This window comes from Ceratosolen solmsi, unplaced genomic scaffold, assembly GCF_000503995.2.
Source record: "Ceratosolen solmsi marchali unplaced genomic scaffold, CerSol_1.0 scaffold10, whole genome shotgun sequence".
NCBI classification, from domain to species: domain Eukaryota; kingdom Metazoa; phylum Arthropoda; class Insecta; order Hymenoptera; family Agaonidae; genus Ceratosolen; species Ceratosolen solmsi.
This window is the reverse complement of record NW_011948412.1, coordinates 2,430,918-2,575,096: the sequence shown is the minus strand read 5'-3', so window position 1 is coordinate 2,575,096 and position 144,179 is coordinate 2,430,918. Positions and strand designations below refer to the sequence as shown.

General features: G+C 22.0%; 3 protein-coding genes across 3 annotated transcripts; 2 read left to right on the top strand and 1 right to left on the bottom strand.

Annotated features, from left to right (window-relative positions):
• Positions 1 to 18,426: 18,426 nt before the first annotated feature.
• LOC105364191 (facilitated trehalose transporter Tret1-like) lies at positions 18,427 to 29,868 on the top strand. Its single transcript, XM_011502071.1, has 6 exons — positions 18,427 to 18,436; positions 19,394 to 19,674; positions 24,988 to 25,530; positions 27,651 to 27,939; positions 28,723 to 28,905; positions 29,651 to 29,868. Exons 1-6 carry the CDS (start codon positions 18,427 to 18,429, stop codon positions 29,842 to 29,844), a joined length of 1,500 nt encoding a protein of 499 aa, XP_011500373.1. The 3' UTR covers positions 29,845 to 29,868.
• Positions 29,869 to 69,454: 39,586 nt separating this feature from the next.
• LOC105367127 (ABC transporter H family member 2-like) lies at positions 69,455 to 76,845 on the bottom strand. The gene is made up of 5 exons (XM_011505788.1): positions 76,715 to 76,845; positions 72,985 to 73,200; positions 72,770 to 72,906; positions 69,723 to 69,773; positions 69,455 to 69,648 (listed from the first exon to the last, which is right to left on the bottom strand). The coding sequence occupies exons 1-5, from the start codon at positions 76,769 to 76,771 to the stop codon at positions 69,642 to 69,644; spliced, it is 468 nt and encodes a 155-aa protein (XP_011504090.1). The 5' UTR covers positions 76,772 to 76,845; the 3' UTR covers positions 69,455 to 69,641.
• Positions 76,846 to 101,241: 24,396 nt separating this feature from the next.
• Positions 101,242 to 117,721, top strand: LOC105366934 (uncharacterized). The gene is made up of 4 exons (XM_011505581.1): positions 101,242 to 101,422; positions 116,189 to 116,339; positions 116,640 to 116,795; positions 117,511 to 117,721. Exons 1-4 carry the CDS (start codon positions 101,354 to 101,356, stop codon positions 117,606 to 117,608), a joined length of 474 nt encoding a protein of 157 aa, XP_011503883.1. The 5' UTR covers positions 101,242 to 101,353; the 3' UTR covers positions 117,609 to 117,721.
• Positions 117,722 to 144,179: the final 26,458 nt, after the last annotated feature.

Below are 144,179 nucleotides of genomic sequence, written 5' to 3'. Positions count from 1 at the left end.
ATCATGTCATCTTTTTTACGTCTATTTAGCTCTTTGATAATTAAACTACAAAATTATTACTATATATTTTGCAATATACATATAATAATGTTCATTTTTCACTTTTCTATTCGATTTATAATGATTGCATTTGATTAATGTTAAATTATGTAGCAGATTTTTTAAATAAAGCAAATACTTTTACGAATTCGTAGCTATTGAATGTAAATGATTTTTATAAAAATTTGTATCAGAAATCATTGATTTATTACTACTAATTAATGGTGTATGAAACTATTTTTTTAATTTATTGTATTTTGTATTTAATTATATTAAACTCATATTTTGAAATGAAAATTTCAGTTTACTTTTTACGGAATAAGTTAGAAATATATTATAAATAATGTATAACTTACTTGAAAAATATTAATAATTATATATTTTTTAAACATTTTTAAAGATAATCATAAATAAAAGGTTTCGATCCTTTATTACTTATGTTTTTTGAAAAATTAATAGCAAATGAAAATGTATATCATTAAATAAAATTGACAGTTAAACCATTTTTTCTAATGAAAGAAAATAAAACGTATATGGTTTTAATGTTTTATATTAAATTTGCATAAATAAATAATTGAAAAGAAAACAGTAAAACAAGTAAACAATTTCAGTTTGCATATAAACGACTATGCAATTTATCAATATTCGTTCATTCAAATCAGAAATACAATCTTCTAATGTATATTCATAAAACATTATCATAAATTTCTATTAAATAAATGACATAAATAATGAAATAAATTTTTTAAAAGAAACGCTCGAGTATATTTAATAGAGTATATTAAAAGAATATGTATCTTGGTTCTTGCAATAATTTGTAATTTTTTTAATTTTCTAAAAGAATGTTTCATAAAATTTCCTTAGCCAACGCTTTAAAAATCAGATAAATAAATTCCAAACAAGTTAGTAATTACCGAACACAGTAAAACATCACAATTACCGACACTTATTCTTATAATTATTATGCAGAAATTATAAGAAAGAAAACGTTAATGAACTTGATGTGTGTATATATATATATATATATATATATACCTCAGCTCTATTAATTAAAAATAAAAAAAAAATTATTAATAATCTATTCATTACAAAAAATTTTACTTAAATTTAAAAACTTCCTGTTAGATTGTTTAAGAATTTTTAATTATTTTACTACATGGTTGATAATTTAAAAATATATTTTATCTTGATTTTACTACGGGACAAGTATTTGAAATATCTATTAATATGAAAAGAAATAAGTATTAAATAATCTTAAAATATTTGCCTTTGACAAATCGAGTAAATTGAAAATAGATTTTTAAATGTCATTTTCTGTAAAAATATCATTCTTTTGATGATCTTTTTACTATATACATAAAAATTTGAAAGTAAATATGAAACAATTGATTATTTTTATTTCAAAAATAAATTTTATAAATCTGTTATCTATTAAATATTAATTGTATTCTGTATAACACTTCCTTTTAGAATTTTTGTTATGCTTAGCAATTTTCTATATTTATAATGATACAGATTTTATAAATAGAACTATTCTGATTATACTAATAGGCATTAAGTTGATTTATTCTAAGAATAGTATATTGATTTTAATTTCGAATTGCTATAAAAATCAAAATTAATAAAACTGAATTGATTTAAAAAATGATAACAGAAATAAATACATATAAATGAAAATATAGAAATATGTAGTTATTTTACTATTAATATTGACAAAAAAAACTATTAATCAAATTATAATATATCCATAAGCGCATGTATGAAATGCACGTTTTTTAAAAAAATACCATCTCAATACAAACATATTACTTAATAGCTAATTTTACAAGATTTAACGAATGTTTCATTCATCTGCCTCGAAAAGATTGTACAAAACTTTCTGCAATCAAAATATAGCAAATAGAACATGTTATAAATTAACTTGAATGTTTGTTTTATTTTTCAATTTATGGCTTTTATTTAAAAGTGATGACCTTTTTAGTTGTTTAATTAGTTATATAACCATTACATTTTTATTATGTCTCGAGAAATAAGAAAAATAATGTATTTTTTTATTGCAAATGTTGAAAATTCTCTAATAAAATTGGATGAACCTGAAGTTCGATTATTTTCATAAAAAATGAAAAACTTACATAGCTGTAGAGCTGCCTGATGCAACATTATACGCCTCTTTAAACGTGAATAGCGCGTGCATAAATATTGCACTGTCTGGAGGTCGTGAATGCACAATACTTGTTCATACTTACGTTTGCTTGAACCAGCGTGTATGCAGGTGTCCATTACGTAATGTAGCCTCACGTTACCGGGCGATCGTTACTCTCTCTCTCTCTCTCTCTCTCTCTCTCTCTCTCTCGCTCTCTCTATCGCTCCCTCTGCTATCTCTCCATCTCACTTTACCGTTTACTTAATCTCATTCGTTTTATTTTTACTTCTTTTCAACAATTTTATTTCGATTTTTATTTTTGCGCATTTATATTTGATGGGTATGAATATGTACATTTACTTATTTTTAAATGTTTGACATTCAAAAGTATTTTTGTATAATAGTATTAGTAAGATATATGTTTAATTTTATACAAATAATTACTTTATATATACAAGTGTATTCATGTTATTTTTTGTAATTAAAATAAAGCAACATGCATTATTTGTACTAAAATATAGTGCAAATATTATAAAATATAGTATATATATATTAAATAAAATATAATATATTATATATAAGAATTATTAATACTTATAGATAATTAATAATAATTTAAAAATATATTGTTATTTTAAATGGGCTAATAAACCTGGTGCATTTAATATACGAAATAGTAATTTTATAGTTTCATTTTTTGTGTTTAATATCTATAATTAAATATTGTAAAGCTGTATTATTTAATATTTATTTTTTGAGATTTAAAGAGAGAAAAATGTTGTATTTTAAGTAATATAGATTAGATATTTATAATTCGATTATTGTTTAAATAAATAGAATGTAAATTCAATTACACATAATATCCAAAATAAATAGGAATTTAATGAATATAATATATTTAAATATATTCTATTCGTTTTTAACAATTTTAATGAGAATTGAATGCATTTTATAAGTTAACGTTAATGTAAATCCATATCTTCATTTATTGAAAATTCATATGTAAATTAAACTTCAATTATAGGGTAAAGTATATTTATCATGTAGAAGATAAAGAACAATAATAATAAAACCGCTAATTATATACTGCGTACATCAAATTTTATATTATTATGTTGAATAAAAATTAAAAAACTAATTTTCTAATTAATATAAATGAGTTAAAAATTGTTATTAACAGTATTAGTAATAAATATATGAAGTTTTGAAGTATTCATATAGCACACAAATATATTCTTAAACGAAATCAACACGAGGACTTTGCATAGAATGTATGGAATCAATATTTAGAATCTTAAGTAAACATGAATGAAAGGTTCTATCAACTGTTATTTCATTCACTGTCGCGTGGGAACTGAAAAAATGTTCTGAGAAAAACTTTTGCTATAAATAGCATTATTAAAATGTCCTTGACTTATCTTTTCAATAACTAGAATAAGTCTAATATTGTTTTAAGAGCAATATATTGCGTGATTAATTCATAAAATTTTTATTTATTTATAGCTAAAGATATATTGTGTTATGCCAAACAATAAGTTAAAAACAATAATATTATCATTTTTGCACATAATGAATTATAATATGCACAATGTTTTAAACATGTAATTTTTAATTATTTATTATCTTCGTATATTATTTTTAATTTTTTATTAAAATTATTAGAAAGTAAAATATTGATGCCTGTTAATGACATAATTTTTATATATTTACATTTAGTCTCTACTATTAATATTTAATCTTTCTGCTTCTTTACGTTTTGTAACCAGTAAAATAATGACAATTCATGCAAAACACGTAAAGCGGAAGGTCTTTAAAATGAGCATAGATAAAATACTTAACAATACTATCATTTTGGAACCTGCTGCAGTTATATAATTCACATTTAGGAAACAACTGATTAATATATATTTAAAATTTTTGTGTATTTATAACTATTCTTAGTTTAATTATTACTATTTGGAAATTCTACAGTAGTTATGTTTTAAATTTTTAATTTATCAGTGTAATAGTTTATATATAATGAATTTAGCATTACTGGTGAATGTAGAAAAATTATTGGTTCACATATAGTATTAAAATAAAATTAGTGTATACTTATATTTAATAATGTATTTTGTACATTGATTAATATAAATTTCGGTATATTATCTTTAGGCCAGTTTGTAAAGAAAATAGATTTTAGTAGTCCATTTTTTTTTATACATTTTATCACTGCTCCATTATACGCGATTATCATTTTATTAAAAACATGTAATAGTTAGCAAAATTTATTAGTTTTTAATCAATTTATATATATAATTTTTACTGAATACAAAACATTGAATATGTGTAGCTAATACAATGAATACGTTTTGAAATAGGAATATATTTGTGAATATAATATTAGTTTAAAAGTTAGTAATTACAAAATTAATAATTCTATAATAAAAATACAAAAACAAAATTAGTTGCCATAATTTTCGGCTATTTTTTTAATAAAATAAGTAAAATTCTATTTATTAGAATTCTTCAATTTCAAAATAAATAATATTTGAATTGCCCAAGAAAGTATGCAAGATTTCGTAGTTTAGTGACAGAATATTTTATAAACAAACATGCAAGAATAAAATAATATATATAAAATATTATTATATAAGAACTTTTTCTTTTATATTTAATTAATTATATGGATTTATTACGTTATTTTTTCAGACAGACTCTTATATCCATAATATCTATTATGTGAATTTAGTGAACCTCTAATAACCAATATTTTTATATTATTCTAATACTTTTGTGTTTTATATATATTAATAGCTTTTCTTATTTGATAAATTGTTATTTCAAGTAAATTTTTCAAAATAAATTACAAGATATATTTTCATAAATATTTTCTACAAAATATGATTAATTTTCGATATTAAATTTTATTTCTTTCTAATTTATAACTATACATTTATGATCTGTGAAAATTCTATTCATATTATTAATATGTTATTTATTATAAATATCAAGCACCAATATATTAGTAGAAAGTTGTACGCTAAAAGTTGGCAAAGGGTATTTCGTAATTGTTTTGAAGAAAGGTTGTAATTAATAATTGTTATTACTTGGAAATTTGATCGATTTTGTAGTATGAAAGTATTTGAAATTCATTGTTTGGAAATCCCCTTGTCTTTAATGATCTTAAATGTACTTAATAATTACGTTATTGGTAGCTGAGAAAACGTAAATTATCAATTTTAGAAGTGTAGTATAAAAAACTGTTAATATCCATATCTAATTATTTAAAAATACTTGTCTGTTGCATTCTAAGAATAGAATATCTTTCTTATTTTATCATGTATGATTTCTAAAAATCATTGATGATAGTGTAAATATATCATCTTTTGTTTAATTTTCTTATTCTTCATGCAACATTTTATATTTTATATAATATTTATTATTTTGTTAATGTTCAAAAAAAAAAATATGAAACTTGTAAATTATTATTCAATTATTATATACTATTTTCCATAATAATAATAACTACTTGAGAATTGAAGATGCGATTGTTTGACTTATCGATTGTATTGTTTAGTATAAAAATTGCATGTATACTTTCATTCAACATTTTATGAATTCTCATTCTATGAATGGATAGATTTTATATGAAATTTATAATTTTGTTGAAAAATACATGTAATTGTCAAATATTTTAAACTGTAAAAGTATTTTAAAAAATGTATGATTTCATTACTTATTAATCCATGAGCAATTTTCATATTTTATTTAATGGAACTGAGGCCTCTAGGTGATAATAGAAACGTTTTTATTACAAGTAGCCGTTGTAATGTATGTAAACATTGACTTGTTTTTTGTTTATATGGAAAAACTGATTTATGTAATATATTAATTAAACGCATAATTACATTATATAAATATGTCATATATGATTGAACATAATATTTATAATTGGATACATTATATTATTTTAAGCATGACAATACTACATGTAGGAATGAAATTGCCCAATGAAGATATTAGATATGAAAACGAATTTATTTTTATTATTAATTTGATATATTATGAACTTCTGAATGTGTGTAAATAATGTAAAAAGAAAATAATTTTAAATATATTTAGATATAATTATATAATTATATAAGATAGATATAATTATATAAGGATTAAAAAATCAATTATCGAACAGTTATTCGTCAATGATTACTTTTTTGTATGATGTATCATCTATCACTAAAAATTTAGGAATGCAAAGAATTGTAATCATAATTTTTATAAACTTAAAATTGGTCTAGATACAAATTTGACATGAGACTTTTTTTATTATTGAAAATATATAACACTTATATATTCAACCATTTTGAAGACAAAATTATATGTAATTATTACATAAAATTATATGGAAGTTGCTTTTGTAATTGATTGAATAATATTTTAAATAATAATAAATTATTATTAATATAATTAATAACTATAACTGTAGTCTAAAATTTATGACATTCTACTTTTATGCGATAATATAGAAAATTCTTTACCATTTTAATTTGTATTGAATATATCATTTTCTTATTTCAAATCTGTAAATGTGATAATATTTTCAGTTCTGAATTTGTTAACTGATAGTTTTTTTAAACTAATTTTTATATTAAAAAGTTAACCTTACTATTAAATTGTATTTGAAGCTTTGTCATAAATTATATTTAAATTAATTAATATTGTTAGTTAAACAAATTAGTTTTTTTAATTTATATAATATTGAGAAAGTTTAATAATCTTAAAATTTCAAAACACCATTTTTAGATTAATGTTTATCCTAACTAATAAAGTGAATCAACAGAATATAAAATTTAGATTAATTTTATCAAGGATAATCTCTGATTATATAAAAGGTTTTTATAATGATTAGTAAACTAAATAAAAAATATAGTAATTTAATTTAAGTAGTATTTAAGTGAATATAATAGTACTTTTTACTTCAAAAGTTATTTAATATTAACTTTTAGCACTAATTTCAATTGTTAATCGATCAGAATGATAAATCATATTTTCTAGACAAAATGTATTTCCAGAAGAAAATTGTGAGTTTAAACTGGCACAAAATGAAATCATTTTGTATGTCGATAACTGTACTGTATACAAAACTTTCTATTAATATTTCTAAATTCTGACTACTATATCATTAAAAAAATTTATTTACTTCATTTCATTTGAGCTTATTAATAGTTTATTTGCAATGAGATGATTTATGAATTCTTTAAGGAATTTTAAAACTTCAAAAGTAATAATTTCAAAACATTGATTCATATTCTAATGTTGTTATTGATTATTGAAGAAATCAAATTATGATAATATAAAAAACATAAACTATAATCCTCATATAAAATCATTAATTAAAATTTTGGTACGTTAGAATATTATATTATTTAAATTTTATTTCATTTTATTTTATTTATTAAATTAAAAATTCGGAAACTAGATTATGTTTCATATTGCCCGATATTATCGATTACCATTATTATCTAGAAATACAAATATACTTATCAAGTATGTTTTTCTCAAATTTTGAAAATATTTTTCCTCTGCGTCTAATTTTGTAATATTTACTGCTGTATACTTATCAGGGATAGTATCATAACACATGATATTTTTTATATGATTATATTTTTCCTTAATGAGTTTGGTTGAAAACTATAATTTTCTTAAATATCGCTAATAGGCTACTCGAATAGTAGTTGTTATTCCATCTTTACATATTTTAGGTGATACAAAATGCTAAGGCTTACAGTGAATAAGTAATATTCTTGACGAATCGAAATATTCTTTTATATTCTATTACTCTCTAATATTCATATTAATTCTAGGAGATGTGCAAGTAGTTCATTCATCAGCGAATAATTCTCAATTATTCTTAAAATAACGCTCTTCTTAATTGTTTTATATTCTGTAGTCATTAATTTTATCGAAAAGAAAGTTAATTTATCTTTTTTTTACATGTCAATTGTATGAACATTAAACTCATATAAATTAGCACTGATGACTGAAGCTGAAGTTCCATCGAAAAACACACATTGAAATTTAATGCTAATCGTCGTCTACAATCTTTTAATAATCTACAACTTGATATTATAAGTATATGTATAAATCTTTATCGACGTTGATTACAAATAATAATTTTATTAGTACATAACAACTATGACTAATTAGTGGTATTTATGCACTTTAATTACGTAAAATACCTTATAGTTCTTTTATTATAATTCCAGTGAATACATTTTTAAATTTCAAATATTACCGACAAATGTGATTAATAAGTGAAGAACAATTATAGTTATAGCATATTTAATACGTATACGTCTTGTCAAAGAGTTAAACATTATATTATTCAATATAGAAAAAAATATGATTTTTCTCAAGAAAAATATGTTACACTTATTTTCAGAATTCTACACTATAATTTTTGTACTGCAACTATTTTCAGATTTTAGAAAATAGTATTGTCTCTACATTAAATATACTCTGAATGTATAGATTTTTAAAAACTGATATTGGCTCTTACCGAGAATCTTTCAATCTATAGCTGACAGATAAATGTGTATGAATTCATAACGAACTTTAAACATATATAACTATAAAACTCTTGGATATAAATTAATTTATACGTGATATAAGACGAATATTCAATGTTTAACCAGTACTCTTGTATAATTAGTTTATTATTTATATTAACATTATTTGATGTGGAAATGAGGAACAATTATGGCAAATATGGCTACTTTATTGTATTTCGGTATATATATATATATATATATATATATATAGATAACTAGAAAATTAAGCAGCAAAAATTAAATAATTCTTAGGTTTGTTTTCATTACTCTTATCAATATCTGTTTAAAACTTTGATTTCTTGGCTCGACCTGCCAATGTTTCCATAGCTTTAATTTATTCTTGCTCTAGCGGATGCTTGAGAAGGAGTTAAGTGGAAGGGCTGTAGAAATACAGTATGTGCTTCATCGATAAATATGGTTTATTTACTATTTCACTATTGTTGTGTTAGATTTACGTGATGGAAGGGTATATCCTATTCAATTGCGAAGATGCAGTTGCTTGGAACTGATTCTGATGAATGATTTATCTACACAAGATGCTCCTCAATGATGATAATTTGTTGATTTTGTAAGAATCAATAACTCCGTACGCATCTCTGTATTAGGAAGTGTGTCTTTTGCTATATGATAATAGCTTTGCTAATCTTATAAGGAACAGTAATTATATGCAGAGACTTTGTTTATTCACAGTGATGCGGTAGCCTTGATCTGATACTGTAATTAATAGTTCACCATCACAAATCCTCCTTGTTGATGGTAAAAAATTGTTCCTGATTTTGCAAGGATTAGCAATGATTATGCACACTCCTGATCAGGGAGTATGTTTTCTGTCGTCTGCCGTTTTCTTGATATGAGGGACATAGCGTCAATACTTATAATTGCAGCACGGGAACACCGATGTGTCTTCCTTCTATCATAGTGAGTAGTTTTGCTGACCGACTAGTCTTCATGGGTGAATGGCATAACTGACTACGTCAATGACTGAAAGTCTACTAATGCGCATCGTGGTGCGCTTGTCTTAAATATCCACGCGGCAGCTTCGTTAGCTGATAACAAAGGAGCCGACCATGGCGCTAAAAACAATGGGTTCGATTGTGGTACGAGAAACAATAGAGGTGGTTGTGCACTTGTATCATTTAGGGTGTACCGGCTTTTCCGAATCTTCAACAACCGTTGGAGATTTTTCTTAGAAGTTATGGCTGTTGAATAATTTTCAGAAATGATAACCGTTGAGGTTTTTACTTGAAATTATAGCCGTTGGGATTTTCTGAATCTCGAACAATATCATAGTATTTTATAAAGCATTTCATTATATTATAAAATTCAAATATTATAAATTTTATATCATTCAATGTCCACTCATTGAATTTATTTATTTAATTATTTTTCACGAACAACTGCGAATGATATTTTTTTTAAGTGATAGCTTATAATAATTGTCACTATTATGTTAACAACAATTGGAATTACGTTTATTTTTTCATAATAAATATGAATTAAGAAAAAAATAGTATAATAAAAGAATTATGACAAGAGAAATTTTGAGGTGACTACAGATAATTTAATGCTTATTATTTTTTACTAATTTATTTTGTATAATTTTGTTAAAATGATATAAAAAAATTTATCTTATATTCAATATTAAATTCATTAGTTATTTTAGGTTATATATTTTTTATATATTATATTACATATTGCAAGTACTTACTTAATTTTTTATTATGAGCATATTAATATTCATTAACAATAAATATTAAACTAATGCAAAATAATTCAATAGAAAAGATTTATATAAAGTAAATAATAAAATTATATATAACAATTTTAATTAGATAAAAATTTCTAATTATGTATATGCGGAATGAAACAAAATTTCATGATAGAAATATGACAAATACAAATTATAAAAAGGGAAATTTAAATAACTTCTTTTTTTTTAATAAATAAATTAAAAATTAAAATAAATTGATTTAATATCACTAATATTCGATCATAATAAATTTAATAATGAATGAATTAATGAATAGTTATTATATTTTAATTTATATAATGTCATCCAATATTAAATTTGATTTTTTTATCTAATATAATGTACAGTTTACATACTATATATCCAATATAAGATTTCAAATATTGAAACATTAAACATTGAGTAAGTGAAAACAAGACTATAACATTTTGTATTTATCTGTTTTTTGGATTCTTATAGAATATTCAAAATATTATATTTTTTTTCAAATTTCTGAAGTGAACTTCAAATTTCAATGTTTCATTAAATTTAATATATAAAGCTTACGATAAATGATTATTATTCTACTTTTCTTGATGGACAATGCAGAAATATGTATAGTATGTATTTTATTTTTATAAAATGTATAGAAATGTTTATTATTTTTTCTTATTGATAAATATTTGAAGTGCAGTAGTATACTGCTGTTTATATTTCTTATGTATTTCGTTATTTCACAGATAGAAAGAAAATTAAAAAAAATATTAAATAATAATTTTTTATTAATATTTTTTAAGTAAATTAATAAAACAAAATATAACAATTTACCAGTACAGCAGCTATAGTGATAATTGGATAAAACTGATTAGAAAAAGTGATTGATTAATGCATTTGTCTGCATAAGCTTATAAAATAAAAATTGTAGAACAAATATTATAAGTTTAATTTTTGCTTTTAGTTATCACTCATATTTAATCGTACTGTTATAGCGGCAAATGGACATGAACTTATTGGTAGTATAAGAATGTTGCACCTTTGTGATTAATCTTAAATAAACATATTTTAATGTAGCATTCAAGTCCATTTTCGCATTCTGTACAAATAATCGTCATTATCTAATTTATTGGAATAAAAAGATATAAAATGCGCATACAAGATGAGGTTCTCTAATAAAATAATTTTAGAGCTTTAATCTGCTACTGTAGATATGCCTATTTCACTTTTCTCTACTATTTACGGTCAATAAAAGTGTTGAAGGAATTCGCTGGTAATACAAAAGATTGGTCAGCAAACGACCGAATGTGTACCATGTTTTCTTACGCTAAATCGAAGAAAAAAATAGCATGAAAAATCTAACAGTTTTAAGCCACGACTTGTGTGCGCTACGTGAATTCAGAATCTTGGTTTTTTTTTCAAGTGATTCAGGAGATTACTGTTTCTTTTTTCGCTAACACTTTGCTTCATGAATTCTTTTCGAGGGATGTAATAAATGTTTCGAGGCTAGTATATTACATATATACCAATTTTATTGCTTTTCTTATTATTTTATATCCATATGAATATGCTTATTCTATATGTTCAATTATGTAAAAACAAAATTACTGAATATCAATTAATTAATAATATAAGTTAAATTAAAGGAATTACATATAAAAATCTTTCTTAATTTTTATAAATAATATATTAAACCTTAGATAATTGCTCATATTTTTTTGGAACTATTAGTACATTAATTATCACAAATATGATTATTAAATTTTAAGTAATTATTTTTAAAATTAAATTTTATGAGTATCGATAATATATATATGAAACAGTAGAAATTACAAATTTATATTCAATATTATTAATCGTATAAAGCCACTATATTTATATTGATTAGACCATATTATACACAATATTTATAGATAAATAAATACTATTAAAAATAAATAATTTTATATATAATAAATAAATTTGATTAATATGTAATATAATTAATTGTATTTATATTTGAAAAATCCATTCAAATATTATTCAAGAAAAGTATTTAAATTTTAGTATTTATTGTGCACATGTAATACTTTTCTTCATTTTAAATTAAATCAATTTAATTTAAATCAAAATATAATATATTCAATCAATTCATGGAACTTGAAAAACAAATAAATTTAGATAATTAATGTTTTCCATTTTATAATTAAAATTAATTTTTTGTAAACAATTGAAGAATTTAGTTTACTTAAAAGAATATCGATCAATAAAAAGTATATGTTACACCCTTAACATTTAGTATTTTAATAAATCATATAATGTTTTAATGTTAAATTCGTAATAATATTAATGAAAAGCAAATATAATTATAAACTAAATGTTTATAAAATTAAAAATTCACATTCAAATTAAAAAGCATTTGTATTTCATTTAATTATAATTTTAATCAATTAATTTATCGAGCATAGTGTATAATTATTGAATTTATATTTTGAAAACTTATATTAAATTCTTTATACTTTTGTTTTTACTAATTATATTGATGACTCAAATTATCATCTATATAAGTAGAAATTTATTTGCATATTCCATCAATTGAATGTGAAAAATTCAGTAATAAATGAAAGTAAAAATCAATTAATTATTTTATGATTCGATAACTGAGTATCTTAGATTTGATATGGTTTTAAGTGATTAAACAATCTTATACATTGAATTTGGTATTTTTAATATTTTTCTTTTACAGTTCGTATTAAAATGTGGAGAAAACGTGATCATGAAATACTATATAATATTTATTATAGTAATATTAAATTATAGTACAAATGTATCTAATTTGGTTCTACAGATATATGTACATTAAAATACTGACTGGATAATAATGACATATTAACCAAAAATTTAAATGCATATGATTTTTATTTAAGTTTTTTCTATAAAGTCTTTTATTGAAGTCTATTATATTTAATGATTTTAAAGTTACGATTGAATTGATTTATATTATTTATAGAGATTATTTATAGCGTACTAGGTCAATTTTGAATTAAATGCTGTCATATATATATATATATATAAATTAAAATGTAATTAGTTAAATAATTTACAGAATTACTTACTATTTATATTTTATAGTATAGGATAATATTATTTATTACAAGTAAAAATATTTTCACCAAGAAAAAAGAAAGAGAAAAAGAAAAGAAAACATGTGCCGAGCATTTGACAACATAAACTTACAGTTGTTCATCTGAGGTTAAAAAATATTTTTTATCTTTCTTTATTTTTCTAAATATATCTTACTTTCATTTCATTTGCTTTTCTGAAATACTAATATTTTGTCATTCTTTTTTCATCCCCCCTCCCGCCACCACTCATTTACTGTCTTTAACATCAAAAAAAAAAAAAAACAAAAAAAACAAATCTGGAAAAATACCGTAGCTTAAAAATAAAGAAGGTTTTAAAAAGGATATAGAAATCACACTTCTACAAGACGATCGTAAGAGGCTTAAGCTACACTCTTAAGGATGGCCTCGATTGCTCGTTTAAATCAACACGCTGCTGCTTTACTCGGTAAGAAATCAGGAGGTTATTATCTTCGATACATAATTATATAGAATATGAAAAGAGGTTTGAAAACCATGAGAAGAACATTCAGACTTTTATTTTATGTTTTTTTTTCGTAGAATCATTTTGGTCTTTTGCGATAGTTATTTGCATTTTAAATTTGTATTTAAGTGATTGTAAATGAAATGAGATTAAATTCATTTGGAGATTTTTAATATGACCTTCAATAATATATTTGATAAATTTGCTAACCTCCAAAAAAAAATAAGCTCTATGTTGCTATTCTTGAAATTTATACATCTATAAAAAATATTATATAAGATTAAAATTATTTCAGTATACAATTTATATTATTTTTAAGCAATTGATCAAAATGTATCGGTGAATATTTTGTGTAAAGTAAATTAAATGAAGTAGTTCTTAGTTGAAAATCAACGGAAAAATCGAATTCACTATTAAAAAGATTGAATTAAATTCTCTGAACCTTAATTCCATTACACAGGTAATAACTTTCAGCATGCTTTGGCTTGCCACAAGATCAAAGTAGCAAAAACGTTGAAATTTAAAGCTTTTTACTAACCAAAATCTCAGTGACCGAGTCAGTATTTAGTTTATTTTTATGTCTATTATATATATTCTATAGTTACTTCACTTTCTAATTAGATTTTTTTATATATACAAAATTTTTAAAATTTGGAAAGTATTATTTAAGAAAGTAAAAGTTGTATTATTTATATTTTGTTTGAGTATTTATTATTTATTAAGATTTTCATTAATAGATAATCAATATTATTTCTACATATGTATAAGCTAAGAATTTTATGAAAGAACAAATTATTTCTAAAGAAAATTGTTAATATTATTGCATTAAAATTGAATATATGCATCTTGTAATAATAATTAATAATTTTCGTATATAATAGAATACAGCTACTCAGTTGGCTAATTGGAACAGGAAATTATTTATTCATTAATTCGAAACTTTGCATGCAGTGAAATTGAAGTAGTCATAATTTTTACAACTTGTGTACTAATTTTTACTCTTTGAAACTCTTTGCCATAATCTAACGCGTAAAATATAATATGTATACCAAGATAAAGTCTTCGCGTAAATCGTTGTCCTGCTGTTTTTACTAAAGCCAAGTTACACTGAAGAGATTCTACTGTTCCCCTTGGGTAGTTGTGATATAATTCAAAGTTAGATCTAGAGATATGTACGAGATGCAGTATTCATATATAAGAAACTAAATATGAGAAAGTACAACATATGCATTGTGTATAAAGGATAGGACATATAACGTAGAGCATGGGTATAATGAGAGTCTTCAAACTAACTTGCTATATTCTAGACAGATATTTACTATTGCAAGATGCCAACGTAGTCATGTTACTTATAAAGCCATATATACTTCATATGGCCATGATTTTTATCAAAACTAAGATAAAAATAACCAAATCTTTTATATAAAAATATTCTCCTTAATTTAACGTATATTTCTGAAATATTTTCGTACTCTGTAAATTAAAATTCTTAACATCAAATGGGTCAAAGTAAACTTTTAATTGATTTAGAATTTAATAAAATAATATTAATACCGTAAAATACATTTATTGCGAATAATTTACTTCTAAAATATAATTATTACATTGTTTTTTTATTTAATCAACACTGTTTGTATTCTATATAGAGTTCTCCATAGAAGCATTTTTATTTTGAAAATTAAAAAACATGTATACGAAAATGTATAAGAAAAACAATATTTTACAAACTTAATATCTACGAAAAGGTAAATAATAATGATATAATATATAAAGTAATTATCACTGTTTGTTCGATTTTAAAGGTTTAGTTTATGGCTCGAACTACCAATTCAATAGTTCAATGAATTAGTCTCTCGGCAGGATAACTTTAAAGGAAATAATAAGTGACAAGGCTAAAAAATATCATGTATTTAGTAAAACAACGTTTATTATTTGTTAATAATTATAATAATACTGCAAGGCTGTTGAGAAAGAAGTATTCTATTGTAGTACTGAGAGTGTGGCCTTGTATTCTTGATTATCGTAGATTCTATGAATATTACTGTGTATCTTGTAATTGAGGTTATGATGATGTTGTAAATTTCAGCTGGTGTAGTCAGTCAATCATGCTCATGAGGTAGCATGAAAAGATGGTAGTTGAATCAAGTACACTTGATGTATGAATAACTATACTTGATATGGTGTAAAATGTTTAATGGAATTTATTAAGTAATCAATTGTGTCTTTAATTATTTATGGGGACAGTAGAAGAATCTAGTCACAGGTAAGAGCGGATAATGGTAAGGTTTTGAGTTCTTGAAGGATTTGATAATTTGTATTTATATAGTCTATTAGTCGATCTGTTGTTGTACTTCTTTGACAATATGCTTGACCAATTGCGTCGCTTGAGTCGATTCTTGTGGGCCTGTACGGGGTCGAAGCGTTGGTCCGACCGAGAGAGAGACCGTACGGAGTCGAAGCGTTGGTTCGACTGAGAAAGACCGTGAGTTTACCCGCTCTATTGATGTGGGTCTGTACGGGATCGAAGCATTGGTTCGATCGAGAGAGACCGTACGGGGTCGAAGCGTTGGTCCGATCGAGAGAGAGACCGTACGGAATCGAAGAGTTGGTTCGACTGAGATAGAATATCAATTGCCAGATTTATTTTTGTGCGAGGTGTGACTAGCTTATTATTTATATAAAAATGTACCTTGTCAGCTGCAGACAAGGTGTGTTAGTTGCTGCGTAATTGATATCTCCTTTGATTACTATTCCGATTGGCTTCACTGTAAATCGCTACTAAATCTGCCGATTTCCTTTTAATAATGAACAGGTATATTATTTACTAGGTTGCCGAATTTATGGCCACGTGTCGTCGTCACAATACATAACTGAGCGGCAATTACATTTTAGTGAGTGCGATGTAAGATTACGTTGAGCATCGCCACATGGCGAGCTGCCCTTAAAAATATGCACGCAGCGGATGCAACGCCGGCAACAGTGCCACAGCGTATCGTCATACCGAAAAGTCTTTGTGGCGTTAGAAAATGAAGCTTCTTGAAGCTTCGTAGGAGTTTGTGAGATCTTATAGTATATTATATTTCAGATCGTAAAACTTGCTCGGACTTGTCGAGTTTTTTTTATAAACATTCAACCCGAGCACGCGTCCCGGTCCGAGCGCGCGTGCCGTGCGCCGTACAGCGCGTATGACCCACTTTTTTTTTAAATTCGTGGAACTGCGTCAATCCCGAACACTGTTGTAGATAGATTGTAATAAACTATTATTGTAAGGTTTATACTGTATTATAATTATTAAAATATATTTTTAATTATTTTACATTATTTTACATTAATATTTTAATGTATATCAATGTACAATTATATTTAATAAATATTCTACATTAATAAAATTTAATGCTATAATTTATTGTTTAGATATTAATAATTATAGGTTATTATGTTAAGTATTTCTAAATGTTTAAATAATTTTAATTAAAATAATTTCCTTTTTATAGTTTCAAATGAAATTTTCTAATTCATAAAATTTGTTAATATTTTATCACTATAAAATACTATAGTCAAACTATAATTAAACAGTTAATATCAATTGTCAATTTTATATTATATTACAAGTTTTACATGGTTATTACATTTTGTTTTATTTGTATCATTAGCTTAAATATACTAACCGAAGAAATTGTTTAATTTTAGTTAATATTTATGTAGCTAATATTAATGAAAACTTTTCGATAAGTGGGAAAGCAAATTGTTATACAAATGCAAGTTTAAAATATTAAGTTTAACAAAGATATATCAAACAACTACTATTAGCTCCTACTTAATAATAGCAAAATAATTTATTCGGTAAATTAAATTGATATTGTTTTCTACAACAAATTAATTTAAAACATATACAGAAATTTGTTTTACATGGCTCTATTACACATTACAATATAATGTCCGGGTAGTGTTACGAAATTGTAAATTCCAAAAATCTCAGTTACTTCATATTAGATAATACCTATAGATTGAATTTAAAAGATTGAGCCTTGAAAAATTAAAAAATTCAATATAAATTATATATTGATTATTATTAATTCTTGCATATAAAAGTCTTAAAGAAATGAATAGGTGGAGAAAATACAAGATTAATTATTCAACATAACTAATAATTACTCAATCTAACGCATCCATAAAATAAATCAACAATACAAATATGCGCCGCAGATTTATAATATATATAAATATTTTATTATAGTTTTTACTAAAATCACTCATCTTGAAATATGGTAATATATATATAAATTTATATTATAACTTTAATCCATATATTCTATAAATATAAGATTTCAACTTATGAAGCAAGAATGCAAAAAGGTATTAAGAATATTAATTTATTCAGACTAAAAGAGAATTTTTAATTTACGCCTAAATAGTTTCAAGTAAAACTTATAAATTCAAAATTTTTAAAACTATAAATTATGGTTGTGTTATTGCCTTTTCAAATTTTCATTTGAATAATAAAATATACGCAGTCAGGGTGAATTTAAGTTTAATACAATTATAATAATAAAACTGTATTTGTGTAGATGTTTAAAGGAAAAATTTGTATTTGTAAATATTTTAAACTAAAGATGATACAATAGATTATCATAAAATATTATAGTAATAAATAAAAATGGTTATGTATACATATATAATATTCCTCACAAATATTTAAATCCTTTGTATCTATTATTAAATAAGTAGACTTATTTTATCGCGAGTCTAACAGTTAATTCCGTTCTTTTGTATAATTTTAAATATTATAACTTATTTCACTTATGCTTTATTATAGTCAATAATCAAAGAGTAGTTAGTAAATAAATCATTGTTAATAAATAAATTGTTTAATAGATTTGTTAATTATAAAATTAAATTACCTAAATTGTTTATCCATATACATTTAAATATACGATAAAATTACATATATGTATATATGTATCGTTTTAATATCATTTTTATTACAATTTGTTTATAATTATAATTTCATTTTTATGTCCATTATTTATATAAATATAGTCCTTTGGATAACTATAACTGATTAAAGCCCTTTTATTTCATGTACAATTACATATACGGGTTTAATTGATTATATTTACTTTAAGGACTATATTTATATAAATAATTGATATAAGGATAAAATTGTAGTATATATATATATATATATATATATATATATATATATATATATATATATATACCAATTCTTATTATTAATATGACTCTGAGTATTTTTATAAAAGTACTAAAAAGTTTGTTGATTGGTGATAGCAGGTAATTTTAATATTGTAGCGTCAACAGTTGGCTTTGCAGTTGGCGTAACACTTGGCTGGAATTCACTGGCAGGTCTTGCCCTGAGTTCAGCCATTGGCTGGGATTCAGTGGACGTTTCCGACGTCATTTGTATTGTCAGCGCAGGTGCTGCCGTTGGATCTCTGTTAATACCTGCAGTTTTGTCAAATACAAAGAAGCTGCCGCGTAGATTCAAGAAAGGCGCGAATGGTCCTCTAGTTTTTGCGGCTGTACCGCTTCTTATTTTAGGCTGGATTTTAATTTATTTAGCTGATTACTCGGTATGTATGATATAAACAAGTTAGTTTATTATTAATTATGATTCATGATTTATGATTGACTTGTTTATCGGCTTTATTGCAGTAAATATATCTGATAACTAAAGAAGTGATAATAATAAAACAAGAAACTTCTATTTATAATTAGATCTTTTAATGAATTTAATAAGCTAGCAAGCTTCGTACAATTTCTTGAATTAAAATTAAATTAAATACATTGTATAAGACAAATTTCGTATAGTTTCTCGAATTAAAATTAAACTAAATGCTAAATATTTCAATTTGGTGAAAAAAAATTTTTAAGATTTTTTATAGGTACTATGAAAATATATAATATTGTGGTTAATAAATGTTTTGTATCCAGTAAGTATTAATTTCAAACTTGGATGTAAAAATATTAGAAACTATTATGTAATTAAAACAAAAATCTATAATAGGTAGATGATAAATATTTTCTGCAATCTTATATTAAGTCTTAAATTCTATTCTCATTTCAATCTTTTTATTTGAAATTTCTATTTCATGAAATCTATGTTTAATATTGAGCAATGATTGATATCTCAGATCATTGAAGGGTGATTGGTTTAAAGTTCAGTTAAAATAGAAATTACAGGTAGCTGTACTAATGACTAGCTCAGTTTTAAGGCAATACGATTGAGCGTACAGTTGCAGTAGTAGAATTATTACGGTAAAATCATATTAATTGCTACAAACTTGGTTCCATATATGTTAGAATGTTATCGTATAGCTTTGACTTCAAAGCTCTATGTGATTTTTTTTTAAATTACTCAGAGATATTTGACGAACATATCGCGATTTTTCATTTCTCTAAGCTCATTATTTCAATATTGAATATATTCTTACAATAAATATATTCATTAATTTTATATGAAGAGTGAAATACTGTCGTAATTCTAATGTTTTTACATTGAATGTTATTATTCGTTGCTCTTTTTTTTAATATGATTTGGCTTTTAAATATTTTTATTATCAATATTATAAATGGAATTAATTTTTTTATAATTTTTCTTTTTATTATTCGTATCTATTCAGATTTATTGCAGAGGTCAATACATATGAAATTTTATAAATTAAAAATTTTTTATTATTTTTTTATTTGAGCAATTGGTCTCTCATAATATTAAACTTAATAAATATAATAAAGTCGATGATTTCAAACATAATCGTTATAAAAAATAATTGTAATTTAAATACTGCTTAACTTTATTGATAATATGTTTTACTATTAACGTACGTTCGGTATAAAACGAATATACGAAACATATATAGGTGCTTTGTTTATTCAGCACATATATGGATATGTATTTATATCTATATTCATTCTTATGCATACCTATAGCTACACGCTTGCATGTATACATTGAATCGCCTTCTGGCAAAATAGGAGAGCGTGTCAAAAAGTCACTCTTGGAGATCGGAAGTCGCGTCGATAAACTTCATCTGAAAAAGAAGAAAAATAGGAGTGTATAAAAAAACAATTTTACATAAAAAAAGAAGAAAGCCTATTGAAAAACCTGGCTCGCGCTTTATAACATGCAAGGAAAAAACTTATATATAAAAAGAAAATGGAAAAAAAAGAGAATAAACGAAGAATGCGTTAAATGATGTAGTTTGGGTAACAAATCAGTATAAGAAAATAAAGAGCACGACATAGCATATTTAAACTCGATTGCCCTCAGTTAATTAAAGAGGACCAATCACTGTAGCTGACCGAGAGATCTTAACTTGCAAGTGCTGAGTGCACTCCAGTTTATACACGTCGCGCACGCTCTGTAAGCGGGAGAATTCGCAGCTGTAGGCCGTGCGCGTAATCACGATGCACATGTGAGTATTAACTACCTCGTGCTCGTATCCCTTCCACCTCTCTTTGAGGTGTAGTTACTGTACACAGTATTGTATTAAATGCGATCCTTCCTTTGCCTACGGAGTAAGAGGTGTTACGGAAGTAACTTTTCCTCTAGGTACGGAACTATACTCACACAGATACTCAAACAGTTCTGGATGACATTTGATTATTCTTATGGTTAAATTGCATTGAAAAATTTTAAACCTTACTTCTTGCTAGTATTATTGAAAAATGAAACTGAGTTTTGCGAAACTCATTACGTAAATTCAGTTATCGGATACGTTCGCCTTGAATTGAATAACGATATTCTTTATCCTAAGACTTTTAATTGTACTTTATTTATCTCATTTATAACATATATCTTGTTAAAAAGCAGATATACATTTAGATGGCATTTCTCAATAATGCACCGCATTGGTCCCTGTTTATACAGAATGTACCTGTTTTCTATTAAATTTCTTTGTTCGTTTTCATTTTATGGCTCTTCGTCCTTTACATTGATTAAATCAATGGCAAATATATAACACCTTCTGATTGTAATTTGACTAATGAAATCAGTTCTTAATTTCTGTAAATTAAAGAATAAATATTAATAAAATATTCAAGATTATCAACAATTGCTATAATGTTAAAATATGTAAAATGCATCTCATCTTAATCGTAATGACTTGGCATACTTTTGTGGTCTAATATTTATAAAAACAGTTTTATGTTCTTGTGTAAAGCGAACTAATTTTTTGACCTCATAAAAAAAGTTTGTGGTGGCTTTACTGATACTCTCAATGAAGGATTTTTTATTCTCATTTCTATATAAGTTAGTTGGGCACACTATATAATTGTTTCTGTAATCACCGAATCGCCTTCACTATTGGTCGTTACCATTATAATCTACCAAACAAAACACGAACGATGCAGTTTATTAAGATTTAATTTCAAATCGAGATTAATAGTATAAGAAGGCAACAAATAATTAAATAAAAACTATATTACATAAGCATCAGGAATTTATTGTCCAATTACATTGATTTGTTACCGGCTGAATACAAATTTATCTATTCTTACGTTTAGTTGAAAATAAAGTATTTTCTATTTTCCTCTCGCACTGTTTTACTTTTATCATTGGCTTTTATTCTCCGTGTTTCAGAAAAGTTAGAGATTTCAAATCTTGTCAGACACTGATATATATTGTTAATCCCGAAATCTTCTCTTAACTAAAATAATAAATCATATCAGAAACTCAGCACTATCTAAAAGTCTATAAGGTTTCATTATGAATTCACACTTTATATATTCGATTTTTCGATTTTTAATACATATAATACAATGTATTAAAATCATCTTTGATTTCTTGTATTTTCAATATATTACATATTACTTTATATTAAAATAATAAAGGTATAATTAAACTTCTGGCATATAAAAAAATTTAAAGAAATATTTGAAACTAATTTCACAGCTATTTGCATATAAGCATTTTGCCTACTTTTCTTTTTACTATAAATTTTAATTAAAAATTTATTCTTTCAAAAGCCTAATCACAAATTATATTAATGCTTCTGTACCTAGAGTTATTATAACTTTTGTATAAAAATATAACGTAATTCTAATTGTAAAATCAATATATATGATTTATATATATAAATAATCGAAAATGAAAACAAAACTATAGTGGTATAATGAAAGTTTTATAATTGAACTAATTACATTAATTAAAAAATTTTGTCACTTAATTTTATTCCATTTCATGCCAAATATGAAATTAAACTTCTATTTGTGACGTAAAGAAATACATTCATTAAAAGTAGATGTTACAGGATGAGATTAAACAGATATTGTAAAATTTATTTAATGAATTAGATAGAAAATTTGATTACTGTGAAATCCTATTAAATTGGTATTTATAATATTAAATTAAATTTAATCAAAATGATTTAATTTTCAGCTGTTTTCAAATGTTTATTTTTCATCAGAAGAAGCATGAAATCTAATAAAAATGATTGTATTAGTGAAAGATTATTATTATTATGCTATTACAGAGCACATAAGATCTTATATTGAAAATATTTCGCATTCGCTTTACTTGTAATAAATCATATCAAAATTATCATAAAAATATTTCAAATTAATATTTACCTATTGGTATACAATGTAATTTTTTAAATTACTATCTCATATTACTAAATTTATAAAATATTTATAAAATGCATTTATTCTATAATAGTATTTTTTTAAATATAACATAGGTTTATAGTATGAAAATAAATCTTAAAATTGATTTAAATTATAATATATATTGTTTAAGTAATAACTTACTTGAAAATAATTATATGTTATATTCATATTATTCCGATTCCGTTCAATTTTCTTGGTCTATTTATCAAAATTTATTCACATCGAAGTAAAAAATTTCACATGCTGCAATCTATTTACAACATAAAAAATTACTTTCTTATGTATTAAAAAAATATCATTGAATATATACAATCTATATTATTGTAAAAATTTGCATAAATATAAATTATTTCTTGTTAACATTTTTTCTTAAAATGTCTCTATTTAAATAATTTATTTAAATACATAAATTTAATCACGTAAATGATTTAAATGATTGTAAATCAAAAGTAACTGTAATTTTGTAGTATGTCAATTCTATAAGTTTGAATAATAATAATAAGAAGAAGAAGAAGAATAAGATGTTTATCTATATGAATATAATTAAAACAAAAATATAATTTATTATTTTTAGAGTAATTTATTTTTATTTCTCTATAGTTAAATGTTTCACTATGGATTAATACTCTGTAATTTCGAAGATTGAATGGAACTTTAAAAAGTTATTTTAACTACGAAAACTGAAAAATTAATGAAATGAAATGGAATTTATTTGTAGAATAATATAAATATATTAATTTTTTTAATAATATAAATATATTTATTTTTTTAATAATATATAACTATCTTTTTACTCAAAATCATATTTTTATTAAATTAAGTAATAATTTTTTATATTAGACTGAATTATAGTTAAAGAAAATTGTGTTCTTGCGGTTAATATATCTTTTATGTAAACACGAAAGAGTATTACAAATATTGCTAAAGTCGTTGTTTGTATTTTTGTAAAGAATGGATTAATTATATTTTATTAATATTGCTTTACATAAATAACACTTAAAAGAAGTTTAAAGTGCACACGAAGTATTATTCTATGTAGTATGTGTTATTACACTTTCATAATTTAAAGTTCGAAATATTTAAGCTTCAAAATGGCAGATAAAATATGGCTCGGTTGACTAAACTCGTCGATTATGTCAAGAGAAAACGTGTTAACCAAGAGCAATTTATAAATATCAATTTCCGTCCATCGCAAAAAATGTCCGAAGCACGTGTGCACTTCCTTCTGTTATGCCTGACTTTAAGATTTTGACAGAAATTGGTCCCTTGTTCGACAGTATCGAATGCTGATGGTGGGCCGAGTTGTGAGTGGCCTTGGTATCGGAAGCGCCTGCGTCCTTGTGCCCCTTTACATCGGTGAGATTTCGAGTAACGATGCTCGGGACACTCTCCTGGCCTACTTCCATGCTATGCTTACCGGCGGCATATTTTGTGCGTACGCGATCGCAGCCTCGCGGAGCTACGGAGACGATGTTGACGTCCTACCTTTGTCGCGCTACAGCCTTTGCTGCGCTCTGGCATGTCTGCCAGGGCTCCTCTGTTGCGCAGCACCCCCGAGTCCCTACCAGCTGATGATGGCGACGCCCGATGGCGGCGAAGAGGCCGCCAGAGAGGCGCTGCAGCGGCTCGACAGCAGTCGTCTGGTGGGGCAGGCAGGAAAGGAGGCGCTGGACCGGGAAATCGAGCGAATGCGCACGCTCGCTGTGCCGCGGGTAAATCGACCCCTCGAGGCTAGTCTAGTCCGAGGCTTCTGCTTTCTTTTTCTCTTCTTTTTCTATTTTGTCGGTTTTTTTATCTACCGTCTTGGTCTTTTTTCATTAGCCATCGACTGCCGTTGATGGAGTACCTTTTGCTCCAAGCGGTGGAATACGAATTTTAATGATTCTTTCGTCGAATATTCGAAATCAATATTTTTAGTTGACTGCGGGTGATTTCTCTATTGGGGTAAATATCGCTTATTTGGTCAATGGTTATTAGTGTGGGTAACAGAGAATTATTGAGAATATTGAATTAGTTGATATTGATAAAATTAGTTATTATTTATCTAAATATTGGATTGACACATAAAAATGCTTACTATAGCGTTTGAATATAGCTATGTAACAAATAGTATTGTTCCAAATAAAATGAGTATTGGTTGACCTAAATCTAACTACGTATAATCTTTATATCCTTCTCTGAAAAATAAAAAATCCGGCTTATATTTAAATTAATTTAAAAGCCAATATACCGTATATTTATTTATATTAATAATTGGATCTTACAAATTTAAAGATAAATGATGCCTTTAAAAATCTGCAAAGTCAAAAAGCTTTACATTTTTAAATATTAACAAAATACATTCATTGTAAAATTTTAATATAGACAATGCATTTTAAAAACTAAAATATATTCAGTGTATACGACTTTTCTGTATATATGTATACATAAAAATAATAATTTTTAAAAATTACTTAATGAATTTGAAAAAGTGCTTGTCACTTTATTATTATATTTGTTACAAACGATAAAGTTATTTCCCATTCTATGCTTGCTGTGTATTCATTTTCATTTATTATTATATCTTAAATTTCTGTTCTTATAATACATTACAATATAATTTAATAAAGAAAATTTGAATTTATCTTTTGTAATACAGCTGGTAACTATTTAATAAATTTGAAATGATTTAAAATAAAATTTAATTTTTAATCGTCATTCTAATAATTTTCTTATATTTATGATAACAAGTAGGAATTCGGCAATATTAATATTCTTTGTCAAATAACTAACATAAAATACTAGTGGTTTTTATAATTCAAAATATATTTTTATAAATCGTTCGTACAAATGTATGGTTAATCACAATTTAATTTTAAATATAAAGAAAATGTAGCTAAGCTTTACAATTTTGTATATAATTTTCATTCTAAATTATTTAAGTGGCATTTCTGAAGTAATTTTAAATATTGTTTGCTCCCACATATATTTTATTTAAGAAAATTTATAAAATTAACGATTTACACATGCAATACATTAATTTTTATACTATTCATACTCAATAGTAATTTTCTACGTGTGCAATGTATATTAATCGATATAAGAATAATAAAGCAAAAGATAAATAAATTATATTTTGTAAAGTTTTTCAACTATTTATTGTAACTTTATGTAATTATGTCCTTAATTTAATATATATTCATATATTAGTTTAATTATTAAATATAAATAATACTAACATTTGAATATTAACATTTTATTTAAGGAGTTGAGAATTGCTTTAATTATTAAACAGTTCATAGAGTCTATAATGTTATTTATAAGATTCTTGTAACAGCTACTGCGACAGATACACAATAATAAAATTTAGATAAATACGCAACAATATTTTTTGCGAAATCCAACGTAAATTTTTAAATATCCATTACATTGTTTTGGCGTCAGGCAAAATAGAATAGAATAGTTAAGTTCTAATTTATAATTATATTTCCATTTAAAATCTATTATGAAAAAATACATTGTTAAATTCTTTGAAAAGAGACTACCTACTTCTGTATATATATTTAATGTTTTTTAAGTTATTTAGTCATATAAATTAAAATAGGTGTAGTACAGAGTTATATTACGTTTAGCAAAGCGATCCGTATGAATTTACATTAAAATCAGTGATTGAGCTAAATATGGACGTATAATCTTCAGCTAGAGACAATAATAGTATTTTGGATTCTTTCATGTAATAATCGGGAAAAAAATAATCTTAGTAATTAATATTCATTTCAATCTGAAGATTAGCAATTAACTCAATAAAAAATATTAGCTTAGATGAGTTAATATAAATAACATTTATTAATATCAAAAAATAAGAATATATACACATATATATATGAATTCTGATGTATTTCTGCTATATTTCAGTATTATTTAAAATTAATTTCAAAAAAATTAAAACATATTTTTTCAGGCAAAGTTAAAAGTGCTGAGAAACAAAAGGTTTTGGGGTGTTTTTTCGACTGTTACTTGCATTATGGCTTGCCAACAACTGAGTGGTGTAAGTCCTATTATCTTTAATGCTTTAATGCTTTTCGATTTGGCTGGTTCAAACCGGTTATTATCAAGTCAATTAAGCCTTATTTTCGGCTCCATACAAATAATTTTCTCAATATTGGTTCCGCTACTTGTTAAACGTCTCGGACGTCGAAAGTTGCTATCCATGTCATCTACAATCATGGGATGTACTTTACTTTTATTGGGTACGTATATTTGTTTCACCAATGACGGTATATAACTCTAATTGCAAAAGTTTGATAGTTGTAGATGGTACATAATACAAGAAATTAAGTATATTTTAGAAAAATTATAATTATATATTACATGAAGTTTTTAAAGTATTAATTATTATTTATTATAGTTAGAATGTATTTATTACATTCCAATTATAAAACAATAAATTACATTTTTATGTAACAATATTATAAATTCTATTATATTATATAATATAATAATGTTTTATAAGTTCAATATTATTTTAATATTATTTTAAATAAATAAATATAATTTATTTGATGCATATAGATATAAATTTTTTGTTTAATTTATTAATTAATAATAGATGCATAAAATAGTAGTCAGATATGGTTGAAAATCTTAATAGGTTTTTAAACTAAAAATATTGAATTAAATAGAAAAAAATATATAATTTTTTGTTGAATTATTTAAATGGAATACGATCATACATATTTAGTGAAAAAAGATAATTGTGATTGTAAATGTTGATAATTTTTCTAAAGTTATAATACTTGTAACACATCATATATATTTCACATAATATGTAACTTTCAAGTAGAAAATTATAATATTTATAAAACATTTATTGTATCATTATTTTTAACTGTATTATAAGTAATAAACAATAATTATTCAAGATGAATCGAAATAATATTAATCTGTTAAATTAAAGTTCATCCGTTCGTAGTTCTAAGTGAATTTTATTTAATACTCATATTCTTCGTTTACATTATTGATAAATTTAATAGGTTCATACATAAAAGGAAAAGACACAGTTTTTGAATCAAATAATATGAATTCCTGGATATTGCCAATGTCGTCAATTGCTGTTTTCATAACATTTTATAATATTGGAATTGGTCCTATATCGTGGTCTTTATTAGCAGATTCATTTCCTTTCGAGGTAAAATATTTAACTGCATCGATAATTGGTAAGTGAATTTTCTTTACAAAAATTAAAAATGAAATTCTAATATTCTATATATAATATTCTTCTGTATATACAGAATAAAATATATACTTAAAAATAATTGGGTTAAATATATTTTATATTAATTGATAAATATTTAGAAAATAAACATGTTTGTATTTAAATTATTTTAATTTTTTGTATAAATCAAGCAATAATAAAGAAACTGAATCGTACTAGATAATATACGTATTAATGTACACAAGTTACTTTCTAGATATATTTTACTTTTTAATGTAAATATATATATATATATATATATATATATATATACGTTATATTAACACCTTAATTTCTTGAAGTGATTTTTAAAATGATTTTAATAATTAAAATATAATATTTAAATCTATGAAAATCTATTAAATTAAAAAAAAAACTTATTAACTAGGGCTAAATTGTTTGCAAAATTAAGTAAAGAAAATCAATTTTTATTCATGGCTTCACTATACTTCATACAAAGATAAAATATATTGTATAAAGTTAAAAAATACTCGTTCAAGAAAAATACCTATGAATGAAAAAGTATCCATAAACAATTCTATGATCTTATACTAAGTACAATAATTAATAGTTTCTACTTCAAATTTTTAAATTTTTCAGTTTTTAGGTACCTTTATTACTGAAATTAATAGAATATTGTTAAATTTTTAAGACAGTAGAAGAAAATTGTTTTTAATAATATTTTACTATTTCTATATTGATTATAGTTGGAATTGGCTGGTCTTTGTGCTATGTATTGAACTTTTATATTACTACATTGATGATGAACTTAGGCGTAACCGAAACATTATGGCTGTTTATTGTATTCTCCATACTTAACACAATAATTTCTCAGATTTTTCTGATTGAATCAAGAGGAAAAACGCTGACGGATATTCAGGATGAGTTCGTAATTGATTAATATTGTATATCAGACTTACGAATGACAAACATATATTTTAGATATTTTAATTTATACCTTGTTCATTTTCGATAGTCTGTTATTTTTCGATGTTATTAACATACAATGTTTATATATTATTAAATAAGTGTATAATAATGTATTATGAGTAATAAATATATGGAAACAATTATAACAAATATAAAAGTATTATCACTTTTCTTTTTGATGATTGACGAAGATGCTTGATTCATTTTCTTATGTCATAGAAGTATGTCATACGTACTTTTATTTTTTATATTTATTAATAATTCATGATAATATTGAACTAATAGGTTAGTAGTTTTGGCGATGATAACTAATGAAAAATCATTAAATTCGTTTGAAATAAATATTAAGTATAATAATTTTATCTAAATTGAACTTTTAAATCTTATATTAAAAATATTATCTACAATATAATAGTTGATAATAATGCATTCACAATTTTTCTTCATGAGAAGTCATTTTATAATTATGATAATTTTTTATGAAGTAATTGCTTGTTTCTCATTCTGAATTATGTTCGTAAAATTTTTTATAAAATAACTTTCTTATATTCATATTTTATGCTTTTATGCATCAAAGTTCAGAGTAAATGAAACAATGTATATATTTATTAAATAAAGAATGAATATTGTATGAGTAAAAACTCACATATGAATTAATATAAAATTTATTTTCCATACTTTTGCTATTCAATTTATATGCAAAACTGTATTTTTTATATTAAGAAATTTTATAATAGTTACTTAAATTAAAAGAAATTAAAAACGTTTTCTTAATTTAAAGTTTCCTTTAATACAGTTTTGATTTCCGTAATCTGTTATGAAGTTTACAAATATTTTAAAACTACATAAGAATCATAAATCTGTTAAGCAGAATTATTTTATTATTTTATATTTTGAACATAAGAATATTTCACAGCACATATCAATAATGTTATGTTATATAAATGTATATACATTCTTACATATTACTTCAATTCATTACGAATTCGCTAAAAATATAAATTTTTCAAATAATATAATTAATACTTTAAATTTTAATATTAATTTTAAAAAATGGAGTATGAATTATATAAATTTTCTATAAATCTATAGTTATAATACAAAATACAGAAAATAGTAATTAGTTTTCTTTTTATAAACAAAAATAAAAAGAATTTAAAAATATCAATTTCAATAATAAAATTTAATTTCCGGAAACGATTTTTTAATACATAATAAAACATTTGTTAAAAAGTTGAAATTTTTTTTAGCAAATAGTAAAAGAAAAATATAATTCTTATCGAAATAAACCACCAAAGGAATTATAATAAAAGAATAAAAGAATCGTGTAATTAATTCAGTAATTTATGTAAGTCTAGATTATTATATAATAGGTGTAAAATTGCGAACAATAAAGCTATTTAAAGTTGTTACTTATATTTAATATCTGTAAATGAAGAGAAATTATTAAAGCTTTTCTTAGACCTAAATCAGAAATTTATACATAAATTTATTATTATATGAAAATATTATAGTATTTATAAATTTATTAGAACAAAATTTTTTAATGGTACCGAAGCTCTAAAGTAATTAGAAATTAAACAAGATTAAAATTGTAGGCCTGAAAGTATAGATTTTCTTATTAATGATGGTATTCTTATCTATATGGAAAATATTTTGTACTTGCATTCATATTATATATTAATGAATTTTTTTAATATTTATTTTTAAATACATTTTATATGTAATTATAAAATAAGGGCTGAGTATTTCGAGAATTACAATACGAAATGTAAACTACACTTTGTATTGTCAAATTATATAAAAATGACACGATTATTTTTTTGAAATGAGTAAATATAAATTATTATCCTAAATCGATTAAAATATGAATAGTAAATTGATTTATAACGTACAACCACATTGCATAATATGAATCACCCAATAAAGCACAATAATTCATAAATATTTACTTACAAATACACATGAAAATTGTAATCTGTTGTAATTAGTTGGATGTAGATAAGTAATTTTATTTTGCATATTCATCTATTAAGGTTGAACATATATTGGGCAAAAAAAGAGACCAATAATCTTATTCTTAATGCATCGTTTTTGTCAAATCACTTTAAAATAAACTAAGATTTAAAAATGAAATTTTTATAAATTTAAGATTTATTAATAATTTGTAAACAATATTTAAATATTAAAATGTATAATATTAAGATTTAAAACTTTAATAAAACACTAATTGCATCATAATTTGTAATATAAAATATATAACTACAGTATGTTATGCCATATTAAACATGATATATCAATTATACAACAATAGTTTTAGTTATAACAATAGTTATAGTTAACAATAGTTATAGTTTTTAAGGATGTTTAAACAAATTTTCTTCAATTCAGTTAATGAAATATAAAACAAAGAAATTTTTTTCAAACAAGTAAGTTTGGCGTTTAGCAGAGCTATTAGATGCATATTACACTTGATGAAAGGTATGAACATTTGTCAATAATCAAATTCAGGGTCATATTAGTATACAAGTACACCCAGGTGCAGCATAAACATAGTCTCTTTGGAGTTGAATTTTATTATCTCTATTCTTCTTATTCCGCCAACCGAGATCCTGTATTTTATCAAGAATATTGTCTCAGAGTAGAAACATAATCCAATTAACCCGGGAAACACGTGAGAAATGTAAAGATATTTCAAATACATATATATAATTTTATTGGAATTTGCATACAATTATTTAATAAGACAATTTTATGTTATCTTCTTGATTACTAAACTTTAACTTATATTGTATTAACTTATTAACTTATATTGTCAAACCGAATACAATTTTATTTTTTAATATTGGTTATAGTTAGTATATAAATATTTATATTAAAGTTAAAATGAAATCTGTTAAATTTTTAAAAGTATATTCAATAAATCTCTTTTTATATGAGTACAATAAACAATGATATAAATTATATGTACAAAAGGGATTCCAAATTTGTAACGATCAGTTTATCAAAAAAGTAGAAAATTATTAATTTACTAAAATACTAATTGAAATAGTTATACATGTTATTGGTAATTCTATGTTATTTTTATTTTTTTAGATGAGCGTGGGTTGAAATAATGATATGTGTTATTTATAATAATGTTACATAGAATTAACAATAACATTGAGAATTACAATATGGAAATTTATATGTTAAGGAGTAAGACTAATAAAGCTACGTGGATAATTTTACGAAATAATTTTAGGAAATCATTTAAACTAGTCAGGTTTATTTCATTGACGAAAACTACACACACACACACACACATATATATATATATATATATATATCTAATTAAAATATATTGCTGAGTTAATTTTATGCTGTAAATTCAAATAATATAGTAAAATTCTTTATTTCCGTACATATAAAAAAATTTTTTATGATTACATTTTTATACTAAATAAATTTTATTGAATTATATTAATATATAATATATTTTTGTCTTTTAAATGAAAAATAGAAAATTATATAAATAACAATCTAATTTTCAGAATTTTCAGAATATTATTATTAATGTTGTTTTACATAATAAGATATTTTTTTATAAAATCTTTTAAAAATATTGTATTTCAAATAATATTAGTAACATCAAATATTATTAATTTTATTTAATGTTTTTTTAAAATATAGAAAAATTTTGTCGCTTTCATTCTCCATTTCTATTATTCGTATTGCAATTTGAGTATTAATAAATTGGATCAGTATTCATCAAAATAGTTATGTATTAATATTTATTAATTAAAATATCTTGTGAAAGCTATGAATAATAGAAATATTTTTTTATATGTTAATTAATTAAAATCGATATTTGAAATTGTCATTTAAAACTTGTTTATTATCGTTTCAGGATACATGATTTCCGAATATTAAAACACATGAGTATGAAACACGTATCTCTCTATTAGGCATCTCAAAAATTATCTTTACATGCTGATCATAGAAGTTATTAAAACTTATAATAATCAAAAGACATACTACTATGAGAGCAATGATAAAAATCATAGTACTGAAAATTAAAGAAAAGAGAGTAGATAGATAGTAGTAGTAGTAGAGAGAGTAAATAAAAAGCTAAACCATAATTTAGAATTATTCGAGAACACATTAAAAACTATCATGAATGGTAATAGTCAACTTCTAGAAACGCAGAAACATAAATCTACGGAGATTACTTGAAATAGCTTGTACTTTTTACAATCACTTGACATTTTCATCAATATATAGGAGTCATGATATATATATATCTGAATCATTATGAACGACAGAACTTTATACTGACATTAACAGATTATGCACGTATGAAGCTCTTGACTATTATGCGCCTTTTTTATTACTCTGATTCAATAATTGCATCGATAAATATATGTGGCTGTTTTCACATATGCATATGTTACTATTTCTCCGTTCTCATCTGTATGAATGATTACTAAATATAATAAAATAAATGCCTGAATTTGGACTGCAATATCTAATGATTTATAGAAAACATTTTTAAATATTCCAAACATATTTTAAAATATAAGTGAACAGATAGAAAACTCTAGTATTCTATTCGTACATAAGTATTCATACAAAGTATACTATTCGTACATGAAACTTCTGTTAATAAATATTTCAATCAAATTATAAAACTGTTTAAATACTAAATAAAAGAGCGTAATTCAGAATTGAAATAGGTATGATAAATTTATTATTTTATAACTTTACTTCTATATGTGTATAATATTATATTAATTCATAAACTGAATACATGAAAATATTATCTCAATTTTAATTTATACTGGGATACGTTAAAATGAAAATAATATGAAGAAAATAAACCATAGATGAAAATAAATTTAAAATTAAAAAAAAAAATGTTTTAAAAAAATAAAGATTTTTAATTGATATTAAATAAAAAGAGTGTATTTTATAAATAATTTCAAATATGTAAATAATTTTTTATATTATTCATTAATTCTATAATAAAATACTCATTAATATTGATAAAAAATGAATTGATAATTATTTTAAGTTTATGTTTTAAAGATAAAAAAAAACTAATTGATAACGAAAAATTCGATACAACAAGAGTTTATGTTCTTAAAGATAAGTTTATAAATCTTTTCGTAATAATTTGTAGAATAAAATGTAAAATTTGTAAGTATGACTCTTTGAAAATAGAAATTATAAAACTATGTAGCAGGATAATCATAAAATTATAATTATATAAATATTAGTGTAAATTCAATAAAAATTTTAACACCGCCAGATATATTAAGGCATCTAAATTAAATAAATTAAAATAAAATATAAAGTGTATTTACGCAAATATCATTTACCTAATATTTATTGCTACGTTTTATTAATTTATGACATTGATTAGTAGTTCTTTCCCGAAAAAATATGAAACCAAAGTAAGAAATTTAGAAATTCATGTATTGCAAAAGGTATTTACTTAAAATATGATGTGAATAATAAACTAGATAAAATTTTTAAAAACTAGTAAAAGTTTCAGGAGATACGTATTTAATAATACTATTATTATTGAATTATTATTTGAAATTGAAAAAAGTAAGAATTAAGAATTAAAAAAGGTTTAAATAAATACAAAATAACTAATGTTTTTTATTAAGAATGAAATCGTATTTTTAGAGAAGTAGCTTTCTCATAGTAGAATTCAACAGAACTTAGAATAAAAAAGTCGATATGTAATATGTAATCCATTTATTAATCATTCTCTGATTCTCTCTCTCTCTCTCTCTCTCTCTCTCTCTATATATATATATATATATATATATATATATATCCCTCTAATTCTCCACCTATTCCTTATTTTCATTTTCCTTTTTTATTTATAAATGTTTACTATTATAATTTTATGGCTATTGGAATGAAGACTTCAAAAATAATAGGAAAATATGATAATTAACTATTCAGAAATATTTATTTTATTTTAATTGCATACTTGTTAGAATTTTAAATTTTATTTATATTAAATACGAATATTATAATTATAAAAATTAAAAACTTATATAATTAAAAATTTTAAAACTGTTTAAGTAAAAATATATTGATATACTATTGAAATCAAAGATTTTTCACAGTAAAATACAATAACAAATTTAGTTTAAAAATGTAATGGGATTTATTTTCCATAAAATTATAAAAAAAAAATAAAAATTTTCTAAGTTTACAATATTAAAATAATCTGTTAGTGTAATGTCTGAAACAATATATTCTGAATTTGTTTTTTTATTTGGAATTACATTTTTTTATAAGACAATATATTTAAATAGAGCTTGAATTTTTTTATATTCTATAAGATTAACATTTTTTATTTAATTCTTGTTACAATATATGTTCTTTTTTCACATTTATACAACATAATTAATTTTCTTATAAAATAGAAAATAGACGTCAACGACCACTTTACTGTGGGATTATTCGTATATAACATAATTTGGTATTTATAATTTCGTATATAACATATAACATAATATTCGGATCGTATATAACATAATTTCATAGATTTCCAATACAATTTCAAAATTTCTTACTCCAACAACATAAAAATGATGGATTGATGTTTAAATTTCCATCGATTAGGTAATGTAATAAGTAGACACCAATATTTAAAACAAGTACATTTTAAATAAATTAAATTTATTTACCGTTTTAAGGATTTGTAATTATTCTTGTAATTATTTTAGTATTGTTAAAAATCAGTTATGTATATAGAAATAATGAAAAAGAATTATTTTTTACTAAGTATTTTACATTTATATAAATTAATCCATAAGGTAAGCGATAATTTGATGATTACATACAAAACTCTTCTACATTAAATAATATATATTCATTTATATTTTTCATTATTATTTTTTATATATTTTGTATATTTGTATATTATTTGTTGAGCAACAAACTGTCAAAAATTGAAATTCAATTTCAATTTAAGTTTCGGCAATAATTTATAAATATAAGAAATATTAATAAAGTATTGGCTCCATTTATCTAGATTTTCATGTCTGTCCTTGTAGGTAAAAAGATTTATTTATTATACATCAGATTCTAAAATAATACGTGATTAATTAAATAAATCTAATAACAATATCCTGCAATATTATAATTATTAATTTAATAAAAGAAAATAATTTAAACAAAGAATAAAACATGCTAATGAACAATAGTTCTTATTTAAATCAATTATTATTTATAAGACAAAAAGAAAAAATTATTCTTTTAGGCTGTATTATTTTTATGTACTACAACTTTCTTTATTATGCATATTATATGATATATACAAGAAAACTAAATGTATATTATTGAAATAATAATATTTTTTTATCTTGGTAGCTCTAGATCTATATTTATTATAATTATTTTTAAATATATTTAAAAAATAATTGAAAAATAATGAATATTCATATGAATTTTCATTGAAATTGAATTTCATATTGAATTTCAATTGAAATTCATATTCAACAATGAATATAAATTCCTATTTGAATTTAATAAAATCCTTACTTAAACTGCAAATATAATCTTTAATATTAAATAATTACACACAAATGAAATGTAATTCAAAATGAAGTTTCAAAATGAGAATGAGGCAAATATATAAATTTGTTTCATTATTTATCATTATTTTTTTAAACTCAAGTTATTAATTTATTTATTAATAAAATTATATTTTATCAATATAAGGGAAAGATAAAAATGATATGTAATTAATATATCATTTATTGTTTTATAGAAAATGAATTTTTACGAGAATATTTACTTCGAATATTTATGTTATACACATGTGTCATCATTTTGATTTTATGATTTGTCTATTTTCAAGGTTATAAACTCTGCATGGCATAAGAAAATATTTCGAATGCTTATATGTTCGGTATATAATAGAAGTAAGAGACATCTGTTTTCTGTTTTAGTCTTCCGATGATGATTTACCAAAGGATTTTTTTTTCTTACATTTCTAAGAAGAAAACAAGGACAAAAAGAGGTGCATAAGGGTAAAAATATTCCAATGGGTACGTTTTATAATGTACTATAGTAATATCTGAAATATTACATAATTAACGTTAGCATGTGATGCATTGTAAAAGTAATAATCACATTGAATTTATTTCAATCATTAATCATATAAAGATATACTGTTCTTTATAATTTTATTATATGTAATGAGTGTTTTAATATTGTTGCATATTATAAGATACATATTTCATATATAATAATTATATATGTTCGATTTTAAAGGGTTACATTATGGCTCGAACTGCCAATTCAATAGTTCAGTGGATTAGTCTCTCGGCAGGATAACTTTAAAGGAAATAATAATAGAGAAGGCTGAAAAATATCATGTATTTAGTAAAAACAATGTTTATTAATGTAAATAATTATAATAATATTGCACTGTTGTGTAGAGATAAATAATTCTATTGAAGTGTCAATTGATGTGTTCTTGTATTCTTGATTATCGTAGATTCTATGGATATTACTGTGTATCTTGAAGCTGAGGTAATGCTGATGTTGTCAATGTCAGCTGTTGTCGTCAGTCAATCATGCTTGTGAGGCAGCACGAGAAGATGGTAGTTGAATCAAGTACACTTGATGTATGAATAACTATACTTGATAAGATGTAAGATGTTTAATGGAATTTATTAAGTAATCAATTGTATCTTTATTTATTTATTGGAACGGTAGAAGAGCTAGTCACACACAAGTATCATTGATTATAAACCTTAGAAATCTTCAGGATTTCTGGAAAATGTCCTTACTGTGGATCAGTCGATATATTGAAGTCTGGCCTTGACTTACTGCGTCATTGAGTTGACTACTTAAATAATGCGCGACCACGCGCTCATCATCTGGTGACTATTTCAGGAATGCACGACCACGTGCTAATCACTTGGTGTTTATTTTAGAGAATGCACGACCAAGTGTCCATCACCTGTCGACTGCGTCAGGGGATGCGAATTTGCCCAGGTTTCTTGTGCTAGATGTGACTAGTTTATTTATTAATATAAAAATAGGTACCTCATAAAGTGGTGGTTAAGTTTGTTGTTTGCTGTTTTATTACAATTTCCTTTGATTACTATTGCATTGGCTTCACTGTAATCACTATCTAATCTGCTGATTTCTTATGCTGAGGGCAGATCGAGACCCGTGTGTCATGGCTTTTACTGGTAGATGGTTAGATCGGTTCACTATGGTCGGTTCACTGCGGTCGGGTCACGGCAAGATGTTAGCCGCAAGCGCAGTTGAGCGAGGGTGGTACAAGAGATGATTTTCAGCTGGAGGTATATTCAGCAAGAGTGGTATTTTCAGCAAGAGAGGTATTTTCAGCAAGAGGTAGGTAGATATATAGGCACGCGGCGGCTCACTTAGCTGGCAACAAGGCATCGTCGTTGTTGCACTAATTCTTACACGAGGCGTCGAAGGAAAAATCTAGAACCTTCGAGAATGTTCGAGGAGAGAAAAATAGGAGTAATACCCTTGGGTGATCTTACAGTATATTATATTTCGGGTCGTAAACTTCGTAAATCAAAAATAAGTTTTAATGACAATGATTATTCCAATGTATCAAATAAAAGTACGATGAATATATATATATATTATTATATACACGTATTAATTAATGTTGGTATGTTGAATGTGATTGTAATTTTATATATGTGTTGAAAGTATAAGTAAAAGTCTATTTGTTTAAATTTATTAATATTATATCAGTAATTAATATAATCAATTAGTGAAATGAAAAGTATATATATCCTATCAAACCGATGTAATATTAGAAAGCTAGGATAGGAATTACGTATACAAAATTACAAATAGAACGTCATAGAAGCCATAAAACTTCTGAAAATTGAACAACGGTTTTGAATTATTAATATTTATTTATTTAATTTATATAATTATATTGGAAACTACATTGTTTTAATGAGAAAAAGAAACATAATAATAAAAATTAGATAAATAGAAATTTATTTTAATACTGTATAGAAAATTCAACAGTTCCAAATAAGTATAATGTTTTATTACGAGTTCGTTTTTAATTTTATATCATTTGAATAGAATTAAATTATAACGAATTCAAATTTGAGTATTGAATAGTTATAATCCCAACACTGACACTTAATTATTCGGGTATTTAACAATTATTGTTTAATTTTTTTTTTAATCGTTTATGATAATAAAAACTGAGTAGTAATAATTAAAAAATGAATAAATATATATATATATGTATTTATTTATCTGTTTAACAATTATGATAAATACATAATAAATATTATTACAAATAGATTACATTTAAAAAAAAAAAGCAGCTGGAATAATTAATCTATATTATTATTATTATTATTATTGAATATTACTAATTATTCATTAATATTATACTATTTGTTTATAGAATTAAACACATAATATTAATGGAATTAAAAATTTATATAAGAATTATAATAGGACTGGTTAAGTGATTTAAAATTGCTCTTATATAATTTACAAAGTTGTTTGGACGAAATTTACTTCATGTCAAATATTTAATTATTGATACAATAACGGTTGCAACTACAAGTTTGTAAGAAAAAAAAAAGTTACAATACTAGAATACTAATTTATACTTATATTTTACAAAATATTGGAAATGGATAATAATTAAAAATTAAGATGTAGGAAATCACATACAAATAGACAAAAAAATACATTGAATACAAATTTGACAAAATATTGTAATATTGTTCAGTTTCAAATAATATTATTTTAAATATTACATTTTCAATTATTAAAAAAACGATGTAATGGAAGCTAATAAAAAATATATTTTACATATTTAATTGAAATTCTATATTTATTTATAAAATTTTAACGTTTGTGCTGTATATGATACCGAAAAAATTTAATTAATGCTTTAATTATAAATTTTCTATTTTTACATAATTAAAAATATTTCCTTATTGCAATTTGTAATTTCATTGTATGTATAATTATTAATTGTTTCATGTAATTTTCATTTTGAGAATTTCTATGTAAAATATATTACATTTTATTCACAAAATATTTTTTAAAATTTATTATATTATATGTCTATGAAAAACTATAACTAATAAATTACAAAAAATTAATTACATAAAGTTAAATTTAATATAATAACAAATATATACATGCAAATATTGATATCAATGCAATAAATTACGTTTTATAAATTATTAGAAAATATTAAATTTAAGTGAAAAATTAAATTCAATGGAAGAATTAAAAAGTTTACTTGAAATAAAATGATATATTTTAGCATTTACAAGTAAATATGTAAAAAATGATATGTGATTTGTTCTGAAACGTATAAAAATTCCAATATATTTATTTATAATTACTAATGATTACATTGTGCTACTTGGAAATTAAAAATATAATTAAAAATATATTAATATAATCATTGTGTTATTAAATTTATTACTATTAAATCTACATTCAAAAATATTTTCTAATTTTTTTAATGCTGTTACATCAATTGATCAAATTATAAATTTATTTTAAATTAATTGATTTCGTAAATATTGTATACTAAAAGTTCAGTAAATAAATTATTTAAGATTTCTCGTGGATTTTAAAATAAATTTTTAATTTATAACATACAAATAAAAAATGTAATCATTTTAATATAAATGAATTATTGTGTGTAATATATCTCGTTCAAATAAATATTAATATTTATCTATTAATAATTCCATGTTTTATGAATTCTAATAATGTTATTACTAATAAATAATTTAATTTGTTTATTTAAAAAATATGAATGTAATTATATTATGTAATGTATCATTATTCTTTTTTAAATTATTATTTTTTAAATAAAGAAAAAGTATTCCTTTTATTACAATAGTTTCATATTAAACTATGTATACAATTTATGAGTAGTAACAAATTATGTAATGTAAAATCTGTAAATATATACATTATTTGTGTTGTTATCAATACAGTAATAAACATTCGTTGAAAATATTTACTTGAATGAATTAATCTAATATCAGACAGAGATTATATATACCCTTCAAATTTTTTTATAAATGAATTTTTACATCATAATACTAAGTGTAATTAACTCAAACTATATTATTTCGAAACAAGTATCATTTATTGAATTTTTAATTACTATCCCTACTTGTTCTTTCATTTATAGTAGTACTCTGAGAAAATTATTATTTGCATAGATATATAGAATTTTAAATGTTATAATTTTCTGGAACACAAGCAAATTTGTAATTATATAAAAAACGTCCATCTTTATTATAATAATCTTTTCTACAGATATAAACTAAAATTATATATATTATAAAAAGCGTCCCCTTAATGTGCTCCGGCTTCAGTTGCTTATTCTGGTGTGTTTGCATTTCGGAAAATGTCATCGACATGTCTTCCCTAAATGATGAATGCCATGGTGACAGGGTATGCACTTCCCTCGTCCTCTTTTAATTGCAGCAGTATTGGAATTGACGGAAATGGGTGGCCATGAAAGTGTGAGTGTCTGTTATCACTGATAAGGTACTGATACTTCCCTTGTCTATCTGTGTCTATGTCCTCTATCGACAGTGTTCTCTGAAGGTCCAAATCATCCTTGTTAGTTTTGATCTGTATGAGCCTATACTCATTAGTGACATCGGTGGCAACAAAAACATCATTGTCCTTTAGTCCAGATTAAGCGCCTGGTGTGTCTGGACTCAAAACTCTAACATGCATGATGTCGTTGAGTGAAGAACCTGATGCATGATGTGGTAGACAATATTGACATTGAGGATTAGACGCTGGAGGAGCCTTCGTCATGCGATTGAGATCCTCACATTCCACCATATAACTACTGGAATGTCTCCGCGAAATGTTTATTATTTGCCTAATGGGTCTTACGTTGATAAATATGAATGTAGAACTGGTATTTCGACGATTGCACCATCATATCTCACTATCTGGATAATGGGTTTGAAATTACAGTTTGAACTCATAGTTTGAACCTCTCAATTAATGGTTTGAACAGTCTCTGAATTGATTTCTTCATATGATGGTGTGTGATGCCGTCTGAAATATTTCTTTCATTGTGTATTGATTCTGTACATGTTGACATTGTGATATCTTTGATAGTTGAAGCATAATCCTGTCTTCTTACTATATTCTATTTTTCTACAATTGACATATTCATGAATTGTAAACATATACTGAGTATAAGTACTGAGTATACGTGGGTGCAGCATTCACATGTGTTAATCTACTGTCTTGTGCCGGAGGGTTGGGTTGAGCTTGTTCATTGATACTTGGTAAATGCTTGATGTCTCTTCATATGATGTTAATCGCACAGCGTGTCTGGACAATTGTTAGTGAACTCATTCATTTAAGACACGATTGAGCCATTGTGAAATTCGATATACTAAGATGGAATCCTTTCGTTTTCCAAGACTACCAATGCCTTCAGCTGCTTCATTACTTCTTATTCCATAAACTACACAATAATAATGATTCTAAGATGGTGTTTAGAAGTGTTGCAGTTCTTTGATACTTGTCGCGTGGCCTTAGCATGCACTGCATATGGAGGTAAAAGATCGTAAAACTCAGATCCTCTTGACATAATGTGCTTGGTGGTAAATTATTACATGGATAGACTCAGTTGACTGCACGTGTCGTCTGTGTTGCTTGTGTGCTACTTGCACGTTAGTAAGACGGTCCGTTGTTTCTGTTTTCCCTTGTTGGTGAGGATTTTCTCAAACTAGATTACTTATTGGAGAATTAACGAAGTTTAATGATGATTTTTCAAGCCATGTTACATTTTTTGTTTTCCTCTTGATAGGCATTTTCTCAAGAAGAGTTCTAAGTTATTCACAGTAATTCTTAAATTTATTCGGTTACTACTGCATATTTTCTAATTTGGCATCATTCAAATGATGTGACATAAATTATATTACCAAGTTTTGTAAACTAATAATTCATATTCATTAAAATATTATAAACGGTCATTATAATACGTCAAAATCCAGAATATTAAAAATTTACATTGTATTAATGAAGTAAATACAATAATTTATTTTCAAAATATAATAAATTTGTACCACTAAAGGTCGTATATTTTTAATGTCATTTTATGTAACTAATTTTCAAATTGACTATCACCAAAACAATATTTATAGAAAAGAATGTAGTCTTTTCTTTCGGTTACATCGGAAGCACGCATATACACACCATGTTTCATACACAAAAAAAATTTGACTATTTGATGTGTTTTTTCAATATTTTGAATTAAAACATATAAGAAAATTCTAATTTTATAATAAAAAAATTATTCAAAAAATGTTTTGAACTTTTATAAACATATTTGAGTATTTCAAAAAGAAATATCTGTGAATTTTATGGTGAAAATACGTAGATGATGAGATTAATAAAAAAAAAAGTGATATGTGCAAACATTTTTATTTTTTAGTAAAAAATTTTCAAATATTCAATCTATACATTTTTATAATATATATTATTTATATTCAATTAAAATAATTAAAAAGAGTTATATATATATATATATATATATATCAATTATATACGTTTAAAATAGAAATAAATACAACTTTATTGAAATATCTATTTACTTATAATATATATTTATACTTTTATTAATATTTTCTTACTCTTAATTTTATTATAAATTTACTTATTAGTATTGTAAAAGAATTAAAATACCATAACATTACTATTTACTTTATCAAAAGATTTAGAATATTGTCATTGATGATTCATGAAAAGTGTTTTGGAAAAAATTTAGGTTTCTTATTGATATTAAAACATTTATAATTTATTTATAGTTAGCGGATTCAAAACATTAAATATTACAGCGCAGATATATCAATTAGTCATTTTCTTCTTTATATTAGAATAGATTTTAAATGCTATTTTTAATTCGAAGATTAACAACATTGATATTTCACGCAGAGTGCTTGATTTAATATTTTACTTTAAGCACGACACAGCAAAAGTATAATTTCTTTGTTGCATATATTTTGTTCTTATATATAAATTTATGCCTTTATTATATTATACAGGATAAAAATTTATTTAAAATTCTAAACCTAACTTTAGAGAGTCATATGATGATATTTCATTTAATATAAAAAAAGTATTTAGTTTGTAGTATTTAATTTTATTTAATAAATACTAAAATAGAAGACATCAATATATGAATACATTTATTGTTCAAGGAAATATTGTAAGATTTTTCATATAAATAAGAAATTATAATAAATATAATGGTGTATTATTTACTCATAAATTCTTATTTCACATAAATATTTGAACATAAATAAAATTAAAAAAACAATTCTCTAAGTTTTCTTCTTCTAATAAACTATATATAAAAAATTAATTATAAAAGAGCACAAAATTTTATAAAAAATTTTAATCTCATATTCATATTAAAATTAAGATACTATTCTGTTAAAATTAGGAAAAACAATTTTTATTGAATTTTACTATCGATTTTCTTAAATTTTCAGATGATTTATTTAATTTTTATTTAGATCAATTACAAGTTATTAAATAAAAATAATCGAATTCGTATTTCAATGTTTTATTTTGTTTATAAACTTTTGAAGACAATGATAAATGTATAAATAAATCTATTTGATACCAACTAATCTTTTTTTTAATACAAATACATACCTATTGAAATATAACTTTTTCAGCATTTATCTATTTAACCATTACTGATTATATTATATATTACATATTATCCTAATAATATTTCTAATTTTAATTATACAGTTTAACTTTATTTTTAATAAATATATCAAAATTTATTTATTCTTCCATTACATTATTATTGAATATTTTAAATATTTATATTATGATTGTTAATAATAAATTTTTATATATAGTATCATTATATAAACAATTACAATGATTTTATAATACATAATTATAAAGGCTTATAATTTAGAAAGAAATATTTGTATAAAATTTGAAAAGTTATCTTTATGAAAATTATCTACATTTTAGTAGCTAAGAAAATGATTAAAAAAGATTGAATGAAGTTATACATAATGACACGGAATTCTTTTATTATTGTATAATTAGATATACATTTATAATTATGTAATTTTTCCTATACATCATTTTAAAAATTTGTTTTACTGCAGAATACAAAGGTTTCCCGCGTATTCATTTTCAGTTACGAACTTCTAAAGTTTATTTATTTTCATATTTATATAACAATATTTAAATAATAAAACCATAATATTTTTTAATATATATTAAAAATTATTGTTTTAAATATTTATAGTATGATATTATAATAGGAATATCATATAGTACATCTGTTTTAATACTTACTTTATAAAATAATTTGTAATCCTTATAATATTAATATTAATATTATTTTTATGAAATTTTAATTTGTAGTAAAGTAATTGTATTATACGTATTTAAAAATTTTTAGTTAAAATTTGATAAAATCATAAAATATTCTATTTATATTGAACATAATAGTAGTAAATATCTTTAATAACTACCTATTAATTAAAATTTTTTAGTTCATATATATAATAATCATAATTAACATTTTTAAGAGTAATTAATGTTTTATTTTAGTTCATTTAATTATTTTTTATTTTTATCGATTTATTGATCGCCATATAATTTCTATACATTCAAAACGGCAATATATTTAGTACCGTTATATAAATGAAGTTGATTAATGCATATTTTGAGAATCTTCTATTTTAATAATTTTTTATTAATCATATGACAGTATATTATTTTTCTATTTTGTGATATAAAAATGCATCTGTATATGTTTAAATATGAATACATTTATAAACACAAAAACGTGTAAGTGTACAACACACAGAAACGGGCAGTTTCTGATCGTCTCATTTATGAATCACTGTCTACGGATTTAGTAACTATCAAGAAACTGCTGATGAGACAATAGCAATATTTTATAATAGAAATAGATAATGAGCAGAGTAATGATACAAGGGAGATGAAGCTACCATAAACGTATACTTCGGAACAAAGGAAAAGCGTGAATAGCCGGAGATTAAAGCGCTGGGTGATAGATCAATTCTAACTTATTAAGGGTGAATAAGAGGAGGAGATATTTATGTCCCTTTTGGTAAATCAAAATGTATTTGAAGTGCTGTAGGAGCATAATTATGGCAATTGGAAGTTTGGTACATGTGTAGGTGTATACAGGTACGTGAATGTGTGCGTGCGCAAGTACAGCCAGGTTGGTTGACTTGTTTGTTTGTCCAGTATGCCTTCGGGCTGGTATCTTATGGGATGCATATTGTAGAGATGTGATTATCCTATGAGAAATTGTAAAAGATAACATTATGAGAATCGTAATGAAGAAGTGTAATGATATGAATTGCGTTCATTATTTTATATTGAAAAAGTTACTTTTCATTTGATAATTTGAGTGCTTGATAAATGGCTACATGGAAATTATACAATTATGTAGTTTTACATACTTTATGGAATCTAGTTCAATTTATAATTTAAAATAATTATGTTACAAAGTGAAAAATAACTGAAAAGTATTTTACCTTATACAATTGAAAATATACAGTCATTATTGTTGTAATCAGTACTTTAAAGTCTATTAGCTGATATAAATATGTAATACATCATAAACAAAAGTTACAACATAGAATTCTATTAAATGTAGTTTTCATTAATATTAATGAAAACTTATATAATTACAAACATTAAAAAAGTTTTGTGTAATTACTAATTGAGATGGTTTAAGATCGAAAATTAATTTTTATATGATTACCGAATTAGAAAATTAACTTGTCATTATTACTTAATCTTTTTGTTAAATTTTTCTATTACTAAGTCTATTTTACTTATTTATTATATTTCGAAATAAAAAAGATAAATATATATTGTACATGTCCAAAAAACTGTATTGCACGACGCTATTCGAATTTGTACTGCTACTTATTTTTGAACGAATATTTTGAAATTTCAAAATTTAAGAAATTAATGATAGTGGATAGATAACTTGAGTATTAATTATTGAAGTATTTATATCCTATGTATATTAATTGAAATGTTTTACAATATAAATTAGATTATTCAATAAAGGCTAAGTTGAGAGAAAAGCCTTCATTAATGTAAAGTTAGCGTTCCATAGATGAAATTTGATATAATTCTAGTAATAGAAATTAAATATGAATTATAATATTTATTATACATCATATATTGAATGAATGTACTAAATATCTAGCAAAAATTGCTAAAAACTTTAGTTTGTGGATGAAATTTCTTTACAAATATACGTTTAATAAATAGTATGCTAAAGGCACTTCTTTCTTTAAAATTAAAAAATTTTATCTATAAAAATATATGTTAAAATATTTAGATTTTCTGATTATAAATTAAAAAAGTATATTATGAACATATAATTGTATTATGCATAAAATATTTATTATAAATAAAATTTATATTAAATGATTAAATATTATACCATTAATTAATATTATATCAATAATATAATATAAATTGTCTAAAATAATATGTATACAGATTTTATACATTAATATTCTCTATATTAAATCTTTTACTTTCATTGTTGCAAAAATCGAAAAGATGGTGGTTGAAACCAATAGTTTTTTACTTCAAATAGAATCAATAGAAATGTTTTATCTGCCGTTAGTTTAATTTGTCATTCTTAATATTGTTATAAAATTGTCGAACCAAAATATTTCTAAATTTATTTTAAAATTTTATAATGTATTAATGATAATGTTTAAAATGTATAATAAAAACAAAAAATTCGTGTGTGTCATAATTTAGGAAATAAATAAAAATGAAGAAGTATAAGAAGAATATATAGAAGTATACGGAATGTATATCTCATTAAATATCTCATTCGGTATACTTCTATATATACTTCAATATATGTTCTATATATATTCTATATATATTCGGTATACTTCTATATATGTTTAGGTATTGAATATATCATTTATGCAGATTCTAACCAGTATTTTCATTATGATTATTAAAAATTTAAAGAATTACATTACGAAGAATTCAATGTTATTACAAAAACAATGAACAAATTACTTTTATTATTTCAAAGCGAAAATAAAACAGTTATTAAAAATGTTAAAATTTTTATAAATAAATTGTTTATGAATTACTATTAAAAATATGTAATATTTATGATTTAATGTTAAATTATTATTTTCAATATTTAATAGACATATTACCAAATTTGAATATTGAAATTTTAATTTTTTTTTTATTTAAGAATAATTTATAAGTTTTTTAAATCATAAAATATATTTTATTTATATGAATTTTTTTAGTAGATTTTAATTTAGGGATTGGATAATAAATATTATATTAGTTATGATTATATAATATTTTATAATATTAATTTATTTCATTTATATTTAGTACTAAAAATAGTTTTGGTAATTTCATTATATTTTTAATATTAAAAATAGAAATATGTAGAAAGATTCATGGTATCTTTTATTATTGATAATAGTAATTAAGTATTAAAGTAACTAAATTCATGTAAATCCATGTATTATCGATATTGCACAGTCAAAATTAGATTTTGTTATTCGTATACACATGGTTGATTTATGTATATCTGGATAAATGTTGAATAAAAATAATCTTTTTACTTTATGTCTGTTTTTTAAAAATGAATATAGCATGAATAAATGGTATTAAAATAATAATTATACTATTATTGTAATAAGATAAGGAACTAATTTATTAGTTTTAGGATGTTTAAAAAATGATTTTCAATATAATGTAACAAACTCATTTATTGAAATCATTTTTTCAATGTAACCTATTTCATATAAAATAGTAAATCATATATTTATTATTGTATTTATTACTAATCATTTATAAAAAAAAAAAAAAACAGACTAAAAATTGATTGACTCTTTATAATTTTGGTACAAGGCTATCTCAATGAATTTCAAAAGGCTGGTATTGTAATCTTCCGTATAGACTTATAAATACCAATTAAATTTTGAGATTGTATTAAAAAATAATTCAATTCGAAATTGCATATACTTCAATGTACCAAATTCAATCTATTACTAACAATTATAATATATATATATATATATATAATAATAATAATATAATAAAAATTATAATTTTTCATTTTGTTTAATTTTACATTAAAAAATAATTATATTGTATTCTATTATATTTTACTGTTATAATAAATTACATTATTTTACGATACATTATATTATATTAAAATTACATTATATTACAATATATTCCAAGGGTTATGTTACGTGATATAATCGCATTTACTTTAATTTACATTTATATCTAGACATCAATTTATTTAATAATATAAAATACTATTTAGTTCATTGTGAATTTCTACACAAACCTCTATCACCCAAAGTAATCTTACTCCCATTTTGCAAACCAATAAATTATAACCAGACAACGTAAAAGTTTTGTTTTTTAAATATTAATTTAAATAAAACAATAAAAGCAGGCAATGTTGAAAATTTACATTATTACAAATTTCATCTAAGTTAATCATTAAAAGAAAATTCAAATAATAAGAGTATATGTTACATTAACTCTTAAATAATTATTTATTTCTCTTTTGTTACATTTTTCTTATTTGTTTTAAGACCAAAAAGTTAAATAACAGTAATCTTAAAATGATAAACAAAAAAATTGTTATTTAATATTAGTTATCATTATAAAGTAATGAATTTTAGTATTCTATATGCATAAATATATCAATGGCATTTCATAAAAAAAAATTTCCTATAGATGGCACTGTTTGCATGTACATTCTCTTTATCACTTTCTCGCTCTCTCTCTCTCTCTATCTATCTCTCTCTCTCTCTTACGTATAGTATTATATATTTATCTGTATATCATCTATATATTTATTTGTATTTTTATTTTTACCTCTACCCTAATTTCTTGCAGTTCTTTCTCTACCCGACTTTCGGATCCATAGTATACAGTCGATGGGTAGATGCTGGCAACGTTTGCCCCGGGTGAATCGATGGAGCACCCGTTTCTAACCTGAACTTATTTCTTTTTTTCTATGTTAGTATTTTTAATTCCTCCCTGCGCGTTCTTACTTTATATACTTATTATTTGTCGATCTTTTAATTTCGAATTGATTTAGATATATAATTAGTTGTCTTATGTATATTGTATTACTAAATAATAACAAAAATAAAAAGTTTTATATTCTTAATGTACTAACTAAAAGTATATTATTTACGCTTTTTTTTATCGCGAAGTATATAATATAGTTTTATTGTAATTTTATAGACAAAATAAAAAAATTTAATGAATATTTGATACCATTTGTTATATATTGTTTATCTTATTTTATTTTGATATTTATAATTAATTTTAATTTACATTATGCGTATCAGTTTATAATGACGAGGAACTTAATAATATTTGTAGCATTTTTTTTTCTGAAGGAATATTATGTAAATAATACTATCTTGAATTGTAAAGAATAACATTTTAAGGAATAACAAATTGTCACAAGTAAAATTATGAGGGTAACTAATTGCAAATTATCTGCAGGAAAATATTTCTTCTTTGCAAAAATTTAGTAAACATTGCAAAATGTTATAAGTACATTACACAATTGTGTACGGGTATTAAATCTCTAATTTAATTACAACTAACAAATATTTTATGTGCAGATTAAGTCATTCTTAAGTTTTAATAAGTTTTCTAACACTTTTAGATTAAAAAAAAAAAACAAAACGAAATATATTATTACTTAACTATTTACCATAGTAATATATTTATATCACTTTCAAATGTTTATCACATAGGTTTTAAATATCTTTAATGTACATTCAATTTGTTTTAATTTTGTTATATGATATTCAATATTTTTTTGTGTCTAAAACATGGATTTTTGCAAATAGTGAATGCAATAAGGAACAAATAACTATGGTTAAAAAATCCACGCAAATATATATCTGATAAAGCTATAAATGCTGAAGGGCAGTAGCTTACTCAAGTATTTTATACAATTGTAGGTGTTGCTGAGACGATGAAATACAGATAAAACTGTATTTATAATTTTTGTCGCACTATTCATGTAATTGATATAAAAACTACCGATATATTTTTTAACCATTGTTCGATTTTAAAGGGTTAGTTTATGGCTCGAACTGCCAATTCAATAGTTCAGTGGATTAGTCTCTCGGCAGGATAATTTTAAAGGAAAAAAATAACAGACAAGGCTGAACAATATAATATATTTATTAAAACAAGGTTAATGATTGTAAAACAATTATAATACTATTGCACTGTTGTGTCGAGATAAATAATTCTATTGGATTATTAAATGATGTGTTTTTGTAATTCTTATGCTATGAAGGCTTCTATGGATATTACTGTGTTGCTTTGAGGTTATGCTGATGTTGTCAATGTCAGCTGTTGTCGTCAGTCAATCATGCTTGTGAGGCAGCACGAGAAGATGGTAGTTGAATCAAGTACACTTGATGTATGAATAACTATACTTGATAAGATGTAAGATGTTTAATGGAATTTATTAAGTAATCAATTGTATCTTTATTTATTTATTGGAACGGTAGAAGAGCTAGTCACACACAAGTATCATTGATTATAAACCTTAGAAATCTTCAGGATTTCTGGAAAATGTCCTTACTGTGGATCAGTCGATATATTGAAGTCTGGCCTTGACTTACTGCGTCATTGAGTTGACTACTTAAATAATGCGCGACCACGCGCTCATCATCTGGTGACTATTTCAGGAATGCACGACCACGTGCTAATCACTTGGTGTTTATTTTAGAGAATGCACGACCAAGTGTCCATCACCTGTCGACTGCGTCAGGGGATGCGAATTTGCCCAGGTTTCTTGTGCTAGATGTGACTAGTTTATTTATTAATATAAAAATAGGTACCTCATAAAGTGGTGGTTAAGTTTGTTGTTTGCTGTTTTATTACAATTTCCTTTGATTACTATTGCATTGGCTTCACTGTAATCACTATCTAATCTGCTGATTTCTTATTCGTATGCACGCGCGTAATTTTAACTATGATGCCGATTATATGGCCACGCGTCGTCTTCACAGTATACTATACACTGAGCGGCAGTTACGCTTGAGTGAGAGCGAAGTGATATTACAAATGAGCGTATGAGCCTTTTAAATACGCGCACGAACCGAAGGCTTGATCATTCCGTGGCGGCTCTGCTGAAAATACCGACCGTTCCATGGCGGTCCTGCTGAGGGCAGATCGAGACCCGTGTGCCATGGCTTCTACTGGTAGATGATTGAATCTGTTCACTATGGTCGGTTACGGCAAGATGTTAGCCGCAAGCGGTCCCTTATATAGGCACGCGGCGGCTCACTTAGCTGGCAACAAAGCATCGTCGTTGTTGCACTAATTCTTACACGAGGCGTCGAAGGAAAAATCTAGAACCTTCGAGAATGTTCGACGGGAGAAAAATAGGAGTAATACCCTTGCGTGATCTTACAGTATATTATATTTCGGGTCGTAAACTTGCTCGGACTTGCCGAGTTTTGTTTGTAAATATTCGCTCGAGTACCCGTCCTGGTCCGCACGTGCGGGCCAGTCTAAGCGCACATGCGGTACGCCGGACAGCGCGTATGATCTTTTTTTTGTTTGAAATTCATGAGACTGCATCAATACCGAACACCATGAATTATTAATATGTTAAAAAAAAAAGATGGTTTAGTAGGTCTACCTAATAAACTAGAGAATCCGTTCAAATGATTTTAACTATATTCGATCAGCCAATTGCTGATATAAATGGATAATTTTTATCTTTTTCTCTTTTTATTGCAGCATACATTGTTTGATTTTATTTTATATAAAAGGAAAAAGTACAAGCGAGTTGTACCTTACGTGATAGTACATTTGTAGTTTTTCAACTTTCGACAACGAAAAATTAAAAGAAAAGAATTAAACGAATAGAAATTATGAAAATATCTCGGAAGTACTCCATCAAAATAAATTATTATAATAATGTCTTACAATTAATTATAATTTATATATAAACTATTTATTTTGTATTCAGTTAACCTAAAATAGTTATTTTGTAATTATTCTGAATAAATATATATTTGGAATTTGAAAAATTAAAATTTTTTTTAAATTAAAATTTTTAAATTAACTATTAACTAACATTTCATGAATTATATATAATTTTTACAACGCATATAATTCTAACTTTTATTTTTAACATTTTTAACTCTTAAATAGAACCAATATATATTATATTTCACTTTATATCAATGATAATTGAAATTATATCAATTATACATTTTTTCGACTTTTTTTATAATTTATATACCACTATTAATGAAACAATCTATTTCAGAAATAATTTTAATTGCAAATCAATAAATGCATTCAATAAATTTTTTTTGGATAGTAAATTATTCTTAATTAAGTGGAGAATACGCTGCTTAACGATGTACGTATAAATCTAATTATATCCAATTCTGGATGCTCTTGATTTATAAATTAATTTTAATGAAATAGCGGTTGTTTTATATTAATGGAGAGCTACTACTAATATTAACTTGTACAATATTTTTGTACTAAACAGTAATATTTTATTATTATTGTCGTAATATAATATATCTTATTTTAATAAATATAAAACAAAATTAATAAGATTAGAAATAATCGTTTATTCTATTGATGTATAAACACGGTTATAATAAAAGAGTTTTAAATTTTAGAAAAGTAAAAACAGAAATCTACTATAAGTTTCAATCCGTGTTTTAAGATAAATTAAAAGTTTAGTAAAAAATTTTAAAGCAATGTAGGCATACTAATATCAAGTACATGTAATAGTTCATTGTTCTATTTTAATTATGTGATATAATTCTATTGCATAATTAATATCGTATAATTAGGACTATATTTAACTAAAATTATTTAAAGGAATAAAAGGAAAATGAAATTATAAAAACATAAGAAAAATAATTTTTATTTAACATTGTTTGCATTACTTTTATACTTTATCATTTTTATTAAAACCGATTTATCTTAACAGACATAAAATTTTTTTTACAATGAAGTTTTTTTAAATATTCAAGTTAAATGTCATTTTCGGTAACTTCGTCGAACTCTCTTCATTTTTCGCAACAGATATTTATCTAAATAAGTATGCAACGTTGTAAGTCTGATATATTGCTGAGCATTATATACAATTCCCTGATTATGTTACTAATAATGAATAACGTCTTATTTGTTCATTAATAATTTTAATATTCAAAATTATTCTTAGTTAATTTATGTATAATTAATATAAAAATAAAAATAAGTAAATAATCGATTTTTACTTTATAATTTAGATGTAATCTATATATTTATTTACATGTATAAAATCAATTATTAAATCGAAAATTTGAAAAAATAATCTTTATATTTTTATTCTTAATTTCGAAATATTGAAAACTTGTTAAATTTCTATTCTAAAAAACAAATGATTTTAAAATAAATTATATAGCAAAAAAGGTTATTATTAAATAATTTGTAATTAAAGTAGAATTAATTAAAAATTTGGAAATATAAAAACTAAGAACTAATTGCTTTAAGAATATAGTTTGATTAGAATTAATACCTAATTAAAATTAAATAAATATTTGAGACAATTTAAATGACTAAGTAACGTCTATATTGATATTTTTGAGTAAAACTTAGACTATAAAGTAAGAAACAATCTATAAAAATATATAAAACTTATTGCTACAAGATATACAGTTTACTTGCTCACGCTAATAGCATTAGCCGCTGTACCGATTTAACTAGAATTCATGTTAGGGGAAATTTGAGCGAATTTCAATTATTAGATATTTATTATATACCATTTTCTACAAACTAATTGCCAGTATTCAAGCATACTATTAAATCATTAAAGTCGTGAGCGGGCATGTAGTATCTGTTCTAATTTTATCTGTCACTTTATAAGCTACTTTTTGACATTAATTCATTGGTTTATCTGTCTACTTCTTCTGTAAATTACAAATTGTTTGAACTTTTTGTCCCTCCGAATGTAAAATTCGACTTCTATGCTTGTACATCTCACATCTTACAAAATTATTAATGGTTTGAAGAAACAATAATCTTTTTTATTCCAGAATCTCTATTTTTATCTTGATTAACCTCCAATTCATATCTTACCCTTTATTTTGCGATGAAATTTTTTACTTTCTCCCTGTTTCTTTTATCTTACTCTCTAGCTTTTTTTATCAGATTAGAAATTTGCGAGGCAAGTCTTTTTCTAAATTTTTTTTTCTTGAACTATATTAGTCTGAGTATTGTCATACATCAAGTAATTTATGAATTTGAATAATCAAATTCCATAGTAATTATGAGATGTATATTAAATAATATTTTAACATATAGTATATTAAAGATTTTATTTTTATAGTTTATAATTTAAAAATAAATATAAAAATTTCTAAATCTAGTTTATTTTTCAACAATATTTCTGAATCTAATTTTTATTGGAGCTTTACACTTAATTTTAATACTATATAACATTGAAAATTATAAAATTTAATGTATATTATGAAATATGATATAAGTAGCAGTAAAATCCAACCAATATATTAAATCAATTGTAGTAATAACAAATGAAAAATATACTTATTATTTCGGATATAAACAAATTTTTTTTCATAATATTCACACCGGAATTTAAAATTGTTAATTAAGGCATATAGTACAATATATATATATATATATGATATTTAATATTTTATGCTATATCGATATTACTGATAATGTATGTATGGATAGACATATGTCGTACATAATGGAGTAGTTCAACCACTCAGTGGTTATGTTTTTACTTGGTGTATTTTATTTTTCCGAAAATGATAGGTATAGCATATGGTTAGTATAAATATTTTGCAATATATTAACAACGTATGAAATACGGTTAGTGAATAATAAATTTATAAACGATGAATTCAATAGTTTGATATCAAATATAGGGTTGAACATTTTTATTTCATATTTGTGCCATTTAATATTGTTTATATCTAATATTATCGTTGGAATAAAATTCAATATGATACTGTATTATTAATCTATAAAATAACATACATTTATAATATTATATAATATAAAATATTAGCAATTTTGTTTTAATTAATAATTTTATACATATAAATGCTACACTTGTAGCATAGGCAAACTACTACGCATTTAAATGTTTTAAAATTCATCACCTAAGTGCCTCATATATTTCTTGCATTCATCTAAATTTTCTTTAAGTAATGGATAAATAAGGCATTAAATCGATTATATCTACATTTTATACAAATAAAGTATGCATTACTGGTTTGTTGGTCGCAACTTGTGAAATAGTCTATTCCAATATATCTTTAATTATTAATACATGAAAAAATTTGAATAAGTAAATACAGAGTTAATAAAGAGAATAAAGAGAATTCATAACCAAAAGTCAATTGATGAAAATCATGTATGACTTATACATATGGATCATATTGAATGAATATTTTGTATTTTTTATTATCTACATTAAAAAAAATACCATATTAGAAGATATAAACAATATATTTTTATCAAAACTTTTTCAAGTAAAAATTTAAAGTTTAAATATTAAAAATACATTTTTTTTTAAATATTTTTATTAAATAATCAGGCTGTAAGTAAGAAAATGCATATATTTATATATTATTATTAAATTACAATAAAGTGCATAGAAGATTAAAAAACGTAGTTATTTATATAAAAATGTATATATATTAATACGCATTACATTCATACATTTTCATACACTAAACAAAGTCAAACATTGCTTTAATAGTTTATATTTTTATTAATTTTTCTAATAAAACAATTAATATATAATCGCATAAAGTGAGAAAGAGAGAAAGCAGAAATTAAAATTGACACTGCAATTCGTCATTGATTTAGCTAACCTTTAGTAAAAGATACCTGTTAATATCAAGTCATTAAAATAATTTAGTATTAGAATTTAGTATTAGAATAATTTAGTATACGAAAATCGAATTATTTTTATATTTTCTTTATCATCAATAATTAATTGTAATATGTTTTGCTTAGTTTCTGGTAAATAATGAAATTATATATAATTAGGCTAATCAATTTAATAAATTCTAATAAACTGTCTCAACAATAAGAATGATATATATTTTTAAATAACGAATGATAGTGTGTGTAGATACGTAATAAAACATTTAATTATATCAAAGGACAAGATTTAAATTTAAAATAAAATTAATTTAAATTAGAACTAGATTTTCTAATTACCTATTTATTTTGTTGAATTAAAAATACAAAGATATACGAACTCTGATGTATATAGTTTTAAATACATTTTATTATTAATTTGTTAAATAGTATAAATAGTATAGTCTTTTTTCATTTTGAATAGTAGATATTCTTGATAAATGAAACGGTATTCTTTTACAGTAATCAAGCGTTTTAGTATTTATTTTCCCATCTATCGAAATTTAATTTAATAATTTAAACACTTTGCATTATAAATAATAATTAGATATATTAGAGAAATATATCTACTTTTAGATTATGAATCTTAATAACTATAATTTTTTAATAAAATATAATATATCAATTTATAACCAGTTAATGAAGTTAGCTACATATTTACATTTAGTAAATAAATACAAAAGTCGATTGTTTTGTATATTATTTTATCGTAATAAAGACTATATTTAAATATTAAAAATGTAATTATAAAAAAATTATTATTGGTATCAATATTTGTTAGAAGTTGAGGGTTTGTTTTGTGGCCCGAACTCCCAATTCAATAGTTGAGTGGATTAGTCTCTCACCGTAGCGATCGTAGGAAAAACACAAATGGAAGGGCTGTAGACATGGATAATGTATATTCTTGAATTGAGACATCGTTTATTCTGATTTATTAATAAATATAATATTACAATTTTTTGACTGTTTCATGTGAGAGAAATGAAATTATTCTATTGCTGTTGTAAGGTTGCCTTTTCAAAGTGGTGGTGATGCTGCTGATGTTAAGTTGGATCTATGCTGATGTTGTAAGAATCAGCATGAGTGGTCAACTATGCTCATCAATGAGCATGGAAAGATGGTAATGGCAATCAATAGTTCTTAGTAGAGATAGTAAGCATACTTAAAAGGAGAAAATACGGTAGTCTTTGTGGTAGCTGTTACGTAAATCGACCATACTACGTATATCTCCCACACTATATATATATATATATATATATATATATATATATATATATATATATATATATAATATAAATATATATATAAGGGGAGTATGGGAGTATTAGAGAGCTAGTCACACACAGTAACGATAAATAATAAGCCTCCAAGTGCGGAAGGACTTGATAAAATCGAGTTATAGTCGTCTATTTGATAACTGCAATCTGTCCTTGATAATGTAATTAACACGGATTCGAGAGGTGAAAAAACGTCTCCGGCCTGGTTGGCCTGAAAGAGCGTATTGCTCCACCTTTCTTGGCAGACTTTATGTAAACCGTGATGCGAGCGTGACTGACTAGCTTGTACAAATAATAAAAGGGATGTATCTTATGAACTACCGACAGGGCACGCTGTTTGACTGCGTGGCTGCGCACCTTATTGATTACAATTCCAATGGCATCACTGTTAAATTACTAACTTCTTGTCGCAGATTCTGTTAATAATACACGCATATATTGTAGGTCGATTGCCAGACTTGCAGCTAAGTTTCATAGTCGTAAGTGATAACTGATACTAGATAGATTGAAACTACACTGATTAGTAATCACAGATGAGTGAAAGAGTGGTAGAATTACAGTGACCGACAACTATTGGTTGAATGTTAGATAAAAATACAGTGAGCTATTATTGATAACTGAGTAGATAGTAAATACACCGTGATCCAGGTACGTGGCGACTGAGTGGATGTTAAAAGAACAGTGCCACGGTGCGTGGCACGCTGGTCTTAAATATTCGCGTAGCAGCTTGCAACGTCGACAGCAGTGCCGATGCCTGTTGCTATACCGAAAATCGTCGTGATATTAAAAACGAAGCTCTGGAATATTCTAGAAGCATCGAAGGACACGGGCTTGAAAGGCTCTAGAAGTTTCATCGGCATTGCTATGCGGAAATATTGTCGTATATTCGAATTTAAGGCGTAGGAAAATTCCGGAATTCGCTGAATCGTGTTTACAAACATGAGCATCCGAAAGCATGTACTTTTCCCTATTTAAATTCTTGAAAACTACTCCAATTATCGAACAATATTAAATAATTATTATATGTGGAACTGGTTCTCAACTAAATAATTATGCAGACAAATTTTCCAAGTCGATTTTATATTTATATGTTAAATATGCGTATAATTTCTAAACTTTCTGGAAGCTTAATGTTATGCATGATTTATATCAACATATAGAGTTTTTTACTATTCATACACCTAAGCTTCTCATCCAATCTGAATAAATAAGAGAAAAAAAATAGATAAAATGATTAAAAAATACTCTGATAATTATTAAATCGTTTCAAAAATAATTTTCTTAACAAACAATATATCATGTTAATATTTATTTTTCAAATGTATAAGGTAACTCTAGATACAAATCGTTTTTTCAAGTTATGTTTCTTATCTAAATAATCATGCTCTTGTTTAACCTTTTTTAAATCAAAGCAATTTGAATAAAGAATTTTTTAGTAGTATTATTTGATCCTGTAATAAATAGTTACATTTATAAAAACCACATTGTACAAATTTTCATATGAAATGATGAATGTTTAGTTTTGTCGATAATGTATAGTTTTTCAATCTCTAAATTGTACACCATCATTGCTGCATTTCATACACTTGTGTGAAATCATTCTGCATTAAAATCAAATGCTTATAAACAAAAATTAAAATTACGAAGCATAAACAAAGTATTTTGGTCTTATTTTTTATTTTACATCTTTTAGTTCTTATATTATTATTAGATATTCTGTTTTAATTTTAAAAATAAAGTTCATATTTGTAATTTTAGTTATACTTATTAATAAGAAATTTTAATTTATTAAATTTATTATTTAATGTATAATATTCTATAATATAATATTTAATAATTATACAATATAGTTTATTATATTCAAATAAACTTACATGAATGAATGCAGATTTCCAGTGGTTACAATATCAGTTTTTAGAAACACTCCTAGAAAATAAAAATTACAAATGGATTATATTCTCAAAATATATTTCAGAAACGTATGATTTATATGTTAATTATATGATTCTATTTTTCATACATTTAAATAATTATTAAATTAAAATTATATTATAGTTATAAATTAATTTCAAATTAGTTATTCATATTCATTATTATATAATAATTAAAATTAATACTTAAATAATAATATCTGCAATACTGTCAATAAAGTTAGAATCAATTATCAATAAAAATAGAACATTTTTAAAAACAACTGTATACATATTTTGAAAAATATTTAATGTCCTCTGTTATCGCAAACTAATATTGTGCGATGAAGCATGGAAGCTTTGAAAATAGTAACTAAAAGAAAGACTAAAAAAGTAAAGAAGCAATAGAGAAAAAGCGTTTTCTAAGAGTTCAAATCAAGCAAGGGGACGCGGAAGGATCCCTATGGAATTCCAGTCACTTTAGTTTTTTCCTACGCTCCTTGAAATTCAATTCGTAATCGGGGTTCGATCCATTCGTCAGTATCCATTCAGAGCAGTACCGAATAGTGGATCCACGGGGACCATCTGCCAACCAGTAGGTTGACTACAAAATATGAATGAAAAATTTAAAAAACGATTTCTTTGAACCATAGTGCTTTATATCTATAAGTACAAATTAATTATATATATATACTGTAAATTGTAAAATCCTAAACGACTTGATATTTTTTAATTTGAATACGATTTTGAAATTCTAGTTGTATAATTGCCAATAAATTCGAGACGTTTTATTGGTCCGAAATCGATGATTATGAAATATCTATTTATTTGACATTCTGATTTATATCAGCAGCTATGGTCCAATATTTTAAGAAATTTAAGTCTTAATTGTGTGAAATTATTTAAATAAATATATAAACTAAAAAAATTTAAGATATTATCTAATAATATTAAAATTGCATTTAATTTAATTTATATAAGAAATTTTATTATAAAATTTATTTTATGTAAAGCTTAACTTTTATTAATCGATAGGTAAAATTTTAAACTTGAATATTTGAGAGAATGAATGAAAAAATATAAAAGTTGATTTTTTATTAATATTGTTTTTACTTTAATTCAATTAAAAATTTCCGATGATATTTTATTACTTTGTTGAAAAGTAAATATTTACATTACCAAATAATTATGTTTTCAGTATAAAGATAGATAATGGATGTAGTAGTAGATGTACTTATCACATTTCAGCTTTAAAAATTTCAACAAATGTATTCCATTTTAAAAAGGGTAGCACGAAACGATTAATGTACCGAGTAAAGAGTAATATTTCATACATAATGACATCTCATCTAATAATAATTTATATAGAATAATATTTATATAAATAATATATATTGTCACTATTAAGTATATCTATGGCTTGTTAAACAATCAAGAGAACAAGTTATTGTTTTTTCTTACATCCCATTATCATTATAATTAGTTCAGTGGGAAAGCGTATTGAATATAATATTAGTTTCAATACTTTAGAGATAATCATTATTCAAAATAAAATTAAATATATCGAATAATTTTCTATTAAGCTATTTAATTTACACAATATAATTAAAGAAACTCTTATATCGAAAAAGAATTCTTCAAGTAAATAATACATTAAATTGCGAATACATAAAATATACGTTATAATCAATTAACAAATTTATTAATTATTTTTAATTTTCGATTATAAAAAGTTTTTAAAGTGTTATATAGCTTTTTCTAATCTAAACCTTCTATTAGATATTCAGATATCATCTAGTATTTGATATTTAATATCAAATATCGAATTTCTATCATTTAATATATAATATCTATTATCTAATATCGTTTATCTAATACGTGATAAGTTAGAATACTTTTATTTTATTTAAACATTTATTTATAAATTATAAAGGTAAAACTATATATTAAAGTTATATATTTTTATTATTTATATTTATAATAATATATTAACATGAAATTAAATTATAGATACTTTACTAAAAAAATAAATTATAGATACTTTTGCATATTTATATAACCTATTTCATAAAAAATACAATTCACTCCCATATTTAATATACTTTCGCACATCTCAATTTCAGGTTGTTCATACTCTAAACTCACTGATTGTCAAAATCATCATTTGGATTATAAATTATTTGAAAATTTTGTGACTTTTAAGTATTTAACACTCAATTCTAATTCTAAATAACCGATAAAACGGTTTACCATTTTAAAACTTCGGGTATATTTTCTTTTACTTATCGCAGATTATTATTGTGGTTTCAAGAATAGGTCCAAGTTCCCAAATACAATTTAATTTAATATTTAATCTGTATTTTGACATTTGTAAACTGTGCCTTTAATCTAATAATCAGAATGAGTTGATTGTTTATAACTCACGATAATATTTATACTAGTTAACTTGAATTATGAAAGAGAAGGAAAGCAATGAGTCAGAAGCTTGTCTATAGTAATACGAAATAATGATTGATTTATTTATAATGGGAGCTGAATGTAGATTATATAAATCGTATTTATCTAAAAATTGGAAAGTACATTGGCGACAATGTCAATGAAGCTTGACTCAATTCAATACTAATATTTCCAAAGTATCACTGTGTTCATAATACATAAAACTGATAACTTTATATTATAATTTTATTTTGTCTAGCAATTAAAAATAATTTAAACATCTTTTAAAATAAAAGTTGCTTTTAATAAGTAGACTTAAATATTATAAAAACTATTGTATTTATATTTATATGTAATGCAAAATTAAATATTCAAATGTATAACTTATAATACAATATATAATTTTCACTTATACCTATATTTTATTTCTTTTAATCTATGAATATTATTATAAGAAGTACCTAAGAAAAATTGTAAATAAAGTATTAAAATATTTAGTAGCAAAAATGAAATGGTTTTGAATAATTTTATAAATTATAGAATTGCCATACAATTTTCTTTTCCTTAATATATTTGTTCGATTGGGATAGTCTGAATTTTAATATTTTTCTATACGTAACTAAATATGAGCTCGCTTCCAGCTTTCGTGTAAAATTTCTATTATGAAGAACTGACAACATTAACTTAATATTAAATTTTTTCACGCTGTATATTTTGTATTTTGTACAATTTTTCATATACATGTACGTTAGATATCCAAAAGCATTTAAATCAATGATATCGATATCGGATGATATCGTATGATTATTTACATAAAATTATAATGGCTTATTTATAGAAAAAATAAGTTACTTAATATAATTATTTGAAATTTAATAGAAAGTATTTTGTGTAGGAATATAATTACTTACCGAATAATACCATTGATTATAAGTGAAAATTGAATGTTTCCAAAAATTAATTTTAACCTTTAAATTTAAATTTGCATATTTTCAAAGAAATCACGATTTGTTGATGATGGAAATATTAATAAATAATTTATTGGTACATTTATTAATGAGCGAATTTCATATTCCTTGTATTTTTTTATTTTTTAGAATTATTTATTTTTAAAATTAAATTCCATTCATAATCTTCTCGAAAAAATTATATTTTGCTTAATGATGCATTGTAGGAATAGAATAAGTGTATGTATACATAATGATACATTATTATGGTATGCATTAAATGAAATTATTATATGACGTTAATCATTTTGTATCATTTTGAGTCTTATCAGAATATATAATTTATACACTATTATTGTAATATTTGCTCTTTTTTATGTCGATACTTATAAGATTGTAATCCTCAATGAATTTCAAAAATAAGTGAAAGCTTAAAATTTCAAAAACATTATAATTTCTAGAATTATATCATTTTAGTATTAAATAGTACATAAATAAACATGGTCGACCTTCAATAAAATAATATTAAATATAGTTTTCTTATCTAATCTAGCTAAATATAATAAAACCTTTACGATGACAATTAAAATCTTTCGTGTTAACACATAATACTTTTTTTAAGTAGAGAGTATGTTGCAGTAATAATCAAATTTGTAATTTTCAAACTGTCTTGTAATTTTATAAATTATCACAAGCAGTTTTAAAACTGTTCCACCCGACTTAATTAACATCAGCTGACCTAAATTTAGCAGTCTAATAATAATTTTTAGCTACTAGATACAATAAAAATTATATCTTATGATCATTAATTATTAAAATTTATAAAAATGACTAATATATTCATTATATAAATTTAATGAAATATTTGTTATATATGAAAATCTCCAATCAACAAACATGGTTATAAAAATAACTTTGCATTTATATATGATGTTGTAATTAAAAAATAGTATTTAATTTCACAATTAAATGAATAATTTTATTTATAATATTGAGTATATTATATGTATTAAGTATATATTAAGTATTAATTTTAGTATATAATTAAGTATATATATATATATATATATATATATAAATATATAATTAAGTATTAATACTTAATATATATTAAGTGTATATTACGTATTTGTATTTAATCTGTTAATAGTTTTATACCTGAAATCTTCACTTATGTATGTATTAAAAAATCATATATTTATTTGTAAGTGGCTTATATTTCTTAGTTTTTTGTAAAAATCTATTATATGTCTAACATCACTTTAATTTTTAATATTCGAAACACTAACGAATATTTTTTCATACAGAAAGTTACTTAATATTTTCTATTGAAAACAGATCGACGTATCTGCTTTCTCATTAATAAATTTAAAAAATTTTTTCTTATGTCCTTCAATTTTTTGATACATATGATTCATTTATCTTTCTTTTACTCTTATCATTGGTGCTTTCATCATTGTCGACAAGAAGCCAGTTTCACGTAAAAATGTATGTGACGCACGTTACATAAATCTCCAGAGACATTGTGAGAGCAGACAACTTGACTGAACGAAAAAACGGGATATAGAAATGGAGAATCTTGACTAAAAGAAAAAAAGATACGAGTAGAAAATATTAGCATTCATAGCTCGTTTGTGCTTCGATATTGCTTTCACCTACCAAGTACAGATATATTTATGTACCTAAAAAATAGGATAAGCCAAAAGAAAATGAAAGAAAAGTAGAGTTGACAGGAATATGGTCTATGTGTTTAAGGCATGAGCGTGCAATTCACAAAATATTACGGTATTAGATTGCAAGTAACCTTTAGTCATATTTGACGCTTTTCCGTTATCCTTCGAGTTTTCCTGTTTTGCCATATTTCAGTCGGTAGGTATTATAAATCCTCTTTATAATTACAGGTGCAACGATTTTGGCTCTTGCTCTTAGCAAAATTTTTCTATTTTACTTTTTCATTGTCATCCAGCGGCTTTTAAATACAAGTTTCTGAATATTATTCTTTTGAAATTCATGGGTATTGAACTGAAAAAAAAATATTTCCGATGGAACTTGAATTTTACCAAAAGAACTTTTATTTCATTTTCCCATTATCTATATCCATCGTTCGAATATAAATTAATATTTTCTTAAAATTTTATATTCCATTATTAGCAAATTTCCAATAAATCTAAAACTCTATTTGTGTCATAATATATATATATATATATATATATATATGTGTGTGTGTGTGTGTGTGTGTGTGTGTGTGTGTGTGTGTGTGCGCGCGCGCGCGTGTGTAATATTAAATATTCTTGAAAATATATAAGTAACTTTTCAATATGCATATTTTTATGATTCAAACAAATGTCTGCTGTATTTTAAATAATTGTCGAAACCGTAACATAAAAGAATCATTTCTTTAAGTTCATTTTTCTATTTGTAGAAGTAATTATTATATAAAATATACTAAATATAAACTATAAATCATTTTTTTATGTATTTTTTTAATTTTAAACAAATATTAAATTGTTCATTATATATTCAGTTCATATATATAAGTTAAACTTGAAATGAATTTTTAGTATGAAAGTAGAATAAGCAATTAATTAGTATTGGGGAGTTAAAAGAAGAATACGGGATACGTATTAGTAAATTATCTACGGTTGGATATGAAGGAGAAACATTTGCGAGATGAAAATTAATAGAAGATAAAATTGAATATTAAATTTGAAACACATTATTCGTAAGCATGGACGTATTAAAATAAAATAAATTATATACTCTCAAATTGATTAATCTTCTTTTTTTTTAATACAAAAATATTTCAATTATTTTTCAATTTTTTATATAAAAATGAAAAATGAAAAATACCGTATAATTTAGTTTCTGTAATAAAGAGTTTTAATAGCACGTATTTAATAAATTTAACAGTAAATAAAATTTAGGATTGTTTTAAACTTGATTAATTACAGGCAATATGCATAATATAACTGATTCATGTATAAAAATTAGGTATCACAAATTTAATAATTCTGTACTTATTAAAAATATTATCATGTAAAATTAATTATTTCAAACGATCAAAAATTAATATATTAATATGGGATTAAATAATGAATTATACCACTACAGAACTGTTATAATCTTATTTTCAGCTTTTATATGTGAAGTAAGCAGGTGCATTTAATTATTAATAGATGTAAATAGATAAATTAAGCAATATATAATACTTTTTTATTACATCTTTGATATTCGTTGTAACTTCGAATAACTGTTAATTATTTTAAAAAGTTGAGTCGATATACCAGAGACTACTTGTAATTATATCAAAGGAAATACAAAAATTGCAATAATAAACTTATAAATTCATATTTTTTTCTCACTTTATGTTTATAATTACTTTTTAACGATAGGTCTTCTACATTATATATTATCTAATAATCATATATTATTGTTTATATAATTTAATATTTGTTGCTTTCTTTGCCATTGAACATAGATAAATAAATTCAAGAGCATAATTAAAATTTAAATACATAAATTACTTTCCTAAACTAACTATTCTAACATTCTGTTTTGCTACAGTATATTTTATATCTTATATGTAGGATCTACGTTTGAAATTTTATAAAAATTCTACTGTTAACTACTTATTTAAGAATATTTTAATTAATGTATTAAATATGTTATTTTTTAAATATCATATAATTTAAAATTACATCTATTGAAATTAATGATTCTAAAAAGTATTATATATAAGTTATATTCCAAGACTTTTCTAGTATTTCTATAAGCATAAATGTGTACGATTACAAATAATAGAAATATAATTTAGAGTAATTATAAAGCATAAATTAAATATACATTTTGTGCTTATGAAATTCTATTATTGTTAGAAAGTTGCACTATTGTGAAATAATTTATCCTATTATTGTGCAATTTTGTTTAATTAGTTATACATTATTCTATACTCTAATTTTAATTTTATTGAAAATACATAACAAATAAGTAATGCTATTTTATAGTCATTGTTATATTTTTATCTTTCGTAATTTAAAAAATATATTTTTTCAATTTTTAAAATATTAACTAGATATAAAACAAAATCTTTCAAATGATTTTGGTCAACTTTTGGTCATTGAATTAACTTCACACACACACACACACACACACACACACACACACATATATATATATATATATGTATATTCACAAAAATATTTTCATATTTAATATATAATTTCATGAATAATTGCAATTATTTAAATGAGGTATCTAAAGGAATTGTATACATATAATTTATTGAATCATTAAGTTTCTTTTAGAAATTTTTTAGACAACTACTAGAGGAACGTTAACAAGTAAAATAGTTTTCATTTATAAAAGTGAAATAATTATATTGAATATTTTTGATAAATTTGAACATGGATTCAATGATCACTTTAAAACTAAGTTTCAAAATTATTCGAATTGTTTCAGATAGCATTTGAGTTAATTTCAATGAAAAGAGATATTATTACAAACATTATAGAATTAACTGTAAATAATCTTTAATGATAAAACTTTTTTAATAATTTATATATAAATAATATTGTAATAAATATAATAACAGATGCAGTGTGAAAGTAATAAAGTAAAATAATAAAATAATAATGTAAATTGAAATAATGATGTTAAGAATCGTCATCACATTTTGAGTATAGTGCTGATACTAAAAAGATGAAATATTAACAAAAAAAATTAATTTCATAAGAAATTTTTGGAATCTTGGAAAGTCTATTAAATAAATTCGAAATTCAATTTTATTATTTAATTGATCATAAAAGTTTAGTACATATTTAATTGTATTTCAGAATTCTTAATATTAACGCTACGTAGAAAATCAGAATAAATGAAAAGTAAAGAAAGAAAGCACAAAATCATTTATATTTTTGTAATGTTGATTTCGATTTATTAATCACAATCAAATCCAGTTAAAAAAAGCAGTGCTGTCATCCTGTTTAATAGGGGCAGGGACATTCATTATTATTCAAATCGATGGGTGGCAGGACCAAAAATCCAAGCTGCAAAAGCGGGGCACTTGACATTTTAAACAAGAGATTGTCAATACCTTGACAATCCTTGATACTTTGACGCGGTCCCTCCCATGGAGATGGAATTGGATATCTATTTACTGTAAATATAATATAAATCGTTAATATTTTCGTAAGGAAAAATGTTTATTGATATAGATATTTGAATACGAACGGCTCGAGGGAATTGGTATTCGTGTTGGTATTGGTGTTGACATTGGTATCCCTGTGGATGAGAAAGAAAAGTCTCTGAGGCGTTCTTATTTATTCAGTAGAATAATAGAAAATCTAGATAGTGTCGTCTAGCACATGCTTTAGATTCAGTGTTAGTAATCATTTCAAAATGCATGTTGATTGAAATCTAGAGTTCTAACACAATTTTCTGAGCTTATTACTTTATTTATTCTAACTAACTTAAAAGTATTTAAAAATATAATTATTATGTGGAAACAGACCCCAAAATCACCTTGGCAATAAATTTGTAAACAAGGTATTTTAAATAAAGAAACAGATGACAATTATATATTAGTAACTCAAAATTTCATTTACTTACTTATTTTTTATTTTTCTAAAACGGGTTGTATTAAAAAACGAAATTTTCTAAACTTTATCGTTTTCCACAACTTAGTAACAATTTTAAGTAAAAATTGTTATGTTGAATGGGACATACTTATAAAGTCGATAAAACTTTTAGACTTCACTTATCTAGAGCATTTATATACTAAAACGTAATGAAAAGTTATAATGGAGGCATTAAAATTATTTCGCAATGTTATATATGTTATATGTTATACATGTTACTTTGATTCAAACCTTAATTTAACATAAAGTGATGTTATTAATACTTAATTTTTAGAAATAAGCCAAGTTATACAATACTCTTCAATGTTATGTACTTGTAAAGTATTATAATTAATATTATTAATTAAAAATAAAGCAATAATTGTTAAACATTAATATTATTTATTAACATATATGTTAATTATTAAGTAGCATACTATGATATATTATAAAAATGTTGATATGTATATTATTAACGTTTAAAGGAATTAATATTTATAAGAAAGTGTAAAGTAAAAAAGGGAAAAATAGGAAAACTAGAATGCGAAAAGTTTTTGTTATTATATTTTCATGAATTATTTAGTAAATGTATTATAGAAATAAACATATTAAAACATGCACTTTTTAATTTTAATGTTGAAAATTTTTAATTATGGAGTAACAAACTTGACATTTGAAGAAATTATAATAGACGGAAAATTTAAAAGAATCGTAAAAAGTTGAAGCTATCATATTATAAATATAATTTTCATTACGAATTTAAATCTTTGATCCTTGTTACCGAGCTCATAATAGAAAGCGAAATAAATATAAGAATAGTTATTTTATACTATTTCTTGGAATTTTCCTATAAAAAGACTAATAAATGACAAGTTGACAAATTTTTGTACTTACTGCTTTTGGAAGTTTAAAATATAATGAAGAGATCTATAGACACATGAACTTAAGCAAAGTTCTGAAAATTGTTTATTTGTAGATTTTTTATATTTAAATATTTTGATTTAAATATTTTAAATTTAATTTAATAATCTTAGTTAATACTACATATGAACTTACTACATATGAATAACTAAAAGCAAAATAGAATTAGATAGAATAAAGTTATGCTAAAATTTCATATAATTAGAAAATATGCACAATAATGTGAAGCTTTAAATAAGGCTTTCCTGTTTAAATTTTTTGTTTACGGATTTATATGTATTTATAATAAGATAAATGCCATTTCTATACATCGATAAAATTAATAATCTTCTTAATTACACATTCAAAATAATTTCATGTTCTACTTAAAATAATAATATAATAATTTATTTGAAAATTTGTAAAGTACTTTTTTAAACATTTTTAACAATTTCTTGGAAATCTCCTTACAATTTTATTTATTGTTTTCATTATTATTTTTTAATTATTGCATAAAAAATTTAAACAGAAAGCTTACATAATATTTTTAATAAAATTACTATCGTAAAAGAATTTATGTTATGTGCCATGTCAAAATGAAACAGAACAAAAATTACTAGAATACTACTAAACTTTTTAAAGTTAAAAAAGAATTTGAACAGTATTTTTCATTAAATATTGCTAAATGCAATTTTGCTACAGTGTAAAAAATTTTTATGGTAGCTGATGATTTATTGAAAAACCAAAAAACGATTAGTATTAAAATATTTTTTTAATAATATTAACAAAAATGACAAAACTTACTAATGTTGGTGAATTATTGCTATATTCAATATATATGTTTAGACTTTATGTTTACAATGCATCAAACGTTCATTGTCTTTTATCACGCCCTATTTCACCAATATGTTCAAATCCTTTTTTGAATTAAATATTTTTTTATACTATAAAGAAATATTATAGATTTTATTATTTTACCTCGAAAGTCCAATTCTTGTATCAAGCTAATTTCCTTTATACAAAATATAAAATAAACAAACAAATATGTAACAACATATGATTGGTAGATTTTGTTTGATAATCGAATATATAAAACTATACGTAGCTAAAAATTTGCATTTATAAAAAAAAAATTTTTAATAATGATCTAAGAAGGTTTGTCTAATAATTACATATTTTTATTGTAATTCTCTATAAGTACCAAAAATAAAATATAGCACTTGCATCGTATAATTAGAAATTGAACCTCCGTATTAATTAACATAATTGATACTAGAAGAATAGATTAAAAAAAATTACTTCTATTTATTTTAGTTAATTTAAGTGAGACATTATAAAAAATTTAAATAATTCATTGTCTTATTAATAAGCAATTCACAATTTCATTATAGTTTTTATTCTATATTATTTTGACAGCAATCTATAGACAAATAACTTTTTGCTTGTAATTTTAAAACTAGAGTAGTCGATATCTCAAAAAATTTATAATAACATCCAGTAAATTATATCAAATTTCTAGAAAGTTAGTGCATGATTATGCAGACGTATAAGCTTAAATTAGCCTTCAATACTCCATTGGAGATTTTTATCAATAAATTCCTGCTATGTTGAAAATGTGACTGAATTAAGGATTGTAGGTCGGCCAGTAAAATCGTATTTAGATATTAATTTACAACTTACAATAGATCAGTAGGAGAATTAGTACAGAGAAAAAGCAAGCAAAGAGAAAGAGTTATGGAAAGCCCCCATCGAAAGCCTTACTCGTTACTCGAGCCATGCAGTTTCCTACGGAAGGCATTGGCGTTGATGTTGGTGTTGACGTTCTCGTTAGCGTTGTTGTTTCCGTCGTATCCGTAACCTCCTCCAAAAGGCATCGGTCCTTGTCGTGGAAGAATCGCCTGTGGTTCGGGGTAGTAAGCCGGTTCAATAAAGAATGGATTCTTCGGTCGAGCAAAGTAACTGGAAGTCGGATATACCATGGGTAGTTCAGGATAGAACGGGTCCTTCGGGTAGTATGGAGCTGCAGGATAGATCGGTCGGGCTGCATTGGCATTGTAGTTGTCATTGACATTGATGTTTTGGTTGTGGTTGGCATTGTTGTCATATCCGTATGGCAACATTACTGGTGGTGGAGGAAACTGTGGTCCGCATGGAACTGGCGCATATCCTGACAGGGGATCATAGCCCTGGTACTGCGAAAAGTATGGGAGAAATATCGATTCGATGAGACAAAATTGTAGTTTTTGTTCGTGAAGATGAACCGCAATGTTTCAACATAATAAATAAATTACAACTAATTTACTGAATTGTCTTCTATTTCTCTTATCGAACAAAAGTATTTGCATATAAAAATAATTCGTGTCGATTATAAAAAGTATTAAATTAAAATATTATTATATTTTTTCACGTATACTATATATATATATATATATATATATATATATATATATATGTGTGTGTGTGTGTGTGTGTGTGTGTGTGTGTGTGTGTGTGTGTGACAAGATTACATTTACAAATACATTTACGTAAAATATAAATTTTAAGTATGTTTTACAATTAATAATTAATTTTCAACATTCACATTTACCATAGAATGTTCCTAGTAGAATTAAAAGAATATGCGATTATAAAATATTTCTTGTCAGTAAACAAATGCAGTCGCTCGGAAAAAAATAATAAAAAAAAATACATAGTCCAAAGTTGATTTGAAATACGATGTAACAAGTAAAATTTCTATTTCTGAGCCATGCATTACATTTTTTTGCTTTAATTATTAAAATATCAATTTCAACGTACTTAGATGCATAAATTGAAATATTTTATGAAAAATATTCAAACAGTACTATTATAAATATGTAGTGGATATGATGTCTAGAGTATAATTTTCTTTTCCTTTCGTGCTTTTCAATCGCGTAAAATTAAAGATTATACTGCACGTTTGTATTATTTAATACTGTATAAGTATAAAATATTGAACACTTTATGTTCTATACAAACTATACAGATTATGCCAATGAATATTTATAAGGATAAAATATTATTAAATTAAGTATAGGAGCTATTATCATTTTCAAATTAAGATTGGAGAGAATTAGATATATTATTTAACTTTTTGAGTAATAATAGAATTTACAAGCAAAATGGATGAAGTAATTTGTTTGTTCATAATAATCTATGCATTAGTGTTCTAACATTATCAGTGTTCAGTCATCTATTTAAAAGCTTACATTTATTTATTGAATTCATATTTATTCATACATTCTACATAATTTTATGTAAATGATGTCAAAAAGTAGCATTTAAAAAAACGTTTGTTAAATACTTACGTAAATATTTATTAATAATATCAAAATTGTTGTTTCCTAATAAGCATAGATATTTCTATAAATAAAGTAAATTAATAATGTATTTACTTAATTTTTTTTTATTGCTTGTCAGAAAAAAGGGGTAAAATTCCATAATTTACTTGAATAAGTTGATGTTGAATTCAAAAGTCTACTTCATCCCATAGATATTATAAATTTATAAATTTCTATTATCGACATAATTTTAATAATTGTTTTCAATTTCTTATAAACAATTAAGAGTTTATATAATTATTATTACTATATAGTTTTATTTAATTTTTATACTAAAAACATATTAATTTTAATCCGTTGAGTACTATCTACATTCAATTTTTACATGCTTGCACGGGGTTTGGTAAGAGATCACATTTTTTATTTTTTAAACAAAAAAGATGAATCATAGCCAAGATATAAAAGTCAAATAATATTGTAATTTTACAATTATATACTTGACTTTTAGTTCTATTTTCTTTCATAAATGGACATACGAAATCAGTATAGATGCGATGATGCAAAAAACTATGAGTTTGACTGAAGAGATGGAAGATGAAATCTGAAAAAAGGATCTTTCTACTTTAATATAATACGATTACACCTATCTACATAAGAGTTCTATATTTTGCAAATCATCACCTCTACCTCAGTCTATTTGCTTTTCATAATTGAACGCGTTATACACATGTTCCATATGTGCACTTGTGTTCTACATTATGAGTGGCTATTTCTCTTATCTATTTTTAACTTTGCATTAGAACTATTGTTTTTATATTGAAAATTATTTTTTATAATTTTTTAGATCTATATTGTTACTTCTTGATCTCATTTTCATAATGGATTTTCATGTTTTTTGGTACAATAGTATTTTATATTTTATTATATATTTATACAATTATTTTATATAATTTAGGAAGCAATTCTAAATACTACATATCATATATATTAGTGAAAAATGTATTTACTATGCAACTATTTATTTTAAAATCTATTAATAATATTATTTAATGTAAGAAAAAATTTTTATTTTCTAGTAACAAAAAAAATTTTATATTTTTAAAAATGTTAACATCTAATTAAAGATCATAAAACCCAGTATATATATATAATAATTAATATACTCTAATATTATTATATATATCTGAATAAAAATATGACAATTTCTATAAGATTTTATTTCATTTAGTTTTATTCTATATCTAACTAAGAAATCCTCTGGGAAGAGGCAAAAACATTGGCATAAGTTGATGATTTTTCATGCCAATATTGTCTCTGTCACTGTTTCTTCTTCTTTATTTGTTTGCTTCCTTTTTCAGTTTTCTTTTACTCCCGTCCCATCCCACCGTCTAACCTATTATAAACAATGCTGGGAAGTATTCTTAAGTGTCATATCAGAGACGTGAATCTTTTTTTTTATTCTTTCATATTGCTGTTTCATATGCAAAAATGTTCACTAGTTGTCAGATTTTTATCAATAGATTAAGTATAAGTTTTGTTTTTCCATGAGTTGTATTATATGTGAGCATATAAAGTAAATTTTTTTTCGAATATTTGAATAATGGACTTCTCTATTTAGTGGATTCACAAAGTACATTTTTTGTTATATTACAATATTCAGTTTTATATTATGATGTTTAATATTTAGAATTTTAATTTAAAAGAAAAATTCACTTCATTTTAATGATTTTAAAGAATACAATAATTAAATTTAATATGTATATGAATTCAATAAGCATAATTTCAATATACACTATAAAAATTGTAATATTTTTTAAATAAATTCTTGATTTCATAAATTATTATATTTACTAGCAGTAAATAATTATAAAAATATAAATTTAAACAATCTACAACTTAAGATGATTTTCAATTTTTTAACATCTTTTTAACAACACACTTATTTTCATAAAAAATAAAAACATTATTAAAAATATGTTATTAAATATTAATGATTATCAAAAATACCAAATCACAAATATAATGGAATTGAATGTTTAAATAACAGTTAGTTATTCAGTCTCATTTTTGAACACATTAAGCCATAAATTTATCTCAATTTGTTCAAATACAATTTCTGTTCACTAATATTAACAATAGTTTTTTATATTATAATTCTACGTTATACAAACAAAAGTAAAAATAAATATTACGATATTTCTCATTTCGACAATCTTTTTTTTCTAATTATTTTACTAAAAGTACTTATTTAAGTTTAAAATATCATATTATTATATAACAATTGAAAATAAACGAATTTGAAATATTAATTTTATATTTCTTTAAAAATAAGCGTGGTTAAAATCAAAAGCCATTTTTGAATTACTTGGCATGCTCATTTCTTTGAGTGTATCACTAGTATACCGACCTGAGCCAAAGCACCGCCAACGGCGACAAGGATAACGCAAGCGTTGATGATCGTCATAATGAGGAATTGGTTCTGACCGCTGTCTTCGTGTTCTAATGTTTGGTCGAATGCGACTGACTTACGATGGACCGATCGTGGGTTCTTATAACGATCCAACCGGATGAAAAGTTTTTCGTTCATAGAGGGCGTACGATAATTTGCACAGGAAGTTTGCAATTGCGATTGGTACAATAAGTTTCGAGAAGTCGATAACGAATGTTGTTGGGGAGTGAGAATAACGTATTTAAAATTATTAAAAAAATTTTCAATATTAATATTGTAATAATTGTAATATATATATATATATCTAGGAATAAAAAATTTAGATTATAACTTTGTTTGGGTTTAGTATTTTACTTTTAAAGCCTAAAGTAAATCATTTGTTAAATATATTTCGATTTAGATTTATTCATGATTTTTCCTGCGATATACTATTTATTTAAAATATGTTTATTCAATAATCTAAATAGAACTATTTCGTATACTACATTTTCAAATTCACAGATACAACATAATGAATAGTAATATTCGCATTTACATTTAAATAATATTTATTTACAGATCAACGTACAAAATATATTTATCCCTATTCAAAGCAATTGTTTAGAGACAATTTAATGATTATAACAGTGTAAGGTTATTTTAATATTATACAATTGAAAATTTTAAATTTTTATAATTGACTTAACATATTTATCATATTTATAATGTTTGTAAAATACACAAAAATAATAATTATTAATAATATAAGCTGTAGTATAGTATAGTAAATGAAGTTATATTAATATAAAGATAAATTAAATATAATTAAATAAATGTTTAATTTATGAATTAATTTTTTTAATTGTATAAAAACTTTCTGTTAATTAATAATAAACTTATATTAAACTTTAAATTATCACGTAATATCATGAAATAATTAAAAAAATATAAAAAAGTTATATTGGTGAAATATTTTTTCTCTACTTTATATAGACGATTTTTAATAATACATATTTTTATATAAACATCTTCAATTTAGTTTTCTAATATTAAATACAATCTTTAAAGACCAGTTAAAACATAAACTTCTACTCCGATAAATATTACAAATTATATTAAGCTAATATTAATACTGCACAAAAGTATTGATTTCATTGTGATTTATATTGTATCAATAATAAATTTTTGATTTTATTTTTTATATGTTAGTATTCATTTATGACATTCATTTTTAATATTTACTATTATAAAGTATATTTTATAAAAGAAATGCACATTTAAAATTTTCTATTAACTACCTTCCATATCTAAAATTATACTTCTGAAAGACATTTCAATTTACTGAAATTGTAAGAAGTTTTTTATGTACTTAACATGAAACAAGTTTTGTATTACACAATAGAATAAACTGTGCTTATAGTCAACGTTTTATTATGTCTGGATATTGTATTTAAACAATAGAAGAATTGAAAAAAATTATACAAATTATATCATAAGCATTATTTAAAAGGGTTAGAATTTATATTATTACAACAAGTTTTATGAAAATAAATTTTTTTTAAAATGTAATTATAATCCTATTATTAACAATTTTAAATATTTAATAGCAATTTACCTGTTAATAATTATTAAATATTATAAAATTTATAGTAGTAAAAATATTATCTGGATAAAGTGCTTCTAAATAAAGTGGTATTATCAGAAAATTTTTCAAAATATATGAAAATAAACAGTAATAATAACAGGTATTTATATTTTCATTATATTTTCAATAATGTATTATAATTTTTATATATTTTTTCTGTAGTTATATAATTATTTGTCATTAATGTTTATATTATAGAATAATATAAGTGTAATATATATATATATATATATATATATATATATAACTTTTATACATAGAAAAAAATTTATAAAATACACTTAAATGGATAATTTAGGGTGAATTTAAAAAAAGATTTAAATTGTTTCCAAAATAAAATTAAAATTATGTTTTAATAATTCTACTGTGTATGTATAATTGAAATAGTGAAATTATATTTACAGTACTATTTTTTTAAAAATTATGTTTTCGTTAAAGCACAACAATTATTATTTTTTTATTACATTGTTTTTATGATTATACTTGAAAAATGCAATAAAATATTATTAACAAAAACGTAATCTACGATAAACATGAAAATTTTGATATTTAAAACATTATTAAATCTCAAACAATTTCAAAATTTCCAAAGAAAATAAAATCCAAATATGAAAAATTTATAGAAAAAAATTCATTGTCTTTGCACTTAAAGATCTGTAAGTTTTTAATATAAAGTAGAAAAAAAATTGTAATTTCGTTCCTTAAAAAGTGAGATAGAAATGGAAGCTTTCAGGAGCATAATTTTGACCGTCAAGTTTTCTTCTTCCAGACTTCTAATCGGTTTCAACTTGTAATGGCAATGTGTGTAGCCATTCGAGCGTTACTAACGAATCATAAATTGCCCGGCGTGCCTGTCGTTCATCGCTTTGCCTACTTTTTAATTAAGAACTTTTTTGTGCATGTATACATAAAGCAGTTAGTGCGTCAAAGCCATACAAGAACTTGGGTACTTTATTTCTTTATATGTTAATTTAATTTATAGCCGTTCTCGTTCGCTCTTACGCTTTTGATAAGCAACGAATTAGCGACTTTGAGAATTGGCTGTTCGAAGTGAATTGAGACTCGCTACTGTGAAGTCCTTTATGTTTTCCAGGTCAGCCAAGGATTGGTTACGTCCGCTTCAAAGGTGAGCATCGGAAAGTTTCGATGTATAGAAAAAATGAAATCTCATTCTTTAAGGATATAGATAGAATATTCATACGATAATTTTATTAATATTCATTTCATATTATATCTTTAAGCCAGAATTTAAATATTTTATAAGATTATTATTTCTAAATAGTTACTTTTAATATTACTATACAATCCAAAAATAATTAAAGAAAATTTATTTTTATTTTTACTTTCCATACTGGATTTCCTTTACTTTTCATAGACTCATGTTACAGATCATATCTGAATTTTCTCATATTTTCATTGAATGTAAGTATTAATAAATTGTATTATGTAAATATTATTTTATTACATAAATATAATCATTCAGAACCTTAAACATTATTTTAAAATTGATAAATTGTTCATTAAAAAAAATTTTAATTTCATATTATTAAAATTACGATCAACTAAAATTACATATATAAATATTAATTTAATACATCAATGCATTTTTAAGAGTACATAAATCTTTCATTTTCATTATCAGACCATCATTCAAAACAACTTAGTTATAATTTATGTTATAATATTGCGTTTGAATTTTTCATAAATAAAAATGAAAATATAGCAGAATTAATTATTTTGTATAAAATAACAACGATTTAAGTTAAAACTATGAATTTTTATAATCTGCTGTTCTTCAAGAATTATCTAGCAAATTTAATAATAATTTAGTAATGATTTTAATTTAACATGAAATAATATAAAATTTCTGGGTAAACAATTTATCAGTATTGAATTAAAGAACATTAATTTTAGTAATACATTGTATTCAAAGCCAAAGTTTCAAATAAAATGTTCAGGATTCAATTATTATAAAAAGATCTGTAGTTAAAAATGTAACTGTATAGAATAATAATACTTTTTATAATAATTTTATTGTATTTTTCAAAGATAATGTAATAAAATATAGTTAAACTATATAGATATATAACATTAACTTCTTTTCTCATAAAATTCAAAGAAAAATCTGTATCTATTCTTGAAAATATTCTTATCCCATCAAATCTCTCTTTATTATTTATAGTAGAATACTTATATACTATTAGACTATACTAGTAATATACTAATAGATACTTATTTTTATATTATATATTCGCATTCAATAATTAGTATTTTTCGAATTTTTAGATTCAACATTAATTTAGAATTTAATATATATATATATATAATATTATAATTGTACCACATAGAAAAGAAAATTTTGAATTTTCTTTTGGAATCTGTGATATTTATGCCATAAGGTTCGTAACAAAATTTGAACATTGTAATTTATATATTCAATGTTCAATATTTAATACATTACAATCTTCAAATTTTTCTTAAATCCAACGATATAAATATCATATATTATATTAAATTTCATTAGAAAATTAAATTTTTTCTTTTCTTATATATAACTCAGCTAAAACTATTTTTTGTTTCCAATAGAATAATAAATTTTGTTATACCATTTTGATTCGGAAAAATTAATTTTAAAAATTTCAAAAAATTTTTTCGATCAATATAAAAGCATACGTAATTATAATTTTGTTCAAAATTTACGATCAAATACTTATATTTAATTTTGATAAGACAAATACAATAATCTTATGTGTTTTTGAATTTTATGTATTATTTATTATTGATTATCTTTTATTTTGCATTATTATTTCATGTTTTTTTTTTTTAAATTTGATAGATATTAATACTTTTTTAAAGAAAAAATAGTTCAGAGTTCTATATTTAGTGAGATTAATTTTAACATCTCATTCATAGATAATTCATGGTATTTTATGTATTCATATTTTTACTATTCCATTGTTTTAATTATAAGTTAATAAATGTATTTTTATTTAGGTTTTTTTACATGATCAGTTAATATTTATAAATTTATAATAAATAATCTTAATAAAATCCAATATAATTCCAGTTTTTAAATCACATAGTATATTCAAATATAATTTATTATCTTGATTATCTTTATTACCTCATCAATCAGTTTTTTAATTTATTAAAAAAACATATATATTAGAAACTAAATTTTAATTGAGCAGATTTATAAAAGAAAGATTACATGATTTCATAATTTTCGATATTTATTAATATTTTAATTAAGCCTCTCGCTATAAATATTATTAGCTCATACTTCTTATCCTTTTCAACAGTAACAACTTTTTTCTCCTGGCTATCTTTTGTTGTACTAATTTAATCTTATTATACATAGCAACTTGGAGTCGCATTTGTCCGATTCAACTGAATCTAGCCGTCCGTCCTTCCATTAGCAACGCAAAGAGAACTCAGTAGAATAACTTATTATATCGATTGAAAATTTCAACCGCGAGGTAAATTCATGTGCTCTAGTTGCTTCAGCATAATGATAAATCACCGCTACACTTGTTTGAGAATTAAATACCAGAAAATTCGCCGGCTTTTTCCGCTATCTACATATAGTGTATTTATACAAATCTTAATAGACATTTGGTTTTTAAATATTATATGCTTTACATCTATTTTCTTTATTTCTTTTCTACGATCTTTTAATAATCTTCGAACCTCGTAACTTTTATCTTTTATTTCATATATAATTTTTATCTCGTAACTTTTTAGTTTTTTAATTGTTTCATATTATCATTTTGACTAGCATTTGCTTTTATAATTATTTTCATTAATTATTTATACCTAAAGATTATTTTTAATATTAATAGAAGTTCTAGATTTATAAATAGTAAAACTTACTTTGATACATAACAATATTAAATGTAATCTTTCCGAAGAAGCTGATTTTACTTAAAAATATCAATTTCGACAATTCAAAATGAAGTGTTTTAAAAAATAAACGTTTGCATCTTGAAAATATTATCAAAATATGTTGGGAATAATTGTTTAAATATTTTTTATTTAGTAAATATTTTTAAAATCTATTATTTATGAAATAAATTAATGTCTTAGAAAAATTAATAATATCCATATTTATAGGTAACCAAAACCAATTGTAATATTTTGTAATATACATTTTCAAACTGCGACAATTAATACTTTAAACTATATGGGTTTTTTCATATTTAATGGCTTTGTACTTATTTTTTATTGATGATGAATATAATACATGAAAAAAGCAAAAACAAAGTTCATTGGATCTATATGTATTAAACTACATCTAAAAAGTTTCATAATAGAAACACGAGTGAAAAAAAAATTTAAATATCTAAGACAATGATTATTAAAATTATTAGTATTACTCAATATTTAGTTACAAAAATAAATTTGAATTATTCAAATTTTTTTTTTATATTTGGTAAGAATGATTTGTCAAATAATGCAATACAATAAATTAATGAAATGCTATAAATTTTAAATGCATTAATTATTTCTCTATAATTTTAGAAAAAACGAGTAAGTATTAAAGTAATCATATTTCCCAAAAGATTATCGAAGGAGTCAATTTACAATATGTTAATAACATAAATTAATGTTAAAATAAAATCTAACGATGTATTAATAAAATTGGGAACTATTATGACATCGACATATGATTCTGAAAATCGAAATATAAAAAATAAAAATTTAAAAAGTCTGCAAAATTTCAGTATATAATAGAATTATATAACTGATATTTAATCATATTCAATAAAATACTCATTAAATAAAATACTGATATTTATCTGTATATGTATCTTAATTTAGCGCTACTATTAGTAGTAGTATTATTTTATGCTCGGTCAGACTCGGTCTACTAAACTGCATGAATCTTCTTAAATGTATTAATTAAACATTCTTATAAAAAACATTTATGTACCTTTTTAAAAATTTTCATCAAATTATATCTCAATAATAAAAATCTATATTATGTAAAATATATTTTCCTATTTAGATCAAAGTAAAAATATATTACTTAAATAATAATTTATGAAGAAAATTAATTATAAATCTTAAAATTGTCAATAAAAAGTGTTTTCGATAAAATGTCTCATTAAAGTATCAAAATAATGGATAAAAAGGAAAGATGTACAGTATAAAACTGTAAATTTTTAATAAAAATTAAGAGTTCTTCATTAGTCAAAATTTCCAATTTTTATATAAAACGGGCTAGATAGTAATTTTACATCTTACTGTTCTTAAAACATTACAATAGTAAAGTTTTAAAATGATTTAAAATATAAATTATTTTAAGAATTTATTCTTCAGAAGTTTATGATATAAACTTTAATTAATTCCAGGGGAACTTTTGCAATATTACTTTTGAATAAAATTCTGCTATTTATTAATTAATCGCTACAATATATATAAAAAGAGTCAAAAAATTATTGTAGAAAACTTTTAATTAAAAATTCAAATAACATATTATTTCTTTATAAGATTATTTCTCATTTTCAATCAATTTCTACCATTATATAAATTGTAAAAATGTAAAAACTATGTAAAATCTTGAATTATTTTTGAATAGCATGTAATTCAACTAAAATTATTATATTATAATATCCTATTGGTAAAATATAAATATTTTGTATCTAATATACATTTGCCTTAAAAAAATTTTTTTTTAAATATTATATTATTTAAAGAACAATAAATTATTCGACAAAATTCAATGATTTTATAAAAGAAAATAACTATTATCTTAAAAAATGCAAGACTAATCATGTTATCTATATATACATATGTATTACATAATATGATGTCAAGTAATATTCTTAATCATTATACTTTAAAGTTTTGAAAATTTGCTCTGGTTAAAAAAGACTGGTTATAGTTTTACTATAAACTAGATTACATAAATTATTAATTAATTTGTTACTACACATAACATATATAATTTTTTAAAATATTTAGTAAGAAATTGAAATAAAATATTAACTGACTTTTGGCCTTTAAAATATTGAAACTTAGGAGTTATTTTCATGCTATAAATTTTTTATATCTAATGGATGATTTCTATATATTTATTATTTTATTTTCATATATCTATGGAATATTTATACTTATATTTTTTCATTATTTTAGTTCTTTTGTACGACAATTATGAATCATCACGTATTTATTATTATTTATTCTTAATTAAATGTACACAATAAAAAATTGTTTTTTATTAAATTTTGAAATTAAAAATTTCCAATACAATAAAAGATTCGAATTTTAATCATTTTTTAAAACAGATAGATAAAGAACAATTTTAAACATTTATTTAAACATTTTTTAATTAGTTTATCTATATTTTAGTTAAAAGTATTTTCTATGAAAATATTTTTTAAAATGACCAAACAATAGTCGAGTTAAAACCTTAAATCAGTTTTCTAATTTCTGTTTGATAAGGACATTTATGTTTATGGAATGACTTTTTCGTTAATTAAATTACTTTTTGTATTCGTAATATGGAATATAACATAAAATATAACATTTTTATATTTATAATTGTTTCCATTTTATTTTCACTTAAAAATATTTATAGTATAGTATAAAATATTAAAACTTTGAATTGAAACTTTTTTGTGAAGGTCAATTTTGTTAAATATTGATCAATTATGATAAATAATATGATTGATTATTATTATTATGATTCTGATTAAAATATTAATTTATTATTATTCATCAATAAATCTTTTTCATTTGTGTGATACAGCCTTGACCTATAGGTATGTATATTATACATCTACCTTCAACTATATTTAGCGCACCGGTTACTAGTAGGTTAGATAGTGGAATTACGATGTTAGACTGGCAATAGGGAATCTGAATGTACATCTGAAAATGATAATAGTGCATTATATTACAAAATCTATATTGAATTTCATTGGAAAAAATTATTCAAAGATGATCGAACTCAATTCAATATTTATATGTTAATATTTTAGTTCTATATAGTTATTTTCTTATTTCATTTCACCTGTCAGTTGCATAAGGAATTATATCAATTTTCAATAAAAACTTTCAATTTGCATGATTCATTTTTACATTTTCAATATTCTATCATAATTAAGATTTTATAATCTTATAATAACTATAGCTTATTTATTATTCAACTATTATCCCAATGTAACATTTTTTTTTATTTTATATAAGATTTTTTTCTTTTTACAGGGTATATTTCTTTCAATTATTGCAACAGCCATTCTTCATAGAGTAACAGCTGCAAACTTTTCTACTTAGAATTGTGCTACGTTGCACGACATTTGCAATTTACGTTTCATAACTTCTGTAGTTCCGACACATATATAGTAAGTACAGGGGTATTTCATTTGTTTGTATAAAATCTGTATTTCAAAACTAAATATTAGTAATTTACATTTTACAGATTATGATAAAATACTGAATTTCATTGTTATTTTTAGGCTAAAGTAGCAACTTATTTCAAAGACAAAAGATACTTGGAATAAAATATCGAGTTAAAATAGCAACTATCTATTAAAATTATTTAAAATTTCTGCAATGAAAATTAAATAGAATGGCTTTCTATCACTTGAAGTTGATTGAATTCTGAAAAACTTATTAATGTTATCTTCTTTTGAAAAAAGAACATGACCTAAAAACAATTAGTTCTAGGAGTCAAATACTTTTTTAACCTTTCATGTAGTTGCTCCTTTAATATATTATACAACAATATGAAAAGCGTAATAATCCTACAAGTATGTCATCCACCTTTAGTGTATATAACTTTTCCAATTTAACCTGGTACAACCTAACATCATTTAAAGATACTGGAACTTAATGCAACGTATAAGCTCATTACTTACATTTACAAGTAAACTAGACAGCAACGTCGACTACATAATATTCACTGAATCTCAGGAATCGATCGCAAATTTACGTCGGAGCTTACAGGAGATATCAAGGTCGGAAGTGAACAATATATATGAACGAGTTGTGACTGGTAGTTCGATATGTACAAATGTGAGTAAAGTTAAATTCAAGAGTTCATTTTTCCAAGTTTACCACTATGATTTCAGCTTCTATTACTAAAAATCATAAATTCTAAATTGATAGAGATTTCTATTAATATAGAGGTATGGCTATAAAAAATATCTACTTAGAACAGAGTATACGAAGCTGTTTGTTTCATCGAATAAATTTAATATTTAATATGTAATAGTGTTTATTTAAAATATGTTTATTAAAATGAAACGATAAATAATTTTGTAACGATAATCATTTCATTGTAAAATAATTTTTATGGCTTTTCATATTACAACTTAAGATTTTATTGTTATATTACATTTTTGTCGCAAATATTTTAATCGAAGAAATCTCTATTATTTTTATGGTATATGAGTCTAACATAAATTCTTGTATTCGATAAGCAATATAAGAAATAAACAATGAATTTAATATTTAGAATTTAATATTATATATTAATATATATATAATATATATAATAAATATAATAAATATAATAAAATATATATAATATATATATAATAAATATAATAAAATAATATATAATATATATAATAAATAATATATATAATAAAAAATATATAATAAACAATAATTTAGTATACTATAAACAAAAAATTTAATATTCGAATATGTTGATTAATTCTTTCATATTATTATTAAAATCTACTAATAATATATACATATAATATCATTCATGATATACATTAAAGCTATACTTAAGGAAATCATTCTCTGTTTATTAATATAATCTTAATTCTCGAATTAATTATAGTACTGTAAAATAAGTTTCTTATATATATATATATATATATTAATTATTATTAATAATGTTTCGGAAAAAAAATAAGAAAAAAACACGAATGATCTAAATATTGACGTTCTTACAAGATTATAATACACATACTTAGAAATAAATATAGTAATTAATAAAATGCATTATCAACACTTAATATTTTCAGATAAATTCAATATACTAGAATGTAATACAATTTGAATTTGAATTTGAATTATATAAAGTAAAATTATGTAAAGTATTAAAAGTATGTAAAGTACTTTTATATGAAAATGAAAGTATAGAGTTTTATCAGTTTGAAGTTGTATATTATTTATATAATCTTCACAAAATATTTAACAGCATAAATCAGATAAAAGTAATATATTTGATTTAATATATCTGTGTATATATATATAGTTGATACTAGCCAAATGTTTTTAATAAGTATTAGTTCTTTTGAGCTGTTTTATTATAAATCATAATTTATTTTTAATATATTTTTCATTATTTTTTTAAACTTTATCTTTCTTTGAGTTTTTTTATAACATTTCATTTAGTATTACTCAAAGACGACAAACAGTTAAGCCGAAATCACTAAGTAATCTTAGCCTTTTCAATAACATACATAAAATATGTGTATCATTGTTCTAAAGTATTTATAAAATATCATCTACCATATTTTATCATTTAATAAGGTGCAGTAAAGATCTTATTAAAGCTAAATTTATACAAATTCTTATAATGAGAGATAATATATTTTGCATTCTGAATTTTTTCCGTATAAAGTAAAATAGTATGGTGGAATAATACTGTATGTGTGGAAAAAATTTGTTAATATTGAAAAATATTTATAGTCTGAAAATATTAAGAAAAAAAGTTCGTTTTTTAATACCGTAAAATATCAAATATTATTAAAATAAATATATATTAGGAAAATATTATTAGTCTGTGTGATATCGCAAACATTGAATATACAACTTTCAAATTATGAATGTTTCGAACAATTTCATTAAGTATAAAATTGTATAAAATTGTTTTTCATTTGTGATAAATAAATATACGGATTTATACAAAAATTGGAAATTATTCTACAGAAAACAACTTCATTTTTTAATAATATGTGACTTAATATATTTATCAATATAAATATTCTTAATTATTTTGCGTAAAATATATTTGTAAATAATTTTACGATTTACTAGAATTATATAGTGAAACAAAATTTAAACGATAGATTTTAATTTTAGAAAGCAGTATTTATGCCATTATCATTCTCTTTAAATTGATAAAGTTTTTATTGACTTCTTCTTATTATTATTTTTTTTTTTTAAACGTTCCCCTCACTATAAATAAAATTTATAGATATATAGTGTTTTAGTTTAGAAAAATGTTTACATATACAGACATTAAAAAACAGGATATAAAACTATATATCATTATTCATCTAACTAAAGTAATCTTTACACAATTATTGAAATTCCTTTATATATATTTTTTTAATTAATATTCTTCTTAATATTCTACATAATATTAAATAAAATTTTATAATCTGAGTGTATCAAAGTTAAATTATTATTTAAATACATGTTTGTAAAACGAAAAAGGCATTATAATTAAATTAATTAAATAAATTCTTTGAATTTATCTAGCCTCAAATCCTAAATAAATAATAACAATACGGAAGAAACTATGTTCATTTAAAATATCTTCAAATATTCTCACAGAAATAATATTTTATAATAATTTTATACGTATAAAATTTATTTTTAATATACTCACAGTAAACTAAATTAAAAGGAATATTAATAGAATACATAATATACTTACGCAATTAAAATAGTTTTATAAATAAAAATTCATTAAATTTTAGAGGGTTTAGTATATAATTAATATAACTTTCAAAACATTTCTGTATTTAAGATTTCAATGATTTTAATAGAATTTATGGCTTCAAAATCTTCTATACAGTCAAATGATAGTACGTGCTGTAGAAAAATAAAATTACTTTAAACATATAATTTGGCTTGTTTTACTGTCGCGTTTCTCAAATCCGTGAGTATGAGGTCTTCGTCTTTATTCGAAATAAATAAAGGAGAATTGACTATAGAAATTTTATCATCTATATGATTTATTATACAGCAATGAACTTAACTGCACAAGCGAATATTTAATATAAAAATACAACGTGTTTTACAAAAATATTAAATTTATTTAAAAATATACACAGAATGATATGAAATTAATTAAAACATTCAAATTAATCCTAAAATTTGTTGTTTATTTGTTGTAATATTTGTTGTCCCAGTTCGTTGTTTGAAGTCTTCTTATAAATTTTGTAATAAATAAATTTAGTAAATTATTTATTTTTTATTGCACAATGATATTATGAAATAGTGATTTTGAAAATGATTTTAATAACTTTAACTATAAAATATCTATAAAATATATGAGTAATTATATTTAATTTAACTTCTTAATCCAGTATAATCTTCAGATGTCTTTATTGAAATTTATTTAAGACACATTTTCAGCAAATTTGATTTTATATAATTTGCATATAAGATTAATTAATTTAATCAAGAATAAATCATCTATTAAAAATCCATGGATGAACATAATTATAGAATTAGCGATATTCACACAATTTGATTATATAGTTATATTAAATAATATTACATTATTATAGATAATGTTTGAAATTTATAGTATCTAATTTAATGAAGGTTTTTCAAAATTTTTTCTAATAAATTTTGAGATTCTTGACAGTTTATTCACATCAATCTGATTAATTTTGCAGGTATCGGCTACTTGCTTAGAATGTCAAAGGCAACGTCCATGAATCCATGGATCAACTTTACCACAGAGAAAAACAATATCGTCAAGGGAATATTGAACAAACATAAAGTGCATCTCGAAATCGATGCCATATAAATACAAGAATAGTCAATTTTCTTCGTCGAGTGTTGCAACTAAATATCAATGCACATCCGCAAGACCTTCTTCATCTTATGATTGAACATACACTACTTTTAACATCTCCTTGACTAGATGCATAAGGAGCAACGATCTACACATATTTAATATTCAACATCTATTACTATATAATAATATTTATTCTTTCTCTATTATTTGTATATTTATTATTTTTTATTCAGAAATATTAATACGATTACTTTATTTTAATTTTAATTTAATCTCACGCGTTTAAGAACATTTGTCATTCTACTCAGAAATCGTTTCATATTTTCATTTTGATCCTGAGATTGTACGTAATATTAAAAAAAACGATAATTAACAAAAAAGAGTTTCTATTAATAAAATGTTTATTGTAAATTTGTTGGTTTTTCATAAACGAAGGATAAGTTTTATACGTTACTTTTATTAAGAATTTCAGGTAATGAATTGTTTTTAGAGTGCACAATTTTTCGTATTAAACATTAATGCAAAAATTATATTATGTTAGATTTATGAAAAAGAGAGATTTTTTAATAATACGAATGCTAGCAATGCTTTGACTTTTCACATTTTTTATAAATATTTGTAAAATTATTCATATAATGACAAGCAATAGTAACTCATATATTAAGAAAAAATAAATTCAAAATATTTTTTAGGATAAAATATAAAAATTTGTATTAATAAGATAAATTAATAAAAAACAGCTGTTCTATAAATAAATTAAAAATTTCCAATAATAAGCAAATAACTTACAAAATATCTTCAAATAAAAAGTTAGTTTAAAACAGTATATACATATATTTTTTTCACTAGAATTGGAAAAATTAATTATAAAAATAAAAGTATATTCATTATAGTCTTATACAAAATTTTAATATCATATTTTAATAGATAATTAAAACATTTTGTATATGCATGATTATAAAAGTAAAATAATATGTTATCCATGTAATTACGTATAGAAGAATAGAACAACTCGATAGGGAGTAAATTTATAGTCGACACACGAGTTGCTGATACGTTCATATGATCTAGTTTAAATCTGTTTTGCAAGCTTGAATATAAGGTAGTTATTTGATCAACTCGTATATTATATTCCATACTGATTATAATTCATTCCCACATCTACATCTCATATAATGGTATCAGAAGTAGGATACAGATTTATGGAGGTTTAGCATGATAGGAAGAAAAAAAGAAGACCAACGGTGACTAACATTAAGAATGAATAGCAGAATAGTATCTCCAGGTTAACTGTATAAAAATTCATGCACACATGTATTAGTACATAGTCACAAAGTAGATTTTACTATCATTCATCGACCGAAAATTATTAAAAACAATTATCTATAAGATTAAACTATATTCTTGAAAGGAAATGGTATGTATAAATAGTAAAGTCAACCAGCACTAGCTGCACTAATGAAATGAGTTATTAGTTATAAATTTTTCTATAATCTATTTGAAAATTTAATAAAAACTTTAATTTCTTACTAAATAAATATATGTTCGATTTGTAACTAATTCAGGCTTAATCTTGCGTACAGTATTGTTAGAATTAAAAAGAATTTTCTTAATATTAGATTAATTTTTAAAATTTTTTTTAATTAATTTAACTATTTAAGCTTATATTAATTACTATTAAATATTTTATTGTACATGCATGTTCTATAACTTCTTTTTGTTCCATACTTTGTTGTATTATTCTTTTAGATTGTCCGCTCCTTCACTGTTTCATTCATTTACTCTTACCCTTTCTCTTTCACATATAGCAAAGAGGCCCTTTTGCACGAAATGGAGCTTCTGAGCTCTCGTATTACAGTAGCTCAATGCGAGGTCACTGTCGGGATTTCAAGAGCTTTGTCGAGTTTCTTTTTTTTCCACAATATTTTTACCGTCCTATCGTGTCCCCGTTTCGACTTTTTATTGACTTTATATTTTCTTCATCTTTTACTCCTGGTATTCATTAACATTAATTATTGTTTTTTCGATTCTTATATTTTATTGCTTATTCTAAATTAAATTGAAAATCTTAGTTTCTAATTTTTTTCATTCATGAAATATAAATTAATTTATCGATTCATGTTTATTCAATATTATATAATTGTAATTTATTTATTTATTATCAATATCGATTTAATACTTGATTTTTAAGATAAGTATTGAGATAAGTAAATATGTAAGCTATATATTTATTTCGATAAATACGATATTTTTGTGGCATATATTTTATATTAAATATTAAATATTAAAGTATTGGTTATTTCAAATTTAAAATATAAAAAGTTAAAGAATGTATTTATTTTCTTAATACTATTGTTCTAAAATTTTATAAATAATTTATTCCATTACGAAAATAGGAAATAAGTACAAAATAATTTTTCTATTAACTTATAATGATAAAAAAATAAAAATTCAGAAAATCCAATATAGTATTAAAATAGTGATCTTCTTTATTGGATATATTTTAAGTGATAACTCATGATTCCTTTAGCATGATTAACTTTTAAGAAACACCTAGCATATTTCAAAAGGAAAAGTATTTGACATTTACTCATATTCTTAAAAAGAACTACTTCGTCTTTAAAGATTAACCTTTGAACGGTCCACTCACTTCGACTGTTTAGAACAGTCCGAGAATTTATTTTTATAGTATCAGATAATATTTTTATTAGATTTCATTTCCTTTTTCTTCTTTAGCTCATTTATTGACTAGAAAATAATTAGAAGTTACACTAAATTAAATTTAATGAGTTAACTTAAATGAGTTTAAAAAATAAATAAATATATTCTATAAAATATTGAACTATATGAGATGAATAACTTTATGAATTACATTATTTGATCAATATTTTTCCATAAGTTTTATCTTTATTGTATCTTGTGATCACTTCAAAACTTATACATATTATTTGTTTCCCGTTATGTAACTTTTTGCGCATAGTCGTATTGGGAGTTTACATTACTTTCCTTGTTATAAAAAAGCGAATATTCCTTTCACGTTGTTACATTAGCGAAGTTTTTTGAGGATTTCATCTTATATTACGAAGGTTATACTTTTGTTTTAAGGTCATAACTATAACCTTATATGTTATAAAAAATAATAATATTAAATCAACCAGAATGCCTCATACATATATAACGTATGAAAAAATTAAATTTTTAAACGAGTTCATATAATTTACATAGAAATTGATATTTAGTATAATTATAGATAAATCAATTCAATAGATATAAAATGTGATTAACCGTAATTGAGCAATATTAATAAAAAATCAAGCTTTATCAAAACATGCAATAATTATTATATATACGAAAAATTGTAATATCGTAATCATTCTTAGAAAAAAATATAATAATTTTTGTTATTTTATTCAAAAATATAATTTAACAAAATTGTAAACGTATTATAAATACAATTGAATATAAACTATGGTTTTTTGAAACAGTTATAAATGTTGATATTAACAATATTAATACATTTTTATGAACAATAAATTAAGGAAAAATATGAGTTTATCTAATATTAGTATATGAAATAAATTCATAAATTCTATTCCTTTATTTTCTAAACAAAAATTAGATATAAGGAAATAAAAGCTAGAAAGAGAAATATAGTCAGATGGTTTAGTAATACGAATGCGTAATATATATATATATATATATATATTTATGTCTGCCTCTCTCCCCCTCCCTATCTCTCGCCCCCCCCCCCCTCTCGATTTATGTCTGCCTCTCTCCCCCTCCCTATCTCTCGCCCCCCCCTCTCGGTGTGTGTGTGTGTGTGTGTGTGTGTGTGTGTGTAAAAAAAGTAATGGAGATTTCATCTAAACCATAGAATTCACATAAAGCTCTGCAGGAAAGTCATTTAACCAAAAAAAGAAGATAAAAAGAGAAATAAAGAGCGAGAGAGAGTTAATATATACGTGCTTATGTAACTAAATTAATATTTATTTACCACATATACTATTATGAATTTCCGACATATAATATTGGTACATATGAATTAATGGAAAGTATATATATAAAAATAATTAAGAAGGAAATGAAAAGAAGACAGAGATAGATGGAGAGACAGATTACCTATATTTTAAATAAAAACTTAATTATTTATATATAGGGAACTATCATCGATAAAAATACATATATAGTTGAGGCGAGTACTTCTGCGTGTAATTAAGCTGCGAATTGTAGGTATATGAATGCCAGTCACTAGCAATATTACAGCTTCGGCCATTTCTAGGTGAATTCGTGTTGGAATACAATTTTTATTTTATTTTGACAAATAATTGGTGATGAATTAAAGTAATCAATAATGCATATATCAATTACTTTGAAAAAATATTTAATTTAAGCATTTATTCTTATAACACAAAAATATTAAACCGTTTTTCTCAGAATATGCGTTTTCCATTTTTAATATGAATATTTAAACATTTATACGATACTCTACCAATATAATAACATAAATGTTATGAGATATAATATACAAATGGTATAATATTATAAAATATGATATAAGAACATTTTATATTATAATTATTGATAATTGATAATTTTAAATAATATAAGAGTTTATGTATACATAATTTATAAATTAAAATTTAGTAAAGTAAAAATAAAAAAAATAATTATAAATAAAATAAAATGATAATGACACAATAAACAAGATGCGAACGAATAATTAAAACACTGATGATTTTAAATATATTGGATTATAGCATTGATTATAGCATTTAAAAAAATAATACATAGATATTTAATTTATTTCAAAAATATTTAAAAATATATCATCCTCTCTTTTTATAAATAAGTTTTTTGTATACACAGTTGATTATGTGAACAACTAAATAAAGTATTTCAGTCACGTTCTACACTTCTGCATACTTTAATTTTTATTATATGATTTTATCGTTAGTCCATATGTTATTTTATTTACAGTACCTTTTCATTTTTATTATATAGGAATCAAGTATATGGTGCTGTAATACATGAAAAGGTATCGTGTAAATACATTTAGAATTGAATATATAATTTTGGTGGACAAAGTTCTTTATTAATAGAAAGTAATGTTTCCTTAATTCTATGAAGTTATTCGGGCATATTTACAAAACTTTAATAATATGAATATATGAGTATAATGTAAAAATAAAAAATTGAAAAGCAAATCTTAGTAATGCATTTAAGATAGGATTGAATAAATATTAGCAATAAGCATAATTGTTTTTTAACCACAACTATTAAGTTCATTTTTTATATATAGTCTTAGTTTCATATATATAATTCATATATATATATAGTTTCATATTAAGATAATTATTTAGATTTAGTTTTATTTTTCTTCTAGAATCCATTTATTATACAAAATATACAAAATATACAAAATATAATAAACGAACTTTGTTAAAAATTTGTATCACGAAATAATTTCTATTCCTATTCAATTACAATTTCACCCTAGAAATTCAAATAAAACACTTTAATACATATTACATCGATTTAATATATTGTGTTTCTCTAATGTACATAAAATAATTATAAATATTCTGTGATATAGTTTGCAAGGATTAATTCTGAAAGTATTATCACTTTCTTGCTGAATTCTATTAGAAATAGTGTTAGCTGTTTTCTTTTGATTGATAGCTTTACTACTATATTTAAAAAATTCTCATCTTAAGAAAATTTTAGTTGAAATATGAACAAAAAAAAATCCTTCATATAATTAATAAACAAAATAATATAACAAAACAGATTTAGATAAGATCTATATATATAATGAATAAGATGTATATAAAAGCTTACTTAAATGAAATAATTATGTTTATTAATTATTCTTTGATAACAGTATTTATTGTTATAATTACCATAAATTATTATTTTAAGTATTCTAGATTTTAAATAAAATTTTATGATATGTGTACATTTATTATAATTTAAAAAATACATTTTAGGTAGATAAAAATTCATGTAATTTTAATCATATTTTCGCATAAATTTCAATAAAATTTTAATATTATATGAATAATGTAATATACGAATTTATAACAAAACAAGACTATTGTTTGATTTCTGAAGTATTTATTTAAATTGTTTTTAATTAAATATGACATAACGAAACCTTTTTTCAATTTATAATATACATTCAGTTACAATATATACTAAATATTAATTCACTGAATATGAAAATATAAATATTATTTATAACCAAATGTATCAGACATACTGTTTAGATATTTAGCTATCAAGAATTAAAAACATGTTTTTTAGACGCGAATAGTTGTATAATTAGAATAATGGATTATAATATCAATGAAGTAAGTATACTAAACATAATGTTAAATTGTATTCTAAACTATTAGCTTTGTGCAGTAATGATTGTGTATTATTATTTACTAATTATTAATACTTTATTAATACTAATTATTAATACTAATTGTTAATAACTATTAATACTATTATTATTTAGAGATTCATTATGATTTTAGTAAATACTAATTTATTCTATTAAGCTTAATGATTTTCAAATGCATATTGCAAAAATAAATTGAATTTTACTATTTATAATTAATAATGAAAATATTATAATAAATTCGTCTTAGTTTCATAAAATCAAGATATCTTTAACCTTATAGGCGATAATAATAGAATTTAAAAGTTTTAGTATTCAAAAATTTATTGCCTGTTACTTTGACAATTTTCAGTTTTTATAGCACATTCATAAAACATCGTGATATTAAATTTTAACGTATGAGTGATAATAAAGCATACAATCACATTGTCACAAAATAGTTCAATGTATTTTAAGTATAAAAATTATTTGTTTAAATTTGATGGTAATGAAAGTTGATTTTATCCTTATGCTAATATTGTGTGAAAACTTTCTATATTTGTCAACTAATAATAATAAATGCAATATAATATTATTATAAAAACTATTTATATAAATAATATTTAAAAATTTAAATTCATTTGATTAAGCTCTTAATGTAACATATGTATGAATTTAAATATAGTATATGTCAAACAAATAAATTTTAGCAGCTGAACCATTCGCTCTAACAAAGAACAAGTTTCAATTAGAAGATATCATAAAGACGTCATTCGTTTACACGGAAATCTATTAATCCTACATCATATTTTCTCCTTTGAAAATAGATTTCTATAATAGAAAATATCTTTGCTCAAAATGTAGTACTGCATTTTATTTATTTGATTTCCTTCAACATATTAATATTTTCTTCAAATTAAAAATTAGCTTATTTTATTTTCATAAACGAAAATAACATTTTCATTTTTGAAAACATTTTCTTAATATATTATTTTTAGTAATGCATTTTTTACTTATTTTGCTATCTATATTGAAAATTAATAAACAATTTCTTGAAAGTTATTCAGTATGCAAACAAATTACTTATTGAATAATTATTATAGAATTTCTAAAACTCTAAAATTATCACATAAAATTATGAAACATCAATTTTTATTATAATTTATGTTTCATATTCTAAAATAATAAGTTAAATTTATAGTATTTTTTTTGTAAAATTTACATTAAAGTTTTGTAAATTATTATTTATTACAAATCAAGTATATGCTAATTATAATTTAACATGACATTGTATTCATAATAATAAATAATAATTCATGATATTTCTTCGTATATGAGCTCGTTTTACAAACATTTAAAAAATGTAAATTATACAGATTATTAAAAATTAACGTATAGAATTAAAAATCATTTTGAATTTATAAAAGTCTTTATAATTACTATTTTCTATTTCATTTTGTCGGTAAAATAGTATAAATTTAATTCGATTATGATAGGTTAGCAATAGTATCAGGTAATTTATTATTATTATAATTAAAATTAGCGATAAACTTAATTATTGTAAATTAGTTATTATATATATATATATATATATATATATATATATAAAATTTAGAATTATGAAAAGTATCATTGTAATTATTGCAAGAATATTGTTACAAAAAAGTATAATTCTATTAATATAAAAAATAAAATAAAAAATAACAATGTAATATCTACTTATCGCAATCAATTACAGATTACAATTATATAATTATAACATATGTTGTTGATATGGTTTAGATTAAATATCAATTTGAAATCAATAAAATTTTATTTAAAATTAAATAAATAACAATTTTGTTAAAATCATATTTCTTAAAATGCAATTCTGTATTTTTATGATGTATTGTTTTAAAAGTTTTCGAAAATATCTTTTAATTCTGGTAAGATCATTTCAGTTAAAATGTATACATAAGTATAAACATTTTTTCATTAATAAACGTTAATAATATATACATTATATGCATGTATTAAAAATATAGTATATAATATATTGTACATAGATCTAATAATATACATAAAGTATATAAACAATTAAATATTTTTATACATGATTTACAAAATTTAGATGAATAATAATTTTTGTATCATTTCAAACTAATAGTATAAATTAAATATATAATGTATGCTATATTCAAGAAAAAATAAACCAAATTCAAAATTATTACAAATATTTAACTTACCAATTGTGATAAAATTGTATGAAATGAAGAATTACCTCAAATTTCTAATATATCTGAAAAACAAGAAAATAAAAAATAATCTAATATTTTTTTAATGTTATAAGAGTGGAAATGAATATATAAGATTGTATTGATTAATTTTGATCTCTCGTAAAGTATATGATAATACCCAAATAAATATCTGCAATTTTACAAGTATTTATTTATAGTCTAACGAAACTATTATACATAAAGTTATATATATATATATATAATGTTTAATCAACGTTATTTTTAAGTCTTTTACTAAATGCAATTGTACAAAATTTATGTAGAATGAACATTTTCATTGAATATCTCACAAAACATTAAATTTCGAGCATTGCAAATTAAATAGTAATAACTTACATTGATAAGACAATATCAATGAAATAAGTCATACGAAAATAAAACTTTTTTAATAACGGATGAAATCTTAATTTGATCAGTGCATATGATGCTTAGAGATACACGAGTTTTCTTTCAATACATTATTTTTGGAAATAAAAAATATCATCCCGACGTACAGTAATTTTTCTATTAAATATTTAGTAACTAATTATCTAACGCCATTATAAAAGCTCCATGTGCCAGTTATAGTTTTTGAAAATAACAGAAAGCTGATGATAATGGAAATAATCAAACAGAATCTTGTAAAAAAAAAATTATTTTAATCTTTTTTACTCCAATATTTTTTAAGGTTTAAATAATATCAGTGAACAAGTGAAACGTGGAATTTATATCTTATTAATTAATTATCAAATATTAATTAATTTTCAAATACTTGAATACATTATTCATTTAGAAACTGAATATACAAAATAAATATTTATAATCTATTTATATAATTAATATTTTTAAACCTTTTATTTGAACTATTTTTCGATAAATTTATAATTAAAAAATGTTATGATTAATAGAAATATTAAACCTTACCCATATAGAATTAAATAAATTTTAATTTAATTATTGAAATAACTTTTTAATATGTTAATTATAAATTTGCATAATCTACATACGCCTATTCAAGGTTAAATATAAAGTAAATAAATTATCTCAATATAAAAATTATTTCAATTTATTATTAATAGCCTTCAATTTTAAATAATAATTAATTTTTATTAAACATACTTCAATATATTCAATACACTATAATTTTGAGATCTGAACCTGTCTTTCTTCTTCAATTTTACCATTCAAAATTTGTATCGAATAAAAAATTTCTTAACTTTATTAAAATTAAAATTATATTAAATATAAACATAAATGTGTTTAAGGCATTAATAAAAATTTACTTAGAAATAAATATAATATGAATATAAATTAACTAAAATCATTTATAGAAAGAACTTTTTATCTTTTTACAATGATATTATAAATATTTTTGTGTTTAATTAGATTAAAAATCAATTGATAAAAAAAAGTTTTAGATTAATAATTCCAATTTTAATTTTATTTTATTAAAGTATTATTGAAAATACCTTTAAAAATAAATGATTATTTCAAATTTTATGTTTTTACTTGAATGTATTAATCGAAAAATTATTATTTTTACTAAAATTTTCTATCAATTATAAATTTTTAAATATATAATATATTTATTTAATTTGGTTCTTTTAAATAAGTTCTAGTTTAATTATATTATACATAAACATTGTGAGTCGTAAAATTATACCAAACTGGATCTTCAATAGTACCATTTATTTCACTTGTACGATACTTAATGGCCTTGTTTTAAAATTACTTTCAAATTAATTATAAAAAAGCTGAGTACTTCTATATTTTACTTAATGACGAAGTATATGCATAATATCAGTTAAGTGAAATTGAACATAAAAATCTTAATAATTGATTGTATACACTTATCTAAACTTTAATTTATATATCAATAAATGTATTATTATTTTTAAGGATGCATAATTTTATATTAACAACCATCAGTAGTCACAAAATTTATGACATAAATTCATTAAATTTATTAAACAAATAAACAATAAAAAAAATTAACGGTTTTATTTGTTTTCATGCTTAAGACCTCGTTTATTTCACATAAATCCCTAATCATATATTCCTATCACGTTTTAACTTTTCATACTAACTGATTCATCTCACGTCAATCGTCTTTTCTCTTTCATGTAGTATCTTTCAAATTCGCTAAATTCGTATTTTCTACCCTTCGAAGCGCACATTCCTCTCATTTAATTTGACTTTCTTTTTCTTTTTCCGATTTTTCTCTGTCTATTCTACCCTCGACGTAATTAATAATGAAATCTTATCGAGCACTTAGGAGAAACGTGCGCTGATACGCGTCAACCATGCCGAATTCGATCAACACGAACAGCCAACGATGGCCAATTACACTTTCTATATTGTAAGAACTTCGAAAACTTTTTCCTCGCTCGTTTTTTCTTATGCTACGTACTTTAAACGTGTATGTATGAATACGTATGTTCTTCTGTATATATTTACATACACTTATGTTACTGAGTTTGAATTTTGCATTCGATCATATACGTGTAAATAAAAGATTAGGGAGAGAGTTATCGTCTTTACGCGTGTACGTGCGTGCGATCATCTATACGGGCAGAGTGTGTGAAGCCTTAAAAAGATCGCCAGTGAGGTTCGTACTGGCATTGAGAAAATGAGAGAGAGACAGAAGACAATGACTGCTGGCCGGATGCTGTTGGCGTCATCGCTGCTCCTCCTTTCGGTATGTACGCACGCTGGTCTGTACTACTTCTCCGCGCGGGCCTCTAAGTAGTAAGGGAACAACTGAGGTACGCCCAGGCAATCGCGACCGAGGATGGCGCGGTGCTACTATTTGTAGCTCGCAGTTGGGAGAACCTCTGGCCAGACGTTAATTTCCTGGAACGACGTAGATGGCGAGGCTGGTCGGTAATTGAATTTTAGTTTCTCGGCACGTAGATCATGATACCTTAGCTTAATTACAAGGAATTTAAATAATAAATTAGTTAAGTCTCCGTTACGTTCATTTATGAATCGTCTATTAATATTCAACTTAGTTTTTCTTCCAAAATTAAATTTATGAACATTGATTGATCACATAATATAATATATAAAGAGGTAATTATTAGACAATTACTTATATGGTTTGCAAACTCCATTTTAATTCAATAGTTTCGATAGAAAAATATACAATATTTTATATCACACAATAAATACACATCCATTCAAACTTGCATACATATATATAGGGAATAATATATATATATATATACATACATATACATTTTTTTTTATATTCAGATTTTATATCTATAAAATTTTTTAATTTTATTTCAAGTTACATAAAAATATTTGTGTTTTCATTGTCAGAAAAATAACAAAAGTTATTGAATTCCAATTATTATTTACATACTTTATTGTCTTCTCAAACTCTATATTTAATTTAATATGTATAACTATTATAAATTTTTAAATTTGTATAAGTAGAGCGCTTGTTTAAATTTCAACATATCCTTCATAAACAGAAAAATATCAAATTTTATATTTTATTAATAGTATATATAAGTGGATATGTATAAAAGTTTTATTATTATATTTATGACTTTTTAACAAATTCAATTTATAACGAAGTTTTAAAAGAATTATACATCTATGTACTAATTATCCTTTAAGCTGCTACTTCTTAACATACGTTTTGTAAGATTAATATATATATATATATATAAAATATATATTTGGATCTCTTCCTATACATATAATTTATTCCATAAATATTTCTATTCTCGAATAGGGTGCGATATATTTATATTACAGTGAGTATATGATAATACTTATTTCTCAAAATCAATTAGTATAATCAATATTTATTCAACTCTGCTGCAATCATTTATATTGTGAAAAAAAAAATTATGTCGTCAATTTTATTAAATATTTTCAATAATATGGTCTGGAAAATTACAATTATAATTCTAAACATTTTGTCCTGGATTTTTAAAAATAAATTTTGCTTAAAATTACATTCATTTAAAAATATTAAATTTTTATATACACATGATCATTTTTTATTATGCACAAAATTTAACCGAATTCTGTACGAATGAAATCTGTCAATTCAAAGACTATTTTACAGATGTTTTCAATAACATAGTTGTTCTGTAATATTGTAATTTTTTTACAATTGTTGGTTAATTTTTTCATATTTAGCTTTATAATTTTTATGCAACTTTCATAAACAAAATGTTCATGCATATATAATAAAAAAAATTACAAAAATATAAAATTTAATTATTTAAATAATTCTTTTATAATACTTTTATATTAGTGGCCATATATTAATAGCTTTGTGATTAAGATTTACAGACGATATATAGAATATATATATATGTACTTTAATTGAAATTAATTATTCTATTTAATTAACTACCATATTATTCTTTTAATATAGCAGATTGATTTATGAACTGTATACATATTCTAAATTTGTTGAAATTTATTGACATTATAATTGCAGTGATCAAAATAGAACTTTCTACATTATTATTTTCTATTCTATATAATATAATCTATATATTGTCTAAAATAAAATTATATAATATTTATTGTCTTAAACCAATTTAAAATTATTATAGAACATAATTACGTAAGAATTTTACATATAGGTCAAAATAATTCAACGATAAATACAATTTAAATTATATGTACAAATTTATTTACTGATTTTTTTAACATGTTTATATTCATATTATATTATAATTGTAATGCACTTATGTGACAAAATGATATCTATTATGTACACCCATGCACGTCTGCACACACACACAAACGCACGCACGCACGCACGCATACAAATATATATATATACATAAATAGATAGAAAAATGTTTTTTTATTATATTGAATACATATATTAAGAAGATGGGTTTGTAAATTCAAAAAGAATTATTTCATATCTTAAATTATGTAATAGTAACCTATTAATTACAAAATTTGAAAAGTATTTTTTTAACATAATATTTTTAATTAAATTTAATAAAGAAAATTAAATTTGTCATTTGAAATTTTCAATGAACAATTTATGTACAATAAAATTTGTTAATTAATAGAAGTTTTCATAATATGAGCTAATTATTAAAAAATTTAGTTTTTTAAACTGTATTGCATTGCTAAATATACCATACATAGAAAAAGTTTGTTGGCATTGTTACTCAAATCTTATTTTATTATTTATATTAGAAATTATTTTCTATACAGTAAGTGAAAAACATGCATTTAGAAATAGGTGACAGATAAAGTATTTCACTTCGTAGAGCCATAGTATTAACATTTTGAACAAAAAGTTCCAAACTAATCGAAAAAAATATAAAGAATACGTATATAAAATTGCATATTTCTTATTACATTAAAAAAAATCATAAACTTAAATTCCTTTCTATTTTCTAATTAATTTATTTACTAATTCTACAAATAATATTCTAAAATATATAATACAGTTATATAATATATATTCTATATATATAAGATCAGTAAATTAATTGAATTGCAAATATAATAAGAATTTATTAAAAGTACATTTATTTAAACAGATTATAAATAGTATATTTTTGTTGAAGAATTAAAATTGGAAATTTCATTAATTAGCGAGTACTCTAATCAATTCTATATCCGTATCTATATATAATAATTATTAATTATTTTTAAAATAGTTCTTTACAACAAATTGGAATTTTTAAAGTAATTAAAAAATGTGTATTTGTAGTTTTAAATAAAAATTTCAAATCAAGAAATAACTTAAAATTTTTTTTTTAATAGAACGACAATAGAATTTTTCTCGCTTTAATTATAAATTTAATTATCTTAATTGTTTGTTGTAATAAATAAGTCATTTATAATTAATATAATTTCAGAGAATTATATTTGAGGGGACTCAAAATATATAACTTTATAATAAGCTATAGAGAAGATTTCATTATATACATATATATATATATATATATATATATATATATATATAACATGTTTACGTATATATTTAAAGAGTTTATATAGATCAATATATATATATTTGTGACATACTGTCATAGAATTTGAAATATATATGCGAGATGGAATGACATTTTATTACTTTCGAATTTGTTGTTTTAAATTAGTAAAACATAAATATAATATATTATTATAATTTTTATTAATTTTTATTTAAAAAAATTAATATAAAAATACGTAGTATTAGAAATCTCATAATCAAATAATATACAATATTTTCTAACACTATTTAATAAAAAATAAAAGTATAAGTTATGTATAGATTAAAAATATATGTAATAATATTTACATCGTGAATATTAAATGTAAAATCTTTAATAATAATAAATTTTAAAAACTATTCTCATCCTATTAATATGCTATTCATTTAATTAAAGAATAAATATTGAATAATAAAATTCAAATATATTAATTAATTATTGATAAGGTATTTCAGTATGTTAATGTTCATCGTTACATAATTTTTGAATATAAAAAATAATTATATGTTATTGTTTACTCATTGGCGCATGAATGTTCAACTGAACATCGATTTCATTATCAAACAAAAACCTTAAAGTATGAATTATATATAATAATGACATTATATGTTGAATCAAAATTTAGTCTTTAAATATCCTTAAATGTTATTCAATACAATTCTATAATAATAGCATTAAATAATATTGAATTTAATAATTTTAATTAGAATCATGAATGTATGAAAATACAAACTAAATATTAATTATAATTCAATAATAAGTTGGAAATATAGCTTTACTTTTTGTTTTCATGAGAATTCTAAAGTACATTATTTTATTGGTTTTAATTAAATAATTTTATTCAAAATTGATATTAATTATTTCATCAAACATTGTAACAAAAGACAAAATACTTTATTTTATAATATATAAGCCCTTATTAAATCCTTAATCCCCTTTTTAATATTTTCTTTTAGCTTAAATACAATTATCACAAATATTTTAATCCGATCAAAATCATAGTCATATCAGAGAAAACTAATTAAAAATTAAAAAAAATTAGAATATTTATAGTATCTATCTTAAGAAGAGAAAAATCGTTCTACATTAATATATATTTTTGGACTAGTAATTTTATGATTAAGTAACGAAAAAACATTTGTAATCATAATATTTTGATAAATAACTGATATTTTATACTGATTTTAAAATATTTTAATGTGTTAAAAAATTTGATTTTCATTTAAATATTCATAACATATATTAGTAAATATTTCTAGATAGTTGCATTCCTTTAGTTTTTGACATACTGAATATAAACAGTTTGGTTTTTTTGTTTTAGGTCAATTGTAGCGGTGAGATTGAATACCAGGGCCAGCGTCACTTGAAGAAATTTTTTCGTATATTAATTTTAGTATCGGAATTTTGTAAAAATACGGTTTCTTCGTTTTTAGCATTTCATAATAAAAATGTTACATTCAATTTTTCACTATTTTTAATTATCTTTTTCCACTGTTTATCAAAAAATATTATTAAAATTGACTATGATTTTGATCAAAATTAGAATAAATCTATATAATTAATAATACTATATACGTTTTATTAGTAAAGAATTTTCAACTCGTAAATTAGTTATTTTATTTTAATATTATTTAAATATTTCATTCTGATTTATATGTTTAGTAAAACACTATAAAAAAGATAATATTAAAAACTTCTTAATTGCCAATGGGCATAATCAATTATGCCAATCATAATGCCAATAATCAATAACATAATAATTTTATAATTTAATAACTTTAAAAACATTAATTAATTGAAGTAATATAAAAATCGGACTATTAAGATATATCATAATTACTTTTTGCATAATTCTAATTATTTAAAATATTTTAATTTATTATAAAGAAATAAAAACTTTTTTGAAATGACTATGAAGTTATATTTATAATGGATACACTTACGAAAAGTTTAATTAAATTTTTCTTTGCTCTTTATATTTTATATTAGTATTTATATAATAAAAATAATACATATAAATAGAATATTTCAATAGAATTCAAAATAGAAAATTTTCAAGTTTTTTATATTATTTTATGCGTTACTTTATCAAGTATTAAATCCAAGAGCATTAAGGTTTGGGTAGCTCATTAATATTTTGTTTTTTTAATTAATTTTAATACAATATTCTTAATGACAGGATATATCGTTTGTTGTAAGCTACTACCAATATTAATTCTGTACAAAAATATTTTTTAACTCTTCATTTATGAATATATGTTAGAATCGCTAGAGTATCTATTGCACTTAACAAGATTATTAACTTTAAAAAATAATAAATTAAATTAAAATTTCTTCCTTTTATATAGACTCATTAAGAAATAAGATATTTAAATAAAGTACTTTATGAGTAATATATATTTACAGAAATTTTTAATATAAAATTATGGAGTAAACTAAAGACTTATAAAATGAACTAAGCAATTACAAATAAAGAAGTATATCATAAAGACTAAATCGATGTAATGTTATATAATTTGTGAACTTTGACAAAAAATAAATTGTTCAAATTATAATGCTAAAGTCTTATCTTATAATTTCAATAGATGGAAAGTTATACACTAAAACATTAAGCATAAATATTTTACTATTATAGAATACGATTGTAATGAGATAAAGTAAAGAAAGTGAATATAACAAATACATAAAATCTCAAAACACAGTTCTGCTATATTGTTATATTGTGGATTAATATGAAACAACCTAAATTAGTAGACATCAAATTATACGATTAACTTGCAATATTAAAAAATCTTAAAGTTTTTAATCACTTTTTGTAACTATTTATCTTAGCAGTAAACATATATAAATTAGAAAATCTGAATAATAAATTTCTTAAATCAAGATTTCTTGACACTTGCTTCTTATATATTTTGATTAAAACAATAAAGACAATTTTGAAAGTTAAAAAAAATTTGAATGTCAATTTAATTTTATATAGTAACTTGTTAAAATTAAAAAGATTGTTAATTTACCTAATTGTTAACAGTAAATGTTTAATTGAAAAATAAGGACATTTGTAATTTCTAAAACCACTTCTTGTATTTATTAAATATTATTAATTTTATACTGAATAAATCTACACTCATAAAAATAGGTAAAATAAAATTAAAATAAAAGGATATTATGATAATGTATTCTATTAAATTATTAAAATTTTCTAATAATAAAAAATATTTTGAAGAGAACGTATAAAATAGTACTATGAATTTGAGAATTAATTAAAATTAAATATTGTATAATGTTTCTATCATTACTAATATTTATAATAGTATGAATTCAATAGAATTGATTAGACTGACTAATACAACAATCTATGATTTTACAGCATAACAAGCATTTCACTACAGACATAAAATAATGAATCTATATATTAATTTATATTCTTATATTTATAATTTAAATTAGATAGCTTGAAAAGAATTTATTCAAATATATAAAATATGTGAAATTAATGTATAATATGTAGAATATGTATATATTGTATATATATATATATTAAAATTACTCAATTAAAATATCAAAATTATAAAAATGCACAAAATTGCATTTTTCAGTTATAAATTTCAAAATACTATTTGAGTTTATTAATTATTTATGAAGCTTAATATAATATTTTTATATATTAGTACTTCAAATACTATGCTTTCTTTATAATTTTGTAAATTAAATTAATGAACTTTGTTTTTTAATTGCTCTATAACAATAACTTGTACTACATGTTAAATTTCAATATCAAATTATACAAATATTAAAATATCAAGAAAGATATAATTCGTTAATAATATTTATAATCTGTTCATACATTTATTAAACAGAAAAATATAGAAAAATATTTTTATATTAAATAACAAGTTTTTAGAAAATTTATTGTTTCTATATAATTATTTTGCGACAAAGAATTTGAAAATCTTTATAAGAAAACCATGATAAATATTTATTGAGAATTCATTCCATAATTAGTAAAAAAATTTCAGTTACTTCTAAATAATGAACTATTCATATAATCAGCACTAGTTCGGTATCATCCACACTCAACCGCCCCATTCTATCTATTCCACCTCTGTGCCTGTTTCACTCTATTTTTCTATTTTTATCATATAATATAGAATTTAGCATATGCCAAAGGTTATGTTTCATTGTTCAATTTTTATAGTATTAGTAAAATACATTCTTACTTTTGTAAACAATCGGGGGTGTCAACATCACATGAAATTTGCAAATGAATGACAGTTTACCTACAATATTACATTTACTAACGAATTAAGAATTGGGTTATTGCGATGACCGACTGGATTTGCTCTTATTCCATACCACATAAGTGGATGAATATGTACCCGTGTTGAAGGAATACACAAGAGCCCACGTTATTTGTTCCTGATTGGAAGAAAATTATTCACATTAAAAATCATTGGCAAATTCTATGTTTTCATATAATTTTCAACATTAATTTAAATTTCAAATCAAAAACTAAACTATGGTATACCTTGGTTACACTAGCATATAAGTCTGCATAATTCTCATTTCTTACACATGGCCTTTTTCAATATTCTAGAACCAATTAGATTAAAAGTTTAATGCTTTCGCATAATTATTTCTTATATTCAGTTCAATAAAAAATTAATAATATTATGAAAAGATAAATCTAATATATACAATAAGTTTTCAATTAAATTGTAAAATATTACAAACAATATTTATTTATAATGTTTGAATTCAAATTAATTAAAAAAATTATTTGATTTTTATCAACTTTTTATGTTAAATTAAAGAAAAGAACGTTTTTATTTTATTCTTATTTTACTAAATATGATGTACACTCCAGTTTAATATACAAGAATATTCATGAACATATTTATATTACAGTTATTCTCTTAGTTATCTCTATCTGTATAATTTAATCATTACAGACTATTATGAGTTAAATGGCTTTTAAGAGCATATATTACCGAAATTAATAACGATTTGATATATTGTGTCTGCAGCTAAGCATCCAATTATAACATTCAGGAAATTAATTTTATTTTTCAATAAAAGCTATATTAATAAATATAGTATAATAATTCATAAGTATACATCTAAAATATAATATAATCGATAATATATTTTATAATAATACTATCTATCAACAGTATAGTATTTTAGCAATAATATTATCAAAGGAGTAATAAAATATTAATAACTGGTTATTATAATCATCTATATTCCGTTTTTCTCAATTAAAATTATCATCAAGCCTTTTTCATATATAATTTGGTTCTTTTATAAAATATATTTCATTTAAATTAATTTAGTAAGTTATTAGTTTTTTAAAAGATTCCTTAGTTTAAATTGAATACCTAATACCTAATAAACCATACACAAAGTATTTTTAACTAGTTTTGATGGAATATCTAGCATTTCACTAATTCGAACATGTAAAAAATTTCAACAAAGCCTTATCGGTTAAAATAACAATTTAGTATATTTTTTATTTTCAAATCATAAAGCAATGACAATATTATATTAATATCTCAATTTAAGAATAATTTATTTCAATGGTTTAGTTAAGTTTTATATAAATGAAATAATAATTAATTTTCATTTATTAATAAAATTCTTTTAGATCTTGTTAACTTAGACTTAATATGAAATCAGCATGAGGAAATATATTATTTTGAATTGTAATACATTTAATATTACTGTCTACTCTGTTTTCGAAGTAAGTCAGATCTAAAATATAAAATAACGTAATTTTTTTTCAATTATTAAGTTTTGAATTGAACAATATAAATAAAATTATCATACAAATTCTTTATTTTATAAAAAAACTATTTACTTAAAAACTTGTAAGAAGATAAATCAATTGTTCTATTGTATATTAAATTGATCTATTTAAATGTACATTCATTAATTCAGTTTCATTTCCATTAATTGTTATAAGTGAAAGTATTTTTTAAAAATAAATTATTTTATACAAGTTTCAATGTATAAATTATATGATATGATTTTTGAGTTTGATACTAATGAACATCAAATCATTTATTGAAAGTGTGTGATACTTGATCAAATAAATCATTAATGTTTAATACCGCATTGCAAGATTCCTTATATTAAGTTCCAGGTTTTTTCTTTTTCTTTTTATCATATTTATACTAACTTTTATGATGCATTTATTCAGTTTAATAATATGATCTATATCTCGTATTGATAATATGAATTTGAAAGATTGTTATTTATACTTTTTTTTAATATATATTTTTTATTAAAACTTTTATTCTTCAGAATTCAAATTATACTTTTATTCTTCAGAAAAATTATAATTTACAGAATTTTTTACATAATAATATGTATGCTTAACTTTTTATAATTTATTTTAAATTTAATTTATCTTATTTATCCATATTTAATTCTTTTTAAATATGATTTGAATTGAAGATTATAATAACAAGTGTATTACGATTAAAACTGCAAAATTATATTATATCATACTTATCTTCTTAAATTCATACTATTTATTTACATTATTTATTTATAAATTCAATTAAATATTTTAACATATAGATTCTATTATAAACATAGAAGTTGACATTTTTAATGATTTACTTATACTAGCTATATTAATCAGATTTCTTCCTATGTTTTCTAAATAAACTTGTACGCTACAGTAATAAATTATTTCTAAATACTATGTATAATTAAAAGCAATTATAGCATTTCATTATCTTGCTAATAGACTTAAAAAGTAAAATTTTCTATTGCATAATATAGATTCGTATTATACCATTACCCATAGTGTCGTGAAAAAAGTAATTAGCTTTTCTTGCAAAATTCCGAGGAATCCTACGAGAAAGTTCATTATAACTTTTAGAAATGAAATGGTTATAAAGTAACTTATACTATAAATTATTATCATGTCTAATAGAGTTAAATTACATACGAGTACGAATATAGTTTGTAAAAAAAGTGTAGAATTTATAATGAACAATATATCTCATATTAAATCTATTACTTATGATGTAATAACAAATTATACATAAGGTTAAAATTATGCTTTGTCATATATAAAAAAGAAATTCCCACACTATGCATCTCATAAATTACAAATCTGTTTTTGTATTTTATATCTTTTCAGAAGTTAATCATTTTTTCAAAATTTAGAATTAAGAAGAAGGTTTGCTAGTTTTGCATTACTAACTTATAAAAATATTTGAATAGATTTTAATCAATAATTAACAAATGGAATTCTATGCTTTTCTATTGCTCACATATTCTTAAATAAATCATTATATATATATATATATATATATGTATATGTATATTGCACTTAATTTATATTAATTTATCATATTTTATATATTTTAGATATGTTTAATAAATTCTTTTGAAGGTATACAATTTAAATTTGAAATGTAAGAATATAAATAATTTACAGATTAATAATTATTTTATTCTGTAAAAATGTGAGATTGTTTTATTAGTAATTTTAACAACGTATTGTGCTTTGGAAGTGATAATATTAATTTATTTGTATTATTAAATCATTTCATTATGATTTATAAAAATCTATCTTAGTTTGATAATTACTGCAGAATTTCTAATTTAATGTAACCTATCATGTTGCGCAAAATATAGGAAAGTAAATACTTAAACTAATATCCCATACTCAATAAGTGAAAAAGAATCATTTTAAAAACTATCATTATTTAATACTAACATTACTTAATGTTATAAATCAATAATACTATTGATTTCAACTATACATTATTCAACTTTTACAAAGTATATTAAGAAATTGTAAAAAAAAAGACTTTTTAAAATAACGTAAATATTAAAAATATGACATATTATCATAAACATATTTATTAATATTTCACAGTGCTTTATATTTCTAAATTACATTCATTAAATTCGAATAATTCTTATTACAGTACAAATATAGTTTTTTAAACTATATTTCCTTAGACTTGAACCTATGACTTTGATATGAATATCGATTCAGTGAAAAACTTGCCATGAAACTTGCAGCAACAATACATTTGTAAAGGCAATAAATCTTTCCATTAAATAAAGTATAAAATTTATATATAATTGATAATGAATTTAAATTTATATAACAAAAATAACGTACTGGATTTATCATTGATCAGTCAATTGAATTTCAAAATGTTCACTAACATAAGGTGAATTAAATTAAATTAAATTAAAAGAGGTTCTTCTTTTATACAAACTCGTTAATAATACAATGCTTTATATACTTAACTCTGTAGCATACATAAGTTTCCATAAAAAAGTGGAAAAATTAATCATTTGAAAGTTAGCAAATAATTTGAATTTGTCATATTAATTTCTAAATTAATGACATTAATATTTGCCAGAAATACTTAATATAAACTTAATGAAACTTGTATATGAAGATATAATTGTTGTTATTTAGTGAAAATTTATTATTATGCTCAAATATTCTTTAAACATGACATAGTTATTTATTGTCAGTTAAATAAACATCTATGAAACAGAATCTGAATAAACAGTTAAAAAAATTAATATTTCTCTAAAAATAATTTCTAACTTTTATAACAAAATATTTAAAAAATTTTAATTTATTTAAACAACACACATTAACTAAATCATATGTAATATTTATTATCTTTACTTTCAAATATATTGATTATGTTATTTAATTTATAATGCCACGAACAAAATTTCATGGACTTTGTATTTGTATTGAAATGAATTAAATTATTTGAATTATAAAAAATTTATTGTATCGCAAAAATGTAGAGGAAAATACAAAAATAAATTATTAGAAAGGATAATTGAGGGGCAGAGAGAGAGAGAGAGAGAGAGAGAGAGAACGACAGACAGACAAACAGACAGAAAGAATAAGTAAATCCAATTCAAATAGATAGACAGATGGAAAAACTGATTTCGTAATTAATAGATCGAAAAATATAATATTCTTACAGATAGGTGGTATGAATATATTAATGTTTGTTAATTCATTGAGTATATAAAATTTATGGTTCGAATTCAAGTTACAAGTAAAATTGAAAATAATTATATACTCAACCATCTGCATATTAGAATCACATTATAATAAATTGTCAAAAGAACTAATTTAAATCTGATTAATTTCAAAGATATATGAATTTTATTACTTTAATGCAATTATAGAATGTGTAATGTATATTATGAGATAACTTAAAAAAATTTATTGAATGTTACAAGAAAATTACCACCAAAATCCAAGTTTCACATACATGAACTTACATCCTAGAACAAATGTATCTCTCTCTCTCTCTCTCTCTCTCTCCATCTCTGTATCTATCTCTGTCTCTCTAAGAAATACAAAAAATATTATGTAGTACAATGAATAAATCAATGTAGTTTTAAGGAATATTGAAATATTTGTATACTTTATACATAATATATATAATGAATAATACTATCTATAAATTACTATAAAATACTAACTATAAATAATAATATGTATCGCTCTTATATGAATTATTTAATTAGTTATTAAAACAGTTAATCTCTTCTTTGAAAACATATTTATATTATACTCTGCTTTTTCATAAATCGACTAAATATTGTACACTTTAAATAATGTTTAGGTTTTTCTTAATTTCCTTGATGGTTGCAGGTATCCAATGAAGATATAAATTAATATAAAGTTTAAACTAAAGTGCATCTTTATTATTTATTATTATTATCTAAACGAAATATTATTCAGGAACGATAAATGCTATCATTAAGCATTCATTTTCAAAAATCGCTTTAAATGATTATTATAATAGTCAGAATGTCCATAAAAATTATTATTAATAATTAACAGTATTAAACTTGATTAACAAATTCTAGATTTATCGATTTAATAATCTATTTTCTCAATCTGTACATAAAGTTTATTTTGCAACGAAAATTTAATAAGCAATAATAGGTTGAAACTAAATATTTTTATTTGCATAAATATTAAAATTAACACCTCAAATTGAAAAATAATCAGATTAATTGAAGCAATTAAATAGCTTTTTTAATATTCGTATTTAGAGTAAAAGTATGAAACCTTTTTATGTCAGATAATTCTTTTTTTTTTATTTCGATATAATTTTTAATTATTAACTATTTTTGTTTTGCAAAACTCTTGATTTTTCCAAACAATTTCAATTTCAAACTATTAAACCAATGTAAATAGATCAAAATTAATACATCTCGATATTTCAATACATATAAAAAACTTACCACTTGAATGCATAAGTATGAAATTATATAAATCCTTTTAATTAGTATTAATTTTTTATAATATAGTTAAAAAAACCTAATTTTTTATTACAGAAATTCAAGATTCTTAAAAAAGTATAATATTAATATTTCTATTGAAAATTTATAGATCATAAAAGTATTAAATTTGTTGACATAAGTAAAATTTAACTATTTTATCAAATTTATAATAATTTGATTTACTATCAAATTTTAAATCAAATAATTATAAATAAACTATTCTGAAGATAAAAACTTTCGTATAAGCCTTAATAATTATTAAAACTTACAAATTCAATTAAAAAATCCAAAATTAAATTATAGATTTTAAAATAATTATTTTCTTATTTTTTTCATTATCACAATTTTTTAATTTTGTAATTATATTGCTTTCAACATGAATTTGACCAAACTATCTCTTCATTGTTTTAATTTAGCAAATAATTTTGCATTAATCATATTTTTATTACATTGTGTAAAATATTTTACAAGATTTAAATAAAATTAATAATATTGTCTGAAATAGTGAAGTAAATAAATAAATTTTAAGAAAAATATAACGTTATTAATAATAATAATTGTATTATTAACTTCAAACATGTTTATCACATATTTCAGGTTTTTATACAATTTATCAAGTTTTTAATTGTTCATAATATCATGATAAGAAATATACTAATAATATTTTTCATCTTGCAGAATGTATTAAAAAATATAATTTAATGAATCAAAATATTATTGATAATGAGACTGTAATCCACTTAATTTTCTATTGTATATATATGTTACAAAACGTATACAACAGATCTATTAAATGAAGTTACTGGTCAAAAATAAAGAAACTTATATGCATCTGCATATGTTCAATTAAATTTGTTTATTTATTTTTTCAATTTTTATTATATATAGTATAAATAATAAAAATTTTTTTGGCTTAACTAAATAATTTAAAATCAATTTAATATATCGATAAAAATAATATAAACAATCTTAATATACTGATAATAATGAGAACATAATATAGAATTATGTTATAATTATATATATTCATATAAATTAATATTGTATTATAGTAATTATTTATTAAAAGTAATTTTTTAATATATATTATATTTTTTATATAGACATATTATTATATTGTTTAGTTAATTTTATAATTATTTTAAAATAATTATATTTTAGTTTTGTGTAATTACTGTGCGCAGATGGAACAAATACACGCGAGCTACGGACAACAATATCTTTTGCCAGTTAATGATTATCGCTCATCAATCAAACAACCAAATTGGATGTACAGCGAACCAAAATACCAACAAATAGGATATAATCCATGGATATCTCCATACGCACGTCCCGGTAAAAATTTTAAATCAGATGGATATTTGCCTTCACAAATCCCACAAATCGCACCATGGCAAATATATTACGAATCGCAAAGAGTTATCGAACCCAATAAAAACAATCCTATTCAAAAATTTTATCAATTTGTACAGCCTAATAACTTTAGACCAACTCCGATCTTCCCATTTGCAAACGTACCTCTACCACAACGATCAGATAAATTACTTCCAAATTATTATTCTACAAATATACCTTCTCCCATAAATCTGGATAAAATACCGCACAATCCTTATTCACATACATATACTTTAAAAGAAAAACCTGTCGGATATTATAACTACCCATGGTATCCAACCAATCCACATTTGCGTACGCCTGTACCATCGGTGGATGTTATGAACCAACCACACCTTGACGATGATTTTGATGACTTGGATAGCCTAAACGAGAATGTTAATACAAATCTTAAAGGTTAATATTGAAAATCTATTGTATAATATATGATATATTTTAACTTTAATTTAAACTTGTCATGTTATATTATCATTTTTTTTCAAATCGTAAATAATGAAGATAATTGTAAATTATTGACAGCACATTTTATAATATTTTCTTTATCTTTCGTATTATAAATTTGATTGATTCCAGAAAAAGATATAATATTTTTAGAATATATCATATTATTAAAGCTACTTGATATCTTTTCAGTATTCGACAATTATAAATATAACGTTTTTAATAAATAGGAACGTTACATAATTACAGTTAATAATGTTTTATAATAATACAAACCACAATAAAAGGCAGTTTTAAACAAGTTTTAAAATATAATCATTTATTTTATTAGAAATACAAACAATTTTCAAAACAATATATTATAAATATTATATATATATATATATTTTTATTATTGATTTTAATTTTTAAATTTTAATTTAATCTTTTAGTAAAAATAATTCTTAAAGATTTTATAAACCTAGAAATATTTATTTTCCTTTAATTTTATTCTCGAGAATCAATATAAACATCAAAAATCAAAATTGAAAATCTATTTGCTACTTATTTAATGTAACTCTCTTTTATTGAATACTGTACTTTTAAAATCATTTTTATTTTAAACATTTAACTGACATATTATTTAAAAATTTATTTTAATATGAATCGAATAAAAATATTATTTTTTCAGATTCCAAGTTTTTACAATTGATTATGAAACATTTAAAAGGACTAATAATAATGAAAGATGATAATGATGGAATGCATCCAAAAGATGACTTGATTTAATGGGATTTATATCCTGTTTTTAGTTTTATGTATTGTCTTTATGATAACAGTAAAGTTTATTATGAATTTCATTGTTATTTTTACAAGAAAAAAAAAATAAAAATGTAATTGTATTTTGAAAAAATAATGAAATTTCTTAAATTTTCAAATTAAAGTAAAATCTAAATTATTTAAAAATTTTCTACAGTTTACATTTGTTGCATTTATTATTGTTCAATAATGGAAAGGTTTTGATTCATTGATAAATTCTATATTTAAACTGATATTCATACATATTTTTATTAATATTCCTATAAAAGAATATTTCTTCAGAATAAATATCTGGAATTTTTAAAATGATTGATTATTTCATATTATAAAATTCATGAATTTCAATATTAATTAATTAGAAATATTGATGAAATTTTTCATTAAATATTTGTAGAAATATACAGATATAAATAAATTTTTAAACTATATATTTTTTGTAGTATAAATAATTTTTCCAAAAGTGAAGTATTACAGTAATTTTGCAATATCGTGAAGAAGAGCCTTCCACCTATAATAAAGGAAGTATTGTGCAGACTATTATCACTTTATAATGCAAACTAAGTCGGATATATCTCATGAGAGGGAGTAAGATATTGTAACTTTGCTTTTGTAATAGAATGAGGTTACGTATAGAGAAACGAGAGACTAAAGGTGATGTTATGGCGGAGAAAACGGGGAGAGCGACGCGGAGGTGTACATCTAAAAGCTCTTCTTCAACTATCCATTAGTCTAAACTATGACGTGCCCTTTTATAAACATTATCAAAGATCATGCGCATCTTGTGTTCATTTTTAAACAGTTAAGTGCTTCCTTTTCTGTTTTAACTGAACATTAATCGAAATCCCATTATTGGCATTTAAAATTTTTGAATAATTATTATTTATAAAAAGATAAAATAATAATAAAATAAACAAAACTAAGCTAAGGATTATTAACAAATTTTATAATATTGAAATTGTAAATACTTTCCCATTGTATTATTAATATCAATTATTTACATTAAAATATTGTTATTCAAATTAAATAATAAATTGTTTAAATAACTTACTTGTTATTATAGTTGAATTTTTAGAAGAGAAACTTTATAAAACAAAAATTTTAGTATCCTAAGAAATCCATTTTTAATATCAATGTAATCCTTATACTTTATTGCGAAAAATAAATATAACATCTAGGAAAAAGGTGTTCAATTATACATAAACATTTATTTATTTCTCTTGATAAGACAAATAATTTATAAAACATAATTTAATTAATATAAATAACATAATTTCATTAAAAAATTAAATTATATATAACCTCTAATCGTTGTGCAACATTAAAACGACTATTTAAAATTAGATATGGCGTTATTTATAATAAAAGAATAAAATTTTTTTTCTTCGACAAATTTTGTCTTATTTTTATTTTTTTTACAAAAAAAAACATATTTTTCACATTAACATCGTAATACTAAATAATCTTTATGTTTTTAGAATTATGGGTGGAATTCTTTATCACTTTATACAATCTGGTATTTATATACGAATGCAATAAAATACTATAATCTGACACTTTCTTCATTATTTTAAATATTTATAATCGATAGCTTTTTAAATTATTGTGATATATATATAGTTTAAATAATAACTACTTCATCTTCGTTTATTTGTTCAACATTTTTCTATTGCGTATTAGCATAATACTTTCTGGTGTATAATTTCCAATAAAACTATGTGCCTGATACATACAAAGTAATATTTATCGAATTATAAATATATTCCTAATTAAAAAGATTCATTATTTACTCATAATAAATATAAATTTCATTATTTCTTTGTATTTATAGATCACTACTATCTATTCTACATTTACAAAACAATTATTGTAAAATAGGATTAAAAAATTGTCTATATATTACGCATTTCGTCTTACGATCTATATTTTAAAAGGTATCAATTTGAAATAATATTTTTCATTTAACTAAATATTATAATATTTTTAAAAAAAATTAGCACAACTTACTGCTGATTTCAAGTACAATAATATAACACATTATTATTCTAATATAATAATTCTTATCAACACACTGTAAATGTTCTTTTTAGTTTTCAAGAAACAATATGTTGATTGAAATGTAGTGTAGCACTAGGAGATTTCATAATTTAAATGTAATTCATAATATAATTTTCAATTTTTATATTAATATCTTTTGTTTAAATGTCTCTTAAATATTTCTGTTTTTAACAAACATCTCTCTCCCTCTCTCTCTCTCTCTCCCTTCCTTCACTGTTTTATACTATACCAGTGAATTTTTTTACCAAAAATATTTACTTAAATATCTGTTTAAGGTATTGATATTACTCCGCGTGAAATTTAATTAACATAAAGAACAAACTCTTCTTGAACTTTCTATTATTTATTGACCTCATTTTATTTAATTTCTTGTAGAACAAAATAAAAAATAACTTCTACAATGATAAAATATTGCCTATAGTGATAACAATATTATATTAAAATGTGTGTACCCAAATAAAAAAGAATAATTAAATATGCTTGGGGTTTATTGAGTTCGATACATAAAAAGTAATAATAAAAAAAAAGAATTTTTTTTTTACGATTTTTGTATTTATTTAGTTAAAGACAATTGGCAATTCAATGAACAGTAAGTTTCTTTTATTTTTCATTTTCTTTTTATTTTAATTTGTTGTTTTACCTATTTAAGCATAGCCCTGAAAAATTAACAAAGATCATTTTAGTTTATCGATACTATTAAAGAGATGGTTAAAATTGCTTTTTATATTTTAATAAATTAAATGATAATTGAGTATAGACTTAGATTAAAAAATATCATAGTTTATAATATATGTTCGTTTATACGATGTAAGTCTATACATAAATATATTGTCTTATAATAATATTTTCTTATTGCTATTTAGTACATGATTCTATATTCTTAATGGTAGTATATATAGTTTTTTCAAATTTAAGAAAATATTTGATAATAATATAATAGCATACATTATATAAATATAATATTATAATAAATAATTTAAATAATGTTTACATTTTACTATTTACATTATTTAATTCATAGAATACAATAACTTAATATAATAAATTATGTAATTTCATTTACAGAAGTGCATCAAATGTACCCATACTACATTAAAAGTCTAAATTCGTTGATATTATATACTGTTATATTTACTAATAATATTTACTAAATTAATAAATTAATATTTACTATCAGCTCAAGATCATGAATTAGAAGAGTATAAAAAGTTTCTGAACGATAATTAAATTGCGGTCGATTAATTGCGGTAGATAACGATAATTGTTATAGCAGCACATTCTATAAAGTGATTAACTAATATTCATAAAATTATTTTTCAAATTTGGTATATTACGTATTGTATAAACTATTTTGAATAATTATATTATATTATGATTAATTTTCGAAATACTAAATTTAATTTCCCATACATATATTGAATGAAATAGCTTGACATTTAACTATTACATTATTACTAATTAACTAGATTTAAGACATTATCATTATTGTTCAAATATAATTATTTTATTTTATTTAAATGGATTAACATTTTTTAATCATTTAAATGGTTGGACTTAGTCAATTTAATTAAATTTAGAAAATATATTCTTTATATTTTATTTATATATTACAATACATAACAGAAAAAATTTTAAATAATTATATATTATTTTTTTATATAATACTTTTTAATATTTATATATTGTATATATTAATCATGTACAAATAATCGAAATAATATAAATTATGATGTTTTGATTTTTTATCTTCTTGAAATATTTTTTATTCAACACATTAATTTCAAAATTTTAATCTTTATCTTTACTGTATATTACACTGTATATTATTACTTTACTAGAAATGTGTATTATAATTAATGTGTTATTAATTATAGTCACTAAAACTTCTAGTTTTTGCTTACTGTGATTGTTTCCCTTCTTATCGATTACGATTTGATTATTATTATCTACCTTTTTCTTTATATATAATTTTATTTATTTTTTTTAATTTTTTCTTAATTAAATAATAAATATATATTTATCTGTTTTATTTGCTTGCCTTATTATCATAAATCTCCTCTAGTTACTTTCTGATTTCATGATTATAAAACAAATAATTCTTTATTATAAAAGCATGAAATATTATTAAATATCCGAAAATCTAAGTTTGTTATTATTTAAACATAAATTTGTTAACAATTTTTTAAAACTAGATAAAATACTAGGTAAATATTATGACAACATTGTACTACATCATATTTGTGGAATTAAATTACATAAATTTTTTAATTTTATTATATTACATCTTTTTTCTAACAGTCTTTTTCAATTCAAAATATTTATATTTTTGAAAATATACATATTTTTATGATAATAATCAGTTATAAAACATAAAATATTTCTTTCAAACACTTTATGGCGTTTGTTTAGGTTATAATTACGTTTTTTTTTTTTTAAATATGTGTATACAATTTTTGTTAATCATTTTACCATAAACATTTTATAAATTTGATTTTATCTGTTAATATAAAGCTTATAAAGCTTCGTAATTTAAATAATATATTTGATTTTGGTAATTTATAAATTCAAATTTTTTAAGTTAACAGCAATTAAATAAATAATTAATTACAGTATTTTAAAAACTTATAAATAGTTGTTATTAGCAATATTAATCATATGAAAATAAATATTTATCATATAAAATATTAATAAATTAAACTTGTTCGTTTAAATTTTCAACGTACTATTGTTGATAACTTTATCTAAAACGATTAAAAAGAGCTATAGCATGCAACAATAAATTTAAAAAATAGACATTTATATATGTGCCTATCACAAAATTTCTTAAGTACAAGATATATATACAAAACAAATATGTGAATATGCCTTTTCCGTAACAATAAATAAACAAATGAATGAAAAACTAATCAATACATATTTATAGTTTTAAACAAAAAATGTAGAATAAAGACTTTACATAAAATTTCTTTATATATATATTATTTACCCAAAAATAAATTTTATTTTATTTCTGCAAGATTATGTATGTTCCAGTGAATGTCATAAATTAGCTTTATAAAATACAAGAAAGCGAAAGTGAATTGACAGACTACCTACTTTATATAATATGAAGAATAGAAATCCTATTATTTGCAATATTAAACTAGAAATTATACATAGAGAATATTTAAAAAATTATCTTGGCTGAAAACATGAAATGTGGATTGATTACTATTATAAATAATAGAAATGAACAGAGTTGTCATAGTCTGTCAATAATCTAAACAGATATAAATTTGTTTAAATACTTTTCGAAATAATATAACAAATGTTTTTATGATTTTTATCATTTTAAACTGTATCAATGATAACCTGTAAAATATATTTTATTAATTTTATTTTTTATTAATTATAATAATAATAAAATAAAAAATAAAATATATTAATGCTTTAATAAACATTAAATTTTAATATTATATTCTAAATATTGGTAGATAAAAACAAAGTTTAAAGGCTAATTTACAAGAAAAACTCTATAACGTATAAATTTCTTTTCTATTTTAAGTGCTAGAAAACATATTGTATAATATACTATTTAAATATTTGTTAAACGTTATTTATAATAATAACAATTAATAAGTCTACATGAAAGTATACCTAACATATAATTTAACCATTTAATAATGTTTAATTAGTTTAGAACACTAATAATACATCATTCTAAATAAACACATAAATCTAAAAAATAACTATGACAGAAAATGAAAAATTGATAAAAATTTAAAGTAACATAATTGAGTTAAATATTTTTTAATTTTTCTTTTGCCAAAAATTTATATTTTATGATATTATAAAAGAAATTAAAATTAGAAATAATTTTGTGCTCATTGAAATATCTGAATATACCGATATTGAAAACTTATCTGACTTAAGCCAATCAACTTGAACAATTAGCATTTATTAAATATAAAAAATATAATATGATATTGTATCTAAAATTCAAATCTTACTGACACAATTAAATTATATTATTTTAGTGTGTTCATTGCTAAATACATGAAGTTTTTATACAAACAATTATTACCAAAATTACTAAATTTATACTTAATATCAAATAATATTAACAAATAAATAAAATATTTGTAATTCTTTTAATTATATTAAAATACTTGAAATTTTATGAGTGTCTTTTCATAAAGTTACTAAACTCACTCTAATTGCTATAAACAAGTTTTAAAATTGTTTGTATACGATCGTTAGTATAATTGTAATAGTAATTTTAAAGGCTGTTTCATTTTAACGATAATATAAAAGCTATTTTCTCGATAAATCGTTAAAAATATTAGAATCAACGTCCCTTATTCAGGATTTTACCTTTTCTATTTGTTTTGTTTTACTGCTTCACGATATGTCTCATTTTATCTTTCATTACCTTTCACTTTTTATTCTTTCGTATTCTATGATATGATTTATAGGAGCGTGACTACATAAATCAAACTTCTATACTGTTGATACCGTTCAGTATTCCCTGCAATTTATATTTACATTTAATTGACAACCTTTTCCATATTAACCCCTATTATAGTTCTTAAATTCCATCGAACCCCTTATACGCATCTCCTATATATTGTATATGACCAAGTATATTTTAGGAGCAATAAAAACAATAACCGAAAATTAATTTATATCTATATATACACGTTAAATTTTCATTTTTTAAATATAATTATTGAATTTTCTTATATTTATTATATTATTTATTATATTTATTATATAAATTTTATATATTATTATATATACATTTAATATATTATATTATTATGTTATATATTAAAGTATTTTAATTACTAATTGTAAATATTATAATTAATACATGGCAGTTTCTTTTTATTATAAAAATAATTGTAAAAGTCAGTATCAATCTTATGTCATAGCTATCATTCATGGTTGAATAATAATAGTATCTGCCACATATATTCATTACCATTATATATATATTTGTATATATAAATCTTCGGTATACGAATATGCTATAGTAAATAAGGATGATACTAAATATATATCTGCAATTTAATTAATTGTAGCTTTAAAGCATGAACTAAATACACTATTATAGATTTAACATAATTAAGTCATAAATTAATTTTTAATGTGACCATGTTATAAATTCCTTTACATTTTAATAAATTCATAATTATCAGCTTATTATAGCAGCTACATTTTTTATAGATAACGCTGAAAATTTTTATTATATTCAAGAAAAAATATTCAATTTCAAACTAATTAAATTACTTGAGTAAATATAATATTGAAACTAGATTTATTGCATATTTAAGTAAATATCAATTTAGTTATCAATGATATCGAGTGCCATAATACGTAAATTTTATAAATTTAATTTATTTTACATAATATGTTGAACGTAATTATAATTAACTTTAATTAAATATTGAATTGATTTTAATTAATATATATATATATATATATATATATATAATGCTTACAAGTAGATAGATATATTCAAGCAAAAGGAATCAATCACCTAAAGTATGTATTTTGCGCGTGCTGGAACAGCATGTCCACATAAAAAAAAACGAGAGAGACTAACAAGTAATACAATAACTTTCCATCTTACAAAATCGAAATTGTGTGTTTTGTGTTTAAATATTTCAGAAAAGTACCAAAATTTCTTATTTTTAAGTAAATAAACTATCTGATCAGTAATCAACTTTAACATCTTCTAATTATAATCGAAACTATAAAAATAAAACATTCAATTAAATTAAAAAAAATTGTACATTTAAAATAGTGTTTTTATTCAACTTGTAAGTCACTTTACAGAATTTTTTTAACCATCGATTAACGTAGATTAGCAGATTTGTAACAGTTGTATACAGATTGGATACTTGTTTATTAAAAATTATATTATAACATATTAAATGAATAAAAGATTAACTTTATGATAATTTTTATTAAATGTTTAACAATTGTAATTGACATATATAATAAATTATTTTCTAAAGAATATAAATATGAAAAGAATTTATATAATGGAAAAATATTTCCAATGAAAAATCGTTACAATATTTAATTAAACCTTGTTCTTTATTATACAAATGACTATAAAATATAACACACAGAATTATAAGTGAATAGAAATGTAGTTTATTGTTTCTCGTACATTATAACTTCATGTTACGTATGAGTATGCTATTACGGTATTGAAATGAGTTTTATGTGCTTCAAGACCACGAAAAGTATGAGTTAAATAAAGTACTAAAGTTTTTATTATGGTTTTCTTCTACTATCGTCATATTACACTAGATCAATTTTTGACACATGGTTAGATGATTTAATTTATATAATTAATGTATTTTATATAATAAATTATAATTCTGTACTTAAATTTTATTTATAATTCTATAATTGTATAAACTATACGGTAATATATTTTTGTATGACTTCATATTTGTTTCTTCTATCATTATAATTAATTTTCTTATTATTATTCTTACAATTCAAATTCTTAATTATAAATTTTATAGTTTTTTTTTTTTCTTAAAATAACTTAACTTCATATAACAATTTTTATTATATGAAATGTATTTTCAAAATATTTTCATTTAATTATGAATCATAATCAAATATTAATATTAATAATATATTAATAATAATATAATAAAAATAATAATCAATCAAAATCGCAATAGTGCTTAAAGTAAGTAAATATTTAAATTACAATAAAATATTTGTCTATATTATCCTTATAAAAGAAGGAAAATAATTTTTTAAAAGACTTTTTAAATTTCTAGAATATTATAAGTATTTTATAATACTATATACCTTGCTTTTAAAGAAATAATTTAATTTAATGAAAATGAAAAAAATATTACTATTCAAATATTCATAAAAAATATATTTAGATTTTAAAAAATTTGAAGTTCATGAATTAATATTCAAATTCAAATTCTCTATTTTTCTATCATAACTTAGTTTTATTGAAATTAAGAATTAATATTCAAATTCAAATTCTCTATTTTTCTATCATAACTCAGTTTTATTGAAATTATGGAATCAAATAAATAGTAAATATGAATTTTATGTAATTTCTAATATAATTCTTATAATATATATTTATGTGTAATATATAATGTACTTAAAAAAATATATCGAATAGTTGACTATTTTAAAACGTAATGAGCTTATTAATGAATTTATTAACGAATTTGTTACAAAGATGTTCTTGATATTTTATAATGTAAAAATAGTGGTTTCTTTATGTAATACTGCATTTGTTATGACAACACTTCAAACATAATTTAACATTGATAACAACTATTAAGAAAAATAACAGTTATGAACATATATTACTTACTAACTTCAAACAGAAGTTTTCAATTATATAATTTAAATTTTTCGGCTTTTGATTGAGTAAGATGTTAATTTTATATAATAATATAAATTTTCAAACTTTTATGATATATATATATATATATATATATATATATCACCATACACTAATTAAATATAAACACTCTAGTTTATTTATACGAGAATTGATAGTATATTTAACTATATATTTTAAGTGTTTCAGAACTGTATTGCATATGTTTCGGAAATTGATAAAATCATCCATAAATTATTGCATTACTTAAAAGGCAGATAAATCATTTTCGGTTTTCAATTTGAATAAAATTAAACATTTGATGATAAAAATATTGTAAAGTTAAAACACATTTTGAAATATTAAAAAAAAGTACGTAAAATTAATTTTTGTAATAATAATAAAACAATTTTCGAAAACGAATGCAGTTAATATATCTTAAACATTACTTTTTTTATTCATCTTATGAAAATGGGTGGACTATAAATACAAACAAAAATATGTAATATTTAAAACTGTTTTTTAATCGAATGTTTAACAATTTTTATATAAAAAGAGGCATAATTAGATCATTTATGTTTAAATGTTTGTTCATTTCAATATATACATATAAATAAAAATGTATATAAATATATATACTTTTTATTAGTATAAATAAATTTTTATAAAATTTAAAAATAGGTACTAACAAAATAAATGAACTCAGATCTAGTAGTGAATATCTATTTAATATAACAAAAATACAATATAAATGATCTCATATAGTCTTCGCATTTCTATTTATCATGCTTAATTTTTAAAGAATATATTGTAGAAAATGATTTAATTTTCATTAACAATTCTCTAAAATTTTACTTTAGAATCGTGACTCGTCTTACGTGGCGGTACAATATCTCGAGCAGAGAAATGTTTTTGAAACTGCAGATGATCTTAAGAAATCACAAAAAAGATATGTCTTGCATCACGTATCACAAGCAAAGTTTTACTCGTCAATCAATAATTGAACCTAATTTACTGTCTTCCAAGCCCAACACGTCATTCGATTATATTCAATTTTATTTTAGAAGTGGGATTGGGACAAAATATAGGTGAAAGAAATTAATGCCGTCGTTTCTCTTAAACACAAACAGCCACAGACAGCAACACACATATATACACCCTTCATGCAGATACATGAGGACTACTTTTTTTATTCAATCCTACAATGATAATTGACTTGAAAATTAGTAAAATATCCAATATATTATATTAAATGTCTTGATATTTCTAATATTTCATCAAAATCTATTTGTTACAATGTTCGTGAATTACTTTACATATATCCATAAAACGTAGGTACCTAATTATTTATCAATTATTGATAATTTTTAATAAATAATTCAAGTATAAGTATAGACAATTACTAATATAAAAATATGAGTAATTAAAATGCTTTTAAATTAGTAACTTTTTCTTTAAAGTAATGAATAATTATTCAATTGAATCTTTAATAAGTCTTTTTGAATTATGTACTAGCTTATAAAAATAAATCGACAAGGTATTGAAGATAAATAAAGACCAACATAAGTTAATATTATTATATTTCTACTATCCTTTAAATATTTCAATAATAGCCTTATTTTTTAGCATTTAATTAACTAAATTTTGAAGAGAAGTTTTTTTTACATATTATAAAAAAAAAAATAATATTATACTTCGTATCCCGATACGTAATATAGGTATTGTTACAATGAAAAATATAATAATATTAATCATTTTGATTTATTACTTAAAAAAAATTTGTTTTTATAAACAAAATTGTACGAAACTATTGTTGGTTAATGCCAAAATGTTATTCGCAATTAGTGTACTTATCATAAGCGATTACAGAAAATTCTATATCTATTGTATTTCACACTTTCATTTCCGCTAAACTTAAAATTCTCTCCGGAGAAAAATACGAGGCAAAACGTAATAAAACGTACTAACAACGACAAAGCAGAATTTTATACATAACTTCATCGTTTTTGTTCTTCGCTTTTGTTCATATGCATATATCTACATATATGCAAAAATATTCTTACATTCAGCTGAAGAGTCTCTTTACTCCCTCTTCTCACACTTCTCCCTCTTTCATTCGTTTTCGCGTGCTTCCCTATTCAACCTTCCGATTCGATTTTCCGCTGCAGCTTGGCCTAGCACTCATAACCTAGATTCTAGCGAGTACCGTCGGTGCCTGATCACTGAATATGTAAGTATAAGCTCACGTATGCAATTTCTCTCTCGACCATCTATATTTTGTCACTCCCACCCTCCTCCACCTCCTCGCCACCCTCTACAGGCTCTCCCGCTCTCTTTCTCTCACTCTCTCACTCTCCTACTCTCTCACTCACTCACTCTCTCACTCTCTCATTCTCTCTCTCTCTCTCTCTCTATCTATCTATCTATCCATCTATCTATCTATCTATCTATCTATCTATCTATCTATCTATCTAATTTTCTGTTCTTCTTTATTCATTATCTAAGATTTTAAAATGTAAACGATAGATTAAGATTTTAAAACATTCGTTTATCATTCGTTGCTTTTTAATATTTTAGGCTTCAATCGTTCAGTTTATAAAGTTATTTACATACGCACTCATATGCAATCACAAATGTACGATATTGTATAAAAATATATTTGTGCACAGATATTTGTAAATAGAAAGACGGTTTGAATAGAAGATTTGTGAATGATCTATTAAAGAGCAACTATTCAATCTTTTTCTGATAACGGGTTTTAAAACGAAATTTAATTTCTTTTTTAAACTTTTTATCTTTATAGCTTTAGTAGTTTTAAATATTAAGTAAATATTTAAGTTAAAGCTATATTTATTAATTTAACTGTAAATAAAAGTAATTGTTATTAATAATGCTAAAAAAATATATGTACATACATAAATAGGCATAAGAACTATTGGTATTAATTTTTTCATAAGGTTTATCATGTATTTAAATAATGTTTTTATTGTATGCTAGAACAATTAAACTAAAAATTTAATCATGAATTTATTTATTTATACTCGTTCACTAATACATTATTATATTTAATGTAAAAAATTCAATTTCATAAATATTTAATGCATATATTAAAATATAATTTTCAAATAGAAAATAAAGCAATAAAAATATTTTATTTATTACTACTATGCAATAGATTATCTACTATAGTGCGTAGGATTATAGTATTTTTAATAATTATAAAAATATACATATATTATTTATAAAATTTATAAACATAAATGTACAATACAAACGAGAAATTGTGCATATATAATACTAATATATAATTGCGTTTTTTCAATTGTAGATATTTATATTAATAATATGTACATAAAAACAATTTTATGTCATGAAGCTTTTGAATACTTAAACTTCATAAATTTTAATAAATACTTATCTATTATAGATATATACATACATAACTATATTGCAAAAGAAATGTTGCCTAATTGTTTTTATTACTTTCATCGAAAATTCATTATGTATCTTCATTTGCTTTTTTTATTCAGTGGTTTTTTAAGTATAAAGTCTATATTTTTAGCTCTCATTATTCATTTCTGTCTATCACTCATGTAGCGAAAAAATGAGACTTTAGACTTCTTAAATTATATCCTCTTCTGCATTGTTCTTCGTTATCTTCTTGCTTTTTTTGCTATTTATTTTCTATAAAATACAATTCAGTCTTCCACGTACTGACTCCTTCTCCTATACAATCTTCATTTTTACAATCCAGTCTTCTTACACACATTTAAGACTTAAGTCTTCTTTTATCTTAAATTTTTCAACCAATAATTTTATGATTTTTTGTTTATGTTCATTAAAGTAATATAATAATTGTACAAATATTTTCATCATTTTTTTTTAATTTTAATAGTACAGTCATCTACTACTCCGCCTGTCTGTTCCCCTTCTTTCTTTCCCGTCATCTTCATATTTATAAACATAATATTTATAGCGATTTAACATACGGAAAAAGTATTGATGAATATTTTCCATACTACTACAAATTATCTTACGCAATAAAATTTAATAATAATAGTATCACATTTTTTATTACATCTTGCAGTTTTATTTAAAAAAAAAATAATGTAGGATTTATTATAACTATCTTTAAAATAAAATCCTCACTAATATATATTTCTATTCAAATAATAATTTTCAGAACTCCTATATCGCTTTTAGAATTTTCAAATATACACATAGTTTTTTATCTTTATAGAGACATATTTTTATCATGGATAAGTGATCTCAAATTCAAACTATTAATGATTTAATTGCTCATTATATTTATTATATATACATACATATAAATTTAGATAACTTTCTATGATATTATTAGTTTTTTGATTCTTAAAAAAAAAAATAATAATATAACATTTTGCAATTATATAGCAACTGCTAAGATTCATATACGTTCTTCAAATGTTGTCATTTTTTGCTTTCTTATCTCTTATAATCAAGTACATCTTTTTTATCATTTAATATATATTTTTAACTAACTTCAAGGTTGCGGATGATAAAAAGACTTTCCGATCTCTTATTGAAATACGGATATCTTCCATTTCAAATAATAAATATGTGGGACTTATCGAAAGACATCCTCTTTAATCACGACATCTTCATCTATATATACATATATATATTATTAAACATATCGTGATATCCTTGTACTCTTTATGTTACTTGATGGATCAATATATATTGATAACGAAATGTTTTAACATTTTTATTTATCGTTATTATATTTTTCAATTATATCTACAATAATAAATATTATACCATAATTTCTAATTCTATATATTAAATACTATTATTTATTGGGATAAAAAATATCTTAATATTATTTGATGAAGTTTTAAAGAAATCAAACAAAAATATTTAAAATCATCGGAAACACTCTTTAAATTACTACTGTCATTACCTGTAAACATCCATTTGGTTTTTAATTACTTGAGGAATATTTCTTGAAATTAATTAAACTAATATTCAAAATTTTGAATTTTTAAATTATTAATATAATTCATGTAGGTTAGATACAATATGCATAAAACTCTTTAAATACAAAAATATTTCTGTATTGAAAATATGCGAAAGCACTAAGAATATAAATGCAATATTTTTATATTTGAGACATCAAAATTTAAAATAATTAAAGTAAATATTAATTTTTAAGAAAAATAGCAATTCTATTTACATAAAAATTCTTATTGATTTAACCATTAAAGAACGAAAATATATGTATAATAGGGGCTTATAATTTTATTAAATAGTTTATTATATTGTATATATTATTCTTCCAAATATATTTTTAAGGTCTTATTTCACAACAGAACACGTTATCTCTTTATAAGCATCTACAGTAAAAAATATAAAAATTTTTATAACATAAATCATTAACCATAGTTAACGTAAAAAAATTCTCCAAAGAACAATATAGAATTTAAAGGTAAAATAAGATTGAATTATTTAGCCAAATGAAATTATTATAGTAATTAAACTCTTTGGCATAAAAAATTTTGTTGTATTAATTTTTCATAATAATTAAACAAATACTAATAAAATGTTAATTTATAAGCAATTTTTCACAATTATTTAACAAAAACTATTAAATGAAAAATTATTTAACATTTCTGTAATTAACATGAAGATATATTTATGTTATTCATTAATAATTTTAATTGAATAAATAATAATTCTTAGGATTAACCCTAAATATTCAATGGTAAAGAAAATTTCATTAATAAAAATAAATTTAATAAAATCAAGTAAGATAAAGTTAAAAAACTTCAAATATTAATCAATAAAGTACATGTTTTATTGAGTTATTTATACAAATTAATCACCATTTTAGAAATAGAATCTTTTTATTTTTTTACTTTGTAATTAATATAAAATAGAGTTATTGCAATACGATTTAATCACTTTTACTCATTTTTCAAATGCTAAAAACTTAAAAAGGATGATAAATTGAAAAATCAAGATTTCTTTCTTAAAAATATATTTTCATCATTAATTTCCTGGTCAACAATTATTTCCTGTTTTCGTATGATCTCATTTAAGGATCTGAGATATAAATATTGTTTACGAATTTATCAATGAAAGCAAAGTTCTTGTATGAATGGTTTATGAAAATACAATAAAACTTAATTATAAAAAAATCTTAAAATACTAAAAAATTGTAACATATATATTATAATATATGACGACCCATGGTTTTTAAAATCTAATAACACAGATGTCACAGAATGCGTGATCAATTATATGAAAAAGGAAATACTGTGCATATATGAAAATGATGAATAGCAACACACAAAATGAAGAGAATTTATTGTAGATTTCATATAATTTTTTATAATTACTTCACTTTCATCTTTATGTCTGATAGAGCTTTCCTTTCATAATATCCCTTCATAAGGTGCTTTGTCTATGTTATCAAATATCATTAACAATATAGCTAAGTATTTTACTAACGCTCAACTCATCAAGTTTATCGGGGTAATCTAAGTATATCTGTAATAAGGGCTGTGTAGGGTAATAAGTATATCTGAGTACCGCATTCTTTCATATAAGGCCGACAATGGCCTATATTATGATATATAAAATAATTTGAATGTAATTTTAATAAGTTCTATACATAAAAATATGGATCAATGTATAGGCCTTAAACTATTTTTATATGAAAACTTTATTGTCAATACAATTAAGAAGTGCCTTAAAAACAAGAACAACATACACAAGAGCAGTGATACTATATACATACATATGTATATATATATAAATTTCAATTTCATTGCTAAAGTTATCGAAGACATGATTAATAGAATTTTTAAATATATGATCCAAAAATTCTCTTATTTATTGAGTTCCTTAATAACTATTATTATATATATATCTACATACCCACTAAGAATTAAATGAAACTAAAAAATCAATACTTTATTAAGCTCATAATTATTTTAGTTTACAAAAATAATTAATTATTATATAATCTAGTATATATCCATTAATAAATTTTTCATCCTCAAATCTATTACATATTTTACTGAAATTCGTATTTAGACATTACCTATATAATTCTTTTGTGCAATACTATATTTCTACGAAGAATCAGAAAAATTGAGCTTATTTGATACAAAGGCGTTCGTGCGAAAAGTCTATTGCACATAAAAAAGGAAAGAAAAAGAAAGATAAAAGAGAGAGTGATAAAAATGTCAACAAAATAAATAAAGAATAACATATTTCACAAGCCTGGATTAAAATCGATCACATTGATGCTTATATTAGAAAATGTGAATACTATAAATATACATTTATATTTGCTCGTGAGGATACGTGTATATCCTTATTATAGTGGTTCATACACGCGACTTTGCGCATATAAGTATCTAAATTCTCATAGAATAAGTACAATGACTTATGAAGCTTATTCAATACAAAACTGATTACTCAAAGAGACTTTTATAGGGATCTACTATAAATATAGTATTTGTATGTATGGAATCCAAAAGTCTCATGTTCCTTGAAAAATAGGTCAAAAGTAATGATTTCTAAGCTTTGTATAAATACTTCATCAGATAAAAAATACAAATTAGAAAATACGTATTGTGTTTAGTGGAATGAAAAAGAACAATGTTTAATACGTCAGTTTTTATCGCCATTGTGTACGCTAAAAGAACTATTTTTAATCCCTAAGCAGTTTCTATTTTTCACAAATTTTTATCTTAAATATTCCTCTCCCTTTATTTTAAAGTTGATAGTTAATATCCATGATTAAAAACTATTTTGATTTTAATAAATATATTTAAAATTGTGATTAAATTTCTCTTTTAAATTATTAAAAAGGAGATTTTTTATTCTATAACTGAAACATACTGATATTTGTTCACTATTAAAGAATATTTTCATTTATTTAATAGTAATTTCCAAGTTACCTGATATTTAAAGTTATAGACTATTTACATAGTGTTACAAAAAATAAAAATACAAAAATATAATAACATATAACATATGATAATAATTTTATGCAAAAATAAAGTATTTTAAAATATTTATAAAGCAGAATCGATAAGTGAAATAAAAACTAATTCATTACATTGATTATCATGACAATACAAGATATTCTTAAAAGCTTTGTGAAATATTTCATAATGGATCCGCTCAACAAATTGAACTGCTACAGATGTTAAAAAATAATAGTATCTTTTATTCTTTACTATAATCAATCATACGCTTACTATTCTTTCTTTCAACTGTAGTACTCATAAGTTATTATTCTCTGAAATTTTCTATCAAAAGATCGTTTTTTATTTTGTAATATAGAAAATAAATTATTCATTACAAATAGTTAATGAAAAATATTACAAATAAATACGAATAATTTTAACATCATATTAAAATTTTATATCGTTGTTGTAGAAAAAAATCAAATTAATATAAAATTTAGTTTCACTTATAATAGATTGTCAATTGTCAGAAGACTTTTATCAATGCTGCAACTATTAAATCTTATAAACTACCAATTTTAACAATAAAACATAAATCTTTAAAATGAAATTTGAAATTTTCTTTATTTTACGTCAAATTTCTATAGATTATAAAATAGATTAAATGTCTATACTATTTGAAGTATTATTAATTATAATTGATAACTATTACAGACTATAAATTAATTAAATTTAATCAAATAAATAATAAAAGAGTATAATAATCAATGAAAATATAATAATCATGTTAGATTTACTTCTATATAATTTTGTTTAAAAATTGTATATTTTTACAATATTCAATATCTTTTCAAATATTTATTGTACCAAACATCAATTGGATTAGTTAGATCGCTTTATGGAGTCGAACAATAACTCATTCGTCTTATATCGAATGAGTACCACAGGAAGCACAATAACAAATATGTATATAAGCCTATGTAGGTATTTTTTCGAATGACAACAATGAAAACGAGCTTAAATTGTCGTTGTGATACATTTATTACAAGTTATAATAAGAAATCAACAAATAGTATTGTATCTGGAGTCATTGACGCATTACAGAGTTAAATTACAGAAAGATCAAATTATGTTTTATTTGCATGTTGATCGAACAACGATTAGAAATAATCGTATTCGATCGTTTCACCTTACGTAAATTAATGATCTGTCGTGTACTTACTGCGTTTTTTTACTTTTTGCTCGACTTATTGTAGGAACAACGCAAAGTATGACGTTCAAAATTCTCGTTTTTATATCTATCACGTCTGTCGGTCTCTAAACCGTGAACTTGACATTTTCATTTTTTATGTACGTTATCATTATTACATTAAAGTCACAGGATCGCATAACAAAATAACGATGTTTGAACATTAAATGGATATTTTTGCATTTATTTAAAGTAAATTTATTAATTTGTCCATATATATTATTTTTTAAATAAACGCTTAAAATACTACAAAATTAAAAATGCTAAGAAAAAGTTTAGTTGAAAATATTCATTTTAAAATCAAGTAGAGAATGATTTTACTAGTAAATGAATTAAAATTTATTGAATTACATAGAGTTATTTAGAATTTTCTAAATTTTATTTGAATAAATGAAAATTTAACTATTAACAATTGTTGATAAGTGATTTGAAGTTCTTTGAGAGAAGTGAGGTATATAAATAGATAAATAAATAAATATGTTAATAGATTGATGGAGAAAATCTGTAACAGAAAGAAAGTACGAGACAAAATAAAACATTAAATTATTTCTTTCATGAATATTATAAATTGAATTTTATGTATTACATAATTGATCTTATTTTTAATAAAATTATAATATCCAATAATCATTTAATACTATATAAACAGTCATGACTTGCATCAATTATAAGAAATTTATAAGTTAAATGTATATTTAAACGTATATTCTTAATTCTGAATATGAATATTAATAATATTTGATATAAAAGTTATTTTTTAATTTTTACAAACAGTAACTGATTTTATAAAAGATTTCTTTACGAGTTTTTTTTTAACTATTTGTATGTATCTTCGATCTTACGGTGTTTGTTTTCATAAAGAATAAGAATTTGTTTTCAAAAAAGAATAAGAATTCGTAAAAATGAGATATTCTAAATAAATAAAATGAACAAATTTTATTAAAAATAAATGGAAAAACTTTCGAGTTTCCGATTTTATGATTGTTCTCCATTGTTAATTACGATCATTGTACATTTCAAAATTATTGAATAGATAAATTACTTTCCATTCACTGTGTTCAACTATAGACGTTTGTCGTATTGATTTCTTTTACAAAAATATCATTTAATATGTATATATATATACGTATGCGCGTATGGCAATGGTCTTAAGCACTTTAGTATTTTGTAATATAAGGTATCTTCCATCAGATATACAATGTTCTTCACTTAAATTAATAATACCTTTTGCTTTTATAATCGAGTATTAATTTTACATTTATAACTATTAAAAATTCTTTATTTCTTTTTAAATAATAATTTATTATCCATAAATCACCGTGATATAATCTGTTAATATTTATATTCAATTGCTTCAATCAAGCACATATTATGTTTTTTATTTTCAGATAAAAAAACTATTATATATAAAATTTTTACACAACAGATTAAAATTGCTATTAAATCTTATTACTCAATGATAATAAGTGTCATGAAAATAACATTTAATATTAATTTAATATTTTAACATTTTATACTTCAATACACTTAATACTAACAACTATTATATAAAATTAATATTTTAAAACTAGTTTAATATAACAAGCATATACATCTTTACACATATTTACTATATTAAAGAGTACCAGTTAATATATTGATATTAAATAAGAATTTAAATTGACTTTCTATTTATTTTAAAATCAGGTAAATTAGACAGTGATCAATAAACGCAATGATTACTTCGTGAAATAAATTATGTTAAAATTGAAGAATAATTTTTGTGGAGATAAAGATGATGAAATTATATTTTTAAATTTCCTTTAATTCTTCATTTGCGTTACTGATTTATTATTCAATTAATGCATGTAATTTATAAATTTGATGACATCGATTTTAGATACTAAATTCAATTTACAAAACATGATTCATATTGAAATATTTTGATTTCTTCTTTTAATAAAAAATTTCCATAGTCCTACTTTTATATATTTTTACAAAATCAATGTATTTTATCAGTGTCTATTAAAGCATATAAAAACTACTGAGGAAAGAAAGTGCTACATATAGATTATTAAATATGAAATAATATTTATTATATCTATCCATACATTTGCATCTTTTAGCAAAAATTCATATATATATATATACATGAAAGCGGCTGAATTAGGCATAATTTTGTAAATATATATTTATGCAAAAATAGTATATGAATTTTATAATTAAAACAATACAATTCTTTATATCAATGAGCAAAACAGAAGTTTCCAAATGATCGATCTAGATCTTTTTCCAATATACTTTCAATTTAACTTTCACAAACATTATACAATCGTGTATAGGAAAAATATTTCAATACTTTTTCTACAGTATTAAATGGTAATTGGATAAAAATGAAATTACTTATTATTACATTTGATATTAATTAAAAATAAAAATACAATCTCATTTTTAAACAGATTTTCATTAATAATAAATACTTTACAATAAACTGATATTTAAACTACTTTTAATTTTCTATTTTAAATTTGAAAAAATTATCGTTTCATTAAAACAAAATAAGAATTTAAATGATGTTAATAATGTGGAAGGATAAAAACTTAATAACATAAATTATTATTTCTATCTACTTTATCGCTTTTATACAAAAAGAAAAAAACCATACAACGTTCACTGTGAATTGTAATTTATCTAAACTCGTAAATTAGTATACATATAAGCTTACATGTTCGCTTAATAACGATCATATTAACTGAAAAATTTAGATCATAAAAAATTTAACGCGGAGTGTATAAAGAGGTACATAAAAACTAGAATTTATAAAAAAATCTAAAAAGTATTAATATTGGTCTCAAGATTCGCCTCAAGAGAATCGAATTTCTCCAGTCTAAATATATATCAGTTGCTTGCGCGTTTTCTCTATATCTTTTAATCTAATTTTCTGGGTATACTCTTATACGTTCCGTCGTAAATTTACACATCACTATTACTTGAATATTGTAAGGTATTGACGGCATAAGGTACGCGTGAAAATAATTTTTTTATATATATAATAAATAACATTTTTAAAAAATTTCATATAAAATTTTGCTATAAAAAATTAATATAATTGTTATTATAATTAACATGTAATTATACTTAATATTCAAAAGAACAATTTTTTGAAAAATACCTGTATACGTGATCATTTAGTATTTTAATATTATCTAATTTATTCCTATAGTCCTTTTTCCATTTATCAATGAATTATAGAAAACATATTTGTATATGTTTAAAATATAATAATAATTATCATTAAAACTTATATAATAGATCATAGTCAGGATTTTATAATTTCAATACTATTTGACCTTTATAAAAATTTTGTATTTCGAATTTAAATTTATTCAAATATAATCAAGATATTTAATACCTCATTATACAACATACTACAAAAATTTAAAAATAAGAATTCCGTTGGAACCAAAATTTGTAATTGCATTAAACAAAATATATTATTTAAATATTTAAATAATTTAAATATGGCAATACGGTATTACACGTTGATATAAATAATACTGATAAACTTATACAAATATATAAATTTAAAAAATATTTTATATGAAAATCATAACTTTAAAGCAGAATGATCTAATTATTCAAAATAATAGCTATTTGCTTTATTTATTATTTGATCTGTCAAGATTTCTATTGCCTATTGTTTCCATTGAACAGGTACGCTATTAAACTAGTTTTGTGATTCAATAGATTAAAACAATAATGGTTACCTTTTGTAAATTCTCGTGACAATAAAAATAAAATGGTAATGTATAAAAATTAATCACTATGAAATTTATATCCATACTACGAAAAATTATACGCATTCCAAAAAATGTCATACAATATAATTGTAAATTTGCATTTTTTTTTTAGATTAGCTTAGACATTTAATATTTCTCATACGCATTTTATAATATAAAAAAATTTGTTCGAGCGATATGCCTATATATAAACAAGCTGTAAGATTGCAAGATTAAATTTGAACTTAACACTTTATAACATCTATAATGTAATATAGATAATAAAATAATATAGTGTAGAATTATATGAAATATAAAATAAACAATGCGTCATAGAAAGTCAAACGTTAATATTAAATTTTATTAAGTTTTTTGACCTTTCATATAACTAGTGTTTATAATTAACTGAATTTATCATATCATTAAATGATACTCATAATATATTCTATTTATATTATATACTATTATATTTTCATTCCATTTGTTTAATTTTAGAAATTAGGCAATTATTATTTATAAACAATTTTTCAAATTATTGTTTAAAGTATTAATTAATATATTTATTTCAACAAATTACAGTATAATACGGTAAAATTGGCTAGGTATATTTGACAAAAATCGTACTTCTTAAAAAAATATTAATTTTTAATTAAATATTTCATAAATTGTTACTAATCCTATTAATAATAAATAACATTTAATTGAATAATTATATAATTCTTTAGATAAGTCAATTTAATTATATTTTAAATAATATTAACAAAATATTCAATTATTATTGAATGAGCGATGTACAAAAAAAAAATTTATTTAACAAATAACTTATTATAAAAATAACATTTTTATATATGTATTCATTAGAAAATATATTTTTATTAATCATATGTTAAAATGTGCATAAATGTATATAAGTCAATACAAATTTATGAAGCTTAATTGAAAAAATAATTGAAATTAAAAGTACTCATTTATCCAGAACTTGTTTTCCCATGTCTTCTTTTGTTATGTTTTACTATATTATTTTAGAATACATCAATTCTACACTATATATATATATTTCTAAACTTTAAACTAAAGTATATATATTTCATATAAGCCATTTGTAAATAATACAAGGAATAATGACTATATATATAATAATGAAAATATACTAAAAAAAAGATCTAAAGAATACATAAAACAATAAAAACGTAAAACAATGTTGTTTTCAGAATTCTAATTACAATCTTATTAATATATAAATGTATATTTATTTCAAATATTAATATAATTAAATAATTCAAGTATGTTATTCAATTGTAAAGTATTATATTTTGGATCATTTATACTGTTGAATATTCAGAGCATAAATCATTGTATATTGTAAAAATTTCCTTAGTAAATAATGTTATATCGGATATTAAAAGAGCTTACTTACAAATAAATATTTGTTAATGATATAGAATATTATATATTTTATAAAATGAAAAAAGTATTCATATTTATATTCAAAATAATGATTCTCTTATTGTATTTTTGCCCTAGAAATTAAATATAGTTTAAGTAAACAAAGAATATCCCTATAGAAATCAACTAATATATTTCCAAATAAATAACAATCAAACTTATGTTTCAAACAATTCCAGTTTTACTATGTAAAACAACAAAAAATAAAATATATATTATAAGAAAATGAAAGACTGCATTATGTACGTTTTTTAACATACTGTTAATTTATTATAAAGTAATACATTGAAAAAATAATATATATATATATATGTATATATTTATTTCTATTGTATATATATTCTCTATGTTACTCTTTTCTTTCCTTTACCTTTCTTTTGTGCTCTCAATCTCTCACCTTCTCGACTAAATGTAAACTACTTTGATTGACCTGATTCAGTGAATAATGAAAGCAACGATCGGGAGAATAGAAAAAAACATACTTTTAAACTATGTTAGCATTACTCTATTCCTGCACATTTATATATTAATCATGGCTATTTCTTATTCTTCATGCACAGTTAGTGTCTACTTTGTATCCTCAATTAACATAAAAAATAAAAGTATTTACGTTCATATATTTATTTATATTTTATATAATATACATTATACATACTCCTCGGAATTATTCATGAAAAATTTTGAACTTAATTTTATTATGTATCTTACATAAATAAATTATAATATAATGTAATATAGTGTAATATAATGCAATATAATATTACATGTTGTAATTTAATCTAATATGAAGTAATATAAAATAATATAATGTAATAACATTTATATTTAAATTTTTATAATAATTATAATAAAAATATTTATATTAATAATTATATTTAAATTTATAATTATATTACAAAAATTATATTACAAAAAATATGCCTAATAAATGATACAGAAACTTCATTTTCAATTTTATTAAACTGTTTTATATTATACATTATGTATTTAAAGTATATTATTTATAATTTGATTACATTTGTATTCATTTTAATATTTATTCTCATTATATATATATATATATATTGCTTTTATTCACCTACACTTCCTATTAAAAAATTTTAATACAAGTAGAAAAAACTTGTCCTCTTTAATTCATTAATACAAAAAAAATAACATTAATAATGAGAACAAATTCCACTATAGCCATGGTATATATGTTATTCATCTTATTTATAAACATATAATTATAACGTAATTTACCACAGTAAAACTCAACCTTCAATTATTTAATGATGTTTTCGAAAAAATTCCAACTGCCAAACCTTAACTTGATCTTATTCAAAACATTGCTGAATTCTTACTGTTCGAACAAAAGCCTCTATTGTATTACATATAAATTTAACGCAGGAAAATCATATTTAAAATTCCATATTTAAAAAAGGATTTTCTTTTTATTAACATGATTAAATAGTTATAAATTTATAATTCATTTGCAAATAATAAAATAATTCATTGAAAATTAATAGAATTTGTAAAATATATTTTATATTTTATTATATATTATATATTATAATATATTATAATTATATATTATAATCTGTTATTATTTTGTTCATCATTGAACTATTTATTGTTTTTACAAAGCTATAAATTAAATTGTAAATTAAATAAAGGTTTCAATATATTATCAATTATTTATAATAAATTAAAAATTTTATTAATTAAAAACCAATATGAGTGTATCATTTGAAAATACTTTTATTCAAATTTTTCATTTTAAATAAAAATTTTTAAATCTACTAACATAGTAAATATATACAATAGTCATATTTCACAAATTCAGTGAAAATTTTGAATACTTTTATTTATGTTAATGTTCTATATACAAATTTCTCATAAATATTATTTTTATATATTACTATAATATGAAATTCTGATGCTCAAGAATTACCACTTAATCATTTGTTTCTTTGTATATGTTAAATTATCAAACTGTCTTTGACTACTTATTACACCATAAAATTTATTGAAAGTGTTGAATATCAAATATGTACATGATTTTTATTATAAAATTTGTTTAGTTATATTTATAATTTCAACTTTCATATAATAAAAACACTCATTTTAATTTTTTTCATATGTATTTAGAATATCTAAAAGTATATTTTATTATTTTATAAATATTTAATGTAAATTAATAAATTTGTTATCATAATTTAATTGTCATATATATTAACTAGTATTTTTTAAATACATTATATAAATTCGCTTCAAATACATTATTTAAACAATCAAGAAAAAACTTTATTGATGACATTTAATATTTTTATAAAGAAGAAATTTATCCCGCTATTAATTTTCAAAATTTAAAATGTTTAATTTATGCTGAATTAAATTTATATACATATAGCTTAAAAACATTCATGTTATTCAAAGATCATAAATCTAATTATGATTTAAATTTAATATAAGTTTCAATATTGATAAATAATTTATTACTTTTCTTTAAACTCTTTTGTATTAAATTAAACATAAATTTATAAAATACACTATAAAAATTGTTTATGAAAAATTGTTTGCATGTTTTTAATTAAGTAATTTATCATAACTTTAGTTTAAGATATATTAATACAGATAAGTATAAGTTACTTTAAACATATTTTCATCCACTTGCTTAACAATTCGCTGAATGTATTAAAAAATTATTATAAGCGATTTCGTAGA

Bases quoted from the DNA above. Each gene is read 5' to 3' on its own strand.
- LOC105364191 (XM_011502071.1), top strand. The intron at 27,940-28,722 runs GTACGTATATTT...TAAATTTAATAG, and splicing joins ATGTACTTTACTTTTATTGG to GTTCATACATAAAAGGAAAA. The intron at 28,906-29,650 runs GTAAGTGAATTT...TATTGATTATAG, and splicing joins TTTAACTGCATCGATAATTG to TTGGAATTGGCTGGTCTTTG.
- LOC105367127 (XM_011505788.1), bottom strand. From the start codon at position 76,771: ATGACGATCATCAACGCTTGCGTTATCCTTGTCGCCGTTGGCGGTGCT. The intron at 72,907-72,984 runs GTATATCCGACT...CCCGAACCACAG, and splicing joins TCTATCCTGAACTACCCATG to GCGATTCTTCCACGACAAGG. The intron at 69,774-72,769 runs GTAAGGCTTTCG...TCTCATCCACAG, and splicing joins CTGCATGGCTCGAGTAACGA to GGATACCAATGTCAACACCA.
- LOC105366934 (XM_011505581.1), top strand. From the start codon at position 101,354: ATGAGAGAGAGACAGAAGACAATGACTGCTGGCCGGATGCTGTTGGCG. The intron at 101,423-116,188 runs GTATGTACGCAC...TACTGTGCGCAG, and splicing joins CATCGCTGCTCCTCCTTTCG to ATGGAACAAATACACGCGAG. The intron at 116,796-117,510 runs GTTAATATTGAA...TTATTTTTTCAG, and splicing joins TGTTAATACAAATCTTAAAG to ATTCCAAGTTTTTACAATTG.